The sequence below is a fragment of the Buteo buteo genome, chromosome 11, assembly GCF_964188355.1.
Source record: "Buteo buteo chromosome 11, bButBut1.hap1.1, whole genome shotgun sequence".
Classification (NCBI taxonomy): domain Eukaryota; kingdom Metazoa; phylum Chordata; class Aves; order Accipitriformes; family Accipitridae; genus Buteo; species Buteo buteo.
Window position 1 is genome coordinate 44,017,837 of NC_134181.1, and position 121,896 is coordinate 44,139,732.

Consider the following 121,896-nt stretch of genomic DNA (forward strand, 5'->3'; position numbering starts at 1 on the left):
GAGCATGCTGTGTGGCTACATAGCCTCTGCTCCACCAGTGGATGATAAAATTCATCTTTTCTTAATAAAACATGTTTCCTTCATGACTCGCTAAATGAGCAAAAACCATCGTCATAATAATGCACTAACCTGTATATTTATTTCCAATATCTGACCTATCAGGCAACTGCTGAATTACTTCTCTAATTAGTTTTCCCATTTGTGAAGGATACGACCTTCCTCTCCAGAGAGAAACGTACAAATGAGAAACTATTTCTTGAAGGCAATACCATGAAAGCAGCAGTCATATCAAGGATAAACAGCGATACAAAGTTCTGCTATTATAGCAGAAATAAAAACATTTTCCTTCAAGACTTAACAAATTTTCTCCATTTCCAAAACGGGAAAAAAAATAAAAAGGAATATGAATATAGTCTGCTCTTGCTCCCAGTCTGGGCTGTGTAAATCAGTGTGGTCAAGAGGGAGTATTTGACTCCAACTTCTTTCATAAATGTGGTTATTAACTCTAAAGAAATCCCCAGATCGAATGCCCCACTCATGTCTTGCTGCTTGCAGAAGCCGTTCAGGCTCGGCCATGAGGCAGGGCCATGCCAGCACCAGCAGTAGTCCCCAACCCAACAGCCACCCTCCTCCCTCCTGCTGCTCTTGGCCATGCCACTTGCATTGGTGGTTGCTGTGGCTGACCTCCAGGGGCAATCGGAAAAAGCTCTCAAGGGCAAAGACTGACCCAGACTGCTTTTCCCTTCCTCAGCATTGAATGTCTTGCTTTCCAGGCCTGCTGAGCATCCACACCTCATGTCACCAGGTCTTCCACTCTGCAGACAGGCTGAAGCATCTCTTGTGCAGGGAGACCTGATTGAGGTCATTCCGTGGGTGGCCGCACCAGCAGAGGAACCGCATGTGATGGGGCAGCACTTCTTCCACACCTTCCCTTCAACCATCCTCATATGAGACATCATTTTGTGCCGGGTAGCAAAGCACTGTAGTGGGAATGGCTGTGCACCTGGGAGCATGGGAACCAGGACATCACACCTGCCTCCTGTGAATATTCGGGTATTTGCTACCTTTGGGGACAGCTTTATTAAGGAGTCTCCAAACAGGCTCCATCCCATCCCTTACACAATCTGTCCAGTGGCACAGAGCATACTTGAAACTGGAATGGGGAAGCATTGCCGCTACAGCCCCCAGCTGCTGTCTGGGACCAGCCCCAAGAGCTCAGGGAATGGACATTTGTAGAGGTACGAAAAGCCTCTGCTCCCACCAGAGGACATAGGGAGGACCGAGCTGGCATTAGCACTGTCTTCCTGGAGGGTGGCATGTCAGCCTCCCTTCTCCACGCTGAGGAAATAACCCCTTTCCTGAGAAGAGGAGGCAAAATCATTCCCCAGCCAGGTTGTCCCCTCTGTCCTCCCGGCAAGGATGCCTGCACCACCCATGACCATCGGCAGCAAAAGGCATTCACTGCCCAGCTTTGAGATGCAGCCAGCACCACTGTGAGGGGTGAATTCATGCTTCCATTGGAGCTGGACACCACAGGAAAGCCATCACTGGAGAAGAGGCAGGAATAGGCTCTATTTGGTTGTACCTGAGAGCAGGCTCATCGCAGGGCAGCAGTGTCATGGATGGTGTCAAGGATTTAGTCTGCTTCTGCCCCAGGTCAAGGGCTCCATCCCTGGATTGCACAGGGAAATCTCAATGTCATGCTTTTTCCAAGAAAGTCCCCATGGGAGCACAGTGGATACTCACACCCAGGTCTGTCCATTTTGCTTTGCATTGCTTCTGCCAGCCAGGGAATTTCCCAGAAAGTGGATAGTCTCTTGCTGGACCTTGCAGAGAACCAAAAAGCAGCTCTTTCCCTGAGATATGCCCAGGCATACCTACTTGTCTGGTGTGCATCATGTCATGTCATGTCATGTCATGTCATGTCATGTGTCTTCCATGTCAGGAGCAAAGGCACTGAGAGATCTGTCTCTGGGAAAACCTGCAACACTGCAGGACATGAGGACTCTCTCCTACCTGGTAGCTCTCACAGCAATGGTCCCAGGACCTGTCCCAGCTTCCCCAGGCTTCCTTACTCCCCTGGCAGCCCAGTACCATCCAGCTCATCACCTTCCCTCACCCCCCTGCTCACTGGGCACTGGGACAGGTCCCTGCTGAAGGACCAGGACCCCATACGTGAGACCAAGACCTAGAGAGCTGTCGCGTCCACGGTCCTCCTCCTGTCCAGCAACCTGCATACCCTCGGGGTCTGCCAGGGTAGGGGGCTGGAGGGATTCTCGGCACAGCCCTCCAGAGACCAAAACTCTAGGTGTGGGCTGAGTGCGGAGGGCACAGACCAGGCATTTGAAACTCAACTGAGAGCAGCAGCGTGAGCAGATGGGCATCAGCAGCGTGATGGAGGATGGCTGGACAGGTGGTGCAGAGCGAAAGTGCAAAGGAGCTGGCCCAGCTCCGATCTGCACAGCTCGCTGTGCTCTGTGCTTTCACGAGCTCTGACATCACTCCTGGATAGCTTTTTATTAAGATGTAAATAAAACCATCCCTGCAGCCTGGAGACGCGGCTGTTTTCATACCACCTTTGAACCTTTCTTAGTGGCATGGCCTCGTAGCCCCTGTTTCTATTGGGGAGATATCACACGGACTGGAACATGTTCCAAGCGCTGTAATTGCCCAATAAAAAGATGTTTCTTCACCATCCAGTTGAATTAGTGTCTGCAATATGTTTGAAAGCTTTATAGCCCAGTTAATTGTAAGGCAGTAACAGGAAGGGGCATTATGGCTTTAGAGAACACAAGTTGCATCTGTATTTAATGATATTAAACCATAAGAAGCCTCCATTCAAATAAAGCGATGACTGCTGTAGTGCCCATAAAGGCAAGGATCTCTGTTCAGCAGAGACACTGAGCCAGGGTGCAGCAGGAGCAGGGACACTGGTGGCTGGGGCAAGGACATCACGCAGCTCCTGTGGCCATTCCCAGCTCATGCAGCTGAGAGCACACATCCCTGCGCCCCAAAGACCTGCCGGGCGATGCTCACCCCATGCCTGCTCCGGCAGCCTGTGTCACACACAGGCTATTACCCCACAGACCCTCAGTCAAAGGTGCTCCATATCCCTTTGGAGGGAAGCTCCACCACCCCCATCCTGGCCACTAGACAGCTCCCACCCTCCCTGCAAGCTCTCACCACCACCCTGCCCACCAAGGGACCTGGGACCTCCCCACTGGTAGAAACCAGTGGGCTCCAGACATCCTCTCGTGGCCTGGTGTGGCTGGGGTAGCTGCTCTGGGAGTGGGAACCAAGGCACGAGTATTTGTGAGTGAGATGTGTGCTCTTTGCTTTGGTTAGGAGGATGGGGATTTGGGACTGGGGAGGGTCCGGAGCAGTAGTGCACTCAGAACAGCCCATGGTGTTTCTCATGGGCTCAGCAAGGTCCTTGCTCAGCACCTGCAGTCGGTGCTTCTTGGGAACTCTCCTTTCTCCAGTCACGTTTCAGCCAAAGCCAGGAGGACCTGGGATAACCCCTGGACCCCAGGGTATCCCCTAGCTCTCCAGTTGGGGATGAAGAAACATCTTCTGGAGCTAGCATCAGAGGACACGAGGGTATTGAGGGGTAGGGGCTGCACAGCACCTCCCATACCTCAAAGGCTGTTTAGAGAAACATCTGGGCTCATTCTTGTGCGGGCAGGAGGGGATTTCAGCTGCGTCAGGGATCCTCCCACGTCCTGAACCACTGCCCCAGGGAGCTCAGTTCACCAGGCAGGGCCACTGACCCAGCACGGCTCCTGATGACAAGGACAGCCCTAGTCAGGGGCAGAAGGACACACCAAGCAGGGCAACAGTGGCTGTGGTTGATGGCAGACAAGCTGTGGTCACTTCATTGGGTCTTCACAGTCCATCCAACCCTTCTGTACCCCCTGGGGGTGTGCATCCATCTGTCCAGCCACTGTGCACATCAGCGCTTGGACCGCCAGGGCAGGAGGGCCTGGAAGCTGGCTCAGAGCCAGTGGTGGCCATGGAGAGAGAGCTACAGCCCCACAGAGAAGAACAGAATAGAAATCCAGGGACACAGGGAAGGTCCCGGCCAGAGCCACTTCTTCCTTCCAAGCAAGAGGAGAGCAATCCTGCTCCTTTACAGGCTTGACCATCCCCAAAGCCAGCATGAGGCCATGGACACCAGCAGGTTGCTGTGGAGTGACATCAGCTCGCAGAGACCCACACCTGCTGACGGCAGCCATTTGTCATGAGTCTGGCGTGCCTGGCATGAACCATGAGCTTTCCTCCAGCAGGGCTTCAATGAGCAGAGGACCAAGAGCCAAGAGCCAAGGTCGGGCCAAAAGCAATGACTGAATGGAAACCCATGAAAGCACCAGTCTCTGCAGAGCAAGAGCATCAGCCCCTTTCTTTAGGTGCAAATGGTGAGTATCCAGCACCTGCATAAATGGGTAACACGCAGGTGACAAGCCTTTGACTCCATCAGCTTTTATGTTTGCAAGTATTTTGGCTGTTGAGATTAATTCAACGTGCAGGTAGGGAAGTGAGGTGCCAGTGAGTTCATTTAGAATTAGATATGCAATCAATGGAAAATTAATACAATTAAGTTTCAAATTGTCATTTAATAAAACACCTTTTTGCAAGTGGAATATTAAGTGGGCATAAATGCTGAGACGCTGCTTGAATGCATTGCTCTCAGCTAGGGAGGCGTTTGTGCCTGGGAACCGTGCATGCACCCCCCCCTCCACCACTGTAATTCGTTAGACAGACTCTAATTATATATTTATAGTTTACAGAAGTTTCAGCTAATTACATGATGCCTCTCGGAAGCCTGCTGCAAGGTCTTGCTTGCTGTTAATGGGGCATCGGTTATTACTGAATTACCCATCGCTGTGTTTCAGAGAGCATTTAGTGGATCTGCTGAGGAGCACAAGCCTCAAATCTCCTTGCCTGACATGTTAACTGCATGCAGGGGCATTTCCTCTTATAGCACAGCTGGAAAGTGGAATAGAAAAGACCCCAATTGCTGGTTTATGTCATGGATTTGGAGAGAAACTGCCCTGATTTTCCAAAGCAATGTGCACAGGCTGAGCCCAGAGCCTGGCCATGAGAGGACAGTGATGGGACACCACCAACTGCTTCCAGAACTGCTACATGACCCATTCCCAGAAGGTTTCCTTGGGCCACAAGGCAAGTGCTGGTATTTTGCGTAAGTGAGCACCATGAGGGATGTGCAGGAGGAGTCTGGAGGTGCATGGAGGCATGTGGATTCAAGGGGACAAGGACATGGGCACAGGCAAGGGAAGGGGATGTGGAGGCATAGCTGCAGCCCCAGCAGTCCCCACACACCCCAAACTCACAGGGTTTAGCTCAGACCACCTCTCAGCCTCTCCACTGCCCTTGTAGCACTGATGCAGCAGGGCAGAGACCCGAGGCTCCCTGACAGCTCCCTGGTAGAAGATTGTCAGTGACACCAAATCTGCCAGATCCTTAATTGAGCTGTTCAGGCTCTTTTTTTGTTTCTGATCTGACTCATCCTAGTGTCTGTTTCCACCACTGGCTCTTCTCTATGTGTTGTTCTGCTCATCTGAATACCTGTCTCTTACCAGCACCATTCTCCCAAAGTGAGGACTCCTGCGCTGCTGGCAGGTCACCTTGCAGCCTGCCCTCTCATCTACCAGGGCAAGGCAAGTTTTCCAGCTAGTTTGCCCTTCCTGCAGCTCTTTTCTGATCATCTTCCAGTTTGTCGACACCTGTGACAAAGTGGGGGTGCCATACTTGTCTGGAGGATCCAGTCGCCGGCTCATTAGAGCAGAATATGACCGTGCAGGAGCAAGGCAATGGACTTTGCATGAAGCTGTCCAGTGGTACAGTGAGGAATTGAAGTTAATGAACAGGAATTGCTTGCTTGGAAAAATGCAATATTGAATATCACTTGCACAGTCTGCACATGGCCCTGAGCTGGCAGGAAGGCACCTCGGAGTGTGTGAGTAGGAGAATAAACCCACGCGGGTCTTGGTGGAGGGGGATCAGCGCCATAATGCATTCAGTGTTTCTGAGATAAGTGATTCAGAGCCCTGTTTGGAGCCCGTCTGTGCATCACACACCCCCGGCCCCGGTGCATGCCGTGGGACCGAATGGCAGCGGGACCTGGGCCCTTGGCAGCTTCCAGAAGGGCAATAAAAATAGAAAGTGAAGCATCACCATTGCTGTGGGTTTATTGTACAGATCCCAGAAAGAGTTGCAGATAAACATGTTATTAGGTTAAATAAAAATAAAATGAATTCTAGAAAATGTTTTGAAATTTATCACATAATTAAGCTATTAATTTAATGGTCTTTATTATTTGGGTTGGAAATTCACGTGGGTCCTCATCTCATTCCCTTTATTGAACAACGAGCTCATCATACACAGTCATTATGCATTTTCATAAACATTTGATGAACAATAACTGTGAGAAACATAAAATATTGTTTTTGTCCTTCAACTGTAATGACCATATGGAGACGCGTTTTGCATTGGAGTCAGCAGTTGCAGTACATCCTAGTTAATAACAGCTCTTGCTATTTTTACTGTTTACAGCACAAATGCAGCCCTTTATGGGGGGAAGGAAGGATTTAATCTGCAGGGTCTTTGCAATGATTTGTAAGAGAGATGCTGTGCCCACATTCCTCTGTGATTCAGTACGAGCTATAATTACTCAGTATTCTGGACAGCTCTCTTACAAGATGTCAATTTATGTGTAATCGGAGCGAACGCGGTGGCTGGGGACGTCTCAGGCCTCTCCCCCTGCATACACATGGGCGGTTTCCTTAGGTTTGCAAAGAAAATATTTTACAAGGCGATGGTGCAAGGTCTCGCCCTGGAAGCAGGGCTGCTGCTGGAGGGCTGGCTTGCACGGGCACCTCGTTCTGCTTGTGCTCACCAGGATGGGGACCGAGCCATTCCCTTGGTCTCCCCTCACTTCAGGTGCCCCGTGTTTATTCTTGCTCCTTGGTAAGGACCTTGGTACTGCACCGGTGAGGACGGGAGGCTTGGTGGTGGCGGGTGATTGCCATCACGCAGCAAGGCTGATGCACGTACGAGGTGCTCTGGGATGGCTGTCAGCCACAGGGGAGATGGCTGGCTCAGATTTCTGCTGGCAGCAGGCTCAGCTCGGGCTCGCACCAGGCTGAGCACACCCACAGGCGGCTGCCAGACCCACCGCCGGGGGCTGGCCGGGGTCCCTCCCAGCTGTGGTTCAGCTCCCGCTGCCCCAGGAGGTCCCACCTGTGCCCAAAGGCCGGAGCAGGGACCCTGCTGTGCTGCCCACAGCACCCTCCGCTTGGGCTGGATTTTACCACAAGCCTGAAGCACAGAGCTGGGAGCCTTCCCCAGCGGGTGCCTATGGCAGCGGTGCCTGGACACACTATCTGCAGAAGCACTTGTAGAGTGAATAGAGATCCCTCGAACTACAGCCATCCCTCAGAGAGGCTTTTCCCCATGTCCCAGAGCACCCCAGGGTCTGAGGCAGAACAGCTTTGTCTAGGGGACAAGTGGTTCTGCACAGGGCACCAGTCTGGACCCAATTCTTCCATTCCCTTCCAAGTCCAAGGAGGGATGCGGTTTGCACCAGAGCTGCTCCACGAAGCAGGGGAGGCAGGAGGGTAACTGAAATCACAGCAAAATGTGCCACCACCTGTCCCCCCTCCCAACAAAATACCCAGCCCTCCCACCCAAAGGAGGCTTGGGAGCAGAAAATCATGCAGCAGGAGCGCCAAGCTGCGGCAGGAGCAGGCAGGAGAGCCTGCAAAATCCAGAGATGAATATCCCAGGGCTTGGATCTGTCTGGCTCACTGTGCAAAGCATTAATAAAGTTTCTCCCAGGGCAGGACACAGATTCAGACACAACACTTCCCCTTCAGCACCGAGTCCCGGGCCAGTGTCGGCCCCGCATGGATTTATGGCTCCCTGCACTCGTAAATGTCGGCACCGCCAGTGATGGATGCGGGAGCTGGGAAGAGCTCCCCCCCAACTTCGGGACTTTTCTTTATTTTTTTCTGATCTTTTACAACAGCCATAAACCAGCTGCTGATTAGTGACGGGTCTTAAAACTTTAGGCAAAAGCTGTTGAAATCAGCTTTAAGCGCTAAGCTTCTCCGAAAGCAGAGCAGCTTAGCGTTTCCCTTTTGAGGTCACATCTGTGACGTTTGGCCCTCTGAGCCGCGGCCGTTGCACCAGCAGGTCCGGGCAGGCCTCGCAGCCCCCCGGGTCAGGGACCAGCCCTGCCCTGTGCTGACCTCCTTGGTGGCACAAGCAGCCGATGTCCCCAAACAGGGCCATGCCTGTGACCCCGGGTCCCACATTGCCCAGAGCGTGCCAGGCTCTGGACCTTGGGTCTCCTCTCGGACCTTGGGAGAGATGTGAGGGGCAGGACAGTGGGCAATGATGGGCATCACCACCTCTCCCAGCGGGACAGAGAGCCCCCTCCAAGGCATCACTCTACTCTGGCGTGATCCCCACGGGGACTGGCCATTGCTCCCCAGCCCCGATGCAGTGGTCCCAGATGATGGGCAACACCAACAAGGACATGGGGTGAGAAAGGAGGTACTGGGAGGACCCATCAGAACAGCCCTCAGTGCCCTGAGGACATGGCAGGGCCAGTGGTGGTCATTGTTTCTAGTGAGTGGGCTACTCCCATCACATTTCCCCATGAGTCCATTGAGTATCGCTGACTGCAGAGGCCACAACTTTGTTTTCCATTGACGCAGAACATGGCTTCACATTTTGGGATAGCAAATTGTCTTCTGGTGCCTCTGACATCTCACCATTCCTGGCTTCCTTCCATCTTCCAGCCCCTGGGTGAGTCCTTGTCCTCCATCCCAGCCTGCATGCACCAGTGTTGACTTTTTCCTGGCTGCTAGCATGGGGCTGCACCCACAGCCTCAGCCAGGTTACTGCAGCACCTTCAGACCTGTCTTGGTTTGTGCATCTCTGCCTCCTTGGCTCAAAGGGGTTTGCAGAATATATAGTCCTTTTTCCCACATTACATTGTTAAGGGTAGCAGATTCTGGTGGGCTGACCCTGACTGGATGCCAGGTGCCCACCAAAGCCACTCTATCACTCCCCCCCTCAGCGGGACAGGGGAGAGAAAATATAACAAAAAGCTCATGGGTTGAGATAAGGACAGGGAGAGATCACTCAGCAATTACCGTCATGGGCAAATAGACTCAACTTGGGGAAATTAGTTTAATTTATTACCAATCAAATCAGAATAGGATAATGAGAAATAAAATCAAATCTTAAAAGCACCTTCCCCCCCCTTTCCTTCCTGGGCTCAACTCCACTCCCGATTTTCTCTACCTCCTCCCTGCCAGCAGCCCAGGGGGACAGGGAAAGGGAGTTGGGGTCAGTTCATCACACCTTGTCTCTGCTGCTCCTTCCTCCTCAGGGGGAGAACTCCTCACTCGTCCCCTGCTCCACTGTGGGATCGTGAGACAGTCCTCCACGAACTTCTCCAACGTGGGTCCTTCCCACAGGCTGCAGTTCTTCATGAACTGCTCCAGCATGTATCCCTCCCCTGGGCTGCAGTCCTTCAGGCACAGACTGCTCCAGTGTGGGTCCCCCGTGGGGTCACAAGTCCTGCCAGCAAACCTGCTTCAACGTGGGCTCCTCTCTCCATGGGGCCACAGGTCCTGCCAGGAGCCTGCTCCAGTGCGGGCTTCCCACAGGGTCACAGCCTCCTCCGGGCATCTACCTGCTCCGGCGTGGGGTCCTCCCCGGGCTGCAGGTGGAGATCTGCTCCACCGTGGACCTCCCTGGGCTGCAGGGGGACAGCCTGCCTCACCACAGTCTTCCCCACGGGCTGCAGGGGAATCTCTGCTCCGGTACCCAGAGCATCTCCTCCCCCTCCTTCTGCACTGACCTGGGGGTCTGCAGAGGTGTTTCTCTCACATCCCACTCCCCTCTCCGCTGCAGGTTTCCCCTCTTAAATCTGTTATCCGAGAGGCGTTACCACCGTCGCTGATGTGCTCAGCCTCGGCCAGTGGCGGGTCCATCTTGGAGCCGGCTGGCATTGGCTCTGTCGGACATCAGGGAAGCTTCCGGCAGCTTCTCACAGAAGCCGCCCCTGTAGCTCCCCTACTACCAAAACCTTGCCACATAAACCCAATACACAGATGGATGGTTGGATGAAAGGATGGAAGGACAGATGGAGGGATGGATGAAGGGATGGGTGGGCAGACTAACTGGCTAGAGAGGAAGTGTGGCATTTTGGGCACATTTCCTCTAGGTAATAACCAGCCTGACCTACCTCTCTTGCATTCCCACTCCCCCTTCCATTATACTTTTGGGCTGAGCAGACCACGGGGAAGGTGCCCGTGCTCAGACCTGGCAGGTCTCCATCGCTCTCGCCGGCGGGGAGGACGCTCCGTTTTCCTGCAGGATTGCTGCGTGGACCATCTGTCCTGCACCGGGGCTGGGCACGTTCCCTCCTTGTCTGCTGCTTCTCTCAGGAACAGAAGTTAGTGAAGATTTATCATAGCACTAAACCTCAAATTGAGCACATTTGAAAGAAGAACAATTTATTCATCAAAAATATAGCTTCATTTTATCTGCAATTATTCTCAAGTTAAGGCCTCATTCAGCAAGCAGTTGGCTGAATAAACAGCAACTTTTTATGTCTAAACCACCTCATTTTGACATTCCATCACAAAATCAAGTGCAGGAGGACATAGCCTTCCCAGACAACATTTGGAAAGTTCCCTGGCCATTTTTTCTTTTCCAAAGTGCTGGGACTGGGGAGGTAGGTTGGGGGCAGCTCTTCCGGTCTTGCTTCTCACCAATATGGAAGGACTGGTTGGGCATCATATGGGGCACAGCACTCACAAACAGCATCGTTCATTGGTTTTGACATTAAGAGAGCATCCAAAAAAAGACAGTTGGCTGCACAAACACAAACTTAACAAACTCTTGGGGGTGTTTTACCACCAGCAAGAGTCCCTCAGGAGGGCATCCTAAGGAAAAAAAGAAATACAGGACTGCGGGAAGTTACTAAAAGAGAGTATATTAGGTGCACAGCAGCTAAACATCCTGATGCAAAAGAACCACAGGACAACAGTAAAAGACCAATATTGCTGCATCAGGAGCACTTTAGTGTCCTGAAAATCAAAAAGGAATCCTATAAAAATGGGAATGAGGGTATAAGGATGAGTGTAAAGGGAAAGCTCAAGCGCATGGGGGTAGAACGAGAAAGGCTAAGGAGTCACTGAGTTACAGCCAGCAAGGAGCATAAAAAGCAATGAAAGAAGTTCCAAAAATACACTGGAAGAGTAACAGAGAAGAAAGGGAGTCGGCACTCATGTCTTGTGACAGAGAGAAGAAGCAAAGAGATTATATAGAGAAGTAAATGGTGCCTTCCTTGCCATGGTTTTCACAGTATAAGGCTGTAGCCACTATCTAGAACAATTTTCATTAGCCAGGGGCTAGGAGCTGGGGTCAATGTCAGGAAGGAAGCAGTTACAGGACTCCGAGATAAGCTTGATGTATATGAGTAGTCAGCAGTCATGAAAAATTACCCTGGAAAATTTAAGCAATCTCTGAACAATTAGCAGTAGTTTGTGACAAATTCTGAAGGCTCGAGAGATCCCAGAGAAGCGCAGAAATCTATCTATGCGTAAAAAAAAAAAAAAAAAAAGGAGATGAAGAAGTTGGGGAGTTACAGATCAGCCAGCCTGGCTCCAGTTCCTTGAAAAATTTTGGAACAAATTATTGAACGATCCATTTGTAAACACCTAGAGGACAATAATGTGATAAAAATAAAGAATAAAAACCAGCCAACACAGTTTTATCGGGAAAGAATCATGTCAGGGTGATCTAATTTCCCTCTTTGCCAGGGTAATTGGTCTAGTGGAGGAAGAGGCAGCAGTGGATGTGATACATTTTAGGCAAAGCCTCTGGTGCTGTCCTGCCTGGCATTCTCATAAACAAGGCAGGGAAATACAATCTGAGTGAAAACCCTGGAGATGGGTAAAACTGAGTGCAAATCGGTGCTCAAAGCACAGACAGCCGCGCTTCGCTGGCAGGCTGGGAGCAGGCTGCCAGGGGGCTGGTGGGGCTCTGTCCCAGCGTGGGCTGGATGCCTTTTCTCTCCTGCAGCGTGGCTGGTGGGCACATCGAAAAGTGGGGGTGACACCTGGATGGATCCCCAAAGCCACCGGGGATCCCCAATCCCCTGGCAGACGCTCAGCAGTGCCAGTTTCTCTTGGGAAGGAGGACAGGGGCCGCGTGGGCAGCAGCAGTGCAATGAAGGCTTGTCCTCCTGGGAGATGGCTGATGGAGCCGCCTGTAAACGCAGCCGTGAGACACCCACCAGTGGCGAGACTGGGTGGGGATCAATCACCGGCTCTTTGGAGAGATGCAGCAAGAGGGAACATGCAGAGGAGAGTCCCAGCACGGCTGTGACCAGCCCTGCTGTCGCCCGCTCAGCCCTGCACGCCTCCTGTCCCTCCCAGCACCAAACCCCACTGGGAGGGCTGACACCCTGCTCCAGCCCCTTCAAAACACCTGCGAACTAAAGCAATTCCTCTTAACTGGACATTTCAGGTGATGGGAAGCGCATAGCTTTGAGGAAAGCCCTGTTAAATATAGATATATACACATATTCAGATCAAAAGACTCTATTATTATTTTTAATTATGGTTCATGCACTAAATTAAAAATTCAATTCTTCCTCCAGCCCCACTCTTGAGCCTCCTGGCTTTTAAGCAATGATCAGCCACAGCTTCAGCTCCGTCTGCCAGCTCGGCCCCGGGGCAGCGCGCGAGCAGCCGCGGTCTCAGCGGCAGCATCGGTGCTACAGCCCCAGGTAGCCGCCCCCCCACTGCAAAGAGGGGTGATGCTGCGTGATGAGGCTCCCAGTTTAAACCAGTCCAGCACAAAACAACAGAAACCATCCACCGCCCCAGGGAGCAGAGGGGTGAGCTCCAGCCCCACGTCCTCATCTGGGCGGATGGTTTCCAGAAGGGCCCCCGAAATGCACCTCTCTGGGCAGCCTCAACCAACAAGTAGTTGAATCCACCCTGCAAACCTTTGCTTCCCTGTTTCCTCCACCACTGCCAAGACCTGAGAAAACACCCCGTTCTCAGAACGAAACATTGCAGAAAAGCAAAATGACACAATCTTGGAGTTCAGCTTCTTGCATGCAGCCCCTCCGCCTGAAGAGGCTTGACAGTTTGGACTGGGACGAAGGTGTGATGCTGCAATGTTTCTTTGGAGGGAAGAAAAAAAAAAAAAAAAGAAAAAAGGACGGCTTTTATTTTTAGAAGTTTTAGCAGCCAAATTGTTGTCAGGCCGTCTGTGCTCTGATGAGCAACACACAGCATTGGGCACAGCCAAGAAGAGTTTTCTCACAGAGCAAAATGTCACGATAAAACCAGGTTTAATCAGAATCCCAGCACCCTTCACAGAAAAAAATGCCAAATTTTGGACAATCTGTGTATTGTGTATATCATCTTTTTTGTTACCATGATCCAGTAATGGGCGGAGAAATGTGGCACTGGGCCTGAACTGTTGTTTTCTTTGGGAACATGCCACCTTCCCTATTGATGCCCTCTGGTGATGCTGAACAGCCAAAAGGAGGTCTGGGAGATGAGTTCTTCTCTTCCATCCGCCACCACCACCCAGCCTGGCCCTTCATTGCTGTCTGTGCTCTGCAACTGGAGACACTTCCGAAAAAAAAAATGAGAAAGGGTGTGGACCATCTTCTTATTTCTCTTTGTTTTCTGGCCTTGGACATTTGCCCCATCTTTCCAGGGCTCAACAATCTCATTACGGGCTCACAGAACTGCTGAGGTTGGAGGAACCTCTAGAGATGGTCTAGTGCAATCCCCAGCTCAGGCAGGGTCGCCTAGAGCAGGCTGCTCAGGGCCGTGTCCCATTGGGTTCTGAATATCTCCAAAGGTGGAGAGCATCGCTTCACTCATGACATGCCCCAATGGCTTAATCGTCTTCGCAGCTCTTCATTGGACTTGGTCCAGTATGCCAACATCTGTCTTGTACCAGGGAGCCCACAACTGGGTGCAGCACTCCAGATGCCACCTCACTTGTCTTTAAAATAAAACTAGTTCTCCGATAATCGCTTGCATCACAGGGCCAGGCTGTGGGAGCTCCACCTGTCCTGGAGAGAAGCTCATAACCATGGCTGGCCCTACCTCTGCTCGGCCACCAGCGTGGGGCCAGGCTGGCACGTTGGCACACTGCAGCATGGTTGAGAGGACACGTGAGCCCAGGAAAGGGCAGCACCCTCAGCCTGGGCCAGCCCCAGGGTGGCCCTGCAGGCACCGGGATGGAGCAGGCAGCAAGCCCAGGCTGTGCAGTGCCGGCCGGCAGCTGCCGTGCAGGCGCGTGGTTCCTGCGGAGGTTTTGCCAAGCCCGTCCTTGACACCGACTCCCAGGCACGTCCCAGGGAGGATTTATTGCTTCAGATCCTTCATAAATGCCAAGTCAGTGTGTGATGGATGGGCTGGGAGCTCCTCCCAGGATGTTCTCCGCAGCAGCTTCAGCAACTGTCCCCAGGAGCAGCAAAAAAATGCCATTGCCATTCGGACCAGGGTGAGGCACGTGGAGCAGGGCCTGGCAAGGGGCGTTTTGGGGAGAGCCCTGTGTCAGCCATGTACCGCAGGGCTAGCGCAGCGTGTCCCCAGGTGCAGGGCTGATAGACCCACTTTGGTCTTGCTGGGCACTGCCCCACAGCACACACACACCCCCCGCCTCCTCCAGCCCTCCGAGATGTGTGCTCCCCAATAAACAGCCCTCACTCTGCCTGAACACCCCTCATACACACACGCTCCCACAGATGCACATGTACACACACATGCTCTTCTGCACGGTCCCGTGTGTGTTCACACGTGCATCCCACACACCTTCGTCTCACGCACGTAAAGACACTGGTGGAGCTGGCTGACAACGTGCTTGGGAGGGCTGCCACGTCCCCTTGCATGTGCACAGGCATGGGTCCGGTGTCCCCAACCCACCTGCCCTCTCCCAGCACCCTGCAGGATCCCTGCGTGCTGCCAGGCGGGGAAGAGGAGGGGGGGAGTAGATGCAGCCACCCAAGGGCAGCCTGGTATCTCAGTGCCACCCGGTACACCTACATTAGGGCTCCCTGGGGAGCTTGCCAAGTCCCTGCCATCTCACCATCGCAGGCTGGAACGAAAGGAGAATTTTGCCTATGGGAAAGCCGAATGCACCTTCCCCCCACGCACCCTGCTGCCTGCAGACCCTGAGCTGCAGAGCGGCGCAGTGCTCAGGCTGGAGGACCGGACACCCGGACACCTCGGCCGTAGCAGAGCTGGAGCACTGATAACTTGAGTTTTCAAAGAGAATTGAAGGGCCCACAGTGCTGTGCTGGGGGAGACGGAGGGAGGCCGGGGCAGGGGCTGGAGGAGCCCGAGGAGCTGCAGTGGGATGAATTCAAGGGAGCAACCACTTCGAGAGCGGCCCAGAGCCCGGGCTGGGGGACGAAGGCAACCGAGAGAAAACAGAACGGCAAGCAGGACAAGCCCCTCCGTGGCTGCCTGACCACGGCATCGCGGCAGGTCCTCGCCGACGGAGCCCCGGCAGCCTTGCTGCGGGCAGAGCCTTCGCTACAACAGCCGGCGCATCTTCAGCACGGCCGCCCTCCGCCCTCGCCCCTGCCCGGGACCGGCGGAGCGGCCAGCTGCCTGCCCCGCGGGGGGTGACCCGGCCGGGAAACCGGCGAGGTACCGGCGGGCACCGGCGGCGGTGCGGGGCCGCGCCCGGCGGGGGATGCTGCGGGGAGCCGAGCAGCGCGGGCCGGGCAGAGCCGCTGCACCCCAACAACAGCCCCCCGGTACCGGCACCGGCACCGCCGGCATCAGCACCGGCATCACCGGCATCACCGGCATCGGCACCGGCACCAGCGTCACCGTCACCGGCAGCACGGGCACGGCGGGCGGAGCCGCAGCTCCACCCAGCGGCGGCGAGGCGCTACCGCCTCCCCGCACCCCCCCCGCTCCCACCGACCCCCATCCTGCGCACCCCCCCGCCTGCTCCCCGCAGCCCCCGCAGCCCCCGGCGCCCCGCTGGCCGGGAGCCGCCGCCGTTGCCCCAAGCGGGGCGCCAAGGCCGCTGCTTCTCCCGGGCGGGTGGTGTGAGCAGCCCCGTTCCCGGCCGTACCGGGGTCCTGGTGCAGCTTTGGCCGCTGGCCGCGGCCCGGACGAAGGAACCGGGTCAGTGGAGGCGGGCAACCCGAGACCTTTGCAGGCGCTATCTCACACCAAGACCCCTCACGCTGTTAGAGCTATATTTCTGTTTCTGGGTAGGCAACACAAATCCGTTCTCTCCAAAATGCAGGGGAAAAGAGGTGCCACGGTGCTCCCTGGAGGGAAGGAGCTGAGAGCAATCCCACACGAGGTGTGGGGATGGCAACCCCAAACTCATCTTGGAGCAGGTCTATCTCTCATCTTCAGCCTGCTTTTTCTCACCTTGAACTAGCTGCCTTGCACTTAAAAACAAAAAAAAGATAAAGAGACCTTTTTAATAAGGCAAAAAGTGTTTAAACACTTGGAATGGCTCAGATCCAATATCCTTGTACAGCTGTTTCTCCGCGGGTGAATTTGGTCTGCCTTTGGCCTCAGCATCTGGGGGCTTCCTGGAGGAGTGACTCAGTCACCATGGAGTGCTGTGGGGTCCCTCCTGCTGCAGAGGAGCTCAGGACTCGGCACAGCCCATGAAGGTCCTTCTGCAGAGCTCCTCAAGCCTTGCAGGGATGGTCTGACTTGTCCTCCAGGCAAGACCTGAGTGCAAGAGTTCACAGGAGGGAGATGGAGTCACACCAGTTTTCCGGAATGTTCCTCATTAAAAGCAACCTCATGTGCACCCAAGAGCCAGCTTGCAATGCACGGACGTGTTGAGTAGCAGTTTGCTTTTGGTTGCCTGTAACCAGAGCTTGCAATAAGATCCCAGCACCTCCTTTCCATCAGGTGGTTTACCTGAGCTGTGTTAGAGTTGTTCTGGTGCAGCAATGGATGGACAGCAGCTGCTGTGCACAGGCAGCCAGAGGAGCAAAGCCCTCTGGCCACCTCTGGGCTGGTAAGGAGTGGGATGGGGTGATGGGACAGGCATCCCCACAAGATGCAAGGCCACTGCAGTGTCTGTTTCTGCAATATCCACAGCTCCAGAGACAAAAAAAAAGCTTGGGAAACCCCAAAGAAATTCATTTGTCATGGTGGTAACGTCACCTCTTACACTGGCAGAACATGACCTGGCTGGAGCAGAGCTGCAGAGCAGCTCTCGAAAGCATAGAAGCAAAAATGTCAGCAAGAGGAACAACCTTTGTTGGGTCTGTCTGCCAAGTCCTGCCTGGATTTTGTCCAACTTTACCCTTTAGGCCTGAAATTTTCCATCCCAGAGTCTTTTTCTTTCCAAGTTTCAGTGCAAACAGTCACAGCCAGAGGGACAAGGAGTGCTGAAGCTGGGGTAGCAAAACACCCAGAGATCTGCTGGGGGGGGGAACGGTGCCCTTCGTCAGAGCAGCAGATGAGCTTTCAAAGAGCGAGCTCACTTTTTCCAGCTGTATCAGCAGGTCTAATCAGAGAAAATTACTTTGTTTGGCCTGCATTAAGAAAAAAAAATCAGTCACTCCAGTGGAAAGCTGTCACATTGCCAGCTTGTGGAACAGGGACATGGAGTGTTGCCTTCTCCTGTCCCCAGGAAAATCTGCAGAAATTTGGCTGGTGATGTTGAAAAATGATTTGAGTTCTCATACGGTCAGGGTATGAGTTTTGGTGGCAGCTGCCAGCGCTGCTGTCCCAGGCCTGATGTCCTCTCACCGTCCCCGGTGGGAGCACCCTTCAGAGCACTGGGGTGGGCTCCGTCCTGGGCTCTCCCTCGTCCTGCGGTCCTGGGGTGGGGGTCACAGCTGTGTGACAGCGGGAACAAGGCTCAGGGAGGGCAGACCTGTGGCGGCCACTGGCAGCTCCAGGTCAGCCTCCCCCTTGGCGGAGCATTAGATCAAGCTGTGGCTTGAATCCCTCCAAGGAGGGATGCTCCCTTTGATACTTTCTCAGGGAAAGAATTAAGAAATTACATATAAAAGTCTGACCAGAAGGAACTTTGAATGTGCAAAACTAAGCCACACAATCACCAGAGTGAAAGATGGGATTCAGCCTTGAAAAAAACAGCACTTCTGGGCAGTAAAATGTACCTTGAAGTGACACCGGCCACGCAGTCTGTTTTTCGCGGGCCATGTTCATCAGGTGGGATGGGGAGAGCAGGAGGACGTCAGGCTGGGGAGGAAGGATGCCATCATCTGCATGCCCTGCTCCATCTGGTGCCAAAACCCAGAGGTGGGCAGCAAGTGCTGCAGTAAGAGAAAGGGGCAGTGAAATGTGCCCCGGAGCAACAGCTCGGCTCTGCCCTTGCTCTCCTGCGGGCTGCAAAAGCAAATTGCAAAGCCTTCAGCTGGGGAAAGGTAAGTACAACAGAGAAGCCTGCGGGGAAGCAAAGAGCTGGTTTGGAGACACGGCGGACACGAGGGTGGTGGCTACAGAGAAGGTATAAAGGGTGAAAAAAAGTATTAATAGGTCGGCAAGGATTTGCTGTGAGCAAGGATATGTAGGTTTGGGCATGTAGTTCAGGGCTCTCTCTTAACGCCTATGGATGTTAGAGATCCAAAAGTGCATGAACCGTCTTTGAGCATCCCCTGGCCCTGCGGTGCTCGTCTCAGCCCAGGGGCAGGAGCTGGCTGGGATCACAGGGCAGAGATCGCAGGGGAGACGGGGGAGGACAGGAGACACGGTGGAGATGGAGCCTGGATGGAAGCAGATGGGGACAGACCGCGGTGCCCAGCTGATCTGTCAGATGATGGATAGTTTGCATGCTGCCGCTGGCTGCAATGGCCAGGAAGGGATGCAGGCATGGCCAGTGTTGGCAGCCAGCAGCCTCAGACACTTTTCCCTTTTTCTCCTTAATTTGTCCCAGAAGGCCCCTGTCCTCCCCTTCTCAGGCTGTGCCTGGCTGTCAGACAGGTTGCGGTGCTGGTGGGAGGACAGGGGACTGCAGGGCCCTCGAGCAACCCCCTCTCCATCTCTGGGACCTGGCAAGCCACTTTGCTCCCAGCGCGGGAGGCTGACCCCAGAGAGGTGAAACGACCCCAGAAAAGTCAATCTATTTTCAATTCTATTTTCTATTTTTTTTCTATTTTCAGCCTTTATGGGATCTTGTGCATGGAGGGGAGCGCAAGAGGCCCTTGCCCTGGGTGCTCTCCCTTTGAGGGGGCAGCTCAGTGCTTCCCCGGGACAGGATAATAAGGGAAAAGCATGAAGTTTCCTACAAAGTACTTGCCTGTGAAAAGGAGGAAGGGAGGAAAACAACAAAAAAATAAAGAAAACAGAACAGCTTTTCCCCTTTCCCTATGGACACCTGAGGAGCGCAAGGGGAAAGGGAACATTTTTCCTTCCACTTTGTTCCACTGGAAGAGAAGTCCAAATGCCACTCAGTGCTACCTGCTCTCAATTAAATACATGGAAAGTTAAGAAGCAAAAATAAGTGACACTTGGAAAAAGGCGAGTATCAATCAGCTGCTGCGAGCTGGGAATCGACCCGTTCCCTGACCCAGACTGAAACCCGCCTCCACAGAGAAGCCGTCTCTGGGCAGTGGACATCAAGGCTCTGCGACCAGAGGGGCTTTGCTGGGGCTGTAGCAGCCCTCAAATCGATGAGGTTTTGCTGCGAGACATCTCTGCTTCCCGAGGCACAGTAATTAAGAGTGTATTTTTAGAAAAATGAGCCACCGCATTAATCAATAAGGAACAGCCAGGTTCTCAAGGGTAAGGGTGGCTTGAGTTAATCTGCTACAGCCTTGAGAGTGCTGCTTATCCCGAGTCCCATGATGTCTGGTTGTCCCCAGATTGCTGCAGGGAGCCCTGCCCCGGAGCCCCCGGCACGCCAGGCTCCCGCACCCGCACCTGGGGGGTTCTTTGCCTCAGGTCAGCGTGGGGACCCCGGCTCCGTGGGCCTGGCCAGGGGATGCCCCTTGCAGGCAAGGGCTGCAAAAAGGAGTAGAGGGGCTTAGTAGCATCACCTTGGAGGAAGCTGAGAGGTTTGGGAAGATGCTTGCTGGCGAGCTGTCCTTGGAGGCAACTGGTCCTGGCGACTGCCAGCCGCGGGCACACACTTCCCTGGATTCGCTTCTCAGCAGCAGCTCTTGATGGGGGCAGGAGGGGCACAGCCAGCCCCCCACCAAACACTCCTGCTCTCCCTGTCCAGGGCTGGCCCCTCCTGCCTTCCACCCATCTCCTAGGGACCCGCGACCCTGCTCCGCCAGGGAAGCAGAGCCAAGCAGCCCCTTCCCTCCGCCAAGCCCTGCTTCTGCCCCGAAGCGCTCCTCTCCCTAGCCTTCCCCTCCCCGCTGCTTTCCCGGGAATGCTCCCCCAGCACGAGGTGTTTAAATTATTTATGAAGGGCTAAAATAGAGCTGGCTCTCTTCCAGGCGCTCTGGCATCCAGGCTCTGTAAACAACCCACCTGCCAAGGGAGTCAGCTTGGAAAAAAGGCTCTTTATGCTTATTCCCCAGACCCCACTTCCATAGAAACCTTCCAGCATGATCCTTTCTCAGCTGTAAGTGCAACAAAACTGTTTCAGGCATTTGCTGACCTTCCTTTTCCCCCAGGCACACTCGTGGACATCTCACACGACCCACTTCTACCCACTTTTTCATCCCACAGATGGAAAACCAGAGGGACCCTCTGCAAAAAAAAAAATTACCTGGTTTGTAAAGCCTGATGTGCCTTTCCCTGCCTTGGATATTTCCTAGGTGCCCATTCAGAGGCAACCTCCTTCTTTTTTATAGCTTTGACCTTTACGAAGATAGGAATTCACCCAGGTATTTTCTCGTGGCTGCTGAGCCACACCAGACCTGCAGGAACTCAGAGAGAAAATCAAGAGGACATTTATTTCTTAGGCTGCAAGTGATTCACTGAAAATTGTTGGGATTCAAGTGGAAAATGCCAGCGATCAGAGCCCAGCCCAGGTCCTCAAATCCTGACCGTGCTGGGGGAAAAAGGTTCGAGATGGCCAGGAGATCGGCTGCAAGAGGAGCCCCCCGGCATCTCTGTCCTCCGGCAGGGTCTGTGGCAGCTCTCAGCTGCTCTCGCTGGGGCTCCTGACCCACAGAAACACCCCAGGAGCTGGAGCTCCCACCCTGTGATTCCCTGGGTGACCACCAGCAAGTCCCCAAAACTCCCTACTCTGGTCCCGCAGAGGCAGGACACAAGTGCTGCGGCCCCCCCACTGCCTGCGCAGTGCTGGGATGGGGTTCACCGCTCCCCTCGCCGCAGCAGTTAAACCTCCAGGGCCCTCTTTTGCGCCAGAAGGAAGGGGAAGGATGCAGTTCCCCGCTTCCCGGCTGCGGGAGGATGGGCAGGCTCCTCTGCCCCAGTGCCAGCATGGCACAGCAAAGTGGAGCAGGGCTTGCAACGGTCCATACTGGGGCAGTAGGCAGAGCCACTCCTGGGAGGGTGACAGGGAGGGTGACAGGGCTGCTTGGAGGGGTTAGAGAGAACCAACTCATCATCTGAATACACCCTGTCCTAGGGCTGGGAGCTCCTGTGTACCCCAGGGGGGTTTATTCCCATCAGTGTTGTTATTAGTGGGTCTGGGGCTCTACCTGAAGAGTCGCAGGAGCGACAGCAGGAGATGAAAGAAGAAAAATAACCCTCAACCAGATGATGAGCCGCACACCATTGCAACTGGGAAGCACTGTCCCAACTTCCACCTTCTCCTGTGTTTTACTGGTGGGTCCACAGCAGGCAGCTGCCCCTGACCCACGCTAGGGAAGGAAGGGCTGCAGCTCCTGGCCACTCCATCGCATCCTGCTCCAAGGGGCACATTTAGCAAAGCTAAATGCTAGCTGAGAGTCCACACTGTTCCCCACACCCCTGCCTGCTTGCTGGCGGGGTGTAGATGTCCCTCCCAGCATGCGGAGCTGGGCTGGAAGCGGTTTGCTGGCGCTGGTGCTGGGCACGAGTCGGGTGTATGATCAGCGTGAGAAATACCCGACGGCGGAGGATGTGAATCAGCACTCTCCAGGGAAACTGCAGAGGATGGATGCTGGGAGCGCTGGGTGCCCGGCACGGAAAGGGCTGCTGGAGCAGGCAGAGCTCCGGAGCAGGCAGGGCTCCAAGGCTGGCACAGCTACGCAACAGTAAGGATCAAGCCCCATTCCCTAGGATGGGGCAGGATTGCCCCTACCCCAGCACCGGGCTGGAGGAAGATAATGGTGAGGAAGGCTGATCCCTGCGTCTCGGCGATATGGCACAGCCCAGCAGCCCCCAGGTCGTGTGCCCGTGCCCGCTTCTGCCAAAAGGCAGGAGGAGCCATTTTCACCTCACAACTCTCCCTCCCAGGTGCCGTGAGCGGCTGCTGTTACTTGTTGCCATCCGTTATTTCCGCAGAGTCAAAAATGCCTCCCTGCCGAGGGCCGGCCCATGAAATATGCATGACGTGGCCTCCCCCTTTCCAAACTGCCATCTCCTCCCACACTAAACCCCCTTCTTGCCTATTTGTCTAGCATTCAAATTTGTTCCTTTACGACTTACGGCTTCTCAAGCCATCAATAACAGCCTCTCCCCGGCTCAGTGCCGTCGCTGGTGCGGCCGAGCATGCCCGCTGAAGGACTCGGATGCACATTGTCAGGCCCAGGTCACGTTCCCCGTGCGGGATACAGCAGCGTGGTTGTGTTCGTGATGTGGATACTTGTGACGTGGGCTGGACCGGGCTCCCCACGCCACACAGGGACCATTTGCAGCCACCGTGCCAGTAAGAGCAGACCTTGAGCCTGCACCGTCCTCCCCTGTGCCAGCAGCATCTGCCTGGACATGGTGGGGTATGGGGACAGTGGTCTGAAGGGCATAAAGTCACAGCTGAGGGGTATCAGGAGCTGGGGACTGGTGCTCTGCAAGGCCGTGCTCCAGTGACCACAGGGGCTTGGCGCAGCCGCCGCAGCAGCCTGGAGCATCCCTTACTGGTTTTGCAGCCATCAGCAGGGCTGCCAGCTCAGGGATCCCCTCTGCTTCAGGAGCAGCCATCCCGAGATAAACACCATCAGATTTTGCTTCCACCAATATGTGGCTTTTTTATATTTCATTTCTGCATTCAGATCTGAGACTAAGGTTTCTCTGGAAACTCAGACCTGGGTGTGCGCCACAAACTCCCCCTCCCAGCCTGGAGGCTCTGCTGACACCACGGGGCTGCCAGGTCTGCCGGCACAACGGGCAACGCTCAGAAACTTTCCCTGCTGAGATGAGGCAAGTATTTCCCAGAGGTGACTGATGCCATTAGAGCCTTTCAAGGGAATTTTCTCTGTGGCACCTTGCTGAGAAACAAGGTCCCTGCCCTGGCAGGGGTTTCTGGCTGTGGCTGTTGGTTAACAGGGAGTCACGGCTTGGCCTGGCACCACTCAGGCTAAAAAAGGAGCAAAAGTTATAGCTGATTAAGATTTTTTTTAATTGCATCAGTAGCATCTGCTCCTCAGGCTTTAATGCAGCTCAGTATAACGTTGGCTTTTTTTTCTTCAACAGGAGTTTGAACTGCAACCTGAGATTTCACGTGCACAACCTCGTCGCGGCAAGGAACTTCAGGTGAATTATTTTGCTCTAAATACACGAAAGAGTTAATGCAGCGCAGGAAATATTTTGAAGGAAATGGATGCTTTTTCATAGCTGACTTTTTAGCCAGCTCGGGTAGGGGGCAATGCCACTGTCTGGCTCTCATCATGGAAGGGTGGGATGTCCCAAAAGGAAACCTTGCAAACGAGCTCAAGGAACCTCTGTGATTTCACTGCTAACTACAGCAATGCCAGTGCTGGGGTGTGGAGGAAAAAAACATTTGCTGTAATTAATTTTTCCTGTACCGCTGGCCCTGTGGAAGCCGTACCTCACCCGGACGGGGCCAGACTTTTACAGTGGTTACAGTTTGCTTGGCTGGGAGTTGCTTTGGAAAAGCTTTGCATTGCAGCTGCTGGAGCCTTCTCAAAGCTTCGGGCTCTTCCTCTCCACCCCACTCAGGACGTGGTTTCCCACCCCAGCAAACCTCGCAGACCTGCTGCTGCCTGCTCCCTTCCTGCCTGGCCGATGCTGCCTGTGCTGAGCATCCCCAGGCACAAGATGTCACTGAGGAGCTGGGTTTGGGCAGGTCTGCATCAGCCCGGAGGCATCCTACGGGAGCCACTGCAAAACTGGGACTGGAGAAGTAGGCACAGAGAGGGGACACGGTCACAGAGAGGGGACGTGGGCACGGATATGGGATGTGGGCACGGATATGGGATGTGGGCACGGATATGGGATGCCGCTGTGATACTTACTGCTGCAAAAGGTCCTGCAAAAAGGAAGGGAGGTCCCTGCTCTCTGCTCCCCGGGCCAAGAGTCGGGAGCGTATCTGGCTGCGGGGTGCCAGGGAGGTGCTGGGTGATCTCTGGAGTTCAGCACTGGGTGTGCCTGGGAGGAACAGCTCAGGCAAATGTCTGCCAGGAGCAGCGCAGACACTCGGGCCCTGCCTGGGAACGTCCCAAGGCCCTGCCAGCCCTCTCGGTGGCAGGGCTCCATGGGGCAGGCGAAGCCCGACTGCCCCAGCCCATGCCAAGGGAGCCGGTCTGCTGGCTCAAGCTGCCTCAAGCACCCATGAACCTGGACCAAACGGATGAGGATTCAGCTCAAACCCCCAAATCGCTCATGCACACACCAGGAGGAGCAAGCACAGGGGCTTGCAACACCATCTCTCCCATGACAGGTCCGCAGGGTCTGAGATACCCTCCCCAAGGGCCTCCCAGCTCTGCGGGCTGGACGAGCCCCAGGTATTGCTACGAGGGGATGGGGACCCTTTGGGGCACCCTTTGGCCCTCCCTAAGCAGTCAGGAGCCCCTGGGCCCCGCAGGATTGGCCTCTCCGGTGGGACGCGGACCACTTCAGGGCTCCCTCGGGACCTCCGTAGCTCTCCCTGGGGCTCCACCAAAGGCACGGGGTTCTCTTTGCCCCCCGCCCTCCCCGGCGCTGCTCCAAGGGGATGGGGCTCCCCGCAGGCCACCCCTGCCCACTCTACGCTCTCCCTGGGGGTCCTCGGAAGGGATGCGCCCCCGGGGTGCGGATGGGAACGGGGAAGGCAGAGGGCTGCGGGGAGGGGGGTGTCGGGCAGGGTGGTCCCGGTCCCGGTCCCGGTCGCGGGGCGGAGCGGCGGCCCCGCAGCCCCAGCGGGCGCGGCCGTGTCGGCGGGGAGCCCCGCGGGGCGGTACCGGACGGGCGGTATTTAAGGCGGCGGCGCGGGGCGGGCGGCCTCGCCGTGCCCATGGCTCCACCGAGCGCGGCCCGGGCGCTCTGCTCCGCCGCCCGCCTGGGCGTCCCCCGTCGCCCACGCTCCGCGACCGCCGCCGCCGCCTCCCGCCGCGGGGCCGCTCCGCTACCGGCGGCGGACAGCGAGGGGGGCCGGCCGGTGGTGCCGCCGCCGCCGCCTCCTCCTCCTCCGCGGGGTGCGGAACGGGAACCGCCGCCCGCCGTGGATTTCGGGGACCCACGGGAAGCGTTCCGCAGCAAGAGCAGCGCCGAGCTGCTGCGCGGGCTGGTGGTGCTGGGGCTGTGCGCTGTCGGGCCGCTGGTGGAGCACAACCGGGAGGTGCGTGGCCGGTCCCGGGCGGGGGGGGGGGGAAGTCCCGCTCCGGGGTGGCGGGGGACCTGGGGGGGGTTGCCAGTCCCCAGCCGGGCGGGGGGGCTGCCCGCTCCAGGGGTTGCAGGTCCTGGACCGGGGTCGGGGGGGGAGGTCCCCGGCGGGTGAGGGGCTGCCGGTTCTGGACTGGGGGTTGGGGCGGGGGGCTGCCCGCTCCGGTGGGGTGCCGGTGGCGGCCGGCGGAGCGCTGAGTTGCCGTTCTCCCGCAGCTGCTGCAGGTATGCCAGCGGGTGCTGGGGCAGGCGCTGTTCGAGCGGCTGATGAAGATGACCTTCTACGGGCAGTTCGTGGCCGGGGAGGACCAGGAGGCCATCAAGCCGCTCATCCGGCGGAACCAGGCCTTCGGCGTGGGCGCCGTGCTGGATTACAGCGTGGAGGAGGACCTGAGCGCCGAGGAGGCCGAACGCAAGGAGCTGGAGTGAGTGCGGGGACCGGCGGGGCCGGGGCGGCGGCGGGGGGGGGGACGCGGCGGCGGCGGGAGGGCGCGGGCAGGGGGTGGCCGGGCGCGGGACTTGGCCGCTCTGCTATTGGCCGCGCCCGCCCGTCCCCCCGCTCCCATTGGCTGCGGAGCCGGCGTTGCTGCGCGTCACAGCCCCGCCTCCCGCTGCGGGTCCCCGTTCCCCCCCTCCATCCCTCTGCACGTACCGGGGTGCTGCCCCCCCCATTCCTCCCCGCCGAGGTCCTGCCCCCCTCCACCCCCTGCACACACCGGGGTGCTGCCGCCTGCCGCCCCCCCAAGTCTCCCTTGTCCCCTACACCGCGATGCTGCCCCCCCCGATCCTTGCCCCCTCTATCCCCCACCATACGCACACTGGGGTGCTGCCCCCCACCATTTCCACCCCCCTCAAGCCGGGCTGGTGTCTGTCCTGTCATCCCCCTTCTCGCACCGCCCCCCGCCCCCCATGCCGGGCAGCCTTCCCTGCCTCCGGCCCGTGGCCAAGGGCAGGCACCGGCCCAAAGCCACCGGTAACTTTCCACTATTTGGGCTCCAGTTTCGGGTGGCTCCACTCACCCAATCAATGGGACGCTGGCTGGCACCCCACGGTTACCGGGGTGGGTGGTGTCCCCCCCACCCACCCAGGACAAGGGTGGCCCTGCCAAAGGGTGCAGGCTGAGGATGCAGCGCTCCCCCAGGCAAGGCTGCAACAGCCCCGTGTCCCTGTTCGCAGCCGGGGACACCGTCCAGCTGCCACACACTTGTAAAACAGTGTTGGAAATCCAGCGGAAACGGCTTTTTGGGGTGATTTGCAAGTGGGGTTTCAGGTCAGTGTGGCGATGCAAGTGCTGCTCCTGGACTCCTCCCAGCTGCCACAGGGAGCCTTATCTCTGCTCCCCACCGAGGCGCTGCTTATCAGGGACCCCGGCTTGCCCCTCAGCCATTGCTGCTAGAAATCCCCATCAGCATGAAGGTCCTGCCTGTCCACAGACAGCTGGGGTGGGAGCTGCATGGGGGGGATCTGCCCTTGCAGATTGAGCTGCAAACTTTGTTTTTTATATAAAAGCTTCAAAATACCCTGTTGCAGCCCGTGGCGGGGGTGGCTCTTTTGAAGGCACAGAGCAGCAGTGTTTTCAGGAGCTGCTGGTTTCTTCCCCGGGCACAGAGCCATGGTCCAGGCACGCTGCTCAGCATCCCTGTGGGGCTGAGCTGGCAGTGCCGGTGGTGCCGGGCTGGCATCGCTGCCCTCCTTGGTCTGGCTGTGCCTGTGCCAGGTGCTTTCCTGTGGTTGACCACCGAGAGGGCTTTTGCAGGCAGGCTCTGCCTGCACCTGTATCCTGCCTGCTCATGGCGGGGGCGAATGCTGGTTTGTGAGCTGTCCGGGCTGTGCTGGTGTGTCGTTGTCTGTCACACACACAGACACACACCCCCCCCCCCCCACCAAGCAGATTTGGGAGTTGTATGTGTGGGACCCCTTGCTAGATGAGCTCTGCCTGTGCTGTGTGGGTCATTCCCACTCAAGAAAGCTCAGCAAAGCCACACGCTGGACCCTGTTCCTCGATGCCACCCTGCCTGAGCCCCAGAGGGATTTGCTCCAACATACGGGGGGGGTGTGTGTGTGTGTAAATCCCATCTTGGAGGTCACCCAGGGATGTCACAGAGCAGGTACAAAGCCCAGGGGAGGTGTGTGTGGCATTAGAAGAGCGGTGCTGGACCCTGGCCCAGGCCAAGTATCGCTCTGGGTCCTCCTTGGCTCTGTTCAGGGGCAAATCCCCAAATTACCAGTGCTTCTGCCAGGAATGGTGCTGAGCTGGGCTGCGTGTAGTCAAGAGGGGGTGAGTGGTCCAGGGCTCGTGGCTGCTGGACTCTGGAGCTGTGTCCTTCCCTCCTGTGAGCACTTGGGGGCTTTACCCTGCTGCCAGCTGGGAAGCAGAGGTACAAACCAGACGCAGCCAGTGGTTTTTTTGGCGTCCTAGTGCCATCTGCTGTTGTTTTCCCCAGTCCTGCAGGCAGAGTCTTGCTGGGCTTACCAGTGCAGCCTGCTCTTCTGGAGCAAGCTGGAGATCACAGCAGGGAAATGCCCTTTCTTCCCAAGCAATGGGCCCTGGTCGCTCCTTGTCACGGGCTTTCTGGCAGGGAACAGCAATGCAATGCAGGCAGGCACCAGCTTATCCTGCCTGCTGCAGGCTCATACCTGCCCTGCCCTGCCTGGGCTGGCATCCAGAGCTCTGCCAGCTTGTCCCAGGAGTCCTTGGCCACGTGCTGAAGGCTGCTGCCAGGTCATGGTGACACAGCTTGGAGAAAGGTGTCCTGCGGGCAGCAGAGCCTGGGTGCTGCTCTGCTCCCGGGGCAGCCCGTGGGCTGTGGCCTTTGGGATGGGTACAGCCCTGGGGGGGGTGTGGAGAGGCAGCACTGCGGCTGGGCAGGGGCTTCTGTTCCCCAAGGGGTGAAACAAGGAGCCTCCCCCGCCCGTAGTGGAGGTGGTTGTGGTCCCTTTGCAGCCTTGGAACCAATGCTGGCCCATGGGCATCCCAAGCCAGGAGATGGGTTGGGGTTGTGCTGACATGGGGAAGGACAATCCTGCTCCCCAGTGCTGGCAGAAACCCTGAATGGCTCTGCCATGCAGCACATGGACTTTACTTCCTCTAGAGTTTTCTTCTGTGGACACCTAATACCTGCCCAAGCATGGGACTACAACCCAGCCTGGCCACTCTGCCTCCCAGAGCCACCGTCTCCCCTTCTCCTCCTGCTCCCAGTGCTGCTGCCACCTGTGCCCAGTGCTCTGCCTGCAGGTGCCACAGGTCCCTGAGATCACAGGGTGGTTTCTGTTTAGCTGGAAGCTGGCAAGGAGGTCCTGCGGTGGTCCTGGGCTGGTGTGTGCTGGTAACTCCTGCATGGGGCAGGGGTGAAGGACTCTTCTGCCAAGAGCTTTGCTTTATTCCTACCTGCAGGGTTTTAAGCATCACCCATAGCTCCGGGCTGGGCTTCATGTGACCATGAGTTTTTCCTTGCATGTGGTCATTCAGGGAGAACTTCTTCCTGGTGTTCCCTCATCCCCTTTGCCAGACCCATTTGCTGGCGAGCAAAGCAAATATGCTGCGCTCATGGCACCTTCCTGGTAAGCTCCAGGGCGAAATGGATTATTGCCTACTTATTTCTGACAGGGGGACCTTTGTGCTTCTCCTGAGACAGTTTATTTGAGACTGATAAAAAAAACTTCCTGAAAGCCCTAGTCTGCTTTGTCAGCTGGATTACAATCCAGCAGACCGCTTCAGGTCTTCATAACCCGCTTTGCAGCGCTTGGAGGGTCTGCCTTGTGCATGCTTTGGGCAAGTGTGAGCTCCCAGGTTCTGAGCGTGCCTTGGAGGTGGCTCCTTTCTGGTTACAGCCTGCCAGAAGCGTTTGGGCAGTGCCTAGAGATGTGTCCTGCTGTGGGAGACTTGTTCTCAGTTTGCAGAAGGGATGGCAGTGTCTAAGCTGGGTTAAGTGGCACTTGGTTGGTGTAGGAATGGCTTTGCTGGCCAAGACTAATATTGCAAAGAAAGCAGATGATATCCAGGAGGAGCTATTTCTTCAGCTGGAAGCAGCTTCCTTTATTTTGCTTGATGCAGAACAATAAAGTGAGCACCATGGCACTGCTTTGAATGCCCCCCTCGGGGTCTAAGGGCTCAGTGCAGTCATGCAGCAGGAATGCTGCTGGAAAGGGTGTGTTTGTCTTCAGGAACGCAAAACACTTCAAATTCAAGGGTGCTGTTTGCTAATTGAGTTGTGTTTGTTCACCCTGAGTAGGTCAGAGAAGGCTTTGCTCCCTGCTGCTTGTCCCCAGCATCTCAGATGTGGGATGCAAGGTGTGCTTTGGGATTCAGAGCTGTCCTGCTGTGCTGCAGCTGGGACCTGCCCACAGGACCCATCTCTCTCAACATGTCCTCAGAGTCGCAGCAGTGTGTCCAGCTGAAGTCTTCTCCTGCGCCACACTGCCTGCTCCGAGGGGAGCTTCCATCCACTGCGGACTTTGCTGCCATATCCCATCGCTGGGTGTATGATGTCTCCTCTTTCCTTTCTTCCACCCTCTGTATTCAGGGGCAGAAAGCTTCTTGACCTGTCCTCAGGGTAGCAAAATCACAGAGCGGAGCCTGCTAGACATGGTGCCTGCTGCTCCCCATGAGCTTTGGCTGCTCCTGTCCCCGTTCACGCCAGGCGTTGCTGCACTTTGGGCAATGTGGGGCTGTTTCTGGCTCCAGGGAGCAGGAGGAAAGGGCTTGTCTCCGCTTGTTTATGCTTCCAGCAGCCCCTAATCCCTGTCACAGGGTTTCCATGTGGGAGAACATGTTCTGGGACTGTGCCACGTGCCTCTCCGCTCTCTTGTGTGAGTCCGCTGGCTCCGGACGGGTGACTTCGCTGCTTGCCTTGCAGTGCGCTTCCCCACTGTTGGGCCCAGCCAGTTTTGGGATGGTGACTCCAAGGCAGAGACCTCCTGGAGGACATGGCTCTGCTGTCACTCAGGGCTGCTCTGCAGGGGCTGGCAGTGTTCCTGGGTGAGACACTGGGTCCTGCAGGCTGGATTTAGGGTGTCAGCAAGAAGGCTTAGCTGTTCAAGCTCAAGGAGGATCTCATGACTTGGCCGGAATCCCCCAGGCTGTCAGAGCCCTGTTATCCCTGTGGCAAAGAGCTTGGGCTTGAAATTACATCCAAGGTCAGCTGGAGTTGAAGCCGAGACCTTGTTTGTTTGTGAGTTGTTGGCTAATGCCAAGGCACAGAGGAGCGCGGGGCAGCTGAGCTGCAGCAGGACATCCTATGGCTTGATGCACCCTGGGTCTGCAGGAGCTCTTGCTTCATGGTCTGGCTGCTGGTGCCTGCAAGGTGGGGAGGTGTTGGGTTGAGGCTTGGTGCCACCGCAGTGAGGACCATGGGCTGGCATGGCTGGAGATGGAACGCCCAGCCCCACCAGGGCTGACCTTGTCCTTGCTGTGGGGTGGGCTGTTTGAGAGCAGCTCTGGACCCTGGGACAGCATCCTCCCCTGTGCTGCCTCAGGGCCTCCAGGTAACACTTCCCTGGATGTTGAAACCCCGTTGCCTTCCATGAGGGGGTTTGGGGCATCTGACCTGCCAGTGGAGCTCATGCTGAGCAGCGTTTGATCCATGGGCGATGGGATGGTGAGGGAAGAGCAGGGTCCAGCGCCAGGCTGGCAGCAGGGAAGCCTCAGAGCTGCCCTGGCCATCAGCGGGGGGTTGCAGGGGGTTGCTGACCTGGCCCTTATCTTCCCTGTTTCTCTTCTTAGCTCCTGCACCTCTGCAGCCGAGAAGGAGACGGGAGGTGAGTGACCTAGCCTCTCCTGCTGACAGGAGATAGCCTAAAGATCCAGCTGATCTGGGCACTGCAGGCCTGCTGTGGGGGAAGGACCCAGCTCCCACAGCCTCAAATCATGAGCTGGATGAGGAACATCTTTGTTCTTGGGCAACCCTGCTCCTCAGCAAAGGTTCAGCCTCTGCTCGGGCAACAGAGCAGGCAGGGTGCCTTGCAGCCCTTGGAGGCTCTTCTGAGGTCCAAGCCAGAGCCCCTTTCCTTATGTCCACGGCAGAAGCTCCTGGGGAATCTTGTAGGAGCTCAGCAGGGCTGCATGGCCCATCTCCGTCCTCTTCCACCCCAGGAGCAGAACAAAGGGAGAAGCAATACCGAGCCCATCGGGGATTTGGGGACCGCCGTGGTGGGGTCATCAGCGCCCGCACGTATTTCTATGCTGACGAGGCCAAGTGCGACCAGCACATGGAGACTTTCCTCCGCTGCATCGATGCCTCAGGTAAGTGCTCCACGTGTCCTGAGCAGCCCCAATGTGCTTGGGGACCGCAGGGACCCTGCAGCCCACCACCATATCTCGGGTACCTCCCTTCTGCCCGAGCACCCTGCCTGTCAGGCTAGCTCTCTCTTTGTGGCTCCATCCAGGCAGCAGCTCGGAGAACGGCTTCTCGGCCATCAAGCTGACAGCACTGGGCAGACCTCAGTTCCTGGTGAGTGCAAGGGCTGTGACCAGGGTGAGGGGGGTCAGAGCCGCAGGTAATGCATCTGCGGGGGCAGGTGCTTTGAGATGCCACTGCAGCAAGCCTGGCACCCCTACTGATGGCAGAGAGGAGTGGGCACCAACAGGCTGTCCCCTGTGTGCCCAAGACCACCCTGGAGACCCTGCCTCAACTTCTGGGGATGCACGAAGAGCTCAAAAGTTTAAAGGTCCCAACATGAGGCGGGGGGGGGTCTGTACTGCTAGGCTTGGCCCCGACCTCAGGCTGGGTATGATCTTGCAAAGCCCTGGCAGGACAGGAGGCTCCGTCTCACCTCGAGCTCTGTCCCCACAGCTGCAGTTCTCGGAGGTGCTGGTGAAGTGGCGGAGGTTCTTCCACCAAATGGCCGCGGAGCAGGGCCAGGCTGGGCGGGCAGCGCTGGAGATGAAGCTGGAGGCGGAGAAGCTGCAGGTGAGGCGGGCGATGTCCGAGGGAGGAGGTTGTGCTGCTGGGGGTAGCTGGTGGCTGTAGAGGTCCTGGAGCAGCCCTGACCCATGACGCCTCTGAGCCTGGAGCCGTAAGACCCCTGTAGCCCCTTGGCACTGATGCTCCTTTCGGTGGCAGGAGGCCCTGGCCAACCTCGGGATCGCGACCAAGGCGGAGAGCCAGCACTGGTTCACGGGCGAGAACCTGGGCATGAGTGGGTAAGCTGCCTGTGACCTGGGGGGTGCTGCAGGATGGGGGTGCGCGGGGACCTTGTCCCTCTTCCTGGGGCAGTGGGGCAGCAGCAAGGGGAGGTCTCCAAAGGCCAGTGCTGGTTCAGCACAGCGACCAAGCATAGAGAAGGTTTGGGTGGAGGTGACAAGACAGGTCAGGGTGGCTCATGCCATGCACCCTGCTTGGTGGTGGGGGCTGGGAGCTGGTAGAGACCCTCCCGCCCCTGCAAACCACCAGTACAAACCTGGCACTCTGCTCCCAGCACTGTGGACCTGCTGGACTGGAACAGCCTGATTGATAGCCGCACCAAACTCTCCAAGCTGCTGCTCGTCCCCAACATGCAGGTGGGTACCCATCTATGCCACCCCCCGAGCAGCCCCACCAGGAGGGCCCTGGGACTTTGGGGGAGCAACGCATGGGTCTGCTGTCCCCAGCCCTGCCCGGTAGCTTGCTGGTGGCTGCGGTGCCGGCTGGCATCTGTGCTGCCAGAGCCTGGCCATGCTGTGATCCACTGCGTGCAGCCACCAAGCTGGCAGGGTGGGCACCCTGTGCATGCTGTGCTGGCCGGTGGGGGAGCTGGGGTGGGCAGCAGCCTTGGGGATGGGCTCCCTTCCAGAGGGTGTTTCTGTCTCCCACGGGCAGGCAGGGTACCACAAGCTGTTCTTGTTTCAGACTGGGCAGCTCGAGCCACTGCTCTCGCGCTTCACCGAGGAGGAGGATCTGCAGATGAAGCGGATGCTGCAGCGGATGGATGTCCTTGCCAAGGTAAGGGGATGCTGGGGCTGGGGGAGCTGGGCATGGGCACTGCCACAGAGGGGGAGAATGTAGCAGGTGGCCCCATGAACCCAACCTGCGTGTTATTCACCCCCAGAGAGCCACGGAGAAGGGCGTAAGGCTGATGGTGGATGCCGAGCAGAGCTACTTCCAGCCAGCCATCAGCCGCCTCACCCTGGAGATGCAGCGCCGCTTCAACAGGGATCGGGCGATCATCTTCAACACCTACCAGTGCTACCTGAAGGTGAGGTTGGACAAGAGGCTAGGCAGGAAGGACCTGCTGGAGCAGCTGGATGGAGACCTCGGCTCCAATGGCACAACTCTGGGGTTGGCTACCTGAAGGCACAGGGCAGAGGTGGCACTGGTGCGATGACCTTGTGCCATCTCTTCCATCTGGTCCCAGGAGGCTTACGACAACGTGACAGTGGATGTGGAGCTGTCACGCCGGGAGGGCTGGCACTTCGGCACCAAGCTGGTCCGTGGCGCCTACATGGAGCAGGAGCGGGAAAGGGCAGCCCAAATTGGCTATGAGGATCCCATCAACCCCACCTACGAGAAGACCAATGAGATGTACCACAGGTAGAGGACAGCCCCAGCTACGCTCCTCCCTCCCGCCCCACTGGGTCGTGGGCTTGAGTGGCCTCACCATGCAGCCTCGTACTGTCTTACAGGTGCCTGGACTATATCCTGGAGGAGATCAAGCACAACCGGAAAGCCAATGTGATGGTGGCATCTCACAATGAGGACACAGTGAAGTTCACCCTACACAGGTGGGTGCTGGGGAGGCAGCATGGAGTGGCAGGGACTGGGGGCTTGAGGGATGGGGGGGGCCGAGCAGAGCTGCGGTGAGATGTGCTATGGTTTGTCGGGTCTCCTCTCTGCTCACCTGGTGGGATCCTAGCTCCCATCTGGTGCTCAGGGTTTCAGCTGGGGCTCGGAGCTGGGACACAGCATGGGAGCCCACAGCAGCTGCAGAGCTGGCCCCATTCCCCAACCCAGGATCTGTTTTAAAAACAAATCCCTCAAGTCCTCGCATCCCAGCATCCATCTGGGATGTGGTCAGTGCCATGCTTTTGTACTTGGAGATGATCCCTGCTCCTCTGGTGGGACATGCTGCCCCTGTGTACTCCACTGTCTCCGCTCTTCCCTAATGCCATCGCTTGGCTTGCAGAATGATAGAGCTTGGGATCCATCCCTCGGAGAAGAAGGTGTACTTTGGGCAGCTGCTGGGCATGTGTGACCAGATCACCTTCCCCCTGGGTGAGTGCTGGGAGCAGGGGGGACTTGGCAGACGTGCTCCTGCCCCACCTTGACCCCCAGGGTCTCCCTGAGCAGCTGTGGTGGGGTCTGAAGGATGGATGGAGCCAGGCTACGGGTCTCTCAGAGAGCAGGGCTGGCTGAGGAGAGTGCCTTGTTGCCTCTTCCCCAGCTGTGTGGAGTGCTGTGACCCCTGCATGGGGTTTGGGGAGGATGTGGATGAGGATGTAGATGGAGAGTCACATCTGTCTCCTGGACACCCCATGAGACCGGGACAGCTGGGCAGGGAGATTCCTGCTTTGGACTACGAGCTGAGATCGGGGTGCTCCTAGGTGGGGCAGAGACTGATGCTGGCAGCCAGCAAACCCCTCTTGTACCTCCTTGGTCTGGGAGCATCACTCTGCTCCACTGGAGGTGCACACCAAGTCCCGGGCTCTCCACTACCGGGGTGGCAACAGCCTCTTGCGTGACCTTGTCCTCTCCTCTGCTGCTGGCCCAGGCAATGGAGGAGAGGTCTCTAGGGCCCGGACAGAGGGGCACGCAAAGGTCCAGGGAGCCCAGCTCAGGTCAGGGACTGATCTCCCTGCCCGCATCAGTGTCCGGAGCAGAGACCCGAGGCCAGGAGAGCAGCCAGAGGCGGACTGGGCAGTTGTCCAGCGCGGATGCTGCTCTGTCCTGGAGTTCCCCTCGCGAGCGGGGTTTGGCTGCCTGTCTGCAACCTCCTCTGGTCATGCTGGAAAAATGTGTTAACTTGATGTTTCTGGTTGAATGCTTCTTGAATTGGCCCAGCCCTGGCTGCCGACATTCCCAGGGCTCCTGGTGACCTCGGCCCGCTCCCCCCGGCGCGTTCCCAAGCTCCCTGTGCTGAGCTGGGGCGGGAAGTGCCGCCACTCCTGCCCGGGCAGGCTCGGCCTCGTCTGGCCGGGGCTGCTCCCAGGCTTCCCCTCCCTGGTGCTCAACCGCAGCCTCTGGCTGCTGCAACCCTCCTGCCCGCTATCCCTTGCTCCATCGGCACAGCCCGACGGGCGCGGGAGAGCTTGGGAGGTGAAGGAGGCTTTTTTCCCTTTTTTCCTTCTTTTTCTTTTTTCCCTCTTTTTTTACCCCCCCCCCTTTTTTCCTTTTTTTTTCTCCCTTTTTTTTTTTTTTTTTTGCTTTCTTGGTACTTTCCTGACCAGCCTCTCTCCCTCCAGGTCAGGCTGGCTTCCCTGTCTACAAGTACGTGCCCTACGGCCCGGTGAACGAGGTGCTGCCCTACCTGTCCCGCAGGGCCCAGGAGAACAGGGGCTTCATGCAGAGGGCGAACCGGGAGCGGGACCTTCTCTGGAGGGAGGTCAAGAGGCGGCTCCTCACAGGGACCCTCTTCAGCCCCAGCCACTAACCCCAACCCTGGCATCCAGCCCAGGGGCTCCTGTGCCTTCATCTGTAACCACTATTGCCATCCCCCATCCTAGTTCTGCTGCAGTTTCCCCCCCTCCTCAGCACCCTTTGCCCTGGGAGGGGACACGTCCTTGTTGCTGTCGGAACCACATAGACCTTCTGGAGGTCACTACTGTAGGGTTGCCCCAGCTGGCACTGCCCCGAGGGATGTCCCTCTGCCGTCCCAGCGGCTCTTGGGCTGTGTTTGCCCCAGGCTGTCTCAGGGGAGATGCTGGGGCTCCCCTGCCTCGGTGGTCCTGGGGTTTTCCCCTCACAGGATTGCACAGGGAGATTTGGCTGCCCGCTTCGTGCCAGGGTGGGCTGGGTGGCTCGGGGACAAGCTCCAGCCTCTGCCAGGGCTTGGTCTCTTCCAGCTCCACGGAGGCAGATGCCAAAGCAGAGGCCACAGTGACCTGTGAAGAGTCACTGGGCAGGGGCAGGATGAATCCCTGCTGCCTGTCCCAGGGCAGCCACTACCTGGTTCCTTACCAGCTTTGCACAGACCAGAGCTGGGCAGGACCAGGCTCTCCCCCCATCCCACCAGGCTAAGCCGAGCCAAAGCTGCCTGGGGTCGTCCATCCTCAGGCACATGTCCAGTGGGGCAGGAGGGGTGAGGGGAGCTGGCCAAGCCTCATCCCTGCACTGTTCCTGCCCTGCCCGCAGTCCCTGGCTCCGATGATGGACCAGATTGGTGCTGCGGGCAGGGGCTGTGGGAGCACCAGGGGCCGGACCACAGCTCAGCTCTGCTGTACACTGGATTTGCAGAGAATGGTGGTGATTAAATCATAACTGTTCTTGGTCCTGTCTCTCTTGGAGTTACTGGGCAGCCATCTGGCCATGGGCTGTGCTTTGCTGTCCTGGACTCAAAGCGGGGGTTAGTGCCTGCTCTCAGCCCCCTCCAGCTGCATGCTTTGGCCTGAGCAGGGGCCAGGGCTTGGGGAAAGGAGCCAGAGATGGGCTGTACTGAGTGAGGCCAAACTTCCCCAGGCCTGGGAATGAAGAAGCTGTGGAGCTGTTTGTGATGAGCTTCGGGGGAGCTGGAAGCCCTGGAGCATCCTACTACCTGCAGAGGGGGGATGGCAGCTGCGGGAGAGCTTCTCCCCACCCTGAGACCTGCTTTTGGGGGACATGCACGCTGCAGGCTTTCACTGCTTCAAATTAGGGGCAGTTTTTCCTGGGCTTGTTTTGGGTTCTGCAGGACCACAAGCATCTCTGGCCTTCCCTGTGCGGCAGCCAAGGCAGTGTCTCCTTTTTTCCTGGGTCAGTCCCTCCACATCTGGTGAGCCATCCCTAAGCCAAAGGGGTGAAGCTTAGGCTTTCTAGACGTGTTCACCTACTGCCTTTTCTCTAGCTGAAACTCCCATGCCTTAAAAAAAACACCTGGAGGAGCAGAGAGCATGACTGGAGCACGGGGCCAGGGCTGCCGGTATTTAAAAGCTGTGCTGGTGCAGGCAGCAGCCAGGCTCCTGGTATTTCAAGGAGGAGAGGAGATGCACTCCCAGCACCAGGCTGCTTCTCCAGCCCGTGCAGAATGCTGCAGCGGTGGCACAGGGCACACTGCTGCCCTGTGACCTGGGCTCTGCTGGAGCGGCTGGACCCAGAGCTGGCTGGATGCATGAGCAGTTCCTGCCTGCTGCAGGCTTCTGCAAAGACCCTCGGGCACCTGCATAGCTACTGCAGAAGCTTGCATGCCAGCAGCTTCATGCACCTGTACACAGCCCCTCTTGAGCCCCCTTTTTTGGAGTTAACCCCTCCCCAGCCTTCTTTCCAGGATAGAAAGGACAGCTCCACAGTATCTCTCCACAGTATGTCTCTGCAGTGCGTGTGCTGCTGTTTGCAGGGGCTGTGTATGGGGTCAGGGTGCTGGGTGCTGCCTCCTGTCTACCCAAGGCACCGGGTGCCCTTGCAACCCTGCAAATCCCCATGTCGCCAGCAACCTTTACCTGTGCTTAGCCAGAAAATGGCAACCGCTCCTTTTATTTCTGGGTGCCTTGAGCCAACCAAACCTTCGTTTTAGCTCTTGCTGCTGGAAGCTGCTTTCTACTTGTCCCAAAGGAAGAGGAGGTATGAAACGGTGGCGGGTATGCTGGTAGCCCGTACTGCAACGCGCTTGCTTGCAAGGATGCTGGCTACAGCAGCAGGGGGAGTTGGAAGGGGAAATAGCCTGTATCCTTGCAGCAACCATCTCGGCAGCCTTGTGCTCAAATGCCGTAGGCAGCCCAAGCGTGCACGTGAGCAAGGGCTTCTTCCAAGGAGCAGAGCCTGGCTGCGTCCCGGTAGGATGGTGACGAGCGCCTTGTATCGTATGACTCCAACCCCCACCGCCGCACCGTGCAGTCCTGCCCACTGAAACAGCTGCAGGGATTTTTGAACCATCAACAAAACAGCATATTTTTCCTTAGTTTTGTGTTCGGACATACTATAGTGCTGGGGTTTCTTTTTTCTCTGATATTTTCCAAAACACAGTTCAACAGGAGGCAAGCACCTGGTGGGGCATTTCCAGCCTGAAGTCTGAAAAAGGAACTGCAAACAGTGGTGTAACGGAAAGCATCAAGCCATGCTCGCAGGGCGCTGGCACGGCCTGCTCTGCACAAAGGCACAGGCAACAGCCTCGCTGAGACCAGAGGGAAAGGCAGGATGGGTGGCCGATACCTGTGGGCTGTGCGATCCCCCAGCCCTAGGGGGCAATCCCCCAGCCCTGGCAGCACCAGCCAGCCCAGACCATGACATCCCCCCACCCCGAGCACCATAAATCCTCCCTCCACCTCCTCCCTGCAGCACCCTCAGCAGCTTCTTCAGTCTCTGGTTACCAGCCAGCAGCATCTTCCAAGGGACCAGCTTATCTCCCAGGCTATAGCCCAACCCCTGCCCTGGCGTGGGTTAGACCCGGTAAAAATGGAGCAGCAGGGGATACACTGCCTGCAGGAAGAGAAGAGAAAGCTGTTCACGGAAGCCAAGAAAACAGCCAAAAGCAAATGCATCTTGCACAAAACAACAGCATGGGACAAGTGTAGCAGTGTGAGCCTGCCCTGGCTCATCGGGAGTGGGGCAGAGGAGCACCAGGTGTGCTTGGCACAGCAGGGAGATGACGGACTGAGCACGATCGGAAGGGAATCCCAGTTATGGAAACAGCCAGAGCGAGGCCACGGCTCCAGGTGGGCATGGCTGCCAGGGGAGGCATGGGGATATGACCACCAAGCCTGGCTTCCTGCCTAACTTTGGAGTTAACACCCTCCCCAGCCCGCTTTCCCAGACAGAAAAGGATGCTGAGCTCAACCCGGGGCTGAGAGTCATCGCAAGGGAGCTCCTCGTGCCTTGGCGCGGCCGGGCCACCACGATTTTCGCGTTCCTGCCCCAGCCACAGGGACACCCTCCAGACAGTTCCTGTGAGCAGGATGGGGCAAAGGTAGAGACAGGGATGTGGAGGCAGGGGAAGCCAGGCAAGGGATGCTGCTTCCCAATGCTGCTGCCGAACACGTGGAAGGGGACTGGGGGACGTGAAAGGTGCCAGGGCTGCAGAGGGAGAAAAGAGGGGGGCTACCCAATGGTCACAAGCCTGTGTGAAAGCTCAGGTCTGAAAAGGAAAGTCGGTGGGTTATAGCAGGTAAACCACCAGACCTCTCCTCTACACCAAGGATGCTGCCAGTGGGATGTCGGCCACAACCTGCTGGTACACCCATGGCACAGGGAATGGGGAAAAGGCAATCTCAGGCATGGTCGCCACCATCTGAGTCCCCACCAGCGGCCTGATGCCAATGTCAGTCAGCGGGAAGGAGGAATGCGCTCGGCTTTGCCTTCCCAGCTTCATGCTACAGAGGGTCCTGGCTGCTCCCTGCTGTGGCATCACACATGCAGAGGCCACGGGGCATCTGAGCTCACTGCACCCTGCCAGACAAGGCGCCAGACCAGGATGTTACAAACCCAGACTGTCGAAATTGCAGGTTGGGGTAGCTTCTGGGGTGGTCTCTGAAAGCCAGTGCAAAGAATGCATGCTTGCAGGGTGCAGTCCTGTAGATTTGAAACCACCTGTATACTTTGCACAAGCTACTGTCTATAGCTGGGCACTGGGAGGTCAGCAAGACTCCTGCAGTCACGTTTATGCGGGTGTAACTGCAAAAGAGAAAAGTTCCCACTGGTAAGACTGCCAGGGACTTCCCCATTGGGAATCTCTTGTCTAAGCAGGAGAGAAATCTTCCCTGCACATTAGTCTCATGTACTGCAAATGCGAAGGATGTTGGCGGTGAGAACCCACCAAACTCATTTAGTCTTTGCTCAGTAAAGGGATCCCAGGGCTGGGAAGGTGCTCAGGATACTGCCCAGGACTCCCTAATCCTCTCCAGAGGGATGCTGCCCAACCTATGCCTACTGTGATGGAGGCTCCACAGCCACAGGAAACCCCCCGAGGTCTGTGGCCCTCAGAGCCAGCTCCACGGGAGATGCACACTGCCCATACACCCTTTCACAGCTCCTTGGATGCAGTCAGCACTCAGTGGGAGATTGATGCAGCTATTTAGCTGCATTTGTGCTACCACACGGGAGATGGTCAGGGTGTCCTCCATCCATGCTTTCACCATACAGCTATCGGATGTCCCTGGAGATCAGACAAGCTTGAGCCATCTCTGGCAGTGACCATTAAGCTGAAAAGCCAGCTGGCACAGGGTGGTGGCCGAGGAAGCCGTGGCCCATTCAGTATTGCTGTACTGTCAGGCTGAGGAGGCTTATTGACCGGGCTGCCGCACTGGGCTAGAGGTGTGGGACCGCTGCAGGTGCCCAGTGTGTTCCCGCAATTCCCAACTGTGTCCTTATGGTGGGTTAACCAGTGGCTGCTCTGAAGCCCTTCTGTCCCTGTTCAGGATCGTGCTCCCTTGGCTCTGCTACTGCAGGCACCACTTGTCTACCACGGGTCCCTGCGTGGCTCCCAGCAGGCTGGTCCAGGGGCTGTTGGAGACTCGGGACTGCCGGACACATAGAGATGCCAGACCACCAGGACAGCTGGAGCACCAGGACAGCTGGACCCCGGGACTGCCACATACCTGGGGCTGCCGGACCCCCCAGAACAGCCAGATCCTGGGGCTGTCGGGTTGCTGGATCCCTGGGTCACCTGGATACTGGACTCCCAGGACAGCCACAACCTGGTCCTGTCACACGCCTGGGGCTGCCAGATCCCCAGGACAGACGGACCCTGGGGCTGTTGGGCACCTGAGGCTGCCGGACCCCTAAGACTGCCCGACCCCAGGGCCGTCGGACCCCTGGAGCTGCTGGATCCCCGGGTCAGCCAGATCCCGGGGCTGTTGCGCATCTGGGGCTGCCAGATCCCAGGGACAGCCGCGACCTGGAGCTGCCGGACTCCCAGGGTCTCCCAGGCACCTGGGGCTGCCAGACCCCTGGGACAGCCGGCCCCCGGGGCTGGCGGGCACCCAGGGCTGGCGGACCCCTGGAGCCGCTGGATCCCCGGGACAGCCGGACTCCCAGGGACTCCCGGGAACCCGGAGCTGCCAAACCCCGCTGACAGCCAAGCCCCGGGGCTGCCGGACCCCGCGGCCACCCCAACCCCGGAGCCACTGGACTCCCAGGACTCCCAGGCACCTGGGAGCTACTGGACCCCCGGGCTGAACTGGAAGCCAGGACTTCGCAGCCATCCCCCCCCCCCCCCCGGGGAAACCCTCCGCCGGTTCCGCGGGGCTGCCTACCCGCTAGAGAGACCCCCGGGAGCATCGGGGCGGTGACTACCCCGCGGCTGGGGAGGCGGCAGCCGGCGGCCCCCGGAGCCTGGCCCGCCGTCAGGGGAACCAATGCGGAATTTCCTGGCTGGCGGCGGGGCCCCTCCCGCCGCTGCCGAGAGGGGCGCGGGGGAGGCGGCGGCGAAGCGCTCGCACTGCGGCTTCCGCCCGCCGAGCGGCAGCCGGGGCAGGGCGGGTACCGGGCACGGCGGAGCCGGGGGAGGACGGGGAAGGGGTCGGGGTCGGGGAGGGGGGGGAAGAGGCAAGCGCCCGGCCCCGTATGGGATGGGCCGGGTCACGCCGGGCCCCGCCGCTCCGACGGTCATGGCGGCCCGTGGGTTGCGACCGCCCCGCCGCGCCCGAGCCGGAGCCGCCGTGCTGTTGCTGCCGGTGCTGGTGCTGGTGCTGAGCCGCGGAGCCGCCCAGGAGCTGAGCCCCCGCGGCAGGAACGTCTGCAGGGCCGGCGGGTAGGAGCGGCGGGGCGGGCAGGTGTGGCGGGACGGGACGGGACGGGACGGGACGGGACCCCCCGACCCGCGGTTCGGGGGTCGGGGCGCGGTGGGGAGCGGCGGAGCCGGGGGCGGCGGGGGGGACGGGACGGACTCGCCGCTCCCCTCCCCCGGGCCAGCCGCGGTGCTGGGCGACTTCCAAGACAAAGTCCGTCTTGTGCGGGGCTGAGGCGGGGGGAGCCGGGCGCCGGGGAAGGGGCGAGGAGCTCAGCCTCAGCCTGGCCGGGAGCGGGGGGGGCGGTCCTGATCGCCGGGCTTCCTGCGGGGACCCGGTGCTGGGCACACCGGGGCCGGTCCTGCTCCCCCTTGGGTCAGTCCTGCTGCGACGAGCCGGTCCTGAGTGCCCCGGGGCCGGTCCTGCACTCCGCGGGGGCCGGGCGTGTTGCGAGGAGCCGGTCCTGAGTGCCCCGGGGCCGGTCCTGCACTCCGCGGGGGCCGGGCGTGTTGCGGGGAGCCGGTCCCGGATGCCTCCGGGGCCGGTCCTGCGCCCCCCGGGGCCGGTTCTGCGGTGGGGAGCTGGTCTTGGGTGCCTCTGGGGATCGAGTTGCGCTGTGGGGGGCCAATCCTGCATCCCCGGGGCCGGTTCTGGGGGGGGGGGGGGGGCGGTCCTGGGTGCCTCCGGAGATCGGGTTGCACTGTGGGGGGCCGGTCCTGCACCCCCCAGGGCCAGTCCCAGTGCCGAGCCTGGGCTGGCAGGATGCAGGATGCTCTGGGTATCCTGGTGGAGCTGCCCCGGGGCTGCTTGGGGTGGCAGAGTTGCCAACTCCAGGACCCTCGGGTTTGGCTTCAGAAAGTGGGTGCTGGCACTGCCTGGCTGTCCCCGGGGGTCCCATCCTGCCTGCCTGGCCGGAGGCAGGGCACTGCCTTGTCCCCGCTCCCGGTGCTCTCTGTGTACCACAGGGCGCTTTGCAGAGCATCACCTCAGGCCAACTTCTCCACAGCGCTCGGGCTCAGTGCTGGCCAGGCCCCTCGGCCAGGCTGGCCCCAGCAGAGGGGGGAGAGCACCCACAGCTGCTCCCTCCCAACTAGGAGAGCAGGATCCCCTGCTCTTGATGGGGGGCCCAGGCCATAAATGCACCTTTACATCTCACCCGTGAGGTCAGACGAGTCCACAAGGAAAACATGTGCTGCGAGCGAGAGGGGCTGCATAATGGCTCCATTCAGCAGGGCCGCAGGGCGCTGGTGCCCCCTCCTCAAATTACAGCCTGAGTTTCCTAAGGAGGCATTTCAGGAGCCAGAACGGCCGCAGCTCCTGCCCGTACTGTTCCTCGGCAGGGGAGGATGTGGGCAGCGGTCCTTCCTTGGCTGCCCGTGATCTGCCAAGCTGGTTCCTAGCAAAACTGTCACCATGTCCCGGGGTGGCAGAGGGGACGTGAGCAGTGTCCCCCCCTGTTCCCAGCATCCTGCCCCACATGCTGGGGATGGGGTGCCTGAGTGCTCCCCCTTGCACGGGGACCCCCCACATTCCCGCTGGATGGAGGTGGGGAAGATGCTGCACCCAGCGCCGCAGGGCTCGGACTCGCTCCCTGTGCCACCTGTGGGTGCCGTGGGGTGCGCAAGAGGCACTCACCGGCAAGCAGGACAGGGTGCGTGGGATGGGCAGGCAGTGGTGTCCATCGTCTCGTGGTGAACGAGGCCTGGAGGCAGCCTAGGAGCCAGACAAGGTGGGGAGGGGATGGTCCCTGGGAAGCTGAGATGATGTTTGCATCATTTTCCACCCCTCACCCTTCTGCAAGTCCTTCTTCCCTCCCCACCCACACCCCTGGCATCCACCCCTGCCTTTACTGTGCTGCTCCCCTCCATATAGAGGACACCCCATCACCATCCAAACCCACCTTGGCAGCCCCGAGAACCCGGGGTGGGTGCTGTGGGTCTTGCCCTGGGCCTGGGACAGCTGGGCTGGAGGTGGCTTGGGGACGAGGTCCCAGTGTCCCCTGCCCAAGCTTGGTAAAGCTGCTGGTTAGACTCTTGGCCATGTGGCTCTACCAAGCACATCCAGGCATCCCTCGGAGATGCTGGCTACGGGTTTCGGAGGGCTCGAGAGGAGGATTCTGCCTGAGCCCCTCCTGCGACCTCCTGAGACCGAGCTAGTGAGTAGCAAGTCAAGGAACTATTTAGGGCAGAAGAAAAGGGCATATTTGGGGCTATTTGGTGTTAAAGTTCTGAGTACTAAATACAGCTTGCTCCTAAATTTGAAGCTCTTTTATAATCAGTTACAAGTTGGTGTGACCCTCTCAGAAGCTGCCATTTGGATGCAGGCTGATGAGAGCCCTGTGCGCGTGGGCATTGCTCTGTCCCTGTCCTGCTCTCACTAACGCTTCCTTTTGGTAATCTTTGGGTTTTAACTTATTTTTCTTTTCTTTCTCTGGCTGAAGGGTTTCTGTTTACGTACACGATCGTACTCCTGCCTGCACCAGGGCATCTCTGTCTTTGCCTGTACCCTGAGACTGGGTTTGGGTTGGGGAGCTGCAACTGGCATCAGCTGGAGGGGGATGCCGCTGGCTGGGACCCCATAGTCCCAAGAGCCCTTTGTGCCACACAAGGGGAACTGGGTGTCACCGAGTGATGGGTGACATGGAGAAAGAAGGAGCTCAGTGCCGGGGTGATGCTCAGGAGGAGCAGCGGGGTGGGGAGCACTGGGGTGGCTGTGTGACTGGGGAAGGTGACAGCAATGCTTTGGGCTTCAGGGACATGCTGTGAGTCCGGAGGGCTCCTCTGCAGCTCCGTCTGGCAGGCTGAGAGCGGGGAGGTCTCGTGTGGGACCACGGGCAGCAGCTCCCACCTGAGCCCAGGGTCTCTCTCCTGCTTTTGGGGGTGTGAGCCTGCTTCTCATTGTTTAGGGGGGGCTGCGTTGCTCTGGATGAGGAGCCATCCTTCCTGCCTCAGGAGCCCTCTCCATAGCCATAGGTAAAAGGGATGTGCTTCAGGGAGCAATGCGGAATATTAATCCACAAGAAAAATATTTTGCCTCTGTAGAAACCCCCGGAGCATTTGTGGAGGTCCTGCTGATGCTCAGTGTGAGCAGGATGTGGCCACATGCCGGGGGCAATGCTGGCGTTGCGCGCTCCTCCCTGCAGGTCACAGCTCCTGCTCTGCTGACATCCCCGCTCCTTTTGCTCCACATTAGCAAAGCTCCCAAGCCCCAGCCACATCTCAGAGGCAGCTTTTCTTTCTTCTTTTTCCCAGTGTTTGTAGTGCTTTGAGAAGAAGAAAAAGAAATAGAAAATGTATTTGCATTGTGCATGTCTGTAGCGGCATGTCCACAGCAGCATGTCCATGTGGGTTGGGGGTGAGCTTTTAAACAGATCTCCCAGTTATCCCAGTTCCAGTGGTCACAGGGCACATGGAGTGAGCCCTCTTTGGAGGAGCTGAGACCACAGGACATGCTTTAGACCCATGCCCTGATGGGTGCCGGTCATCTCTGCAGCCAGCACCGACCCTACCTGGGGCCGGCTGTGCTCAGGGACCAGTCCATGTGCTGCACTGGGAGCACCAGTTACCCAGTGCCTCATCCCAGCTGCCTCTCCTTGCAACGGGAGCAAGTTTATTTGCTGTCAAAGCCACTGATAAATGAGGCGGGGGCTGAGCGGAGGGGTGCAGAACGCCATCAGCAGGCACGGTGAAGGAGAGATTAGCTATCAGTGAAAAGATAAGCACGAATCCTGCGTCCGGCAAGGCGGTGGGTGGGCTGGGGTCCCGGCTAGTGGTGGTCGCGGTGCCGCTTGCCTCCTCCAGCTTGCAGCAGGGGAAGGGTTTTTCCCTTCTGCCACCGTGTTTCAGCGGTTCCCAACTCCCCGCCGCCAGCTCGGGGCTTTCAGCACGGGTGATGCTTTTTGGCGCGTCACCCATGGTGCCCGCTTTGGTGGCCAGGCTGAGCTGTTCGAGGGAGGAGGTTTCCCGAGCAGAGGGGTTTCCCCTTGCAAACCTGTGATGGTTTCATCTAAAAAACACCAAACACTGAATTTCTAAAGGGTGGAGCGGTGAAAGCAACCCTAGGTGGGACAGCGGGTGCATTGGCTGTGCCATGGGAGGGTCGGCGCACCGCAGACTCTTCCCCGCCTGCGCCCGAGCATCCCAGCACAGCTGGAGAGGCTTTCTGGGGAGGGCAGCCTGAAGGCTCTTGCAGAGAAGAACCTTGTCTCCAGCCCACCCAGTCCTCGGGGAGGTGGTTTGGTGGTTGACCCCCACTTTGCCATTAACACCGTGCATCCCCTTGCATGCTCGGCCAGAGCAGAGCCCCCACTCGAGCCCCGGGGTCCCCGCGCGGGGGGTATGTGCCGGCCGCCATCGCAGCGTCTTGCGACGGCTTCGACGGCTGAATAGATGGAGCTATTTTGGGCTCCGGCTGCAAGGCATTTTTTCCAGGCCTTGAATCATTTTTGTGGTTCTTTTCTGCCTCCTTTCCAATTTTTCACCGTCCACCGCTAAAAGGGGGACGCGATGCTCCCGGCTCAGCTGTGCGGGTGCTGCCCACCGAGGGGCCGGCGGTGGGAGCTGAGTCCAGCCTCCCCAGTACCCACATTTGGCTGGGGGGCTGCTGGCAGCTCCCTCCCCGGCCCCAGGACAAGGCGGTCTGGCAGCCAGACGTGGTCCTGTGACTGCGCTGGGTTTCGAGCGAATACTTCCTCTCTGTCTCCTCCTCCTCTTCTGCATTTGTTACATATAAAGAGGAAAAGGGGAAAAAAAAAAAAAAAGAAAAAGCAAAACGCATTCCAAGCTGCGGCGCTGGACCAGCTCGGGTGAAGTTTTCCTTGACTGCAGCGTCCACTCGGGCTGTTTATAACGCTCCAGCATCGCTCCTGTCGCCGGTGGGGACCAGGCAGTGGGGGTCAGCCCAGGGATGAGCGGGTTGCACTGGGGATGAGCAGGATTCCCCCACTCCGGGGGTTACTGCGGTGTCACGGCACAGGGAACGCATTCCCCACACCTGGGTTGCAGGATTGTGAGTCCCCAGCCATTGGGAGACAAGCCGGGTGTCCAGCTGCAGGCAGTTGGTTTTCCCCTGGGACATTTAGAGCCTTCCCTTTTTTTCCCAGCTTTTGGGGGTCTTTGGGATTTTTTTTTTTTTTTTTACAATAACGATTGCAAATGTGACTTTCGTTCTTTCATCGCTCCTGATTAATGGGAGGAACTGGTCCTGTCCTCACTCCCAGCATTGCCTCAGCTGGCTAGTGAGGCATCTCAAGCCGGTGCCAATTGGAGCCCCCCAGCAGATCTGTGCTGCCTGCGTGGTGGAGGAAGAGCCAAGAGCTCTCCTTGCCCCACAGGGGTGCAGCAGCCCCCGGCCAGGGTTCAGCTGGCCAGGAGCACTACCTCTCACCATCACGGCATTGGTGCTCCAGGTGGGTTTTTGGGAAGGACCAGGACTTTCTAAGGTTTGTGGTGCTTCTTTTTCCCCTGCAGCTCCTCGGTGCTCGTGTGCTGCCCGGGATGGAGGCAACAGGGAAGCGAGTGTTTAATAGGTAAGCGCCAGCATTCTGCTTCATTGGACACCACTTATCTGCCCATCCTTTGCTGAGCCCTTCTGGCCTCACCACCGCTGTCAGGGGCCACCCTGATGTACCCCACAGTGGGGAACCCCTGTCCTGGGGGCCTCTGTCTGCAGCCGGGCTCCCCAGGGATGCTGGAGGCTGTCCTGCCTCTCTGTGGTACTCAAAGCCAGCAGTGTGTGGGTGGAATGGGTGCTCAGCCCCAGTGTTGGGGTGCTGGTCACAGAGCCCAGCCCTGGGGTACCCTCTGCCCCCACAGTGATGCCCTGGGGTGCCCCAGTCCTCAGCGGGCTCCTTCATGGGGAGCATCACCCCCGCTCTCAGGCTGGGGGGTTTCTCTTCATGCCAGCCAGCTTTGGGTCTAAGGATTTGGGGGTGCTGCTCTGGGACCCCAGGGACAGCAAGATGTCCCCGCAAGGTGATGCATGGGGACAGGGAAGGTGCGGCTGCAGGGATGGGACCCCGAGATTTCCCAGGGGTGCTGCAGAAGCGTGGGGAGCCAAGCCAGAGCCACCAGTGGAGGAGAAGCCGCCAGGACCAGCCACATGTCCATCATGGCCCCACTGGGGAGAAGCTGCTGGGACAGGCAGGCTGTCAGGCAGGGGCCACCTTGCCTGCAGGCAGGGCAGCCCCACCTGGGGCCACGCCAGGCGTTACAGCTCTTACCAGGGGCCACGGCAAGCCCGGCGTGGATGCTCAGCATGAAGCCCCAGGAGCTCTCATCCCCTGCACTGCCGCCACGATGCAGGTGGCTGGTTTGGGGTTTCTGTGCTACTCCCCGCAGTCTCAGCTGGCCACGGGGCTCGCCTTGCCCCAGGAGAGCCGGAGGAGCTCTGCGCACCAGCCCGGGGCGTCTGCAGTTTGCAACCGGCGGCGAAGACCATGTAACCAACTAACCCACCGTGCATGAGCCCTCGTAACCGCTCGTTGCATGCGTTGGGTGCCCGCGCACCGGGAGCAGGACGCGGTCCCTTCAGCATGCCGGCAGGACGGGAGAAGGACAGGGTCTGCCAGGACAGTGGGGGGAGGATGGTCCCACCAGCGAGCTGTCCCCATCTCCTTGCCCCCCCCCAACCTGCTCTAACCATTAGACTCACTGCTCCTAACCTGTGTAATCTGTCTATTTTAGGGGTTTCTATAGTATCCATCACCGTAGGTCTAAGAACTCCCAGGTAAGGTGGATGGGATGGGTGGTCTGCTCTCCCTCTCCCGGTGGCTAAGGAGGCTTGTCCAGGGCCATGCGGGATCTGCCTGCGCCTGCCTGCACCGCGGTGCTGCCTGTCCCACGTCCTGCGCCTGCCCCGCTCTGGGCATTGGCCCCAGCGCAAGGTCCCCTCGGCAGCAGAGGGGCTAGTGGCCTTTGGGGGCTGGTGGCCCGCTGGGAGAGGCGGTGGGGGGGGTGGCAGTGACGCGGCTGCGATCTGTAAGGAGTGCAGGGAGGGGGACGGGGGACCGTGCTCGCCGCTGCCTGCAACCCCCCCCACCCCATGTCCCCGTTCTCCCCTGGCGCCTGCAGGCAGCCCCTGCCCGGAGCTGCCTGTGCTGGCGATACGGAGCTGAGCGAGGGACGCTCCCGCTGGGTGCAGCCGGTGGCAGGGACAGGGCCGGGCTGGGTGGCAGGAGGCTGGTGGCAGGGATGCTCTTGATCTGGGTGGCAGGAGGCTGGTGGCAGGCATGGAGCTGAACAGGGTGGCAGAAGGCTGGTGGCATTTTTCTGGTGAGGGTCCCATCCAGCCTGCCCGGCTGCTTGCCAGGATGGTCACGGTGCCACAGCTCAGCAGCGCCCGGAGTGCCACCGCGCACCCCTTACCCTGCTCTGCGGGGCTGGGGGGGGGGATTGGGGGAGCAGGGACGAACCCAGTGGCACTCGCGCTCATGCCTGCCGTCTGTCCGTCTGTCCAGCCGTGTGCGACGGGAACTTCACCTGCAAGGAGAACGAGGTGTGCGTCAGGCCCGGCGAGTGCCGCTGCCGGCACGGCTACTTCGGTGCCAACTGCGACACCAGTGAGTACTGGCAGGCGCCCGCGTGTCCTCGGCGGGGTTCGCTGGGGTGGTGCTGGCTGATCCTGGGGTGACTTTCCAGAGCGGAGCATCAGGGACGGGGCTGCAGATGCTCTTGCTTTGCCCTTGCCTGTCCCCCTGGCTTTGTCCCCAGGGCATCGTCCCTTTGGAGCGGTCTCCTTTGAGATCCAGTGCACTGGGAGGAGGAGGGGGGGACAGCGGTCGAGAGGTCCCATTGGGACTGGGGGTCTCCGCTGGTGCCCGGTGGTGGGGTTGTCCCACGGGCAGTGCTGGGGCTGACAGCTCTGCCCGCAGAATGTCCCCGGCAGTTCTGGGGTCCCGACTGCAAGGAGATGTGCAGCTGCCACCCCAACGGGCAATGCGAGGACGTGACAGGCCAGTGCACCTGCAACCCCAACCGCTGGGGTCCCAAATGCGAGAACGTCTGCCTCTGCAAGCACGGCAAGTGTGACCAGAAGACGGGCAAATGCACCTGCGAGCCCAACTGGTGGGGACCCCAATGCTCCAGCTCCTGCTATTGCAGCCACAACTCCCAGTGTGACCAGCAGACTGGCAACTGCCTGTGCCAGCCCGGCTGGTGGGGCCGCGGTTGCAACAACCAGTGCTCCTGCAACAACTCGCCCTGCGAGCAATTCACGGGCCGCTGCCAGTGCCGGGAGCGGACGTTCGGGCCCCGCTGCGACCGGTACTGCCAGTGCTACAAGGGCAAGTGCAACCAGGTGGACGGGACCTGCACGTGCGAGCCGGGCTACCGGGGAAAATACTGCCGCGAGCCGTGCCCGGCTGGCTTCTACGGCCAAGGCTGCAGGAGGCGGTGAGTGGCCGGACACCGTCGGGCCTGATCCAGCACCGCGGGCTCGGTGGGAGGTGGCAGGAGGAGGTTTCGGGGATGCTGCGCTGGGTGACGGGCTCCCCCTCGGCCGTTGCAGGTGCGGGCAGTGCAAGAGCCTGCAGCCGTGCACCGTGGCGGACGGGCGCTGCCTGACCTGCGAGGCGGGCTGGAACGGCACCAAATGCGACCAGCCCTGCTCGCCTGGCTTCTACGGAGAGGGCTGCGAGAAGCTCTGTCCCCCCTGCAAGGACGGCCACACCTGCAACCACATCAACGGCAAGTGCTCCCACTGCAACCCGGGCTGGATCGGAGACCGGTGAGTGCAGCTGGCTGCAGAGTCGGACCCCGGTGGAGCGATGCCCGGTCTCCCTGCTGCTCCCTGCCCGGGGACTGGGGGTGGCTGTGGGTTTCTGCAGGCAGGAGGGGAGGGCAGGGATGGGCTGAGCCTGCTGGCACAGCCGTGGGACCAGAGGGAGCCTGCAAGACCCCTGCCCCATGCCCCCAGGTAACATTGGGTGCTCGCGGTGGGGCTCAGCTCTCAAGTTGGGAAGATTTCGCGCAGGCTCTTGTGCCCAGGATTGGTTCTGGGGCTTAGCAGCACCCTAACAGGGTTGACGACACACAGCCCCACCTCCCTGCCTGCAGGCAGGAGGGCCGGGGGGATGCCAGAGGTCCCCAGGAGCTGTGGGTGCTCCAGCCGCCTGCCCTCATCCCTCCCCAGGTGTGAAACCAAGTGTCGGAATGGGACGTATGGGGAGAACTGCGCCTTCGTCTGCAGCGACTGCGTCAACGGCCAGTGCCACTTCGAGACCGGCCGGTGCCTCTGCCACCCCGGCTCCCACGGCACCTAGTAAGTGAGCCATGGCAGGCACGCTTCGGGGTGCACCCCAGGGCACGGGCGATGCTCAGGAACCTCCTGCCCCCTCGGGTCCTACACGGTTCCCAGCCGAGAGGTTTCCTGCGGTGGAAGTGCTCGTGGGCAATAATTCCGATGATTTTTGGAGCAGAGGGGAAAGGACACGCTTACAGAGCCGTTAGCAGCAAGGTAATGCCACAAGAGAAGGGTTTTGCTTTAGGAAATGCCTATTTGGCAAAAACAAACGCCATTGACAGAACGGTGGTTTGTTGGGGGGTTTGGTTTTTTTTCAAGTCTAGGGTGGAATTTCTAGCTGAAAAGAGAGAGAAAACCACATCCCAGAATAGCAAATAGCCTCATGGGCATGGCATCTGCAGGGTGCTCCTGCTGCAAGCTGTGCCTCCAGCCGAGGTCTTCCTCACCCTTGGGAAAAGCCCCCCCCAGTCCTCCCCCTTTCCCCCAGCCCAAGGGAGAGGCACAAGGGACATCACGTCCTGCATGCCCTGGTGGTTTTTTCCAGTGTGGGCCTGAAATGCTGTTTGAAAAGGCAAAGAAAGTGTTTCCCACCCGTCTGGGGCATGCAAACAGCTCCCCCAGGTCCTGCAGGGTGTTGCTCAGATTTTCCCAGCAATTAACTGTAAAGGGTGATGGCAGTGACAGGGATTCGGAGCTGGCATCCTGCCCGTGCCGGCATTTCTCTCAGGGCATATAAACAGGGAGCGTTTGCATTTCGGGTGGGTGTTTTTGGAGCTTCGCCAACCACTCGTGCTGCCAAAAGTGCCGGCTGGGCACCAGCGCCAGCTTGGGCATCGTTGCCGCCTTCGGTAGCAAAGGCAGAGGTGAGTGGGTCCTGGTGTTTACCGGGGGTGCGCGGTGGTGCTTTCGGCACAGTGCTGAAGGGCAGCACGTGAATTAAACTATTCTGAGACCCCAGCACAGCACCAGGAATGTGGGGACTGGGGGTGCTCGGGATGCAGCCCCAGCCCCAGCAGCATCCCGGAGCTGTAACTGCGGGCTGAGCTGTGCTGTATGGGTGCACGCCGCGTGGGCTCAGGGACTTTCTTGGTGCTCAGGCGGATCCCTGTGACTTATGTGCAAACCAGTGTTTTTGTCAGCAGCGTATAATTTTGCTAAAAAGGGGATGATTTCTGGAAGGAAGGCAGAAGCGGTGTCCTCGCTGGGCAGGGGTGTCCTCAGCTCTACATCGGGAGGGTGCTGAAGGAAAGGCTGCTAAGTTATTTGTGGTGTGCACAAAGAGGTTTATGTCCTCATCATCATTCCCAGAGGTGTCGGGACCCTCTTGGAAAAAAAACGCGCCCCTCTGCTCTCCCAACATCTCAACCTGGGGCAGAAACGTGGGTCTAAGTAGTGGGGTGCGGAGGTTTGGGTTGCCGGGGTAATATCCCAGCTCCCGTCCCGCCGCGTTTGCTGCCCCGGCACAGCTGCTCCAAGCGGCCGCGGGGGCTCAGCGCCCGTCCCGGCGGGCACACGGCGCCTGGCGGGCACGAGGCTTGGCCGGGCCGGCGCTTTGCAAGTCGGCGGAGCATGAAATGGGCTGAGCCGCCTCCGGGCACGGCGCCGAGGGCTGGGGGCAGCTGCGTTCCCCGGGGAGTGTGTTTGGGCCGGGGCCCGCTGGCTCCTTACGGCTGCAGCCGCTCCGGCCGGGATGCTGCTGCCAGTGAGCAGCTGGTGGAGGGTTTGGTGACGGGTAGCGCCGCCGGCATCCCCCAAATCCATCCGGGTCCTGCACCGCGGTGCCTGTCCCACCGCCGGGATGGAAGGTTGGGTTGGTCCCGCCAACACCGAGAGCCCCGGTTGCTTTGGTGTGTGCCTGGCACGTATTTTCTGTGCTCAGGCCCCTGATGCTCGCAGGTCAGTGCCCGTTCCACATGTGTCCCCTTCGCCTTGGTGACGCTGTCGGGGAGGTCATTTTACCGGCGGTGGGGATTTGACGCCAGGGATTTGAAGCCAGGCTTAGCCAAACCAGGAGGGTCTGCCCTGACAGAGCGGATGCCTCAGGGCTGCTCATTTGCTTTTTCTTCTTGGAGGCCAAAAAATAAAAATAAAATCAATCTGGGCACTTTCCCAGCTCATGGCTGCCGTGGCTCTGCCCAGCTCAGTGTGGGGGAGCCCGGGAGTGCCATGGCCACGTCACTGCTGAGCTGAGCTGGAAATCTTGCATGTGACACTGGGTGACTTTAGATGCAACTGCTGGGTTAACAACCTTTCCTAATTGCTGCGCCTAATTGCAAAGCCCCACGCGGGAAGCAGCGAGAGTGTGTGAGCTCTAGCTGGGCCAGATCTCCCAAACGATGGGTGAAGCCGCTGGGTGGGTGATGGGGTCCTGCTCCCTGCAGCTTAGGGGGTCCCCCAGGGTGCAGGGGGGGACTGTGTCGGAGCAGCCTGGAGAAGTGCCCCCCGCTTTTCCCCAGAGCACGGAGGGTTTGGGAGGAGGCAGCAGCCGGGGCGGCGAGGGCTCTCACTTGCCCCCTTCCCTCCAGCTGTAACCTGACTTGCCCGCCCGGCCGCTACGGAGCCAACTGCGCCGAAGCCTGCAGCTGCCACGACGGCGCCTGCGACCCGCTGACGGGCGCCTGCCACATGGGTGAGTGCCGGCGGGCACGGGTCGGGGTGCCGGGCTCTGCCGCCGGGCCACCACCGGGGCTGACCGGCCGGTTTTTTGTCTTGCAGAGGCCAACCAGCGGATGGGGGTGATCGGGGCAGGAGCCCTCCTGGCGCTGCTGCTCATCCTCCTGCTCTCCCTGCTCTGCTGCTGCTGCGTCTGCCGCAAGAAGGACGAAGCCCGTGGGTGAGTGCCGGGGCCGGGGGGGCTCTGCTGTGACGCCCAAGCAGAGGGGAGAGCTATGGGTCTGGGGACAGCTGGGGATGGCGGTGACCAGTGCAGGGCTGGGACCGCTGGGGCGATGCAGGGACCTCGCTGGGACGGTGGTGCTGTGGGGAAACTGAGGCAGAGCGGCGCTGCCCACCTGGCACTGTGGGTCCCTGGGGTCTGAGCAGGTCCCGCTGCGTCCTCAGGGCAGCCCCCAGCTGGGGGGCTGATGGAGGGGCTCGGCGTGAGCCCTGTCTGGGGACACCCCCTTCCCCCTCTCCCTGATGTTTCCCTCTCATGGGCCACCACTTCATGGAGACCCCCCAGGTCCCCTCCAGTCTCCAGGGGGCTGGAGCTGATCTGCAGAGGGAACCCTAAAATACAGTGAGGGCATCGAGACATGACCGAGACCCCCAGAACAAACCCCTGGGCCATGGGGTGAGAGCTGGAGGGGGGGTGATGGGCTGCAGCACTGCTGGCTGTCCCGCATGGGGATGTTTGGAGCAGGGAGGGTGAGTTCCTGCAGCAAGGTTGGGTTGCTGGCAGCACCCCGTGACATCCCACCATGGGGACAGCCCCACTGCAGTGGGAGGAAGGCTTGTGCTGCTCAGCAAGGAATGAGCGGGCCATGGGAGCTCCTCTGGCTGCGGAAGAAAGCCTCTCCTCATGCCACCGGCCGCTGCACAGGAATTTTCCAGAAGCCTCCCCTTGCAGCCCTGCCAGCTCAATCCCAGCCCAGCACATCTGGCTTGGAGAGCCTGGGGGCTGCGTGTAATTATCCCACAGATAAAAGCACAAATGCAGCCCCACTTGGTGAAGTATTGCACAGGGAGAGGGGAAATGGCTCAAAATAGTTTCCTCTCTCCCCGGGTGCCTGGACCTCCACAATGTCCCGAAACAGCTGGGTCACCCGCGGTGCTGTCCCAGCAGCGCTCCCTTGCTGGAGCATCCCGAGGGACCGTGGCAGCGGTGGGCACGTTGCAGGTTGCCTTGCATCAACATGCGAAGCCGTTCACTCCTGCGGCTGCAGATAATTGCTTGAAACCTCGGCCCCGGGAGGCTTCAAAACCAGAGAGCAAATAAAGAGAAGCCAAGTGTTTGTTTTAGGGTTGGGATAATTTTTATTTTTAAAGATTCAGGGTCTTGGCAGGGTGTTGTGGGTGTTTTGGGGCCAGGCTGCCAACGGCCATGGCCGGATCTGGCCTTGCCACCATCCCCTGGCACTGCTCTGCATCCTGGCGCAGTGCGAGCTGGTGCCCGGGGCTGGCAGCGGCCCTGGCAGGTCCCCGACCCCCCATGCCCTGGGCACCCCCCTGCTTTCATCTGCCCCATTATCTTTCCTGAAACCCCTTGCATCTGCAGCATCCCTGAGCTCCTGACTCTCTCCATGGCCCCATGAAGGCTGTCCCCACCATGAGGCGGGTGCCAGTACCTCTGATGGAGCTGTCGCCTTCTCTTGCAGCTCCAGCCAGGACCCGGCAGCAGCCAAGAAGCCACCGAGGCGCTTGTGCGGGCGTTTCAGTCGGATCGGCATGAAGCTCCCGCGCATCCCCCTGCGCCGCCAGAAGTTACCCAAGGTCGTGGGTAAGGTGCTGGGGCTTGGGGAGGGGGCAGAGGGCCAAACCCTGGGGGCTTTACTCCTGGCAGGGCAGTGCACGTGACTCACGGCACCCTTTCCAGCCCCAAAACGAGGGCGGCGAGCATGGCAGAGCAGTGATGGGGACACGCGGGTCCCCAGGACCGATGCAATGCTCGGTTCGAGCTGCCTGGCTCACAGGGGCTCAGCCCGTTCTCAGTCAGCAGCTTCTGGATCTCAGAGCACATCGTTTTGCTTTGTGAGGGTGGGTACCTGGTGCCTGGAGCTCTGCTGAGCTGTTTTGTGAGGCTTTTAGGTTCCCCAGGTAGAGGAACAGTCCCTGTCGTGGCAGCGTAACGCCTCGTTTGCTCTCTTGGTCCTGACTTAACCCTGCCCCAGCTTTGCATGGAGCCAGAGCATCCAAGCTGGGGCCGCAGCCCACCCCGCTGTGTGTGGGCTCTGTGCACAGCAGAGTTGAGGATGGAGGGGCAGAGACTTTTGGGTGAGCTCCCCACACTGCCTGGGCACAAACTGGGCTTGTAGGGGGATGCTTGCACCTGGTAAAGCCCCTGACCTGGAGCTGTCAGGGCTGTTGGGGACCCCCTGCATCCAGGCAGCTGGGGGACACTGTCCCCCGCACGCTCCAAACCCTCCCTGGGCTCGTCCCAGCATGAGGAGCTGCCTTGGAGGGGAATAAACTGGGGGGCGAAGGCAGCGCTCCCCACCCTGCGCTGGCATGGGTCTCAGCCCCGTGCCCCCCTTCCCAAGCCCAGCGCCTCCCCAGGCGTGCAACGCTGGTGCGATGCCCCGAGCAGCCGCATCCTAGCGCGCAGCAGCTCGGCGTGAGGCTGAATCCCCCATTCCAGGTGGGACACAGAGATGGCCCCCGTCCCAGCACGCCGTGCCCAAGCTCCAGCATCAAAGCAGGGAGGACGAATCCTCGCCTGCCGCGTGGGGCACGGCAAAGCCCTGCCCCAGAGCAGGGTGCGCCGGGGCCGGAGAAACATTCCTGCTGCAAGGATAACAGAGGATAACAGAGGCCGTGTTTGTGGAAGGGGCCGGGCAGGGCTCAGGGAGGACAGAGGGTGCCTGTGTGCGGCGAGGGCAGGGGGGGCTCAAGGGGGCTGCCTGCGCCTTCCCCGCGCCGGCTGGCGCCCACCCAGCTGCTCTGTGTAAACAGGGCGGCATCAGCCCCGGGAAAGGCTGAGGATGCAGCACCAGTGCCGGAGGGATGCTCGGGATGGTCTGGGGTCCCGGCAGGGCTGGAGCTATTCCTGGAGCCTAGTTGTGGGGTTGGGGGTTGTTGTTTCACTGGAGAGAAAGGCTTTGGTCGGGGCTTGCCTTGTGTTCATCGTGTCGTCCTGCACAGCAGAGCCGGCGTGGGTTGTGGCAGCTCCCAGTCCTTCTGGTCCACAGTCCGGCAATGCCTCCAGCACCCACTGGGTCTGGGGACCCCCCGCAGGAGGGAGACCTGCTGGGGTGCCTGCAGCAGCTGCATCCCTGTGATACCTGGTGACTGCGGTGCCACGTCAGTGTGTGGCTCCACCTGGAAGCCACAGTGGCCGGTACATGGTGGCAGAGGCCGTCTGTGTCCTGCGTTGGTCCTGCCAGCAGGAGGGTCCAGAGGATGCTGAAATGCCCCATCCCAAGTGCCAGGTCAGCCCTGGAGGTGCTCAGGACCCTGTGGGGCTGTTGTGGTGAAATCGGTGCTGGCTGAAGCCAAGGATGCCCGGTAGATGGTCACTCTGGATCTGCTCACATCTTTGCAGAACCACTGCCGTGACCGTGCGTTTGCTGGCGCCGGGTGGGTTTTCCCCTCTGGGCTCAAACATGATCATGGTCACCACCAGCTAGCACAAGCCCACACGTGGGAGCACCTTCCCAGGTGGGACAGCAGGTCTTGAAGCCCCACCAAAGCTCAGTGGGTGCCTGGAGCCCCAGGTGCCCCCCTCAAAAGCAGCTCCCCAGCCTTGGCACCAGCTTCAGATCCGCAGCATCTCCCTGGGGATTGCACCTGAGCTGGCAGCCTGCGCGGCCACATCCTGGCCTGACACCAGCGGCCGCGGTGCCAGGGTTTGGGTATCCCTGTCTGCCTGAGTTTCACGGGGTTTGCTCCTCGGGACGTCAGCGGTACCAGCATGGGTCTCGGTTGCGTGTCGCCCTGCAGATGCCGGGACTAACCCGAGCTCTGCAGCGCGCGGTGCCCACTCCTGCACCCCACCACTGCATCTCATCGCTAAGCAGTGAAGCTCAACCAGCCCTGAGGGTGATGCCGACCACGGGGGAGCTTGGGATGAGTGGGAGAGGGCAGCCAGGAGGGCTCCGGTGCCGCCCTCCCACGGCCCTTCTGTGACTCCTCGCCACTTCGTCCCCATCTTGAGACCGATCGACCGCCAGGGAACCAGGGCTGGGGTTGGCACCCTGATGCTGTGGCCCCGGGAGATTTTGGGGAGCAGTGGCAGGAGAAGACCTGTGGGAATCATCCAGATTTCTCCCGGCCCTATCAGCCCATGATATATCAGCTAGGGGAGATGAATCCCAGGGGACCACGCAGGAGCCCCCAAGCCTGGCTCCGAATGCGCTGCACATCCTCTTTTTATCCTTTGGTCTTATCCTGGGTCTCATTTGAGTCCTGGAGACGCCTCATGGCCATAAGTCCCAGCCGCTCGTCATGCCTCCTCTCAGGAAGCATCTCCCTTCATCCGCTTCCAGCCGGCTGCTTTTAATTTTCCCTTTTTGGTTTTTATTACAAGGAAAGCCATGTTGAAACTGCCACTTCCCCCTCTCCAGGCCGTTTGGTCTTTAAATATCGCTGCTTGCCTTTTTTTTTTTTTTTTTTTCCCTTTCTCCAAGAAGCCAAACTATGTAGGGACGAGCGTGCATTGCTGCCGTCATTTTAATGACCCTGCATCTCTGAAGCCAGATTCCCTAATAGAGAGTAAATGTTCTGGTGGACATCCCAATAACACTTAGAGTTATTTTATTGTAAAACAGGGACGTGGTGCAAAAATGAAACAGTCAGAGCAGGAAATTACAGTGCGACTTAGATGGTTGGGATGTACGGACAGGGGTTATAAATACCTGGAAATATCGATGTCCAGCTGCTGCGCAGGGGGAGCCTGGCTGCGCGCTGGGTTTTTGCAGCCCTTGCTGCGAAGCAGGGCTCTGCCTGGGCTTGGAGGCAGCTTGCCACCATCCCAGGGGACAAAAGCCAGCAGGCAGGGGATGGGGACAAGAGCATCTGGTGCTGCCCAGCACTCTGGGAGGGTTGGTCCCCTCCACCCCGCTGGGTGCTGCCACAGTCCTGCGGGTACCCCAAGGACAATGCTGAAGCTGCAGGCACCTGGGGAAGCCCCACAGGATGGGTTGGGACATGAACTTATCCAGCAAAGAGCCTTAAAAATGATCAAACAGAAAAAACAGTCCCTCCCAGCCCAGACAACTGTCACTGCTCAGCTTTTTTTTTTTTTTTTTAACTGTTGAAACCGAAAATATTTTTAACACCAAGTCTTTCCTCTCTTGTGGCTTTTCTCTTCCGCGGTCAGCCCCCACAGCAGAGGGGGCGGCACCAGGGCAAGGGGCGATGCTTCTCCTCGGCTTCGGGATGGGAGAAGCTGGCAAAGCATGTGAAAAGTGGCAGAATTGGGAAAAAAACGGTGATGTGCATCCCCCTGCCACAGGCATCCTTTTATCATCCTTCTACCTCCTTTTGCAGAAGCAGAAGGAAAAGGGAAATGCAAACCATGATGCTGAAGTGGAAATTAGTGCAATTAAAGCTGGCAGCTCATTTCTTTCCCCAGGAAGGGGACGGTCACAGCGCCAGGACTTTCTTTGCAAAGTGGCTGTACTGGGTTGCGCAGCTCATGGGTGACTGCCGGGACACTCGCTGGGTCCTCATCGGACCCAGAGTTTTGGGTGGCTCATCCTTCTGCCACGTACATCCTTGATTTGGGCAGCTGGAGACCTGCCGTGGAGAGTGGGGATAGGTGGGAGGTGTAAGGCTGCGTGGGCTGCTCTGTCCACAGCCACTCGTCTCCGGGCGTGGGGGATGCTGGTCACCACCATTGCGGGTTGATGGCTTCTGTGGGTGCTTGGCTGGGGGACCTGGTGGGGATGCGCAGCGAGAGCTGTCCCCATGTCTGGGATGCTGTCCCTGTCCCCAACACCCACTGGAAAGATGGGCAGGGGGGAGCTGTGCAGCATCCCACTCTCCTGGCTGGCGTGGGGGCTGGGGGGTCCAGCAGGATGGGCACTGACAGCAGTTTCTTGCCCTCGTAGTGGCCCACCACGACCTTGAGAACACCCTGAACTGCAGCTTCATCGAGCCACCCTCTGTGGTGGAGCAGCCTTCCCCATCCTGGTCCTCGCGCGGCTCCTTCTCCTCCTTTGACACCACGGACGAGGGGCCGGTGTACTGCGTCCCCCACGAAGGTGAGCAGGGGCACCGGGTGCTTCCCCAGGGGACTTCGGGGCCATCACCAGGGGCCACCTCCTGCTCGGTGGAGAGGCATCACCCTTGCGCGGTGGGGACCGTGTCACCCTGGCTCCTAGTGCCCCGGGAAGGGATGCGGGTGCCAGTGTTGCCTCCCACACAGAGTTTCAGAGCTCCCTCCTCTGGCGTTTGCTGCTCCGGGGTTGTTTTAAGAGCCCTCTTGTGCTGGGGTCTCTGACCAGGAGGAGGGAACGGGGGGACCTGGCAACGCGCTGGGGTGCAGGGAGGAACCGGGTGGGATGCCGTCCCACCGTGCTGTGGGAGCATTTCAGTCCTTCCCCTCCCCGGGCACACCCTGACCTGACACCCCCGTGCTCTCTTCCCACAGAGAGCGTGGGCGACAGCAGGGACAGGGGGACACCCGCCAGCCCTGGGGACAAGCTGGTGGTGCCGGCAGGCGGGGAAGAAGCTGGCGAATACACCTTCCTGAAGGAAACGGGCTCTGTCAGAGCTTTCCCAGCCGACAGCAGCGAAACGCCCCTGCTCAAGTCCTCGGACAGCGAGCGCTCCTCCTGCGGCTCGGGCTCGGCCGGCGCCGCGCTCTACGCCCGGGTCGCTCGTCTCTCCAAGCAGTCCAAGGAGGAGGAGGATGCTACCACGGAGCCCCGCAGCTCCGGGAAGCCGCCATCCCCGGAAAGGACCAAGCCCCGTCCCCCAGACCCGGCCACGAAGCCCAAAGTCTCCTGGATCCACGGCAGGTACAACTCCAGCCAGTCCAACTCGCTGCCGGCACCCAGCCGGTCCCCGGAGCGAGCGGCTGCCCGGTCCAGCAGCCCGGAGCAAGGCCAGGGCTTGGCCAAGAGGAAGAGGAGCCCGAGCGAGACGTCAGCCGGCGTGCAGGGCAGAGCGGAGGAGAAGGGCGGCACGCGGGGCAAGGAGAAAACGCAGAAGCAACCGAAGGAGCCCGGCGTCCCTGAGGGCAAAGCGAGCCTCGCCGGGGAGCCCCAGTCGCCCTCCAAGCCCAAGCAGAGGAGCAAAGCCGGCTCGGAGCCGACGGAGAGCATCAACGGGGCGGTGCAGAACGCCTTCCGAAAGATGGGCGCCTTCCAGCCAGAGCGGCGGGTCGGGGACAACAGGGATGCTCCTCGCAGCCCCGGCGCCAGCAAACCCCGCTCCGAGCCCCTCCATCCCCACCTGGCCTCCGAGCTGGCCGCCCAGCTGAAGGAAAAGACTCAGAGCCTCAACAAGGGGGACGGAGGCACCCGGGCGAACGGGGTGGGCGCCCAGCGGGAGAAGCCCACCCCTCCGCAGAAAGCCAAGCGCTCGGTGGCCGCCGGCGGCCAGAAGACCAGCAAGCCCTTGCTGCCCACCTCTCCCCACCTGCAAAAACTGATCCCTGGGGCGGCCGAGCCGGCAGCCGGGGAGCCCAAGCGGATGGAGAAGCCAAGTACCGGCAGCGGCCAGGACCAGGCTCTCCCCAACGAGCAAGCGGCCAAGAAAACCCCCATTAAAAAGCCTCCCAGGAAGAAGAGCCGAGAAGCCAGCCTGGAGCCGCCCCGAGCAGCCGCTGTGCCTGCTCAGGCGGTGCAGTGACCGGGAGCCGGGCACCGGCCCCGCACCGGCCGGCCGCGCGCCGGGAAGAAGGACATTTGCCGGCACGGCTAGCGGACATGGAAGCCTGGACTGGGCAGGGGGCACTGGAAGAGCCTTGAGCCTCCCTTTCCCCCCTCCTCCATCTCTCTCATCCCCTTTTTTCCTTTAGTCTCCCCTGCCCCAGGACCTGGTCCTCCCCATCCGTGCCCTGCTGCCTGCTCCCTGCCCGGGTCTGGCAGCTCGCCCTCCCCGCGCAGGGCAGGACCGCAGGGAGCTGGCCCAGCCGCCAACCCGGGGCGGGGGGGTCCGTGCGTGGCATATCCCCCCGCAACTTTTTTGTAGCAGTATTATCAATTGCATAAGCAGTGCTTGTTGTACTAGACGTACCCACGGTATATTCTGCAGTAACGGAGCCGCTCGCTTCCCGCACCCCACTCCGGTCTGTTGGGCTCATGGTGCACGGGAGAGGGAGGGTGCTGCTGCTCGGCGCCCAGGGCACCACCAGGGACGCGCCCCGAGTCCGTCGCCGGCAGCAAACCCCATGCCCCGGCGCCCTGGGCTCCAGGCACGGCTCTCCATTGCCGGTCCCGCCACAGCCGAGCCATGCCCGGCGTGGGGTCGAGCTGGTTTCGACCGATACCACCCTCCCCTCTGCCCCTGGGGTTGCTTCTGGCCAGGAGGAAAGCACTATTTATGGCCAGAGCTGGACGCCCTTCGGGCTCCCGCGTCCCATCCAGCGGAGTTGGAGGGATTAGTTCGGTACGACAGAGCCTGGCACCTCTGCAGAGCGCTTTCCTAATAAAAATGTATTTCTTCTGTAGCTGGGTGCCGTATCTCCATGCCCCAGGCTCTCAGTGGGTGGGTGACGTGCCGGGCATTGCCTGGTCTTGCTCGGGTGCTCAGCCCAGTCCTGAGCGGGGTGCAGTGGGGAGGTGGATGACCTTGCGGCAGGTTCAGGCAGGTAGGCAGGGTGGGGAGGCAGATCCCCACTGTGGCTGCTGCTGGGTGCTCACCTGGCAGCAAAGACCAGCCCTGGGGGCAAGGTGAGGAGTCCCTCCTCCCCCAGTATCCAGCATCCTTCCCTAGCCCAGCAAGAGCCCCAGGGGCTGGACCGGTCTTGTGGTCAGACCCTCTCCAGCGTAGCAAGGATTGGACCCTGGGGCTCAAGAGAGCTCTGGCTGCTGTGCAAAAAGAGTCCACCCCTGGCTGGGTGCTTGGGGTGCTGGGAGACAAATTGGGGGGGAAACAGGGGGCTGGCAGTGGGGTGCAGGGCTCTGACCCCAGCTTTCTAACCCCATTGCCAAGGGGCTGCCAACCCTGGCAGCACTGGGGCTCTCCACACAGCCCCAGGCACGATGCTGCCATGTGGCAAGGCTGGGACAAGCTCAGGGGCCAGCTGAGATGGGCTTTCTCCCGCATGGCTTCTGCCCAAGATTCCTGAGCAGTCCTGCCTGCAATTTGCCTGCACCCTGCCTACACCCTCCCTGCATGCTTCCATCACTTTGCCGGTGCGCTGCCTGCACGCTACCTAATCTCTACGTGCGTTTCACAAGCTCTCTGCCTGCTGCCTGTGCTCTACTTGCTCTCTGCCTGCACTTTGCTCGCACTCTGCCTGCACGCTACCCACACGCTGCCTGTGCTCTGCGTCGCTGCCTGCGGTGGGAAGGCAGCGGGGCTCTGCGGTCTCCCTGCGGGGACCAAGGGCAGCAACGCCCTGCCTGTCCTGCCGCTCCCGGTGCTTGCCCAGCGCCTGCTGCCCGTGGGACTGTAAATGCTGGGTCCTTTGGCATAGTGGCTCTGCCCCTGCCAGGGTCCTTCAGCCTCAAGCGGACCCTCCGCCAGACCACGGGGCTGGAGGACCCATCGTTCTGCCCGGATCTCCCTGGAGGAGCCGGAGCCGCGGGCTGCGGGGGACCCTCCCTGCCGTGAGAAATGAAAGCAGGGCTGTCCGCTCCTGTGGGAGCTGGGAGCACTGGTGCCCACGGTTGAGCCATCCCGAGCTCTGCCCGTGGTGGGGGGACGATGGCCAGGAGAAGACCACTGGACCAAAAGGCCAACCGCAGGGCAATCGCAGAGGTGATGGAGGGAGCTGGTGGACACCAGGATGGGATGAGACCACCCGGAACGAGGACAGCAGCCAGTCCAGCATGGCATCCAGGAGGGGACAGGGCTCCGGTACGTTCCCTGGCGTTGCTCAGCATCATGGAGCTGGAGCCAGTGCAGTACCTGACACTGGCTGGAGCAGCAGCATCTCATAGCAAAAAGCTGAAGAATAAAGGGACGGGACATCACACAACTTGTTGGCGTTGCTTAGCAGACTCCTGGCCACCTTTCAGAGTTTCTTCACTCCCCCTCCCCTTTCCTTCAGGTTTTACTTGGGAAGATGAAGGACGACAGATGAAGGTACTCCAGGTTCTTCTCAGCAGGGTCCTTCCAGCTCAGATGGGTCATATGCTTCTTCAAGAAATGTCCTGTGATGCCACAGGCCATAAAGGACATCATCATTGCAACGGATGAGGCATTGCCACACCTCAGCATCATGAAGGTCTCACTTTTCCACATAATGTGACTGTGAATCTCTTTTCCAAGCATCCTGCCAGGGCCTGCACTTTGGTTATCTCTGACTGACAGCACCCTGTGATAGACACCAGCAGAGGCTGAAAACCATAGAATTTCCCCTACAGCTGTGAGTCCCACCAGAAAGATCATACATAGCAGAAATACACTTGCTTTTCTTAGCCGCTTTCCACAGCTTTCTTGGACGTGCAGAAACCTTTGACCTCAAGGAAAAAACAGCTGAACCCACTCACTGGAAGAAGTTGTAATGTGAAGCAAATCCAGGTCTTCTGCTTCCCCGAGATGGAGCAGAAGCCACTTTCAGGAACCACCTTCCCCAAGAGACAGGTCGGGCTTTTGGTGATGACGTGATGGCTTGACTAAGCACGTTGCTTGGCCTCCCATGGTTGAGGAGACAGAGTGGATGAGGCTGGCAGGAGATGCTGTGATGGAGCAGGACCTGCCCAGCGGCCACCAGCCCTCCTCTCCACCGGCACCTTGTCCAAAGGAAGCAGAGGAGCACAGTGGCACTTGTGGCCCACCCTCTCCTCCACCAACACTGATCTTCTTCCCATTTTGTCCCAATTTCCCAAACCGAAGAAGGAGCCGTTGGGTTGGACAAAGGCACATTTGTTTTGGCTTGGCCGACGAGCAGTGATAAAAGCGAGCCCGTTGCCAACAATTCGTTTCCTATTTCAGGCCCTACCAAAAATAAACTCGGAAGGGAAACTCCAATGAGAACGAAACACGCATGAGACAACGGGTTCCTAAAATTATATAGGAAATTTCTCTCTCAATGCTCGCTGGGAGGGGGGATGGCGGTGCCAGGGGTATTTTGTGCTGGAGGGGGGATTGCAAGGGGCTTGGGGAGCTCCATCAGCTCCACCAGCACCACAGCACAAGCCAGGGTTGTAGGGATATAAGTATATATTCAGCTGACACTTCATGTAGTGACTTCATGTGAGTATGTTACATGTGGGGAAATGGCCCTTTCCTTCTTTGCCCCCAAAAGTGGATGTAATGGTCCCTGGTTGCCTTCCCCAGGACACGCAGCTCCAGGGATGGGGGCACTGGAATGTCCCCCGGCCACGTGGGTGACATCCTCGTGCAGCCAGCATCCAGCTGGCATGGAGCTCCCCGCAGCCGGGCTGAGCAGATCACCCCACAGACTGGGACCCCAAATTGGAGCAGCCACCGCAGTACTACCAAAATTATTCCACATTCCTCACCACAGCCATCGGTGACCTCATCAGGTCACCCTGGAGGACACCGGTGGCATCTGAGTCGCAATAAAGAGCAGCCTTTTTGCAGGCTATGATCCCCTGCTTGTATGTCCACCCTCTGCCCAGCGGCTCTGCTCCCGTGGTGGGGCTCAGCCCCTCTGCCAGCCCCCGGGCACGCAGGAGCCTGCAGTGCCACGAGCACGGGCGCTGCGGTCCCGTGGGATGCCCAGCCCTAGCATCAGCCCCCAGCGGGAAGGACAAAGCTCTGGGGTGCCATGGGTCCCCATGAGCGCGGGTGGTGGCTCCAGGACCCTGTGCCACCTGGAATGGCACCTGCAGGTTTCCCTCGGGATGACGGAGCCTTTTGGTGGCTGTTTGCAGCTGGGAGGCAGTTTTGTCGCTGCAACCTTTCCCTGTGCCTGAGATGCCATAAGACATGGGACATCGATATAAATGTATGCTTCAGGAGTATGTATTTTTAATATGTATATACACACACACACACACAAACATGTATACACACACACACACTCCTATACACTCCAGGAGTAAATTTTTTTATACGTGTATATGTATTTATTTTCATATATATACACACACACACTCTCCTATATGCTCCTGGAGCAGCTAGTATATAAACTTATATAAGTATGGATATATACACTTCTATATTTTTTTATATATATATATATATACACACTTATATATTTTTTTATCTTTCCATTTATTTTTGTATACATATATGCATATATATCTATGTATATATATACATACACACTTATATATTTATATAAGTTCCAGGAGCTGAAGGTGAGGATGGCCAGGCCAGGCTGAGGCTGCCCGCAGCACCCAGGTGCCAGCCCCATCACCGCCAGCCACGTGGCAGTGCCACCCAGGCACCCACAGACTGGGTCTTTGTGACGTTGAATCCAACAAGGGAGATGCGCTGGGCATCCCCCTGAGGATCTGGGGTTCAGGGAGCCACAGGCATGGGGGTGCCCCAGCATGGACTTGCTGGGGGAGCAGGGCAGCGGGACTTTACCTCCATGCACCATCCCGAGCCCAGCAGCAGCTCCAGGCTCTTCAAGCGGGACCTGACACCTCTCTAAAGCCATTTTATCCCCAGTGATGGGCACCCAGGGCTGGGCAAAGGGCCACGCTCCTCTGCTGCAGCACATTGCGTGGGCCGAGCCGAAGGGTGGGCTTCGAACTGGGGACGTGCCCTCGGCTCATCGGGGTCTCCAGGGGACCCTCCGCAGCCCCCCCAACCCTCCAGCCCGAAGGATGGGGTGCCCATGAATGTACCTTTTCGGGGGGGGTGGTGCCATGCCCCGAGCAGCCCAGGGCACTGCGGGGGGGGCTGCAGCTGGAGCACCCCGCTTGGCAGGCATCGGGCGTGCGTGCAACACCTCCCTGGGCAGCCCGCCGAGCAAACCCGCGTTGGCTCCATTTTAAGACCCTCCCTCACCCGATGGAGTAGTGGAAGCATTTGCATGTGATCCAGGGCACCAATTAATCCCTGGCCCTAATGAACTGCACAGAGCAAAGGGACGAAGCTCAGCAGCTGCCGGTCTTCGGGGCTGCAGACGCATTTCTAGCAGACAGGGCCATCTCTCAGCGGATCCAAGAGCTTGAGCCTTTATTCCAGCCTCTGGAAGCTCTGTCTGGCATCATTTGGGAAAAATCCCTATTTTTGCAAGAAAAGCGCAAGTGCGCTCGCATCCAAGCACTTCGAGTAGGAGAAGAAGAATAATTAGGCAGAAGATAGGCAGAGGCATCCGCACTGCCGCTACCTGATTTATCCCTGCGCCTGTGCTGGCCTGGCCGCACGCCGTAACACGCCCGGCCTTGTTTAGTCTGTGTGGGAGCACAAATCACGGCGCAATGTCATCGCTCTGCCAGGGTCTGGATTTCATTAGGAGCCACATGATCGGCCTCGGCTGCCGCTGGGGGCTGGCCGCACTCCCCCCGCAGAGCTGCACAGGATGCAGGGGCGACGGGTCGGGGCGCAGGGCTGAATAGGAGCCTTGTCTGCAGGTGAGGAGCAGCAGCCACCTCGGTGGGACAGGGTTTTGGTCCCCCCCGGGAAGTTTGAGGACCCTGAAAATATCCTTAGGGAATGGGAGTGTGGCCTGAAGCCGTCCCTTGCTAGCACGGTGACTGCGGGGGCACAGCGAGATGGACACCCTGGAGCAGCCCTTAGCCCAGAAGACAGGACCCACAAGTCTGGGTCACTGCTCCTCCCCAAAAGTCAGGCTGCTGAAATAGAGAGACACAGCTGGCAAATGGGCAGTGCCAGGCCAAGGGATAGAAGGAGCTGGCTGCAGTCTGCTGCATCCCTTGCAGCCCACTGCAACCTTTGCATCCCTTGCAGCCCACTGCAACCCTTGCATCCTCTGCATCCCTTGCATCCTGCTGCATCCCTTATGTCCCACTGCACCCTTTGCATCTCTTGCAGTCCGCTGCAGCCCTTGCATCCCTTGCAGCCTGCTGTATCCCTTGCGTCCCTTACATCCTTTGCACCCTTTCACCCCTTGCAGCCCGTGGCCCTTTGCACATAACTCACAGCCAAGCACACGCACTTCTCCTCCCTCACCCTGTCTCCCTCCCAGGTATGAAGGACCGTGCAGTCACCCGAGAACACCCACGCCAGCCCTCTGGCATCCCCTCCATCAGCGTGCAGGGGAAGCAGCTCCCGTCCCTTGCCCAGAGCGAGCCCAGGCTCACCAGGCAGGGCCGCACAGGCAGGACCGGGCTGTCCATGGGGTAGTATAGACCTGTCACCCCCCCATCAGACAGACCTTCTGACAAGCCCTCTGCTCTGCAGGGAGTGGAGACACGAGGAGCTCCTGAGCCACAACTGACACAAATTCGCCGTGGCTGAGCATCTGCATCTCCTCCCGGGGCAGGATGTGCAGTCAGGACACGTGTGTGCAGCATCTCCCCTGAGTCCCCATGGATGCTCAGCCCAGAAAACCAAAGCCCAGCCATGTTTTCTGACACATTTCTGACAATGCGTGCTCCTCTCGGCAGGTCAAACCCAGCTTTTCCAGCTCGGTAGCCCTTGCTCCGCCAGCTACGTCGGCAGCCAGTCGGGAAGGGAGCACAGAGGTTTCACCCGGCACCACTGAGAGCCAGCGACCACCTCAATCCAGATCTTATTTTAGCTGCAGCTCAGGGGTGAAATTCCCGTTCAGATATTCAGCTCCAGAGGCCAGAGCGGGGGAAACACTTTTACTCCGCAGTGTTTAAATTGGAATAAATCTGGTGAGCCTGAGGCCATGAGGCTCCCGTGGTCCTGGCCACACACTCCCCTCGCCCGGGGGACAAGAGTGCATGAGGTTGAGGTCAGACACAAGGTTAAAGTGACCCAAAAAAGGAGGGGAGGAGGCTGGGGATGGGCGGCAAAGCCACCATAGTGGGTGACCACACACCCAGTGCAGGATGGAGTTGGGGGGGCTGGTGCTGGAGCCCCTTCCCCAGGGGTGCAGGGGACTCATGCAGCTCTTGGCTGGAGGAGACTCGGGGAAACCATGCAAACCAAGTCGGGTGAGGAGAGCAGGATCCAGCCCTGAGGAGAGGAGCTACCCTGAGACCTGGCCCTGCGGGGCAGTTTGCAGCTCTGGGAGCGCCCTGGCTCCATCCCCGGCTCAGGTACCAGCCAGGGACCAACCGAATGCACCGCGGCTTGGGCTGAGCTGCTGCCAAATCACCCAATTCATAGCCGTGCCACAGAGAGCAGAGCCACTGGTAGGATGCTCGCTAGCTCCCAGCCTGAGCCCCAGCTGCCTTGTCCCCATCCCCACGGTAAAAGCAATAAAGCCGCCTTTGGTGCAAAGGCCTTTTTTTGGTGACAGCTGGCTGCCCGGTGAAACCACGCTCGCCAAAGGCTGAGTGGCCACGGGGGGAGCTCCCAGCTCCGGAGCGGTGACTCAGAGCCATGGTGACGTGGCGACTCTCCCACAGGGACACCGAGCTCGGGCAGCCGTCTCCTGTGGACGGGTTTGTGCTCTGGTTTCTCTGGAGGATTATTCCTAATTGCAATGTGCTTCAGTTGCAAAAATGAGCTGTCCTGCTCCATGCATGTGGGTGACCCACTCCCGCTGCCATCTCTGCTCGACTCAGGATCAGCAAGACCACAAAAATGCTGTTTTCCAGCATTTCTGAGCATGCAAATGTGCCCTTTGGGGGAAGGTAACATCCAGGCATCCCTTCTCTAAACAGGCAGTGGACACCTTTGCGAATCTCTCCAGCCTGGGACATATTTTCCCTGCAGGTGAGTGCAAGAAGCCTGAACCCCACAGGGGACCCTTTGCTTGGGGGCAAAGTGAGCAGCTCCAGTGGGTAACAGAGTCGTTTGGCCCTCTGGATCTCCTTGCGCATCCCATGCTGGGGCATGGGCTCCATACCACAATATGTGCTTGTTCCCCTGCTTCTCGCCACCCACCTGTGCAGCAGCAGCGTGAGGAAAGTCCTGCAGTTGATTCGGGGGCTCAAGAAGAAGCAGTGGGCCAGGATCAGTCCCAGCTCCCTCTGTGCTGAGGCAAGGAGCACCCCACTCTCCCGGTGCAGAGCCCCCATGGCTGTGAGCACCCAAATGTGGCCTCATCCTGCCCAGTGGGGTGCATCGTTCCGTGCACATGGGCCAGCAGCAGCTGGAGCAGGATGATGTGGTGGGACCATGTATCTCCCCCACGGTCCCAGACCCAGCCTGGGGCTGCAGATTGTCCCCAGCAGGCAACCCAGCTGCAGTTCAGCTCACCGAGCTTCTTCCCTCAACTCAAAGCCCCTTGTCCCTCTGTCCCCATGGCACTCGTGCAGGTCCCAGCGGACTGCCCTGTCCCCCAGCTCCAGCTCCATCCACTGCAGTGAGTTTGCCCTGCACCACCGCCAGCATCCTGGCCCAGTAACAAAGGCAGCATGAGCCCTACGCAAACCAGGGCCAGCTACCTCGTGGCATCCATGCCAGCTCAGATATCTGGACCAGGTCCCCCAAAAGCCCAGCCTTTGCAGGCCCCAGCCCGCCAGCCTGCAGAAGGCAGCGCCCGGAGCCTGCCGGGCTAATGAGAAGCGCATGGGACCCACATCTGGTAGCGATTGAGCGGGGAGCAGCGCTGGGAAGGGAGGAAGCGCAGATTTCCTGCAGCACAAAGGAAGGGAGAGGAATGTCCGTGGCGGAGCGGAGGCCCCGGCATCCCCCCTCCCTCCGCCGGCTCAGCCGCGATGACTTCAGTAGGGATGCAAAGGCACCAGATCGTGCCATGCTCCTTTGCCGGCACTGCTGGAGCTCGTCCCTGGGAATGTGCTCTCCTCTTCCCTCGGCTGAGCCCTTTGTCTGCCCAGCTGCCCCCCCTTTCTTCTCGCAGGGGTGCACGGGCACCCCACAGCCGCTGTGCACGGCTCATGGCCATGCTGGCCCTCCAGACCTCACGCATGGGCACTCCCCTCCTGTCTGGTGCTGCTCGGGGTCAAGGTCAAGACCTTGCTGCTCAGGGTCTGGGGTCAAGAAAAAACCTCCCCACACTACCGGGCTTCAGTTGCCCCTCGAAACAGCCTTGGGAAGAGAGCAGAAGCCCCAGCAAGGCGGTGAAGGTGGCAAGATCAAAGCAGGGTCTGCCGTGACGATGGGGATGTGATGCTTGGAGGGGACAAGGGAGGTTGCATTTAGGTCCTCACCAGTGCAGGCAGCCATGTCAGGGGCAGGCAGCTTGCAGCTTGCCTGGTCCTGTGCTGCTACCAGGTGAAGTCTTGGCCACCATACCCGAGCATCCAGGGCTGCTGAAGGGATTTTGGGTTGTACTGCCTGGGGAATACCCTGGGAAAACGAAACCCTGTGACAGCAAAACCCTGGCTTCGGGTGACACCTGGAGAAGGATATTTAGTAAAAGTTGCTGTCAAATCTTCATGGCAGAGGATGGGGATGCTTTTATCCTGGTCTTTCATATCGCCCCAGCCAGAGCTGAGCAGCACGTCTAATAGCTTTTAATTAAAAGACCCTTTTTTCCCTTCCCCAGCAGCTCAGCAGGCTACAGCCACCCAGGCTCTGCGCCACGGCTCTGCCGCCAGCAGCTCCAGCGCAGCAAAAACCTCTTGGCAGTTCCCAAGGATGGGGTTGGGGTGATTTGCCTGTTCAAAATATGGGGCGGCCATTTCACAGGGACATTGCTGCCAAGCTGGGGGAAGAGCAAGCAGGGGATGGGCAGGACAGACAGACACGGCAGGGTTAATTCTACAAGGCAGCGGTCTAAGCAGCCCATAGGCAGAGGGGTCTGCAATCAGCCCACCCAAAGCCTCTCCAGCACTTGGGATTTGGGGATCCTTGGATGGAAATCAAAGGCAAACAACCAGGGGGAAAAAAAAGGGGGAAATTTATATTCAGGGATATTTTAGGGATGCCCTGTTTGCCTGGGGATGCTCCGTGTTCTTCTTCAACATGGCTGTTTCTACTCCCCTCAAGCTGGCAGCGCAGCTTTTGTAGGCTTTGAAGTCATATTAAAACCGATACCTTTAAGACATTTTTAATACACTTCAGTGGTTCTTTCATTTTGCTAATTCAAGCCAGGAACCTTTTCATGCGTGCCACTGAAATGAATTTGCAACTCGGCCTGCGCTAAACATTGATCTCATTACCTGCACCCGAGCGCTCACGAAAAGAACCCATTGCCATCCCAGCGGCATGTTTGAAGTCGAAACGCACTTAATAAACTCCGTGTGTTTTAAGGGATTAGAAGGGATCCTTGCCGCCGAGTGGTCTTGCCCTTCTCAGGGCTCCCCAGTGAACCCACAAATGTTGCCCGGCTTTGGTCTGGCACAGTGTCTACAGGGAATGGTCCCCAGCTCACCGGCTGGAATGACACCATGAAGCCAAGGACCGGGAGAGCGAAATTCCTCCAATGCCGGTGGTGCTGGGGGCTCACGGCATTTTCGGCGTGGCGGCGGCCAAGTCACCGCGTACGGTAGCTCAAAAACTGCCAAACTCCACCTGAAAGGCTTTTGATCAAGTCATCGAAAACACTTTTTAACCCCTTTCAAGCCCGAGCAGGGGGGCACCCCGCCGGTGCTCTCCCTGCGCGTCCCATGGGACGGGCTGGAGAGAAACCCCCAGGAAAACTCGGAGCGCGGCCCCAGCCGCTGAGGCGCCGCTGCGCACACGCACGCGGCTCCCGGGGAAGGCGGAGGTGCCGGTCGTGGCCGCTGCTGCCGCCGGCCCCTCCGGGACCGGCCCGCACCGAGGATGCTCGGGGACGCGCACCGAGCCGCGCCACCGGGGCGGGGCGGGGCGGGGCGGGGCCGGGGAGGCGGGGTTTGGGGCGGGGCGATGGAGCGGGGCGGGCAGATAAGGCGGGGCGGGGCGGGGCGGGGGAACGCGCATGCGCAGAGCGCGACGGAGCTATGGAGCGGTTCGGCGGCGGGACCGGGGCCGGGACCGGGGGGTACGAGGCGGCGGCGGAGCAGCTGTCCCGGCAGCAGGAGCGGCACTACCGGCTGCTGTCGGAGCTGCAGGCGCTGGTGAAGGCGCTGCCCAGGTGAGCGGGGACGGGGGTGAGGCGGCGGTTGGCGGCGGCGGGGCCGGTACCGGGGCTGACCCGGTTCCGGTTCCGGCAGCCCTTGCCAGCAGCGCCTCTCCTACACGACGCTGAGCGACCTGGCGCTGGCGTTGCTGGACGGCACCGTCTTCGAGATCGTGCAGGGCCTGCTGGAGATCCAGCACCTCACCGAGAAGAACCTCTACAGCCAGCGCCTGCAGCTGCACAGCGAGCACCGCGGTCCGGGGGGGCACCGGGGGGTACCGGGGGGGGGTGCAGGAGGGGAGGGCACTGCAGGGAGGCGGGGGCACCGGGTGAGGGCCAGCCCGGGGCACTTGGGCGGGGGGGGACACTGAGAGAGGTGTGGGGCGTTGGGGGAAGGCGGGGGGGGGCACTGGGGGGGAGTAGGGGGGGGACACGGGGGGGGCAGCTTAGGAGCAGTTGGGGGGGCAGGTGGCAAGGACACTGTGGAGGGGAGGCAAGGCTGGGGCATGGGGGGGCGACATTGGGGGGGCAGGTTGTGGGGGGGACACTTGTAGTGGGGAGGGAGGGGATGTGGGGGGGGGAAGCTGGGGGGGACAAGCGTAGTGGCGGAGAGGAGATGTGGCAGCGGTGGGGACACTGAGGGGGGACACGCATAGCGGGGAGAGAGGAGACGTGGCGGCAGCGTGCCCTGACCCAGCACCCATCCCCGTGGCCTCAGGGCTGAAGCAGGAGCTCTTCCACCGGCACAAGGAGGCCCAGCAGTGCTGCAGACCCCACAACCTGCCGCTCCTCCGGGCCGCCCAGCAGCGGGAGATGGAGGTAAGGGGGGGGCGGACTGGCGTGGAGGTTGTGTCCCTTTCCCCGGGGGGCTCACAGCCCCTTTGCTGCAGGACAGCTCCAGCATCGCAGCATCTCCAGAGGGTTGAACTAGTCACCCGCACCCCCTGCAGCCCTGTGAGCCGCCAGCCATCCAGTCTGGTGTTGCTGGCACAGCCCTACGTTCCTCACCCTGACTTGGGGGTCCCCTCCTCTTGCTCTGCCCTTTGTCCCCCCAAGAGCAGGGGCCCAGGCTCTTGCCATCTCGGATAGCTGCGGTCCAGGTGTGATCTGGGAATCATGGAAGTTCAGGATCCCACTCCAAAAGAGTGATGCCCTCCACAGTGCTTTAACAATTCTTTGTTATATGATGGGCTGAAGCCTGTATATGGATAGAGAGCAAGTTGATAGAAAACACGGAGAAGATATGTGAAATCTGCCATTACGTCATAGCAAGTAGAAAGCACAGAGTACTCGGGGGGGGGGGGGGCGGAGAAAAAGAAGAAAAATCACATTTTACTTAGTAGCAGTGATAAGGAGGAACTACCTTGAGATACATAAGCATAGAAATAGTTTCTGCGAGCATCCAAAGGCATTTGGAGAAAGGCACTTCAGCACGAGTGGTACAGTAAGCCCCAAAGGACTTATCTGTACATTGGTGATAAGATAGAGGCAGTTTTATAAGGTAAAGGAGATTGCAAGAAGCTAGTTATCTTAATCGATGGAGTTTAAATGTAGGGGGGAAGTTACTTTACTCCATGTAAGGAAAACAGATAACTGTTTATATACAGGCATTTTCCTGACCTTTGCCTGTGACAAACACCGTATCAGCACTAGCTGTTGGATCTTTTGTCTTAGTGTTTCCGTGTCCCTCGTTTCCTATTGAGGCGACTAAAGCCAGGCTGGACCTCTATTAGCTGTCCCTGTTACTTCTAAGTAACTTATCCTTGCAGCAAGTAATAATCTATATTGCCTGTTTTAAAGCATTTCCAACATTGTCTTCACTCATTAAGTAGACCGTGTATGTGCCATTTCTCCTTGTCTTACATGATGTGCAGCTTCTTCCTGCTTCTTTCCACCTTCCCTCTGCCTTTCTCTTCTGTTTTCCTCTGCCAGGTGTTACTAGAGTTACTTCTTCCCTTTTTTTATCCTCTGGTATTTCTGCTGTAGAGCATTTCAGGAATAGATAGATCACCTCAGTAGCAATTGGTATGTGTCTAATTGGAGCTGCCCTCTGTGGTTAAAGGTTTCAAAGACCAGCTCCCATGAGATAGCTTGGGATTGGGCTCCCAGGAGAGGTAATACAAGATGCAGTTTTTAGATGTGGCTTCTCAGTGGAACCCACAGCATTTAGAACAGCTTTGCCCATCATACAGGGTCACCAGCCACCAGAGCTGAAGCTAAAGCTTGTGTTTAAGTCTTAGTTTTCTCCAAGATTTTGGCACTTTTCTGTAGCCCAGAATCAGTTGCCAGCCCTAAACAGTACGTAGGCACTTGATCTGGTTTGTTTTCAAACCCAAGGAAAGTCACTTCTCCAGCACAGTAAGTGGAGGAGACGATGGTATGGTGCATCTTCCATCCCCCAAGCTGGCTGGGAGGAAGGAAAGTCTTTGGGAAGCAAGGGATTCGAATCCATCATACCTTCCACAAAGAGCATGAACATCTAGACTGAAGGAAGTGTAAGGATAGAGCTTCCTTAGGTTCATGAGCATCCCATAGAGAAGGAGGCAATGAGCCCCTCTACTTTCCTTTTTCCTGAGGCTGAAGTTGTCTGTCTTCACACTTATTCTGTTAAGGTCCTGCCCCAAGTGTTTTCTTGGAGCACCTGATGTATAGTAATCTTTTGGTGAATCACAGTCCTGCATCCTCCTTAACCTCAGCTCTTTTCCAGACCATTCAGGGCCGAGACCTCTGTCATTCAAATTCTGGATTTTGCCCAGGACTTGTAGCAGTGCACAGGCTTTCGGCTTCCCTCTCAGATGGATCTGCCGAGGTCTTTTAAACCACCAGCCACTGGTGTAGGAAATCCTGGGCTTTGTGACTTCTCCCTTTCTGTGCAGTGAGGGTAACTTACCCCCATGAATAGTTCCAGCTAAACGTGTGCCTCTGTTTAGTATGCTACAAAGGGGCAGCACTGCACAAGTAAAATGTTGAAACTTGTGCCATTTATTTCTTGCAAGAGAATGAGCTTTCTTTTGTATTTAGATGAGATTTGATGCTTCCTGACTTTCCCTGTGGCTTGCGAAAGAAATCTGTTGCTCAGTGCAACCCAGTAAGGTTGTATTGCCTCACTTCCGCACACACGTGGCCTTTTATTTGAGCTGGGCTGTCCTTGTCCCCTGCAATCCTTCTGCTCTCTTCTCCCCTCTCTGGCAGACTTTCTGGTGGGTTGAGGTTTGCTCCAGAACTGACTAGCAGTGCCCCTTTCTGCAGCTAGCAGAGCATGTGAGTGCTCCTAGAGCATGCCCACCACTCCTGATTTCCAACATGCCTTTGATGTGGCACGTGGTTGCTGTGCTCCATTTCTTCTTCAGAGGCAATGCCGAGGTTTCTCTGCTGAGGTTTAGGCAGATGTCAGCAAGGCGGGAGGGGCTGTGTTCTCCTGGTTGGGGCTATTTTGTGAAGTCCCTGTTTGATAATGTTCTCAGTCTGCCAAAAACAGAGCCCCAGCACACTGTAGTCCCAAGCGAGACTTCAGCTGGCTTTCCAGTTGCAAACTTAGGTTTTTGAGGAGTTCAGCTCCTTTAGTGAATAAGTGGGATCTGGGTGTGATTTACAGCTCCAGCTCTGTGTGTTAGTGTCCAGGGAACATGGAGGCTCAGGGAGGTGTCTGAGCTGGGACCTTGATAAGCTTTGGTGGCCTATGTTACTCCTCCAAGTCTTTCTTCATCCTCACCAGTCCTGTGAGAGGTATGAGATTCTTGGACTGCTGACTTCTTCTGAGCCCGTGCTGCTGGAGTGGTCAGCCATCACCTGCTGCTCAAACATTGGCTCATCAGGAAAAGTCATTCACATACCAATCTGTCACTCATGGTTTCTGCTGGCCTCTTAACACACAGAAAGCAGGCTGGTCCAAGTGACTTGCCTGCCTTTTCTTGAGTGGTAGCTTTGCTGTAAGACATGGCAAGTGGAGGAGGTAAGGTCTGGGGCTGTGCTTGCTGCCCTCTGCTGTCCTTGGGACTCAGCAGAGCAGGAGTGCTTCAGAATCTAGTTGCTCTTCAGTTTTAGTAAAAGACTTACAGATGAGAAAAGATAGGAGGAAGGCAGATATTCCACTTTTTTTCTGTTGACTTTTATCTTTCTCAGGCTGTCGAGCAACGAATTCGAGAGGAACAGCGAATGATGGATGAGAAGATAGTCTTGGAACTGGACCAAAAAGTGATAGACCAACAGAGCACTCTGGAGAAGGCCGGGGTGTCTGGCTTCTACATCACCACCAACCCACAGGTTGGTGTTTAGGCAGGGAGTGTAAGATCTGACAGTACTCTTGTGTTAATGTCTTTATTTTTTTAAAAAAAAAGTCTTGCTCATAATGAATTCTGAATCGCTGGGTCAGAAAGAATGATCCGTCCTTTGCCTCATCAGCTGATGGGCAATGTGCTGTGGGCGGACCTAGTACTAGGTTCATAACAAAGGAGCAGAAACCCATTAGACTGGGCAACATCCCCAGCTTTCTGCAATATTTTTCCCAGGGTGGAGGGAAGAAACACTGTGCCAACAGCCTGCAGTCCTGTGACTCTTGAATGGGTCTGAATAATACTGCAATAAGTGGCTGCGTAGGTTTATCACTTTTGTACCTAGCTTAGCTGTACAAATTGCCTTCAAGAAGTCTTTTTATTAGGGATCTTGCTAATTCTTGCATGTGACTTGCTGGAGATGATGATCTCAGACTGTGATTAGAAAATTGTTCTTGGTTTCCCCAGTGCATCTGCTCTTAAAACTTGTGAGCAATCGCCTGGGTTTTTCTCTGTTGTCTTAACGCCACCGCAGGAATGAAAAAATAAAACTTCCAAAGTCTCATTGTAATGCCACAGAAGTTTGCAGGGAATGCAGAAACAGGCTGTTCTTAACTCTTGTTTTTTCAGCTGATTAAATTTCACTTTGATAAAGAGCTACTAGTGAGAAAAGACGGCTTAAACTAAGTTAGTTAAACAGGCATTTTCTAAAACCCACACAATTCCTGGTTGTGTAGCCTTGAACAAGCCTCTTATTTTTCCTGTGCTGCTACTCCTCATCTGTATAATGAAAGCAGCTCTTTCTCTCCCCTCCTGCCCCTGCCTTTTATGTTATTTTTGTAAGTAATAACTCTTAACAGGTTTGCTGGGTTTTGTTTGTGCTTGCCTTTACGATAGCTGGCAAACCAGACCCAGACCTTGGCTTGTACCTGTGAATGCCACCATCGTGTAAGAAATCACTGCTGGAATCTGTTCTCCATGCATTTCCCATCAGCTGATATGTTTCCTCCCAGTCTGTTGTATAAAATGTCTGCTTATGCAGTTGATATATTTGTACAAAAATAGATTTTTATTTCCATAATGTAATGTCTGCAAGCCTGAGTCACAGAACAAGGTTCACTGAATTAGCTGCTCCACCATGTAGTCTCTGTGCTAAATGGCTTGTGAGCTAAATGCGAGTAAAGAACAAGCAGATGGTAAGGAAGCCGTAAGCTGATGTTGGTGACTACAGGAGACGGTGGTCTCCACTTGATTACAGTCATGGAAAAGGGAGTTTTTGAAGGGGAATGGAATACCTAGAGGGAATTCAATGCAGCAGCACAGCAGTGTGTTGCACATGGCTTAGACTCCACCTAGCACCCAAAGCGATCCCTCCTGCTTCCTGCCCATCTGTGCTGGAAAAGGATCAGGGCATTGAAGATGCTGTTGGAGGACGAGGGGAGGGAGCTGTGCCGACCTGGAGAACCTCCTCCGGTGTGTGTGGCTGTGCAGGTGCCAGGGGACACTGCTGCCCTGCTCCTGGAGGCCCCTCCAGAAGGGGAAACCTGCAGAACTGGCTGACCCTCGCTGCATTTATCACTAAACCACAGTCAAGAAGAAAGAACCTTTCTGAATCCTTAATGAATCATAAAGCCCTGGGATTCCTAAGACAGCTGCAGTTTGCAGCAGATGTCTTAAGATATTACTGCCCTGTATTTTATAGGAATGCTTAAACAAGATGAAGCCTTTGTTTTGTATCTGCATGCTTTTTCTTTTGTTCCCTGAAGATTAGTAGCTCTTGAGTGGGTGGTACAAACCAGTCCTTTCTGCTTCCTGCAGCAGGGAATGGGATCATCTTATCCTTGCAAAAACATCTCTCTTCCTTTGCAGGAGCTGACTTTACAGATGAATTTGCTGGAACTCATTCGGAAGTTACAACAGAAGGAGTCTGAGAAGGCTTTTTCCTGAATAAGCAAATCTGCCATTTACTTTCCAGAGTTTTCTTCTGACTTCCCTCTAAAGAATAGGCTGTTAATGCATTTGCTTTATATTGTGTCAGGAAGAGGTTACTGGCTGTAGAAGAAATAGCTGAGGCCCTTAGATAACCTTAGAGCTGAGGCAAGCAGACCCCCAGAGCAGGGGGGTGGTTGGGGAGCATCAAACTGCCTCTGCAGTCCTCAGAGCAAGATGCCTGCTGCACATCTCGCTAAGATGAGAGACAGTGGAGGGTGTTAATCTGCCACATCCAGCCTGCAGCATCGGTGAGGCCATTTACTAAGTGAAGGGAGACTGGGCCAGGCACTGAGGCAGCAAACGCAGCCCATCTGAATATGGGTTACCCCTGTGTTTAGGTGAATCAAGCTGAATGGGTGAGCAATGTGATCTCCAAATTGCAATCTCCTCTTCTGATCTGAGGAGGAGGAGCAAGTGTCTCTGGTAGGGAATGGGAGAGGTGAGTAGCTGCCATATCGGACAAGGAAGCAAAGTGGACTCATCTGATGCTGCCTGGCCATGGCAGATGGTTGGCAGCTGGGGAAAAAAAGTCCAAGGTTTATCTGCAGAAAGATCCTTCTGTGTGTGCTGAGGCAGAAACAGCCTCTTAAACAGGCAGACCCTTCCCAGAGGGACTTCTAGGCAGGTATCAGCATTGGCTTTATTAAAGGAGGATTTGAGGCCTCTGCCCAGCATTGCTGGACAGTGACATCTGCAGTGTTCCCACCCGACTTGGATAGCAAAGAAGGCTTGAGAGCTTTTGCTTTGTTACTTTAAACCAGTTTCCAAAGGGAGAGAAATAAAATATTCTGTCCTGCCTTCCAGGGCTGCAGCTTTCTAAATGTCAGTGATTGTGATTACTTTGTCCTGTCCCTGCTTGATGAGTGTGGGGTGTGCTAGATTAAAGCTGGGGGGGGGGGGGGGGGATGTTGAGTGTTTCTGAGACCTTTCAGGGCTGAGCTGATGACCCCGAGAGCCTGAGTCACATCACTGGGGCTTGGTGCACAGAAGGAGTTGGGGCACTTGCTGAAAACTTGGTAAAAGATTGCTTCAGGTGTGTAAGAAGTGCATTGGTGCCAGGCAGTGTGCAGCAGTAGCTGCCTGTAGGAAACAGGATGGTGCAAGGGAGAGTCTGTAAGCAGTCCTGTTCTTCATGGACAAAGTTTGAGTTGGAGAAGCTCTTGGGGGTGGCTCAAAGACCTGGGCCATCATGTGTTGAAGGGTTTTAATTACACCTGGGTCACTGTTTAAGGGTTTTCAGGTGTTCCCAGAGCAAGGCTTGTATTTGGGAGACAACTTCACACTACTGTTTGCTCTTGCCTGCATCCTCTGCTATTGCTGCAGCAATCCCTTTTCACAACAGGAGGCAGTGTGAGAAGATTCAGTATGCTGTTAATTACTGAGGCTGGGAAATGGGTCAGTACCCCTTGTTCAAGGTACTTTGAGCCCTTGTGTTCATGTGAAAGCAGATCACTGGAGCTAGAGAGCCCACTGTGGAGTTGGAGAACCAGCTAAAGTAAGGAAACCTGCAGAGGTGTTGGAAGAGCTTGTGGGTGGCCTTTTGGTAGGGAGGAGAGGTGGTGGTGGAGAAGGAGTTGCCCACTACTGTAGACAAACACACTGAAGATCAGCAGCTGCAGGGACCAACGAGGCTTTTGCAAATTCAGGGCTGAGACCCCCTCCCATTTCCATCATGGCTGGGTGCTTCCTACCCATGCTACTGTGGTTCAGCAGCTGGAGAGAAGAGGTACTGCTCTTATGGGGTCTCCACCTCCTGGATGAGAATCCCCAGCTGGAAAGTGGGGTGGTGTGGGACCTGTACCATTGCAGGATCCCCATGAACCACCTTGAACTATGTTGCCACTTGACCCCCAGCTGCAAGCCCTGCACTCAACTGCTAAAATGGTGAGAAGCAGGGTGGGCAACATTTCCCCTCTGGAGACACCTTCATTCCACCTGTGGGGACACACAGACAGAGTAGTCTCTGGTGCTGACCAGGGGAAGAAGGAGTCCGTGTTCCTCTGTGTGTGGCCAGAGCTATTAGCAAGGAAATCGCTTCCCGAGGTGAAGATGAGGAAGGCGGGGATGAATGATGGGTCCTAATGCAGGAAAGGAGACTGACTGCCTGGATGCTGGGGGGTAGCACTGCCTCCCAGAAGGACCCCCCGCTTCTTCAACACAAGCACTCTCGCATTGCTGGAGCAATGGAAGAGCCAACCGTGTGGCTGGAGAAGCTCAGGGGCAGCTAACGTAGCACCTCGGGATTGCTGCTGGTGGGTTCAGCCCCGCTCTGCCGCCCTGTGCTGTGACGAGTGGAGCCCACCTTGGTCCAGAGCTCCCCACGAGCCAGGAGAACTGGTCACTGCTGTCTCCGCTGCCATCTCTCCTGGGGGCAGCTGGTGCTGGGGATCGCAGCCGGCTTCTCCGGCACTGCCATGACAACGGCAGTTCTTGGGCTTCCCGCTCCTACCATCTGGTTGCGGATGGCTCTGCCAGGCAGCTGATCCAAGCTGAAATTTTCCATGCCTGTGGTCAGGTCGTGTTTCAGAAAGGCTTTCTGCACAAGGTGGAGAGTGGCAGGGTGGTCAGATGTGATTAATTGGTGGAAAAGGTTATCTTAAGGGAATAAAGTGCCTGGGATAGCTCATGATCAGGGAGTATTTGGTCAGCACGATTTCAGCAGAGGAAAACTTGGTCAGCCTGCCCCCCCTCCCGAAGCATTGCTGGGTGGTACGATGCTGAGGATACACAGGTATTTTTCCAAGCAAGTGCCTTTGTGTCACTAGAGGGTGATGCCTTCCTACAGCACTGGCTGTGCCTGTGCTACTGCAGCTGTGTTACTGCTGGTGAGGGCTGGGCTGGGGTCAGACCTGGTGAGAGGGATCCAAAGGAGCTGGAAGTGCTTGTGAAGGCATACTGGATTTTGGCTGTCTCAGCTCCTTGGTTCAACCACCTGTGCAGCCCCTGAGCTCTTGACTGGTGCCCCAGAAACACGTGGTTGGGGACCCCTTTGGTGGCAGCTCAGGGTGGCTTCGGCCACCCATGGAGCTGGACCTTAAGTTCCTGCCCAAGTCTTCTTGTTTGCCAGAAGCAACGTGGAGAGGGGATGGACGAGAGTATCGTGTTCCCCGTTCCGGTGCAAGGTGACCGACGGAGAGCTATGGCTCTGTGCCAGCCCCATGTTCACCCGCGAGCTGGAATGATGAATGACGGGTGGCAGAAAGGGACAATTCCTGTTTCCTGCTTCCTTTTTCTGATGGGCTGGTGGGGATGGAGAGGTCCTCTCCACATAAGGAGGTCGATTCAGCGTGGATAAGGGTGAATTTATGCAGGTGGGAGCCCTTAGTGTTGCACCGTGGGCTCCGTGTTGACCATTACCACTCAGGAGTGACATTTGGGGTGATGACTGATGGGTCCATGAAAACATCAGCTTTAGTGCTCAGTAGCCATCAGAAAATCAAATGAGACATTAGGAAACTTGAGACATTAGAAAATGAAGAACATTTTGCTCCTGTGAAGTCACTGGTGCACCAGCACCCAAACACAGGTCCCTTCATCCCAAGAAGGGTGCAGTACAGCTGGAATAGGGTCTGCAAAAGCCCTGGGGCACTGGAGGTCTGGACAACCTTCCAGCCAAGCTGGATTCCTCTGTCTGGAAACGAGGTGCCTGAGAGGGGACAGGGTAGAGATAAAACTACAGGTGACATGCAGAGGGACTTCACTCTCTTCAAATACAAGAGCTGGGGTGTTACACGAAGCCTGTAAAAGGCAGGTTTAGGTGGAACAGGTGACTGCTTGGGAAGCTCCTTGCCACAGGGGGCTGGAGAAGCAGAAGGTTTATGTTGGTTCAAGAGAGGGTGAGGCACTTCTGGAAAAGAAAAGCCTTTCAACTTAGAGAGGTGATTCCCCTTCACCAAGCTGCAGATACTTGGAGCCAGGTGGAAGCACTACAAGCTTTTGCTCGGGTTTTGCGCTCTCGCCCAGGCACCGGCTCTCTTCACTCCTGGGCGGCAGGACCATGAGCCGGATGGGCCTGTTCAAGAGCTCACCTTCCGCTGCTGCCCCTCCAGCAGTTTCGTCCTACACCTCTGCTTCTTCACCACGAACACCTGAGCACGGAGGGGGCCCCTGTCCTCCAGCAGTTTCGTCCTACACCTCTGCTTCCTCACCACAAACACCTGAGCACGGAGGGGGCCCCTGTCCTCCAGCGGCAGCTCCAGAGCATGGCGGGTAGAGGCCGATTCCTCCTTGGAATAGCCAAGGGGGAGAGGAGCAGCGTCTCAGCCCTTTGCTCCATCCAGAACTGCGTCCAGCGGCCGGGGTTTGGTGTAACTACCCCATCCTCCGCCGTCCCCTTGGTGGGTGGCTCCAGCCCGGCCCACGCAGACCCCCCCGGGGCCGGCGTCCAGCCCGCCGCCACGAGGTCCCGGGCACCCACCACGACGCGCTCGGTGCATCGCCAAAAAATTTCTCGGCCTCCCCGCGGGGCTCGGGGGTGCTTCCCCGTTACCCCAGCCTCTGCTCCCCGCTCCGGCGGAGACGCCCCCCCCCCGGGCCGGGGCCGCCCGCCCCGCCCTTGCAGCATCCCCGGCTCCGGAGGCTCCTGCTCCGCCCGGGGCTCCCGAGGGGCTCCCCGCAGCCGCCGCGCCGGGCCCCCGCCCTTCCGCCGGGCCGGGGAGGCGGAGCCGGGGCGGGCGGCGGCGGCGGCGGCGGCGGCGGCGGAGCAGGTGGGGGCCGGAGCCGCGCGGTGCCCCCGGCCGCGCCCGCGCAGGTGAGCGGGACCCTCCCGGGCGGCGGGACCGGGACCGGGACCGGGGGCGGTGCGTGGGGGGCGCCCCGCCGGCGCTGCGGCTCGGGGCGCCGGGGCCGGGGCTCGGCACCGCACCGAGGACCGGTCACCGCGGGGGGGGGGGGCGGCAGGGGCGAAGCTTTTTTCCCCCTCTCCTCAGCCGGGGATGAATCCGGAGGCTGAACCCACACAGCCTCACCACCACCCCCCCGGTCCGGGGGTCCCCACCCGCGAGCACCCCCACCCACGCTGGGAGGGATGCTCGCTCGCTCGCCCAGCGGGCGTCGAGCTCCGCGTCCTGCCCGCCTGCGGCTGCTGGGCGCGTTGGGGTCGGGCACCCCGATACTGCCAGCCCCTCCGCTCACGGGGACTCGGATGCAGGAGGCGAGTGGGGCTGGGGGGGGGGTGTCTCAGCCAGCACGGCCAGTGTCAACAGGCCTGTTGTCCCCACAGACCAGTGTCATGCCTTCAGCTCGCAGTGGCCTTTCCAGGACCTTTTGGCCTGCGAGACAGATGGATCCAGGGAGCGGGGCTGCACCGAGCGGCACGAGCCCTCTGAGCAGGACCCCTGGTTTGGGGATGCCGGGAGACACGTATCCTGGCACGGGGAGGAGGGCTGCCGGAAGGGGAGAGCATCCCCGAAATCACAGACCGCCCCACGGAGCAGCCGTGAAGCGGCAGCTGAAGGTCCCCAGAGCCGCGTCCTCCCGCTCTGCCAGCGGCAGCTGCCAGCCGGGGCTGGTCCCCAGGGGCTGGATGTGTCTCCTGGTCTGGCTGGGGACGCCCACATCCTTGCTGGAGCTGCTCTGGACTTCCCGCTGCACGCCTCCACGCCACGCCTGGGCTTTCCCTGGGGAAGCAGCGAGGTGCTGGGAGTGGGGAGATGCTGCCTGCCCCCTCGGCGGGCTCCTGGCAGGCCAGGGAGCAGGTCAGGTAGATGTTGAATAAGGTGGAGGGGAAGCAGCAAAGAAACCTTCAGCAGGGCCAGAGCAGCCTGGGTTGGGCTTTCATGCAGCTCTGTTTTGAAAAGAGAAGCCTGGGAGATGCTGCCCTGGGGGTGCTGTGGTTTCCCTCCCACCTGGCTTACAAGCACGGGTCCCTGCACAGGGTGGCTGGCTGTCCTGTGCCACCACCCTGGGGGAGGACACGCTCTGGTGCTGAGCCCCATGCTGACTGAGGAGCGAGGGACACCCTGAATGTGCCCTGGTGGCTTTTCCACCCTGTCCCCACCACCCGATAGCTCCCTGCAGGAGGGGATGCTCACACCTTCCTGCTCCTCCGCCAGGTCTCCGGGCAGGCTCTCGCTGCTGTGGACCCTTCACCCTGCCGGAGGGCAGGGCCCGCTGCCTCCAGGATGGCGAGATGGCTGCCTCGCTCCACCGACCTGACCCGCTTCTGCCAGAAACTGAACCGGGTGAAGACCTTGGAGGACGACATGATGGAGACATCCTTCAACAGATGCCTTTCCACCATCGACTTGACGCTGCTGGGCATCGGGGGCATGGTGGGCTCCGGGCTCTACGTCCTCACAGGCACCGTGGCCAAGGAGATCGCCGGCCCTGCCGTCATCGTCTCCTTCATCATTGCCGGCTTTGCCTCACTCCTGGCTGCTCTCTGCTACGCCGAGTTTGGAGCCCGGGTACCCAAGACGGGCTCTGCCTACATGTTCACCTACGTGTCCGTGGGTGAGATCTGGGCCTTCCTCATCGGCTGGAACGTACTGCTGGAGTACATGATCGGGGGAGCCGCAGTGGCCAGGGCCTGGAGCGGCTACCTGGACTCCATCTTCAACCACAAGATAAAGAACTTCACCGAGACCCATGTGGGCACCTGGCAGGTGCCATTCCTGGCCCGCTACCCCGACTTTCTGGCGGCTGCCATCCTGCTGGTAGCCACCGCCTTCATCTCCTTCGGGGCCAAAGTGTCCTCCTGGCTCAACCACGTCTTCTCGGCCATCAGCATGGGTGTCATCCTCTTCATTCTCATCATGGGCTTTGTCCTCGCGCAGCCTAGGAACTGGAGCGCCCAGGAGGGCGGCTTCGCCCCATACGGGCTGTCAGGCATCATGGCTGGCACGGCCACCTGCTTCTATGCCTTTGTGGGCTTCGACGTCATCGCGGCCTCCAGCGAAGAGGCCAGGAACCCGCAGAGGGCTGTCCCCAGGGCCATCGCTTTCTCCTTGGGGCTGGCCACCGGGGCCTACATCCTGGTGTCGGTGGTGCTGACGCTGATGGTGCCCTGGCACACGCTGGACCCTGACTCTGCCCTGGCAGATGCATTTTACAGGAGGGGCTATGCCTGGGCAGGGTTCCTGGTGGCCGCTGGCTCCATCTGCGGTGAGTACAGGCAGGGGCGGTGGGAGCTGCGCGCTCCGCTCGTGATGGGGGCTTTGGGAACCAGGGTGGTTTGGGTCTGACATGGTCCTCCTTCTTCTGCCTGTGCCTCAGCGATGAACACGGTCCTGTTGAGCAACCTCTTCTCCCTGCCACGCATTGTCTACGCCATGGCTGAGGACGGGCTCTTCTTTCGGGTCTTCGCCCGAGTGCATCCCCGCACGCAGGTGCCCGTCGTCGGCATCGTGGTCTTCGGGCTGCTCATGGCCTTGCTGGCCCTTGTCTTTGACCTGGAGGCCCTGGTGCAGTTCCTGTCCATCGGCACGCTGCTGGCCTACACCTTTGTGGCCGCTAGCATCATCGTCCTGCGCTTCCAGCAGCAGAAGGTGGACGTCCCCGCGCCGGCGGCTGGTGGCCAGCCCAGCCCCGAGCCCCACGAGGGTCCATCCACCGGCGAGCTGAAGGAGTACGAGTCCTTCTCCGACAAGCTCCAGCTGGTGGACAGGGACAAGAGCAAAGAGCACCGGGAGCCAGGGCAGCTGAAGGCAGCTTTTGAGCCCTACCTGGAGTTCCTCAGCGACTTCTACCCAGGCGAGGTGGTCACGGTGGCCGTGGTGACCCTGATGGTGTCCGCCATCTGCCTGTGCTCCATCTTGGTGTTCGGCAACACCCACCTCCACCTGCCCACCTGGAGCTACTCCCTGCTGCTGGTCCTCTTCAGCCTGGGCTTCCTGCTCAGCCTCCTCCTCATCTGGGCGCACGAGCAGCAGCGCAGCACGCAGACCTTCCAGGTACACCTGGGGGCCCAGGCAGGATTAGTCCCTCTGCCAGGGTCGGTGGGGTGGGAGCCGCTCTGATGGACCCACAGGAGGCCCCGGTCACACCGGTCCACTGAAAGCACCGCAACTGCCGAAGGAGGAGGAGGAGGAGGGGGTCAGCGAGCACTGGGTGTGGGGAGGTGTTGGTGCCTACAGTGTCACTCTGCATGGTCCCCGGTCCCCAGGAGGGGACATCCTCAGCAGCTCTGTGTCCATCCCACGGGATTGCTCCTGCCCGCCCTGGGTTCCCTCCTCCGCATCCCCACAACACCCCACTCCCCTCCTGCCCATCCCAACTCCTTCTGCCTTTGGCCTGCCCTTGAGCTACCTGGTGGAGCTCTTTTTCTTCAGCCTCCAAACCACTTTTGTGCCTCTTCTGCTCCCCCTCTCCAGTTTCCAGCCTGTCTGGGCCCTGGCGCGGTGCAGCTGCATGGATGGTAACACCAGTGGTAACACCACCTCCCTGCCATGCCCCTGCCCCAGCTTCTCCAGCGAGGACCACGTTGGCTCTGGATTGTGCTGGGACGCTTGTTTGGTCCTTGTGACGGCGCCTCTGGGCTGTTTCCAGAGCCCATGCCCACCCTGCCAGCCTGCCTCCCAGCTCCTGGCTCCCTAACTGTTGCTGCTTTTGGCTGCCTTTTTCCCAGAAAAAGTAATTTTCAAAAAGCCCAGGGAGACTGTCACTTTGTCCCCCACGTTTACCAGTGCTGGCTTTTGTCCCTATGGTTTTAAGGATGCAGAATGTGGTCCTGCAGGTCTCACCCCCCATCGGCTCCTTTTCTCCCACAGATCCCCCTGGTACCCCTCTCCCCGGCGCTGAGCATCGTCCTCAATATCTATCTGATGCTGAAACTCAGCTACATGACGTGGCTCCGCTTCGCCGTCTGGCTGCTCTTAGGTGAGTGCTCCCATGGCAGCGTGAGCCCCGGGAGGGCAGCGGCTGCTTCAGGGGAGATGGGAACCAGGCTTGTCCCAGCACCGGCTGGCTGCTTCAGCAGCTCTTCTCCCCTGGTGATGGGTTTATAAAGTGCATTGTACCCCTTTCTGCCTCTGGTTCCCCTTCGGAGGTGCAAGCCAAGGTCTCCCAGCATCTCCCTGACCCTCTCTGGTTCCTGGAGTGTTATGGCTTGTTCCCGTTAAGGTTTGGATTCTTCTTCAAGCTCTGGACCAGAACCACCCCCTACTCCTGAGGCATCTCCCTGGGGCTTGGGAAGTCCCAGGGACTGGGCATGCCCCTCCTGCTCTTAACACACTGCAGAATCCTTTTCCTCCTGCAAGCAGCTCGTTTAAGCTCGCTCCCCCCGGTACTGTGGCTTGTGCTGCTCCGCCGGGATGCTGGCCACATCCATGCCAGCCGCCGGCCCGTGCTCGAGCCACTGCTCTCCCTGTCCCCCGCTGCAGGCCTGCTCGTGTACTTCGGTTACGGCATCTGGCACAGCAAGGAGAACCTGCGGGAGCCCAGGCCGCAGCGTGTCAGCGCCCGCTACGTGGTGTTCCCCAGCGGCAGCCTGGAGGAGAGGGTGCAGGCGGTCCAGCCCGGCTCCCAGCCTGCCGCTGGGCTGCCAGACACCGACACGGATGACTGCAAAAGATGACACCCCAGGGGACGGGGGCACCTGGCTATGGGAGCATCTGACCCCCTCCCTGCAGCGAGGCCAGAGACACCCCCCCCCTCCTTCTCCTGGTCCCTTTGACAGCGGAGCCACTGGGGCTGCCCCGGGTATGTGGCTCCATCCAGAGATGACGAAGATGCTCGCCCTTCCCCACCCGCTCCGCACAGAGCGTGGGGCTGGGGGGGGCTGGCTCCCTCCCTCCCCATCCCCAGCACTCAGGAACTGGGTCTCGGCCCCCTCAGCCCAGGGCCTGCCCTGCTCACCAGGAGCAGCAGATCTTTCCGCTGACCTGTCCACACAGCCGGGGATGCAGAGGGTCCCCGGGGACCAGGGCAGGCAGCCCAGTTCTGCCCACTCTGGGTCTCATCTGGCTGCAGCGTGGGCTCTTGCTGCAGCCCTGTGGAGCCCCCCTGCCTCCTGCTGAGCCCACTGGCATCCCTGCCGTCCCCATCCCCAGGGCCGCTCTCCTAAAAGGCTGGGGCTGAGGAGCAGCTGGGGACATGAGATGGAGAAGGGACATGGCCAGAGTGAGTAGCTGGGCAGGGACCCTGGGAAAGCCAGTGCGGGCTGGCACAGCAGAAGCCCAACTGCATCTTCCCAGCCACTGCCATCGGCTGTTCCAGGCTGGGCTGGGGGCCGTGCCCGCCTGGAAGCCTGGCTGTAAGGTCATGCCAGGGCCAGGCTCTTGCCCCAGCCCTGAGCTGGGTCTGGGCACTCCGGACCCCAGATTTGTTGCCTTGTCCCCGGAGATCCCCAGCAGCATCCCTGGGCTGGGCTGCCTGGAGCCAGCTCCCCCAGCTCCTTCCCCTGCGCCCCAGCAGCACAGCCTGCACTGCTGCCTGCCCCAGCATGGGGGGCTCAGCCCCCCCATGATGCCCTTCCTGGGTTCTCTGTGACTCGGGATGGGCTCTGTGGGTGCTTTTCGGTATTGCCCCCTCCCCAGCGAGCATCCCTGTGCTCTGGGGCTCACCCCGGCTGCCATGGTGTCGCTGGGGGGGGCGGTCCCTAGCAGCACTGCTGTGGCCCAAACCGGCTGGTTTGCCCATGGGCAGCCTAAAGTGGAAGGGAAGGGGATTTTAGCATGTTTTGGAAGAAATACATGGAGGAAACAATCAGTTGAGCATGAGGTTGCCGAACTGCCAGGCCTTGCAGCGTGGACACCCTGCTCCCTGCAGCCGTGCTGGACGTGTAACGTCTTCAGCATCCTGCGAGGAGCTGGGGACTGCGGGCAAGCTGGTCCCATTGCTTCTCACTGGCCAGTCCTTGGGGGGGGCCTACAGGGACCGCGGGGGGGTCTCTGTACGATACGCCAGCTCCTTGGTGAACCCCTCTGTCTGCCAGCACTGCTCCGCATCCCGCCTCGCCCCCGCGCTGCCGCTGCTGCTAGCCGAGCAGCGCGTCCCTGCTGTGCTGTGGCCCTGCTTGGCACCTCTGTGTAGTGGCTTGTGAGCAACAGGCTGACTCGGTCACCCTCATAAATACTGGTTCTGTGATGGCTCTGTTTGTTTGTGCTGTGTTCCCCCACCCAAGAGGCCACATGGGGAAACTGCTCCTCCGGAAAATCCCCCGAAAGCTTGAGGAAAGGGAGGGTCGTGCTACCCACCGGCACCCTGCAGCCACATTCCCCCTGAGCCCTGCAAGAGCAGCCGTGGGCTGTGCCCAGTCCGTGCAGACCCTGCCCGGGGCTGCTCTCTGGCATCGCAGGGCAGGGGCCGGGCACGGCAAATCACCCTGCCGGGAGCCTGGCTTTCCAGCCGCCGGCACATTCTTCCAGAGCCAAGCTGGTACGCGAGCTGCACAACGCCTGGCCGGGCCCGCCAGGCGCTGCCAAGAGCAGCATCACTCTTCTGACACGGGTGTTTCATTCACGAGGACAGGATCCAGCCAGACCCACAGGAACTGGGACCCCCCCAAGAGGCTGGGGCAGCTGTGCAAAGGTAACCTGGAACTTGAGCTTTACAGCTACACAAATAGAACTATATTCACCCAGAGGGGGTGAACCCCTTTATCAATAGCAAGGCTGATATTGAGCAGCACCAGGACAGGTTTGCTAAAGCTGCCAAGGGTTACAAGCTGAATGGGTGGGAGAACTTGTGAACCAGTGCAAATAATGGGAATTAAAGTGTGAGTCACTTGAGATAACCCATAGATATTCGCATGCCCACTGTCGGTCACTAGGGAAGTTTCCTTCCCATAATAAGTCATTCTTTAATAAAAAATAAAGTATTCAACAGGTATCCAGGGAGGCAGACTTAACTCTCCTTATCAATTGTTGGCTTTTAATCTCTGCTATAAGTCATTGTCAGCGGGATAAAGGCAAGTAGAAGGAACTGTAGTGATATATATCAGGAGCAAGGGAGCCCAATACAGTGCTGGGGATGAGCAGTAAAAGTCTGAACAGAGCAGAACAGGCTGAGGTTCAAAACACTTTTATGTTTTCTTTTGGAGGAAAGCTGATAGAAGTCACATCACAAAATACTCTCAGCTGTCATCAGGGCTGGGCTTACCCAGCATGGGCTCTTGGTCAGCCTTTTAAACTGGTGAAGACCTAAGAGTTGTGGAATGAGCCTCACAACTATTGATATTTAATCTGTTTAAAAATGTTCTTCTGTGAAAATGCAGAGAAATTGCTGTTAGGCTGTGCCATAAAAAGCAAGTGTGGATCCAGGGTATCCCCCAGCACAGCCAGGGAGAGCCAGGGAGTGACGGGGACGCGGCTGGCAGGGAATTAAAGGATTGAAACATAATTAACGGCAGCCTGGGAGGTGAGTGTGCCCTCTCGAGCACACTTGTGTTTTTTTTAAAATAGGATTACAAAATTGGTCGCTTCATCTGTGTCATAAACCATCCTATTGCAGTAACGTGCCCTGAGCAAGCGCAGAACATGTATTAATTGATTTTAAATTGTCTACCCATTAATGCACACACAAAAAAAAGGGGATTGTCAGCAGCCACTGCCACCATGGGAGCCCTCCTACAATGACTTGCTCCTGAAAATTATACCTGCAGGAAAAAAATATAAATCCAAACTAAATGTCATAAGCAGTGCTTTAAGATAGCAGCCCATAATTGTAGGGAGAAAAAAACATCGGTTCCCCTATCTGTACCCCCGTATGTTTGATCCAGCCAGATTTAAAAACAAACCACCCCCGTGTGCAGCTCACAACCCCGTTTCATAGAGTACGGGGAGACAGCCGCTTGTGATTTTACTGCGGCTGATATTACACCGATTTTCCATAGAAGTATCTTTCTCCAAATTAGCTTAAAAAAAAATAAAATCGTATTTTCTAGGACTCACGGATATGGTCTTATCAGCCTAGCTGGACTGCATGGAAATCAATCTAATTACAACGCAGCAGTGAAGTATGTAGGTCAGTGGTGTAACAGCGGGCGCTGGGGCTCCGGGAACCTGGAAGGGCTTTAGGGGCCATGGGGCAGGAGCAGCTCCAGCACACGTGCTCCCGGGCTGGGCTAAGAGGGTTAATGTGATCCTGGGATGATAATCCCCCACGTACAGCACAGCGTGGGAGTGGGCAGGCAGTGACCAGAGATGACTGAGCCTCACCAGCAATGCTGCTGGACTGGGAGGACTGGTAGAGGAGCTACCAGGGCAGTGCTGGTTTGCAGTGCACTGGGAGGAGAGCTCCCACAAAGTGGGTGCAAAAGGACAAGGAGAACCACAAATTCAGAGGGGGAATAATACGGGATCTGTGCTAGAGAGAAAAATCAATGCTAGGGATGCTACCCACCATCATTTAAATGGTAGAGACACTGAATCAGCCTGTGTCCCTCCTCCCCCAGCCCTGAGATGCAGCTCAGGGAGGGGGTGTATGTACCCAGCGCAGCTCCAGAGATGGCCAAACAGGACGGAGCTGATGATGATCTTGGAGGCTTCAGGAAACAGGCTCGCTCCTGTCACCCATGCAGCCGCAGTGACACGAGCTGTGGGAGCTCCTGCGGGGATCGCTGGGCTCCTGCGCAGCGAAGCGCAGGGGGGTGGGAGTCGCAGGTGCATCCTGACACTGTTTCAGAGACAGTTTAATCAGAGACATTATGCTGAAATAAACAGGCGCTGACCCACTTGCACACTTGAGCCCTGTCCACGCTCGAGGGAGGAAAAGGGGAGCCCCGAGCCCTCGAAGAGGGTGGTGGGCTGATGCCCAGGAGAGAGCAGCTCAATGTCCTCATTAAATCACTTCCCAGCCTTGCCTTTCTAAATTATCCCTCCCCCGCCTCCACCCCAGCTCTGAAAGCAGCACAGACAAGCTGCAGGGCTCGTTTAAGGCTGGCTGTAAGTAATCCTCTCATTATCCCCTGCGATCCTCCCCTCCTCCTCCTGCAGATACAGCCAGAGGATGAGGTAAGCACCGCGCTTCATCCCTGAGACACCAGCAGCCATGTATCTGCTCCTTCCACCGGCCGGAGAACGGCAGGGCATTAAAAGATGGCACAAACCCTGAGTCCTGTTGTCCCCTCGTCCCTCCACCAAGCGCCAGCGGTCAGGCCAGCAGCCGGCATACCGAGCACTGGGGTACCCAAAGCATTACAGGAGTGCTTGTGCTCCTGTTTCAGCAGCCCGTGTCTCAGCAGTCCCTGCAACCAGGCTGCTTTGAGGCCACAGCTCTCCCCTGCCTCGCCACGCGGTGCAGACATTTTCTAACGAGTTGTATAAGCGTATACATGAACGATGTGGTCCCATCCCAGCAGCAGAGGTTCCTTTCTGAGAGCAGATGGGCCAGTCTCCAACCACACAGCCACAAAAGTAAGGAGAATAAATCTTCACCACGTGCACAGGAGACAAGGCAAGAAGCAATGGACTTAAACTGTCGTGAGGGAGATTTAGGTAAGAGACTAGAAACGCTTCCTCATGGCAATGACAGCTTTGCCTGAGAGATTATGAAATGTCCATCAGACGCTGTCAGGAATGGGCTGCAGTGAGCTGCTCCTCCTCTGGAGCGAGGATAACTGGTTCCTTGCAATCCCACCTGCATGGGCTTCCCTCACTGGACTGGAAGCACTTTAGGGCATCACCAAACACCATGGGCCCCAATCCTTGCTGGGACAAGAGCCAAAGCACCTTTTTGCACGGCAGCACACTCAATATCATAAAGGAGATGAACATGTTCACGAAAAACTTATCTTCTGCGCCGGAGGAGAAGCTAGGAGTCATGTTGCTGCCCCAGCTCTGCCTCCCAATGATGCCTGTTAATAGCTACTATAGCTAAAACTTTTGTGATCACCTGTGTAACTTGCACCAGAAGAGTTTCACGTGGAATTAGGCAGCAAGCTTCCCTGGAGCGTTAATGCTCATTTTCTAGAAACAATCAGGCAGCTAGAGAAGACCCAGAGCACTGCAGAAAAATAAGCCAGCTGATCCTTCAAAAAGGTGAAGGGGTGTGAGGAAATTCAATGCCTATAAAGCACACTGATTGAAATGAGAGCTGCTCAAGAATTAAGGAAAAAATATCATTAGTGGCAATTAATATGGATTTGTGTAACCTCTGTGATTTGATGGGGACAGGAGCTTGGAAAGAGGAAGCAGTGCTGTTGTAGTATAGTACCTTCCACAAGGCATCCAACTGCTACCTGGCAGTTTTATAAAGAAACCAAAAAGGAACAAGTAATTGAAATAACTCTCAGACAAGAAAAAATGGCTCAGTACTGGAAATGACATCACAAACAGGGACTCAACAAATCTTCTGGTGAGTTATTCCAAGATTAGTTCCCAACCTGAAAGAGAACACAACTGAGTTTGGAGGCAAGAGAAATACCAATACCAGCTGGCAAGATTGCCAGGTAAATTGGGAATAACTAATATTTCATTATAATGGAAATACAGCACTCAGTATAACTCTCCACATGTTAATTCCCACCACCTTTTGTAGCAGCTGCCAAAGCACAGCAAATCCTATGGCTTCACACACAAAACCTCCTGCAGGCAAGCTTCAGCTGCCTGTTCCCCCTTCTCCCTGCAGCCCTCCAGGAGGGCAAACCCTGCCTGCGCACGGAGCAGGCAAGTGCTCAGTTTTCCACAGACACCTCCTGCTCTCATCAAACCCGCAGGACAACTGAACGTTCAACATATATATCCCAGTTACATTACCCCGTAAAACACTGCTGGCTCACCTGGTATTTTTAGGTTCACAAATGGTACGTTGATAGATTTATTGAGCTTAAAAACACCCAGCTCTGACTCCAGTGACTAATGAATCCATATGTCAAGGCAGGGGCAAGTGGATCTTCTCTAGTTACACCAGCTGGTGAATAAGGACAGACTTGGTGTGTAAGAATTTTTACCCACCTTATTTTTTAATACGATTTTAATTTGCATCTCTTCTTTGGAGACCACAGGAAGCACTAGGGGCAAGGGACATAACAGAAACAGTAACTGGTGACTAAATATTTTAAAATATAAGTACTTATACTGATTTACATCGAGCCCTGTAACAGCTTTTGTGTTCAATACACAAATTTTTCATCTCGAGATCAAGGGGAGTGTCAGGATGGTTCTGAAATGTCTAGAAACAACCCAGATTTACAGACCTTACAACATGCAAGAGACCTTACCAAATGGCGTGAACAGGCAAGTGTGAGTCCGAGGCACAGACATTATTTATTAGATACATAACTGTAAAATAATTTGCACATTTACAGGACAAACTCCATTAGGTAAATCATAACTGCATAGAGTTATTTTCAAATAAAGAGGCTAAACCTCATCTTCTGCTGAGAACTAACACTAAGCGCAATTTCACTGGTAGGCAGTTTCATTAGACAAATGAAACACAAAAGTGAGCAAGGGGATTATAATGCTTCTGATCTAGGGAAAAAAGCATAAGCCAAAACACAGGGCACCAGCCAGCTATGCTGGAAGAAGACTGGCAGAAGCTGTCTTGAATTTTGGCCTCCACCTTTGCAAGCTGCCTTCTCAGGGAGGTGTCACCACTACCTTACAGGAGAGCACTGCCTGGACGTCCCCAGGCCTCGTTGGTTGGTGTGTCAGTGAAAGAGGAAATCAAAACCAGTGCATGCCAACATGCCTGGGGACAGACCAGGCTTGCCTAGCTGGAGCCACGGATAAAGCCAAGATTGCTGCACGCACTTTACAAATGATGTCTGCCAACCTTCAGGGAATGAAAGGCAATTATTTGTGTATAGCCACAGCTAGGTTAAGGCAGCACTGCAACACCGCTGGGGTTTGCTGCCCTCTGAGTGTGGGGCAGAGTTGCTTGCACCTCCACCCAAGCCAGATGTCCAGAGCTTCTTGTGTGACCAACCTCAGCCTCTCTCCCAAACTGCAAGAAACTGCTGCAAGAAACCACTTCTTTACAGAGACCAGGACAGGGAGAGTTAAGCCAGGCTGCTTAAAGCACAGACATGATTCCTGCCCAATGCTCCTCAAGGAGCAAGGATCCACTGGATTATACCAGGATCACAGAAAACACCCCAGGAAGGGGAAAAGAGTTATAGCCCATGTCCTGTTCTCATTGCTGAGCTACCACTGAGTGCCTGTCCTATTTCCAGGCAACTTGTAGCATCCATCCTATGTAAGACTGACAAAAACAAGAGCATGCATCACAGAAATAATGCCAATCGTGACCCAGGACAGGGGCTCTACTCTGGAGAACATGGGCTCCATGTAAGGCTAAGGAACTGTGGTAGTAAGCAGCTGAAAATGAATCACCCACGCATCTGATGGCCAATTCAGCAAAGGCAATCCTGGCTGTGTAACAGAAGAACAAGCCTAAGGCAGAAAGCATTTGTTCACAGCACATCTCTGGATAGGACTCTACTTTCTACAGAATAAGCGCACTCTGAGACCGCACAGACCCCACTGCAGTGGGCTATGGATCCAAGCATCATCAGCAGCTACAGCATATGATGTTCCACCAGACAAATGTCCCTACACACAAAGATGATGATTAAAAAGAAGCCCCTGGACTCTCATCCATGAGGATGCTCTTGCATGTGCTGGAAGAGACTCAGAGCTGGTTGTAGCAGAAAACTTAAAGTGAAAAGACAGAAAAACTTCCAAGTGTCAGCAATGATGAAGTAGCCAGTATTTGCACAGATCCTGCCTTAGCCCTGCCCTGGCACATCCGTGTGTCACGCGCTTGGTGAGTGGTACTGGGGTGTTAGGCAGAGGTGCTGAAGAAGCAGCCCCAAAGAGACTTGTGTTAAGCCACTGCGTTCTGGGAATTACCCACCACTTTGGGCTGAGTCCGAAGCTCAGCCTTCAACTGACTTTTCCTCTGCAACTTCATGTTTCCACCATATCTGAGGAGAAGATTTGGGAAAAGTATTTTCACAGCATCACACAGCTCTGCAAGCTCTTTGTTCACAGGGATGTCCTAGAGGGGAAAAGCACTATAGGTAAGGAAGCATGTGGTATGATTTACCCTCCCTCAGAAAATAGATATTACAATATATTCTGTGCTCTCTTAACCCAAACACAAAATTCTGACACAAGGTTGCGAGATCCAGGGCTGCTAGCCAACACCACCATGTTATGGGTAGGTATGAGATTCAACAGCAGCATCCTGCTCCCAGGGCAAGAAGTAGAAGAGCTAAAGTGATGATGAAACAGCACAGAAATAAAAGGAAGATAAGGGTTTTCATGCAAGCTCTGCCAAAGACAGTGAGCTAAAGCGGATAAAGGTGGAAAACAAGCAAACAAATAAAAAAAGACCTGGAGAGAAAGTCAGGACAATGCCAGGATGGATAGTAAGCTCAAAAGAATGGTCTACAAGAAGAGAGGTTAAAACAGCTGGAGAGGAGGAGGTACAAGGGACAGGCACTGAATGACAGAGGAAAGCTCAACATTTCAGGGATCATCAGGTGGTAGGGCAGACATCTGTATTGTTCACAGCAAAGGGTCATGAAGGACAAGATCCACCTGATTAAACGCTGGTGACTGCAGGGCAACTCTTTCCTCTGAGCTCACCATCACACTCTCCCTATGTAGTCCACGGTGATACAGTCAATACAGTCAGCAGAGCTGAGGTCCAAGTGTCCTCATCCTAAAGCAGACCTCTAGACTTTGGTGTGGTTCATTTTGCCTTAAATACCAGATTAAACCTCCATTTATGAACAGATCTTGTGTAATCACTTCAGACATAGTCACCTACATTGTATATGAGTTAAGCAAGACAAATCCCTCCTCAATAAACAACCGAGTAACTGATTTCTCTTTTTAGAAATTAAAAGTAGTTGCTACCTAATTGATCCTAAGGGCATTAAGTGGCTACTGGCCTCAGACAGAGCCTCTGTTCCAGAAGTAATGCTCTTCGGTAGAATGTATGAGATGCCTTGTGCTGGGACCTACCTGGTGACAGAGGGCTGCCTTCTCAGATCTGGCACTGTTCACAAACAGGGTAGATGTTCAAGTGGAAGTTCTTGTGCCACAGAAGTGCCATTTAGCTTCATTAGAAATGGGACAGAAATCCTTTCTAAATTATTTGCATTGTCAGAGCAGATTGCTCAAGATTCCCAAAGAATTTCTGAATTCACAGGCAGCCAGAATCCTCCCAGTGCCCAGCATCTTTGCATTGAGAGCTGAGCCCTGCTTCTTCCATACCCTGCTGCCCAAAGCCTGAACAATGCCCAGTTCATTGCATTCATGCATCTCAGTGCTGCTGCAAACACACAAAGTGGGGCTTGGGCACGTACAGATGTGTCCAAGTTTTCAAGTGGGGGGGCCATTCCCTTCATATACAGTCCTCACTGGGCAGCAACAATGCCAGAGCCAGAATCACTTCAGCAGCCCTTTGTTATTCATACACCATGCATTCAACCTCTGCCTTCCCTTCCCTCTTCTTTCTGGTGTGACACTTACTGGCAAGTCCAGGATCTCTACGCCAGTGCCAGAATTTGCTTGTAGAGCTTTGAGGACCCCACAGCAGCCTTCACTTTGCATGGGATTTCTGGTCATCTGCAGTCAGAAGAGAAACAGCAGGAGGCTGTGTGACATGTTTTTTTTGTATGACCCTTGACAGTACCAGGGGTCCCCAGTGGGTAAGATACCAGCGGGATTTACTTCGAGTGCCAGTAACAGTGGGCCAAGGGTTCTCAAGCAGCCATCCCAGTGTCACCTGCCATGCCAAGATGGACACTACTGTTGCAGAAATAGGATGCTATCCATGCTGCAAGACAGGCTGCAGTTCACACAGTGGCAGGCTCACAGAAATCTGTTCACTGAGGAAAATGCAAGTACAAGTCCTCTGTCTTAATGAGAGCATACTGCAACCAGGGAAGCATGGGAGAAGACAGGCTGGGGCAAGCAGCTCCCTGATTTTGCTGTGGATTTGTTCTAAGGGGTTCCAATTGAGGACATAAATGCATCAGTGATATTTAAATATGCATAAGAGGCTCCAATACCTTCCCAGGAAAAGTTACTCACGTTAAGTCTTTTCAGACTCTTGTTTTCTTTCAGGCCACCTGCAATGTGCAGAGCTCCTTCCACCGAAATACGGTTGTTGCTAAAAACAGATAAAAGGCACGCTTCACATGCTGAGCTGCAGGTTTTCCATATCTACATTGCTCAGGCAAAGGATATGCAACCTCCTGCTTCACCCAGCACTGAAAACATGTTATATCCAGAGGGAATTTAGGGCAGCTCCTTCCAACTAAACAATTGTATTTGGGAGGTTGGAAGCGGTGAGGAGTTGCCAAGTCCCAGAGGCTGATAGAGGTGAGGCTGGCACGGCTCCATGCCCCCAGTATTGAGGCTGACTCTGTATTTCCAATAGGCACAGACACAAATGTATGCAAGATATTCACATGGCCAGCCACATAGATCAACACAGGCAGAAACACTCAACATTCCCCCTCTTTTCCCATGCTTGCTCCTCCCCAGACCACCTGATTTCCTTCCCTCACCCGTGATTCCTCCTCTAAACATCCCCTAAGAGGCCTTGTGCAATCCCCAGATGCTCTTCCCCTGCATCCTGTAACATGTTCCACAGCCCCTCGGAAGTGACCCCAATTTTAAGGAGAGGAATTGGGCTTTGGGATGAGATCAGCAGCACTAGTATATTGTAACACTCCCTCTGCCTTATGCACCTACCACACTCTGCAGGTAGGAGATCCAAATGGCTGCTGCGGGCTTTGCCCACCACTGGAAAATGGGATGAAATGTGCAGCAGGACCAGAGTTTGTCTCACCTAACGTTTAGCTCTTCCAGCACATTGTTGGCTTTAAGAGCCTCCCCCAAGGCAGCTGCTCCACTGTTGCCAAAGCCATTGTAGGAAACATCCAGCACTTTGAGGTATGTGTTTGCCTGTGGTGCGACATAAACGCACAACTGAAAATCTCCCTGTCACTTGATTCAGCCTTGGAGAAATATCCTGCCTGTGCGCTATCATCCCTTCCACTGTCCAAAAAGCAGTTGGGGCTTTGCTCCACTAGTCCTTGGATGGCACATGTGATTTGCATTATACAAGAGGTGAAATTAAATTACTTTAGTGGCCCCTTTCAGCCTAAGAGGCTGGAAGAACTGTTTCTTATTTTAACGAGAGACTGTTTACTTTTAGTAGAATAAAAACTGTATATAGACTACAAAACAATTTCTGTATTGATTTATGAATCTGAAGTGAAATGAAACAATTCAAAACATTCATTCTAGTAATTTTGACTCTAAAAAGGGAAAGAACTAGAAATAGAGAAATGAAAACATATGCAATAGATCAATAGACAATGGATGATTTTACTCTCTTAGTTCCAAGATTTATATGATCCCAGATCATACATGGCTGTTGGACAGGCAAGGGCACAAGGCAAACAGCACGTTATGGCATTCACGCTCATTTAAACAGATAAAGCTTCATGTGAGTTCTCAGAATTTAAAAACAGGAGTAAAAACATTTCCTACCCCCAAGCCTTTGGCCAAGGCAGCTGCCCCTTGGCTATGGAAATGGTTCCAGCTGATTTTAAGTTCCTTTAATCCAATGTTTTCTGCTATTGCAGTTCCAAGAATTTCACCTGAGAAAAAAATACATGAAGCCAAACAGTTTTAAGAGTTAAAAGGATTAAGTTTAAGAGTTAAAAGGAAGCTCAGATCAGTTTAGGTATTTCTCTGCAACTGTCTCTATTACCTCTAGGCAGGCAATTAAAACTACAACATATTATTTTCTTTTATACCTCATTTACCATAAACACAAAGCAGAAGCTGCTGGACAATAAAGCATATGTGTTCTCTGACCACAGGTTGCAAACACAGCAAAGAGGGAGAGAAAATCCAATCACTATATCACAAAGCCAGGGTCTGCTGCTCATGCATGGAGACCTGACTGCACAGGCTCATTCTCCAGCCAGATGCGAGCCTGAAAGCTGACACCAAGCAACCAGGTAGCTTCCCAGAGTCTCTCACCCTTCCCCAGCGCTGGCCTCCAGCCAACTGAAGCCTGCTGGTCTGTTCTGCTGGCAGAGAAGCCAGCTCTGCTCTCTCTTTGACCCATCCCAGAGCTCCTGTGCCATTATAAAATCTGAATAGGCTTCCTCAACAAGTGTTCTGCGTGTTTCCAATGGGGCAGGAAAGAAATGAGGTTGTCAACCAGCACAGAAGAAAAGGAAGCCATTACCATGCTTGAAGACCAGAAGACTGGGGAAAGCTGTTTGACTGCAAAGGCAGCAGGAGGTGAGCAGGATAGGGGTGGAGAGAAAAGCAGCCATTGCAGCCTTCAAAAGTAAAAATGAGGAAAAAAGCAGAACAGAACTGGAAAGGAACCAACTGAATGGCTGGTGTGTTCCTGCTGACCAGAAGAGATGAGAATTATAGTTGTTTCCTCTCTTGGGAGCCAGAGAAGCCCACTGAAAACATGGAGGATCTTCAAGGAGGAGGCTATAGCAGGTGAGATGTGTGATGATTAAGGGTTGTAAAGCAGTGGATGGAGAGAAGATGGTAAATTTTTCATGAAAGACACAACCCTGGGAGAATGTGGATCTGACAGATGACATGGGATGTAGCATGGGAGAGAAAAAATTCAGTATCTCCCTTTTTGAGTGTACCCATCATGGACAGTGTTGGAAGTGGAGGGATCTGGAGCACAGTTGTAGGGTGAGACCAGGAGGAGGGAGAAGATTTGTGAATCTTCATCCTGGAGACAGGAGCAGAACACATGGCTGGGGTTGCCCAAGGACAGACACAGATGGAGGAGATGAAGCATGTGCCAGTAAGGTGCAAAAAGGAGATGAGCATAAAGGTTGAAAAGTCAGGGATTAGCAATGACATCATGAGAAGTGTTCTGCAGAAGTGAACAGTCAGGAAGAAAGGATGGGCGAGTTCAGCCCAGCACAAGTGAGCCTGGTGAAACTAGTACAGACTAAGGCCTAGGGAGCAATAACTGGGTTTCATCACATCACACAGCACCACAGGAGCGCTGTGAATGCAAGGATGTAACGATTAAATAACAGCATGCTTAAAAATCAGGAGCCAAAGAAAAAGAGCAATATGCATTAACAAGGTTAAGACCAAAAAGAAAAGAAATAGCCAAAGTCACAAGCAAAGGAAGTCCCCAAACCACAAGCTGCCAAAGGTGGCAGTGTATCAGAGAAGCACAACCGCCTGCTTGTTCCACTTGCACACCCTTCCCTTGGCACCTGCAATCACCTCTCAGTGACAGGGAGCTAGAGAGAAGCACTGTTGGCAAACTCCATTCTGCTGGTTTTTTTCTGCTCTTATTAAGCATTTTACACACCTGTGAAAGCTGAAATAATGATGAAGAAAAAAAGCAAATGATAGTTCAGTGAAGGGAAGACCATCAGAACTTGGGAACTAGGAAGAACAGGGAAAGAAACAGAAGAGGTAAAGCTTGCAATGCTTTACGAAGAGGCAGAGAATGAAGATGAATGAATGATGATAGCTTGACACTGGTTTTGCCTACAAAGAGCCAAAAATACTTTTCAAGTAACTGAAGATATTAACCAACCCTGCTCCCCAAAGGTCTAAGGCAGGCAAGCAACTCATTAAGCTGCATTGCTAACTGCCACAGCACCCTTCTTTGTGCAAGCTGCACAGACAGCACTTTACCTGCTTTGTCACCAAACATGTTGTAACTCAAATCCAGAATTTCCACTTTGCTGTTTGCTGTGAGGGCATCCGCTAAATACTTCGCTGCATGATCATCAAATTCATTTCCTGAGAGCTGGAGGGACACAATTGTAGTATTTTCTAGAAGCATAGCAGAAAAGGCCTTAGCTCCTTCAATGCCTATTTTGTTGTCAGATAAATCAACAGCTGGGGAAAGGAAAAACATTAATCAGACCACCAAATCATATCATATCAGATGCCAGGGAGGTGCCTGACCTCTATGCTGCAATGGCAGAAACAGTGCCAGACTTGGAAAATAAGAATGCTAAACCTGCTCTAACACAGCATTTTAGCAGGAACAACAGAACTTAATTTTTTAATTCACAGACTGTCCCTAAGATAGGCTCATTCAAGTTTTGCCACATGAATATGGGACATGAGACAAAAGCACTCCTTGTACATCTGTGCTTCCTGCTCCAGGCACAACCTACACTCAGCAAAGTTGTAGTGGGTTTCTTGGTTCCTCATCATGGCTGGAAAAAAAGAGTGTAGGCTGGGAGAGAGAGCGAAGCTAAATGTAACAACACAAATGGATGTGAAGACAGACACTGAGACCCAAATATGAAAGCATGAACTTGTCTGCCCACCTACATACAGAATGAATTTTCCTCACACAGAAGTAACAGAATCCTAAACCTCTAACACTGAATCCAACCACTAGAAAACAAAAATAAGGAAATCCCTTGTTACTGGGGGGTTCACAGCACAGAACCTGTCCCCTTCATCCATGATGACTTCCTGACAAAGCAGATTAGGCTTGCCTTAGTTATACAAGAGTTGTGTTCTCAGCTGTCTAAACTGACCTTGTTCTTTGTGAATAAAATATATCCTTCAGTGCAGCAACCAGCATGACTTAGAGCAAAGTTCTGTGTGTATCATAGCAGGGGCCTGGAGATTCAGACACTGAAACAGGAGGTTAATGCAAGTGCTGGAAAATGCGACACAAGAGACATGACAGGGGCTCCACACAGACCCATCCTGGGTCTCTGCTCTGCGCTCTTCACACAGAAGCACAGCACAGGGACTCCTAGACTGTCTCTGCACGTTAACAACCTCAGGTTTGGCAGGGCTTGTTAATGCTTCTGGCTACATGCTGGCACAACCAGCTGTATCCCACCGAACTGCCTCCACTGCACCTCAGCTCTGCGGAGCCAGCGCAAGACCCTGACATGTATAACCCACAACCCAGACAACCTATCCACATAAGTTATATGTGGATATATATGGGAGTTGCTACTTAAATTATGAAAGGCAGGAATATCGACCCTGGAAAAGCAGGGACTAAAACCATGATCTCTAGACACAATACTGCCTGAGACTTAAATTCAGGAAGTGCTGCTCTGCTTCTGCTCCCTCTATCTGTAGTACCTTTAGTCTAATACTACAGAGGTATTGGACACATGAAATGTCCCATGAAGAGCAGATGTGTGCTGCTGCTAGAACAGAGGCTTGCAGATTCACTCTAGATGGGCTTCTCTTCCACTTGTCCCTACTTAAAAGCCCTGTTTTCTTAGATGCAAATCATGCAAATTCAGCTTCCAAACCCTTAACCATTATTAACCACATCCTCTGAATAGCCTAAGTTTCAGGTGGATGTTTCTGATCCACAATCAAAGCAGAAACTCGCTCTTTCTCCTGGCTTTCACAGGAATAACAAGACTGGGCTGACTCCAGTTAGTGGCATCCTAACTTCACAAAAGTGCTGTGAAAACAGGTAAAGAAAGGTGATGAAGCAGCACAGTTTTAAACACTCACTGTTCAAACAGCACCTCTTCACACACACAGAGTCACTATGACAGCAGGACTGGTTAAATCCACAAAGAAGCCAGTACAACTTCCTCCTCTACAGCAATACATCTACCACAGAACAGCAGATGGGAGCATACAAACCTGAAATGTAGCAGTTTTCTTTCAGCATCTCTGCAATTGCAGCCGCCCCTTCTCCCTGCAGCCAGTTGTCACTTAGGTCTAACATGAGGATAGAGGTATCAACCATCAAGGAAAGAGCTAAAGCCTTGGCACCCTGCAATGAAAAGAACCCAAAACGGGTCATTTACAGTTTCACTGGGTTCACAAAGCTCTTGTGGATGTTTCTGTTTCAGATTCCCTTAGTCTGGCAGGGTACAGGGGGATTTCACAAAGCCACCAACAGAATCATGCAAAAAGATTCCCCTTTCAAAATCATTTAAAGCTATACTGGAAAAGCAAATGCTGAATATGGTTTAAGATATGTCCTTTACGTTATTAAAGAATTAATTTCTCCTTCCCTAAAAATGATGAAAAATACTTCTGCTGTCAATATTCACAATGCAGAGGAAAAGGAAAAAGTTCTGGCCCATTGTGCCTGATGATGTACCTCTCCAGACATCACTTCTACGTGGCAGTCTGTGAGTACAGCCATAGTAAGTGCCCCTTTAGTTTACTTACAGCTGCTCTGAATCCTGACCTCAACATTTAAGAAGCCTGTATTGCACCAGTATCCTGATCTCTGTCAGGAGGAATTCTTAATTTCAAAAATATTTACAGTTTAACAAAAGTATGGCAATGACCTTGTAATTACTCAAAAAGTACTGCAAAATCATATTATTTTTCCCAGCCTTGGATATCAGACACCGGAAAATGAACCGGAAGGGACCTCAGAGAACAATTCAGACAAAATAAACTTAACAGAACAAAAAGGTTTATCACCATAAATTAGTATGAAAGGCTGCACCCTTTTCATGGTCCAAACTACACATTTCTAAAATGCCATACCCCCTGAAAGCAGCTTTCATGGGTGGGACTACCTGACACGAACCAATGCGTGAACGTACAAAAGGTTTATAATTTCTTCCTAAAAATATTACTTTAAAAAATGTGGAGTACACCAGGGCAGACAACACACTCTCAGGAAAAATTCTCCACCCAAGGTGGAAGAGGGGTAATAACACACCTGCACATCCTATCCTCCCACCTCCCCTCCTTGCACCCAGAAAAGGAGATGACTCCCATTCCCAAGCCCTGCAAAACAACCTGCTGACAAATCCCCACCGCCCGCCAAACACCAAACCTCGTGTGGCATAACACTGGCCCCTAAATGGTATCTGAACCGCCCACAAGGCTGGCAGAAAAGGGTCCTTGACATGTTCTTGACATGAAACTTGCACTGCTTTGATACCCGAAGGAGTTACAACAACATTTTTGTTAGTGGGAAAGACAAAACCGACAGTCCCTGGGTTGGGTGTTTGCACCGGTTTCTGGTTCTGGCGAGGGACCACAGCTAAGCGTGACAGCGGGGTGACCAGAGGGGACAGCCCCAGCCGGCTGACAGGGTCTGCAGCCCCTCTGACACCCCAGAGCCCCGCAGCGGGTGTCGCTCAAGTGGGGCAAAGGTGCTGCCATCCCTCACCCGTGGGCCCAGGCCACGGTGCCGCAGGCTGAGCAGGGGGCCCGCCATGCGCCGCAGGAGGCCGGAGGCCGGGGTCACGCCGCAGGCCCGGCATGCAGCCCGGTACCGGCTCTCTCTGGCCGAGCCGCCGGCGTCCTCCTCGCCTGCGGGGAAAAGAGCGTCGGGGACAGTTTCACCGCGCGCTCCCACGAAGCCCCAGCGCCCGCCGCGTTGTCGCTGTTACTACACCGCCACGGCGGGGACGCGGCCTAGACCCGGGCCCGGGCCCAGGCCCAGGCCGCTGCCTCCCCGGACCGGCGGGACAAACCCGGCGTCCTCCTGCACCCACCCCGGGGACACAGCCCTCGGAGCCCGGGTCGCAGCCAACCCCGGCCGGCGGGGCCCCCTCCCACCGCACCGGAGCTCCCCCCGTCCGCGCCGCTCCCGCCGCCCCCCGACACCGCCGCCATCTCCGGCCCCGGGCCCGCCGCGCTGCTGCCATGGCGACGGGGCGGGGCGGGGCCGCGGAGGGGCGGGGCGGCGCTGCGGAGGGGCGGGGCGGCGCTGCGGAGGGGCGGGGCGGCGCTGCGGAGGGGTGCTGCGGTGGGGCGCTGCGGTGGGGCGTGGCGGTGCTGCGAGGGGCGTGGCGACGCCGCGGAGGGGCGGGGCGACGCCGCGGAGGGGCGGGGCGGCGCTGCGGAGGGGCGGGGCGGCGCTGCGGCGGGAAGCGCGGTCAGCGCCGACGGCCCGCAGTCCCGCGCCGGCCGCCATGACGGACCGGGAGCCGTGCGGTGGCCTGCTCGACTACAAGACGGTGAAGTTCGCGCTGACGCGGAACCGGCGGGTCGGGCTGCTGCACCGCCTGCTCCAGCTCGGCGTGCTGGGCTACCTCTTCGGGTAGGGCGGTCCCCTCCCGCCGAGGCGAACCCGGCCGCCCGCCCGCGGGGGCCCGGCCCTCCCGGAGGCGGTGGGGCGGCCGGGGGTCCCCTCAGCGCCACCCCCCCCTCGCAGGTGGGTGCTGCTGGTGCAGAAGGGCTACCAGGACACCGACCCAGCCCCCCGCGCCGCCGTCGTCACCAAGCTGAAGGGGGCGGCGGTCGCCGAGGTGGGGGGCGCGGGCCGGCGGCTGTGGGACGCGGCGGACTACGCCCGGCCCCCTCAGGTACGGCCGGGCCCCCGCCCTGGGGAGAGGGGAGGTGGTCGGCAAAAGCTGTGGTAAAACCCTTTGGGAAAGGAGAGGCGACGCTAGCGTTGCGAATGGCAAAGGCAAAAAAGCAAATTTGTCGGTTGTTTTGCCGCTGAGGAGCGCGGCGGTGTAACTCCCCTGTTGAAGGCGCCTTCTTGCTTCCTAGGGAGAAAATGTGCTTTTTCTGGTGACCAATTTCATCGCTACAGCAAGGCAAGGCCAGGGCACCTGTCCCGAGGTAAGTGAGCTGTGCTCTTCCTTAGCCCAGCGCCGCGGTGGGGTTAGATTTATGAAGCCAGTCAGCACTGCTGCTCTGTAGCCGTGCAGGAACCCGGCAGAACCCCGTGCAAGACCAGACAGAAGGGAAAAATGGATTTTTATTCCAAACAAAGCTGATTCCCCTCATTCTCATGGCTCCATAGATCTTAGTTGCTCTTTTGAACTTGCTCTGTCATACTTGCATGAACCAAGACGTGTATGCAATCAGCCTGGCCAGAATCATTTGTGGTGATCAGAAGGACAAGGGATGTGGTCTGTTGGGGCCTCACCAGCTCTCTGGGCTTCTTGAGGGGTGGTGATACTGTATGATCTTTACAGGCTTTCTGCTGCCTTTGGACAAGGGCTACTCTGGGGAGGCTGAGCTGTGTTGCCCCATTGCTATTCCATCTCTGCAGAGTGACTGACATCAGCGCTGCCATCCCCAGCTAATACCTCTGTTACCCATATTCCTTCTTGAGTCTCACATATATTCTTGGTTTCTTGACTTGCTGATCCATTCTCTTACCTCTGTTCTGCCATTTTTCCTGATGCTTTTACACACACTCCATGGATACCTGTGTCATGTTTCCTTCATAACTCTCTGCTGCAGGACTAGTATCCTCTCCATCTTAGTGTTCTATTTTTAGGAGGAACAGAGCACAAGCTCTAGGTGGTATCCCAGTCAGCCAACACTTAGTGGTATATGTTCTGAGGGATAGATCTTCCCTTTAAGTCTGGATTCAGGCCAGCCCCTCAGCTGAACTCTCCCAGGGTGGACACTGCTTGGCAGACAGGAGCAAATGTCTTCTAAGCTAAGCCACTGCTGGCACCTTGTGCCTGAGCCAAGTACTGTTTGTCCTAATGGCCCCTTCAGCTTTTCCTGTGGCCTGCTGTGCTGTGCCCAGCCTGATCCTGCTTCCCAGCTCACCCTGTGCTGCAGGCTGCCGGGCTGGGCTGCTCTCCAAACACAGGCCACAGGCTGCGGGAGAGGAGGAGCAAGCCCAGTTTGGGGTCAGGGAAAATGGTATTAGTGATCCCTCTTCAAAATGTTGAGAACTCCTAAAGTCCTGATAGCTGCAGGAACGTCCCCGGAGGAAGACATGTGCTGTAGAGCATTTCAAGGCTCTCTCACAGGCAGTCGTGGGCATCTCTGGATGCTTGTTTTTGCAGCATGCAAGGCAAGGATACAGAGAGAGCAGAGCGTTTCATCCCCTTACAGCGCTGTGGTGTGTCTGGGTGCCTGTCACAGCCTTCACCCTGTGCTGCTCTCCAGTAGTTTCTCAGTTCCTGACTTTGGGGCTGTGGCTGACATTGATGTTTGGAAAACTTTGAAGATGTAGCTGTGACAGCTTTTGACTTTGCAGGAAGTTCTGAATATTCTTGATTACCAAGGTATTCTGTGCTGGCAGACCAGGGAAAAGTCTGGGTGGGGCCAGAGGCAGCAGCTAAGCACAGGATGGGTTGTTTTAGCAGCTGATGTCTGTGTTGAGCTCAGATCTGTGGCTGAGCTGTGACTTATCTCTTAGGGAGACCTTTCAGTGTTAATCTCAAATACTTTGAGTAGTTGGAAACCCTCTGCTTCTATTCGCAAGGTGCTCTGAAGGTTAATGAAGATGACCAAAATAGCCTTAGAGCCAGAAGGCATGAGTCAGACAGTGCATCCACTCTGCCCAGATGCAAGCTCTGGGGCTAATGGACCATTTCACTTATATCATGGTCTCTAGCACATCCAGCTGTGCTCACCTCTTACAGGTCCAGATGCTGCTGATGGATGTGCACGTGAGTGGCACTGGTCCCAGCCCCAAGCAACACTGGATCATGTCCTAAGGAGATGAGGGGGGTGTTAGATTTTGGCAGAAATCCTCATCCTTCCTTGCTCACATGTGATGCTGCTGGTGGTTTGTTCTCCAAGAAGGTTCACTTTGCTTCCTGGCCTCTGGTATGTGGCTGCATGGCTGTCAATGGCTGAGAATCAGCAATTGTTTCTAATAAGATTAAGAATAAAGTCATTCTCTACCCATGCATTTGTGACTACAAAAAGTAAATATAAACCTTTCAGCCCTGAGGTTTGTAGTGTTTATGCACAGATCTCTCTTGTCAACACAAGCACTTCTTTGCTGCCCCTGTCTGAAATCACCCCGTCCCAGGAACACAAATGCTATGAACTCTGAGCAGCATCTGAGCTCTGCTGTGAGCACCTTGGGGGATGTCTTCTAAAAATGTGTAGTAGTTCACCTGCTTGTTAAGAAACCTGTTCTAAATGCTGGTGTGCTCATAATTCTGTCCTGTCCCAAACCTGCCATTTTTGGGTAGGTTCTTACAAAAATTTGTTTCTCCTAATTTTCCCAAGCTTTTAGACCCTTACACAACCAAGATGCAGCAACAGTTTAGAGAGCTTTAGGAGCACAGATCCAGGGCCCCATGAGGGCTTTTAACTGAGTCTAGATCTCTTTGCTTCTCCCACAATGCACTTGTGGCACATGTAACCTGGTTTGGATCGTGCCTGTGGAGAATGCCAGGCACCGACAAATTTTTTCAAGGCTCATTTCCACTAAAAGGTGGTAGGAGAGGTTGAAACTTTCTTGGCCAAGTTTTAGGTTTTCTGTAACACCATCACAGAATTCAGTACCTGAATTTCTCCCAAGCTTTGCAGCTTTTGTGCCCTGAACACCCAGAATGTCTGTCTGCCAAGTAGCACTTGTCATGTGTCTTGTTACCTGGACTTGGGAAGGGACTGATACACTCACCTGCCAATACTTGTTGTCTGGGTCCTTCTGGAGGCTGAATCCTTGACATCTGATTTGGATCCAGGATGACAAAGTGCTCTCATAAGTGCTTATAGCAGCATTGCAGGTGGGTGCTGCAAGCTATGAGTGGGCCATCAGTGGGGGTGAGGGGCACAAATCTGGTAGCCACCCTTCTCCAGCAGTTGGGCAGGACTCCGTGGTCCCTCTGGTAGTCCTGCGGACTTGCCTTCAGACACACCCTCCCCTTGCTCCCAGGCCACCTCCTTGCTGGCTCGTCCGGCCCGAAGTTTGCTGTGAATCACATGTTCACATGCACATCTGCACTTGCAGCTGGTGGCACCCAGGCATATGGGCCCCTGTGACAACTGGTGCTCCTACTCCAGCTGCTGGCACTCAGACCCCCATACATACACACAATGTGCACACAGAATAGAGCCCCTCACCCAGGAAAATGGTTAGAAATGGAGTTTAATCCGAAGGCAGGACAGACTGTGCTGATGGGGTACAGGGCATGGATGGACCAGCGTACTGACCAGCCAGCTCTGTACATGCAACCCGTCCTTTGCATCCTTTTATCCCTTTATTTTCCAATGTTTGTTCCTTCTCAGATCACCTAGATCCCTCCTTTTCCATGCCTTTTTCTTCCTCCCCTAAACATCCCATCCCCTAAACGTCCTGTGTGATCCCAAAATGCTCTTCTCCTGCATCCCATAATGATTCCCATACCCCTAGGCATTGACACCCCCACCCAGCCCAAAGGTGCTTCAGAGAGCTGCTCCTCTCAGCTCATTACGGTGGGTTTCACACCTGGAACAAGGGCCTGAGGCTGTCCTGGGACAGCCCTGGTAGGGCCTGGACAGACCCCCCTTCTTCTGACTCCATAACTGGGGTTTCCCCACCTGCCTTTGGGCCTCTGGGCTTGGGGAGGTGGGTTTCTGATGGACTGGTGACTCCTGTGATGGCCTGGGAGTAGCTGGGGGAAGGTATTACTTGTATGGCCCCGCCTGCTATCATCTGTCTGTGTTTGAATAGGAGCTTTTTGCTGCTCCTGGCAATCGGGTGGGTCCAGAGTGAGGGTGAGGCTCTCAGTGTCTCCTGTAAAACTTGTGTTATGCTGTAGTTAGGGTCTCTTCAGCTCTTCCCTGGGGAATTGTGGTGGTGCTTCATGAGGTCCTTAATGGACTCTGCCATTAAGGCACTCCTGAACCCAACTGTGCTTGTTCCTGGTCCCAGCCGAGAGGTATGAGCTAGCTCAAGGCTTCCTCTGCTTCTGAGGCGGAGGAGGCAAGCACCCCAGAGAGCGTAGAGACAGGTGGGAAGGTTTGCCCCTCGGAGATGCCTCTCTCCTTGCTGGCTGGAGGCTGCCCAGGTGCTGGACATGGAGGATGTCTTCTGTAAGCGTTTGGGACGTGCTTGGAGAAACAGGAGCAGCAGCGCAGAAATGTGGGTGAGTGACTGCATGGCCTCAGGCGGCTGCACTGCACAGTAACAGCACTGCTCTCTGTCTCTCAGAGCCCCTCTGTTCTCGATGCGATGTGCACAGAAGATGCAGACTGTCCCATGGGAAACCCGGTGGTTCGTGGCAACGGTACTAGCTGTTTTGCTAAAAAACATAAAATCATTTAATTCCTCATGTTTGGTAGCAAACAGATCCACAAGGGTGCCTGATTGCCTGAGTTCAGTGCTTTTTGTAAGTGTGCACGGAATTGCTCTCCAGCCATTTGTTCTTGGCAAAACCTTACAGCTACCTGTCACAGCTGGATGAGCAGGTGCTGCAGGCACAAGGCGCTGTCACAGCAAATACAGGGGTGCTTTGTTTCTGATGTTGGCTGTTGGAATTGAAACCAATGTGCCGTGTGATTGGCAGGTTTTCCTTTCGTAATACAACCTGTCTTTTATTTCATGCTGATTAATATTAGCAGCCCATGTGAGTTCAGCCGCAAAAGTCTATTTCAGCTCTAGGAGGTTGGTTGCCAAAGCTTTGTGTGCGGGATTGCCCCAGTTTGTTGTGTTCCCACCCGGGGAGCAGGTGGCTTCAGCAGCCATGGGGCAGGAGAGGCTGCGCTGGACAGACGGGCGCTGACAGCAGCAAGCAGCTTCTTGTCTTTGTAAAACAGCTCCTGTCATTTGGCCTCGAGGGAAGGTTTCACAAGGAAGTTGTTGGGTGGGAAAAACACTGAAGATGATCCCAGGGTCGTTTTTGTAGTTCAGGTTTCGAGAAGGCCAGAACAAGCCTGTGGCCAGGGCACTATCCCAGGAGGGGAGCTGTAGAGAAGACGTTTGGAAAAGTAGTAAATTATATACATTGTCTCATTTCTAGGGATAAAAACTGGGAAATGTGTGATGTTCAACACCACCCATTCCACCTGTGAGATCTATGGCTGGTGTCCTGTGGAGAACACCACCCTGCCCAGGTAAGACACAGAGTGATGGGACAGCAGGCGTTGAGAGCTTTGGTTGCTTCCCTCTGTAGTCTGTGTAACCAGGAGCCTGATCATACTTGCCTGAGGGGCAGCTAGGCTCAGGGAGACCCTTGACACTGATCTGCTGGTCAGTTAAGCCAAGAGAACTTCTCACAAGAGCATTTATTGCAACTGTCCATTGTAGCCAAAGTCCTTGGATCATGGAAGAGACTGTAGGGCAAAGGGAATTGGGACCTGCCTTGGCCACTGTGCAAAATTTGAGTTTGTTGGTGGTTGTTTTCCAGGAAACCTCTTCTGGCTGAGGCGGAGAATTTCACTCTTTTTATAAAAAATACTGTCCACTTCACCAAATTCAACTTCTCCAAGTAAGTACGATGCTCCTCCAGCCAGACTGCATGCAGCCTAGTCCAGCCCCTGCACTGAGCTTGTCTGCCTAGGGGCTGAGCAGCCGAGGTGTCCCAAGAAGCCACGTGCCATCCAGAACGGATGGTGCCTGGGGCAGTTACGATTCAGGATGGTGTGTTCAGGAGAATGCCGGTCGCTGCAGCACCTGCGTTTGCAGATGTAAGAGCAATGGGATGGGGAACCCTCAGAGAGGGACTGGTGTCTGTCTGCCTGTCTAGAGCACTGCAGACAGAGCTGGACAAGGCCAGTCATTCCCAAGGTCTCATTTTACCCCATATATTTTTGCATTGTAGTTCCTGCAAAATGGTTTCACTGAGGCCCAGTAAGGGGCTGTACTGGCCTCACCGCCCCAGGCATGCTGACTGTGCTGCCTTACTCTGGCAGGTGACATGGCTTGGGGCAGCTGAACTGCCCCTGCTATCACCCCTAGAGTGCTAACTCAAGCTGGGTCATTACATCTCACAGCAGTGAGAGCTAGGTGCCGGGGAAGAAAGGAGAAGCACAAAGACAGAGGTGGAGGAGAGGAGCTGAGAGGGGAAGGACCATGGCAGGTGCTATAAAGGATGATAACTCCATGTGTGATTCCTCTGGGCTGGTTTCCCTCCACCCTCTCTCCAACTGAGGCTTTAGGAGACACAATGACTGTCTCCCCCCGAAGCAGGAGCATTAGTGGTCCCAATCCAGCAGGAGCATCTCCTTTTCAGTCCTGCAGCAGGGCTCCCTGACCTCCCACGCCCCACTCCACCCGTGACAGCTCCCCCTCTCTCTCTTTCCTGTCTCAGGTGCAATACTTTGCAGACCAATGACCCCACCTATTTCAAGAGTTGCACATACGATCCATTCTTCAACCCCTCCTGCCCCGTCTTCCGTGTCCGTGACATGGTGGAGGCAGCTGGAGAGACCTTTGGGGACCTCGCACTGCTGGTACTTGTTTTTTTAAAAGTATGCAAGATGACTCCAAATTCCCCAAGGATGTGGGCAAGGGCTGGGGGACAGGACTGACCTATAAAATGCTAAGGGAATGTGTGATCTGTGAATGTCTGAACAGTAAAGAACTCAGCAAATCTCTGATCCCGTGCTTCTGGAATAAAATGTGTTTTGCAGGGGGGGAGCATCGGAGTTCGCATTGAGTGGGACTGTGACCTGGATCACCCCGCTGCCCAGTGCCAGCCGCAATACTCCTTCAGCCTGCAGGACAGGAGGTACAATTTTAGGTGAGGATGCAGGGACAGTAGCCACACAGGCCTGTGGGTTGAGCACATGGCAATCGTTTGAGATCTCAGTTTTCCTGATCGATTATCTGAAAGGAGCAGCAGGGACAACGGGATGTGGTAACTCAGCGCAGGGTCTGTCAGTACTGGGCTGCTGTGGTAGTTCCTGCACCTTGTAGCTCTGCTCAGTTTGGAGCTGCGCAAGGCATTACCTGCCTGAGGGCAGGGACATGCGGCTGTCCACACCCATGCTGACTCTGAACTGGACACACTGTGAGCTGCATGCTCCCAGTGACCCCGGGCTGGGTGCCAAGTGGACACTGATGCCCCGCTGCTGATGCCAAGCTGGTGAGTCATGGCAGCATGTGCATCACCCACGTCCCAGCCGGCTGGAGGACGCAAGGTGTGCACAGGCACATGGTAGCCCCAGCAGTCGTATGGCACTGGCAGCCCTCTTCCCGCACTGCCTGCGCAGAGCTGTCATGGCTTTCTGAGCTGCATCCAATGTCTCCTGCAGAACTGCCTCCTACTACTGGGACTCCCAGCGGCAGCTCTACCGGAACCTGCTGAAGCTCTACGGCATCCGCTTCGACATCTCCGTGCACGGCCAGGTACTGTCTCCTCTGCAGACCCCGCATGCACAGTCCTGGCGGCCTTCTCACCCGGGCTGACTCCTCGCACTGCTCCCTGCTGCTCTCTCCTGCAGCCAGCCCCATGGCTTCCTGCTGGCATCGCTTCTCCCCACCCTGGTGAGCTCTTCACCTCTTTCCAGAGTTTTCCAAGCAGAGCAGGAAAAAATGGTCTTGCCCATTTGAAGAGAAATTTCTTGGTAATGCCCTGAGCGGGGAGGCTTCCTAGCTGAGGATGTAACATGGGTGTGGTGAGGTGCTGGGCCCTGTAGGCAAGGTGAGCTTGTCTGGGCAGAGGGCCTGTGGGCATCTCTGAGGGTCTTGTGGAGGGAGCACCCTGGCAAAGATCAACCTGAACTTTTCTGAACATGGACAATTGATCCCTTCTTGATTAGTTGTGTCCTTGGGGCAAGGAAAGGCCTGGGCATGATCATGGCTGACACCATTCTGTGCAGCATCACTGACAAGCTCAATACTCAACTGCGCAAGATAGAGCCTGTGCTGAGAGGACCTGCCACCCTGAGAGATGTCCACAGCTGGTCTGCCATGCTTAGCAGGGGCCTTTTCACCTAAAGAGGGCAAAGCACACAGTGCAGGACAGGGTGCACCACTTCTGGGTAGTGAGACTGGGTCCAGGAGGGGTAGAGTGGGAGGGAATAGCCAGGAGAGAGACAGGAACCCAAAAATCTCTTTCCTCAGAGATACCAGGCTCATTTGAGCAGAGAGGGACACATCACATCAGGGCTGTGTTTGCTGTTCGCTGGGATGTAGTTCCATGGGTGGCAGCTGCTGGGGTCCTGCAGCAAGGGGGAGGCTCCCACCGGGCCTGCAGGAGTAGGTGGGTCACAGTAACCTCTGCTGCCACCGAGTCACAAGCTGCCTCAATCCCTTCTTTGACAGCCAAAGGGGTTCTGCGTCAAGGCAATAGCACTCAGGTTCCTACAGCTGGGCATGGAGAAGTGACCCTGTTTTCCTACAGCACCTCCCTGGCTTTAAGCACGCTGCCCAGTGGGGCTTGTCCCACAGTCCTCTCACCACTCTCCACCCACTGTCTTCCCCTTCCACCCACTGTTTCTTACCAGGCTGGGAAGTTCGGCATAATTCCTGTTGCTGTGAGCTTCGGCACCAGCATCGCATTCTTTGGTGCCGTGAGTACTCTAGATACGCTTTTTTCCTCCGGTCCGTGCGTTGGGATTTGCCACTCATCTGTTGTTTCCCCTGCCTTCCTGCCTGGGCACAAGGCTTCCTGGGTGCCTGCCAGCTCAGGAAGGGGAGATTGTCTGGCAGGGTGTTAGCTCCCATTTTCCTATTTGTGACCATTAGCAGTAATGACGTTGCCGGATCAAGGATCCTGAGCACTGTCCGGGGCACATCTCATGGCGGCTGGGTATTTGTGTTGACCCTGGGAAGGCGCATCACTGGGGCATTGCTGGCTAGTCTGTTCCAGCTATCTCGGCCAGCAGGAGAGAGCACCTCTTCTCTGTGTTTCTTCCCTGACTCTAAAGGGAGCCAGTGTCTGGCTCCAGTACAGACATGGCATTGCAGTCATTGAGATGGGACAGTCCCTTGTAGAGCACTTCTGTGGTTCTTCCCTTGCAGCAGAGTAATGGGGAGCCTGGGCTCCCCCACACGCCCCCTCTTTCCTCTCAGACATGCTCATCCCAGTCCCTTATGTGGCTGTGATGGTGGCTCTCCGCTGGACCAGCCTTCACCCTCCATCCCTCATTGCAGCCCAGATGATCACATCTAACCTCCTGTGCAGCTCATGGGAGCAGGTTGGGTCAAAGAGGACGTGGTGGAGCTGCCTGGCGGGCAGCAGGTCAGGCTCACTGCCCCCAACATGGGCCAGGTGCTGGAGTTTGGCCCACAGCCGGCTGTAGGGCTCCGTGGGAGCCAGGGCAGAGGGCCTGGCACTCCTGCAGGAAGTTTCGCTGCTGACTGCCCTGCTGCGTTTGTCTGTCTCCAGGCCACAGTGGTCTGTGACCTGGTTCTGCTCTACCTGGATGCGAAGGCTGACGTCTATTGGAAGGAGAAGTTCGAGGAGGTAAGGATGGGGCCACTCCAGAGAGAGGGAGTGGAGTTTTGCAAGCAGGTTTAATTATTTTCTGCCCTTTGGTTAAAACTCAGTTCACAAGATCTGTGAAAACCCTGGTGGAGCAGTTCTTAGTCTTTGACTCTTGGGCTTGGTGGCTGGTCTGAACTGAACCTGACAGAGATTAAACTCTTAAAAGTTTAACGACAACAGGCAGCAGAGTGAAGGAGAGGGACACAGCTGGTGCCCAGACTGCAAGGAAAGCTGTACCATGACCTCAACTACTGTTAGACAACAAGGAGTCCCCAGGGCGACCTTACTGTAGAAACCTGACCCAGCTCCACATTTATTCACCCTCTTCTGAACTGAATCTGGCCAAACTCCATGTGGAGAGAGGGCAGCTCTTCAGAGTGTGCCCTGGTGCTGTGTCGGTGCTGACGCTGCAGTTCAGTGACAGGTTTTCTTGCTGTGTGTGATTCCCACTTTGGCACTGTCCAGCCCTGGTGAATTAGGGAGTTGCAGGGTGTGGGCTAGGAGGCCCCTGCAGAGCAGGAGGGCTGCCAGCCCTAGCTTGGGTCAGCTTTGGCTTTATCTGGTCAAGTCTTAGAAAACTGAGCACAGAGATGCCTCAGTTTCCAGTGAACTGCCCCAGGGCTGCACCATACTGCTGGGGGAAAAAAAAGTTGTTCCTAATGCCTGATCTCAAATCACAAGTGGACTTGGGGTCTCAAACAATGAATGTGGTCGCATGGGACTGAGCAGAGCAGCGCAGAAGCACCTGCCTGGGCTGTCTCCTTGTCTCTAGTATACTAAGATGCCCCTGTTCATTTTGCAGGCAAAACCCCCTAAAGGTAAGACCGAGGCTGCAGCTTAGGGACATCAGGAATGCTCTGCCACAAGCACCCTTCACTCCGGAGCAACCTCGAGGTAGCTGCGATGCGGTCATGGCTGCAGCCCACGTGGCGGTGGCCCAGTTCTGGCTTGAGTGTGTGCTGCTGGGGTTAGGATCTGCCTTTCCTGGAGACACGTTTGCATCAGCAGAAGTTCTCGGCTCCTGGAGCACAAAGCCATCCCATATGCAGCTCCCAGCACTGACCGGCGGGTGACTGAGCAGAGCTGTGCTGTGGAGCTGCTGTGGGAACTAGAGCTTGCTGGCAAGCAGCTGGCCCGTGCTCAGCACAAGAGGCTTAAAGCACTTTGCGCTTCTTCACGTTCCAGATGGCCTTGATTTCCCATGAAAAACAGGGATGCAATGAAATAAAGTTGTTCAGAAAGCGGGAGGTGGCTCTGCTCTGTCTTTAGCCCAGGGGGTGGCTGTGAAGGTTGTGTGGTGCCTGTCTTGCACGTCGCAGCGCCCTGCCTGCTTCCAGCTGGGATGGCTTCATGCGAGCTGCCCAGATCCTCAGGAGCTCCCCAGGGAGTAGCAGGGCTGACCCCCAGCCCCCCTTTGGCTGCACTCAGGGAGGGTTTAAGAGCTGAGCTTAAGGCAGCAGCCCTAGGCTGGGAGATGCAGTGGCTCCTGTGCCCCCTGGTTCCTTTCTCCTGCCAGGGCTGATGTTCAGTGAGGCCAAGTGCAGCCTTGGGGTGAGCCTGAGCGTTTCAGAGGTGCTGAACCCTGCGCTCCCACCTCCCCTGAGCTTTGTTGGCCTGGTGCAGGGCAGGGACTGGCTGTGTCCATGCCCGTGGGGTGCTCTGGGAACCCCACAAGCTGCCCAGCTCAAAATCACAGCGTGTGGAGGCGCAGCGGGGGGTCTGAGCTCTGTTTAATGCTCCCTGCTGGGACTGACTGCATGGGATGAAGGGCTCCCGCAGCATCACCCCTCCTCGGCCGCCTGCCCCGCTGTTTCCCCCCGCCCCGGCCGTCCCCTGCTGCCCTCCTTGAACTGCCGCAGGTAGAACTGTGCCGCCAGCTGCTTGGTCATGGTCTTCAGTGCAAGGAAGGCAGCCACAATCTCTGCAACGAGAAAGGCCAGGAAAAGGCTGTGCACGGCCATCTCGAGCGGCAGGCGGATGACGTGGCTGTCCGTCAGCAGGAAGAGCAGGAGGGGGAGCTGGATCAGGAAGGAGAGGAGGAGGAACCCGGCCAGCTCAGGCACCTGCAGAAGTAAAGCCTGCTGTGATGGGGCGCAGAGGCCATCGGTGGGGTGGGGGGGGACCCTCTCTGCCCCAGGAGCTCCCTGCATCAGCCACTCTGCTGGCCTCGGCACCCGGACGCCGGGGCTGTCTCTGCCACACAGAGCTGTGCCTGGATGTGGTGGGATGCTGTCAAGCCCAGTGCTGGAGTGTTGCACCCACAGCACAGGGAGGGGTACAGCAGGAGAGCAAGTGGGTCCCCTTTGTCCCCTGCCTCCAGGTCCTGCCTGCACCTGTCATTGTCTCCCAGGACAGCTCCAGGCAGGACTCCAGGAGGAATGGGCAAGTGACGGCCACTCAGGTCCTGAGCGAGGGGACATCCAGCATAGCCACAGCTCACCCAGCAGGGCCATCCCTCACCCAGCACAGGGGACTTGTGGCCAGGGCGAAGAGATCGCGCTTACCTTCTCCTGCAGGTTCCCCGCGTAGCCCAGGTAGAGGCGGGAGCCCTCAGCCAGCGAGAGGATGAGGAAGGCAGTGACCAGCAGGAACTGGTAGTGCCACGGCAGCAGGTGGTACTGTAATGGGCACAATCTCATCCCAGCCCACCGTGTGCCCAGCTCTCCATGCCGTTTTCCATCCCCTGCACTCCATGCCCAACTCCCTGTGCCCCCCTCCCTGTCCCCTGCGCCCCATGCCCAGCTCCCCATGCTCTGCCAGCTCCCACCCATGTTGGTGCCCAGCCCTGCCCACCCTGCCCTCCCAGTTTAACCTTCCCTGCCTGGAAAGTTCAGTGGTTGGTCTATGATTTCCATGTCTGGGAGCTGGAGGTGAGCCGTCTTGTCTTGTGGGGGACCCATTAACTTTGAAGAGGCTCCCCTCGCCCCTGCTCAGTGTGGCCCCTGCATGCCCAAGGAGGCTGGGCAAGGAGCAGGCTCACCCCCACACATACCCCTCGTGCCCCACGAGACAGTACCTTCAGCTGCAGCATCATCCCCTCAGCCAGGCACCAGACCGGGAAGTAGTAGACATTGAAGTAGAGCATCATCTGGAGGGGCAGGCTGGCCAGCACCTCGTGGGCTAGGCAGGGCAGGCAGGGGTGGGCAGGCTGCCCAGCACCCCCGGGGTCTCGCTGTCCCGAGGGAGCCCCCGCCTTGCAGCCGGTGGAGGGGGAGTGATGGCCCCTGCCACGCCAAGGGGGGCGGCTGGGTAGCAAAACCGGCTGTTTGCAGCAAATGCACTTATTTTTGCTCCCCCGCATCAGTGGGTGGGTGCGGTGCGGGTACCCTTTGGGTGCTCCCAGCTCAGAGGCACCTGAGCACCCTGGTGATGTGCTGAGCAGGCTCACGGTGATGAAGCAACAGCCAAACCCCCCCCCCCAACCCCTCTGCCACTGAGCCCTGCTGCCCGTACCTGGGTGGTAGGTGTGGGCAGCGCCGCTGTCCCATGTCTTGTTGTTGATGAAGAGGGAGCTGCTGAACACCGCCAAGCCCCAGCGGAGGTTGGGGGGCAGAGGGGTGTGCGCAGCCATGGCCAGCAGCTGAGCCCTGTTTGCCCCAGCCCGGCTCAGCCAGGATTAGCCAGAAGGTAATTAATGGGATGACAGGTCAGGCTAATGCGTGGGGCCACTTGGCCATTGGTTCCCTGGGGCCAGGGCAGCTGAGCTGGGAGGAGGATGTGGGGAAGGAAAATTCCCCCCTCCCTGGACACCAAGCCCATGTGGGAGCCACAAGGATACAGAGCACCTCCCCTCCACAGCAGCTTGCAGGGGATGAGCAGCAGGTTGTACCCATCACCGTGATGGGCATCCCCAGCCTGCTCTGCCCCACCACACCTCTCCCAGCTGGGTTGTATCAACATAATTATTGCTTAAAACTCCCTGACAGACAAGATGCCCTGGGGGTGGAGATGGTGCTCTTTGCTAGAAATGCATCTTCAAAGCCTCCAGACTCATGGAGAGTTTTACCCATCACCTGCTAATGGGCTGCCCCTGTGGGTCTCCATGCTGTTCAGTATCCCCAGGCCCCATCCAGGCTTGTGGTCCTGGGGAGGACAGTGGGGGGACAGTGCGTGTGAGAGGGTGGTTGAGCCAGAGGTGAAGTGGGTTTTGCAGAAAATCTAACCAAGTGTGGAAAAAATACACCTTGCTACAGGCATTGGCCTGTTACTAGGTAAGGACACTGAGCTAAGGGAGGACAATGGATGAGCAGAAAGGCCCGTGAGGTCCTTCTGGTCTA

At 56.9% G+C, this 121,896-nt stretch overlaps 7 protein-coding genes across 15 annotated transcripts; 5 read left to right on the forward strand and 2 right to left on the reverse strand.

The window, feature by feature from the left end:
* Positions 1–25,308: 25,308 nt before the first annotated feature.
* PRODH (proline dehydrogenase 1) lies at positions 25,309–37,097 on the forward strand. The gene is made up of 14 exons (XM_075041940.1): positions 25,309–25,653; positions 25,914–26,122; positions 31,420–31,454; positions 31,789–31,938; positions 32,082–32,146; positions 32,489–32,605; positions 32,759–32,838; positions 33,114–33,195; positions 33,524–33,616; positions 33,723–33,869; positions 34,029–34,204; positions 34,297–34,395; positions 34,797–34,885; positions 36,073–37,097. Exons 1-14 carry the CDS (start codon positions 25,330–25,332, stop codon positions 36,258–36,260), a joined length of 1,854 nt encoding a protein of 617 aa, XP_074898041.1. The 5' UTR covers positions 25,309–25,329; the 3' UTR covers positions 36,261–37,097.
* Positions 37,098–42,281: 5,184 nt separating this feature from the next.
* On the forward strand, positions 42,282–63,297 carry SCARF2 (scavenger receptor class F member 2). The gene is made up of 11 exons (XM_075041941.1): positions 42,282–42,485; positions 47,931–47,989; positions 49,919–50,020; positions 50,333–50,852; positions 50,968–51,186; positions 51,592–51,720; positions 54,228–54,331; positions 54,418–54,535; positions 56,019–56,140; positions 60,411–60,563; positions 60,953–63,297. The coding sequence occupies exons 1-11, from the start codon at positions 42,304–42,306 to the stop codon at positions 62,155–62,157; spliced, it is 2,913 nt and encodes a 970-aa protein (XP_074898042.1). The 5' UTR covers positions 42,282–42,303; the 3' UTR covers positions 62,158–63,297.
* A 10,010-nt stretch (positions 63,298–73,307) lies between these two features.
* On the forward strand, positions 73,308–80,526 carry LOC142037466 (protein DGCR6). The gene is made up of 5 exons (XM_075041942.1): positions 73,308–73,462; positions 73,542–73,702; positions 74,166–74,266; positions 77,570–77,710; positions 79,588–80,526. The coding sequence occupies exons 1-5, from the start codon at positions 73,329–73,331 to the stop codon at positions 79,663–79,665; spliced, it is 615 nt and encodes a 204-aa protein (XP_074898043.1). The 5' UTR covers positions 73,308–73,328; the 3' UTR covers positions 79,666–80,526.
* A 3,860-nt stretch (positions 80,527–84,386) lies between these two features.
* Positions 84,387–90,706, forward strand: SLC7A4 (solute carrier family 7 member 4). Its single transcript, XM_075039668.1, has 5 exons — positions 84,387–84,460; positions 85,764–86,814; positions 86,926–87,602; positions 88,419–88,527; positions 89,031–90,706. Exons 2-5 carry the CDS (start codon positions 85,833–85,835, stop codon positions 89,222–89,224), a joined length of 1,962 nt encoding a protein of 653 aa, XP_074895769.1. The 5' UTR covers positions 84,387–84,460; positions 85,764–85,832; the 3' UTR covers positions 89,225–90,706.
* Positions 90,707–92,806: 2,100 nt separating this feature from the next.
* LRRC74B (leucine rich repeat containing 74B) lies at positions 92,807–107,189 on the reverse strand. Of its 8 annotated transcripts, XM_075041945.1 has the most exons (11): positions 107,114–107,189; positions 106,717–106,859; positions 105,219–105,351; positions 103,269–103,475; positions 101,112–101,221; positions 100,405–100,520; positions 99,642–99,720; positions 99,078–99,173; positions 97,450–97,593; positions 95,544–95,599; positions 92,807–94,972 (listed from the first exon to the last, which is right to left on the reverse strand). In XM_075041945.1, exons 1-10 carry the CDS (start codon positions 107,163–107,165, stop codon positions 95,552–95,554), a joined length of 1,128 nt encoding a protein of 375 aa, XP_074898046.1. In that variant the 5' UTR covers positions 107,166–107,189; the 3' UTR covers positions 92,807–94,972; positions 95,544–95,551. The 8 variants fall into 8 exon arrangements, 7 of the variants coding, with proteins under 7 accessions (XP_074898046.1, XP_074898051.1, XP_074898050.1 ...); XM_075041950.1 differs by lacking the exon at positions 97,450–97,593 and having other exon boundaries at positions 92,808–94,972; XM_075041949.1 differs by lacking the exons at positions 92,807–94,972; positions 97,450–97,593 and adding an exon at positions 98,568–98,662 and having other exon boundaries at positions 95,539–95,599.
* Positions 107,190–107,398: 209 nt separating this feature from the next.
* P2RX6 (purinergic receptor P2X 6) lies at positions 107,399–118,861 on the forward strand. Of its 2 annotated transcripts, none has more exons than XM_075041943.1 (12): positions 107,399–107,592; positions 107,707–107,857; positions 108,048–108,119; positions 112,399–112,474; positions 113,207–113,300; positions 113,594–113,674; positions 114,497–114,638; positions 114,819–114,928; positions 115,443–115,536; positions 116,637–116,702; positions 117,521–117,598; positions 118,422–118,861. In XM_075041943.1, the coding sequence occupies exons 1-12, from the start codon at positions 107,465–107,467 to the stop codon at positions 118,458–118,460; spliced, it is 1,131 nt and encodes a 376-aa protein (XP_074898044.1). In that variant the 5' UTR covers positions 107,399–107,464; the 3' UTR covers positions 118,461–118,861. The 2 variants fall into 2 exon arrangements, with proteins under 2 accessions (XP_074898044.1, XP_074898045.1); XM_075041944.1 differs by having other exon boundaries at positions 114,819–114,916.
* A 539-nt stretch (positions 118,862–119,400) lies between these two features.
* Positions 119,401–121,190, reverse strand: LOC142036478 (transmembrane protein 17B-like). Its single transcript, XM_075039669.1, is given in 5 exon segments — positions 119,401–119,682; positions 120,124–120,237; positions 120,636–120,769; positions 120,772–120,864; positions 121,073–121,190. Coding segments are annotated over 5 exon segments (741 nt in total).
* Between the last annotated feature and the right edge of the window lie 706 nt (positions 121,191–121,896).

What these genes read in the sequence shown, in the direction of transcription:
- PRODH (XM_075041940.1), top strand. Translation starts at nt 25,330, where the DNA reads ATGGCTCCACCGAGCGCGGCCCGGGCGCTCTGCTCCGCCGCCCGCCTG. An exon ending in TGGTGGAGCACAACCGGGAG is followed by an intron (nt 25,654 to 25,913) that starts GTGCGTGGCCGG and finishes GTTCTCCCGCAG; the next exon opens with CTGCTGCAGGTATGCCAGCG. An exon ending in TGCTCGTCCCCAACATGCAG is followed by an intron (nt 33,196 to 33,523) that starts GTGGGTACCCAT and finishes TTCTTGTTTCAG; the next exon opens with ACTGGGCAGCTCGAGCCACT.
- SCARF2 (XM_075041941.1), top strand. Translation starts at nt 42,304, where the DNA reads ATGGGCCGGGTCACGCCGGGCCCCGCCGCTCCGACGGTCATGGCGGCC. An exon ending in CGGTGCCAACTGCGACACCA is followed by an intron (nt 50,021 to 50,332) that starts GTGAGTACTGGC and finishes CTCTGCCCGCAG; the next exon opens with AATGTCCCCGGCAGTTCTGG. An exon ending in CCGGGCTGGATCGGAGACCG is followed by an intron (nt 51,187 to 51,591) that starts GTGAGTGCAGCT and finishes ATCCCTCCCCAG; the next exon opens with GTGTGAAACCAAGTGTCGGA.
- LOC142037466 (XM_075041942.1), top strand. Translation starts at nt 73,329, where the DNA reads ATGGAGCGGTTCGGCGGCGGGACCGGGGCCGGGACCGGGGGGTACGAG. An exon ending in CTGGTGAAGGCGCTGCCCAG is followed by an intron (nt 73,463 to 73,541) that starts GTGAGCGGGGAC and finishes CGGTTCCGGCAG; the next exon opens with CCCTTGCCAGCAGCGCCTCT. An exon ending in ACATCACCACCAACCCACAG is followed by an intron (nt 77,711 to 79,587) that starts GTTGGTGTTTAG and finishes CTTCCTTTGCAG; the next exon opens with GAGCTGACTTTACAGATGAA.
- SLC7A4 (XM_075039668.1), top strand. Translation starts at nt 85,833, where the DNA reads ATGGCGAGATGGCTGCCTCGCTCCACCGACCTGACCCGCTTCTGCCAG. An exon ending in GGCCGCTGGCTCCATCTGCG is followed by an intron (nt 86,815 to 86,925) that starts GTGAGTACAGGC and finishes CCTGTGCCTCAG; the next exon opens with CGATGAACACGGTCCTGTTG. An exon ending in GCAGCACGCAGACCTTCCAG is followed by an intron (nt 87,603 to 88,418) that starts GTACACCTGGGG and finishes TTTCTCCCACAG; the next exon opens with ATCCCCCTGGTACCCCTCTC.
- LRRC74B (XM_075041945.1), bottom strand. Translation starts at nt 107,165, where the DNA reads ATGGCGGCGGTGTCGGGGGGCGGCGGGAGCGGCGCGGACGGGGGGAGC. An exon ending in CATGTTTGGTGACAAAGCAG is followed by an intron (nt 101,222 to 103,268) that starts GTAAAGTGCTGT and finishes TTTTTTTCTCAG; the next exon opens with GTGAAATTCTTGGAACTGCA. An exon ending in TAGAGATCCTGGACTTGCCA is followed by an intron (nt 97,594 to 99,077) that starts GTAAGTGTCACA and finishes TTTCCCCTCTAG; the next exon opens with GACATCCCTGTGAACAAAGA.
- P2RX6 (XM_075041943.1), top strand. Translation starts at nt 107,465, where the DNA reads ATGACGGACCGGGAGCCGTGCGGTGGCCTGCTCGACTACAAGACGGTG. An exon ending in GTGCTGGGCTACCTCTTCGG is followed by an intron (nt 107,593 to 107,706) that starts GTAGGGCGGTCC and finishes CCCCCCTCGCAG; the next exon opens with GTGGGTGCTGCTGGTGCAGA. An exon ending in GGAAGGAGAAGTTCGAGGAG is followed by an intron (nt 117,599 to 118,421) that starts GTAAGGATGGGG and finishes TTCATTTTGCAG; the next exon opens with GCAAAACCCCCTAAAGGTAA.